Source organism: Rhipicephalus microplus, chromosome 2 (genome assembly GCF_043290135.1).
Source record: "Rhipicephalus microplus isolate Deutch F79 chromosome 2, USDA_Rmic, whole genome shotgun sequence".
Lineage (NCBI taxonomy): Eukaryota > Metazoa > Arthropoda > Arachnida > Ixodida > Ixodidae > Rhipicephalus > Rhipicephalus microplus.
This window is the reverse complement of record NC_134701.1, coordinates 90,790,015-90,934,193: the sequence shown is the minus strand read 5'-3', so window position 1 is coordinate 90,934,193 and position 144,179 is coordinate 90,790,015. Positions and strand designations below refer to the sequence as shown.

Genomic DNA, 144,179 nt, shown 5'->3' with positions numbered 1-144,179 from the left:
CGTACCGCGCCTTTAACTGATCGAGATAGTCGTGCATTGCGAACGTCAGCGTCTTGCCTCTGCGTACAATGCGCGATTTACGTAGCGTGTCGTTTATCTCTGTCGTCAGACGCGCTTTCCTTTCGCGCCCTGCTTTGATAAGCTCGGCGCGCCAACTGCGTCTCAATGCGTCCCAGCTGCAGGGTTCAGGCGGCCTATCGCACGCTTGCTCTAGTCCAATGCGCAGTAATGCTACGCTTTCAGGGTCGTGCACGAGTGTGGTGTCCATTTTCCAATGGTTTCTAAAGGTAGTGGGCTGTTCAAAGAAAAGTTCTACAGACACTGAAAGTGGTCTGTAATGCATGGAGCATCCGGTGGGAAATGTAGGACTTCGCAGCTTCGCACATGTGTGGCTAGCACTTCAGGAAAATAGTAATGATCTAGCCTGGTCATGTAGGAACCCCGTTGCCATGATGCAACGAAGTCATTTCCGTGAGTGTCGACCCACGCATCCCTGAGCTTGAAGTTGCGGATGAGTTGTCGGCAACCCACTAACTCCGCTATATTGACTGCTTTCTCTGCGTCCGCGCGCATCTCTGTCGGTGTCCTCAACACAGTTAAAATCCCCTACTAAGAAAGTGGGGTAGCTGTCAAACATAAATGAGTCGAGTGGATTGAAAAATCGGCCGTGCCCCCACGTTGAGCTGGGGCATATATTACGAGCACCCTTACTCGTCAGCCGTGAAGGTCAGTCTACTGCTATTGTGCGGCCATCAAAACCATAAACACAATGTGCTCCTCGACGTAACGCTGGTGTCAAAAAAACAGCTCCAACTTCGCACGTGTTTGAATTAGTCAGCGAAACAAAGGCTTCGACTCCAAAATGAGAACAAAAGTATTGCACATCATAAGGGGTTCTAAAGTTACATTCCTGTAAGAAGAGGATATCCACGTGACGTGACCTTGCGAAGTGCATGACTTCTCTCTGCTTATCTTGGCGTCTGAAACCCCTGACGTTTAAGGAGAGAAAATGCACCGTAGCCATATTGAAAAGGGAGTGTTCGCGCAAACTTCAGCAAAACCTCTTGCAGAAGGTGGGGCGAGCACTCAACGAGTGAACATGACTAAAAAGAGAAATTCTCTGACGTCGTCAGAGCATTAGCGAGTTTTTGGGGCTTACTACTGTCCGTAGAGCCCTCAGAGTCCGTGGTCGGTGGGTGGGCATGTTTCGTGGCAGGACGGTCAACTTCCATGGCGCTGGCACCGACACTCGCACCAGCGGCTGTACCTGTAATCTGGTAAATGGGGTTAGACAGGCTTAGTTTGCGGGTCTGGGCAGAAGATATGCCGGCGCGGGCCTTCGGCGTTGTCGGTGGCATAGTCACCGTCGTGGTCTTGACTGGGCCCATGACCGGAGCTTCTGCACTTCCCGTTGTTCGGGTGCCGCGTCCTATCGAAGCTCTGGGCGCCGCGGTGCTGCTGGTGGCGCCAACTATGTCGGAACTGTAGCCCTCGTGGTCTCTGCTAAGTACGGGCACACTGGCCTTAACTTTGGGTGAGCTGTTGTTTTCATAGGCGTTCGGCGCAAAGTGGCTGGTCTCGGACAGGTCATGAGGGGTTGACGAGGCTTTCTCAGACAGGGGAGGCAGGTCTCTTGCGTCTTGTGGTTCAGTATGGGCGTCAGTGTCGCATGTGTCGGTGTCGCTCGCAGGCTCGAGCGCCGGATAATCATCTTGCAATGCGGGCGTGAGGTCGGTACACGCTTGTTCTTCGGTTGACGCTGCTGGAGCCGCTGCGAAGGACTTCGGACGTACGCAGTCGGCTGTTGCGTGGCTGCCCGAGCACCTGCGGCACGGTTCTGCGCATCCCTCTGTGGCATGTCCAAACACGTTGCAGCGCGTACAACAGGGCGTGGCACAGTCTTTGGCAAGGTGGCCAGCATTTCGGCATTTAGAGCACACTTTCTTGACACCCCGGTATTTTTACATGACATTGTAGCCTTGAACTGTCAGAAAGTTCGGTATTTGGATGTTCTTTCCACTCGCGCTTCACGGACACCTGTGCCTACCCAGGGGGGCCCTTGAACACTGGCTCGTGGATATGTTGCACGTTGCCGTAGGTGGAGAGAGCGGTCGCTAGGGTCGCGTCGCCTACCCACAGCGGTACCCGGAAGACTGTGACGTGGACTATTTCAGACCTGACGCTGACTAATGGAACTGATACGCCGTTCAAGAGAATGGCGCCCCGGCTCTTCAGCTTGGTGGACGTTTGCGGCTGCGGCGCCGAACTTTGCTCCTACCATGGGCTGGAGGGACTTGATACCGGCTGGGCCGGTTACGGCTTCAAGGGTGTCTATGATGTCTTCGACGGTGCTCCCCTCTGAAGCACTGAAATTAAAGGAATGAGCTTTCGGCAGCGGCACTGCGAAAGCCATCACACTTTCGTCCTGGCCCTGGCTTCCACGGCTTGCGCTGTGGTGCCCTGGCATTGAGTCACGATGAAGGCCTGGACAGAGCCGGGGGGATGTCCATGGGTTCGCGCGATGCTCGATGAGATGGGGTTGACGATTGGCAGCGTGCCTGGTCACCGTAGTCATGGCACCAGGTAAGCGGCGAATGGAGCGTCGGCCGTTCATCAACTGCTCACAAGTGGCGAAGTGAGTCGGCATTTATACTCTTGCCATCGAATGGTCTAGCGTTATCGCTGGCGGTGGCGTAGGTTCCAGAATAATCTGTACAGTTTGCAGAGTGGGTGTGATCTTATCGAAATGATCTACTAAAGTACGGAAGCTTCTCGAAAACTGCAGGCGCGGTTTGCGCTGAGAATTGTGCAGTGTTTTGGGGCGATAACAAAACTTGAGAAATAGAACGTGGCTATATGCTCAAATTCGCCGAAGTTCGCTAAGAAATGCTTCGCATTTAAAATTATGTGCGACGTGGGCCTATGACACCGTTGCTCGCGCGGCTTCTGCTTAGTCTCGCTGGCGACCCAAGGCGCTTAGTGGGCCTACTCTGTACTCCTTTTCTCCTCTTTCGTTCAGCACGACCAAAGCTACGGGATGTAAGAAAGCCGCACGCTTGCGCAGTGAAACACAGTCCCAGATATAAGTGTCTTGAAAATGGCAGGTTTGGCTAAAATTAGCGTTTGTTTGATGTCTGTTACGCCACATTATTACGCGATATGTTTTTTATTTCTTACACATTTCATTACTTGTGTCGGTTACCGGCAATAACTAGGTTACAAATCGATATGGCCGCGCCATTGCAGGAATGACCCCCCACTTTGATACGAACTTGATTCTGCTGAACGCCCACAGCGCTGACAGCAACGAATAATTGGTGAAATCAGCCGTCTATTTGTTTCGTCTTACTATGAGAATGAAGCAACAGGTACATTTGGTTATTAGCCAGATATACTGATTTCGTAACCACATCTCATAAGCCTAATGCGCCGAGGCCAGGGCTTGGGCTGTGTCGCCAGACCAAGAGCGCTGCATGTCGTAATATCAGACATGCAACCTCGCACAGCGTTCCGCGCACGTCATGCTCTTTCTGTGAAAGAAAAAAATAGAAAAAGAAGCATTGCAGCCAGAAACGGGAAAAAAATGGCAGATCCCACGTGCTGTGGGGAATCGATGATATGTGAGGCACGAATGAGAAAGGTTCATACGTGACTTTAAAATCAGCACAACGCTACGAGGTGGAGGTAAATGACGCCGTAGATGACTTCTGTGACATGAATATAATGTTTGAATGTGTCGTTTACCTTCGTCATCTATTCACGTCACTTGATACCAAATTTAGTACATGCGGAGCTAGTGAAACAGTCTTGAGCACGCTATGAGCGTGGTATGTTGTCTTGTTCTTACATGACACGCGTGTCACGATTATCATGTTTCCACCAGTCATATATTTCTTCATCCATTGACGTCACGTAACACTGAATTTCGTATATGTGGAGCCAGCAAAACAACCGTGAGCACACCATGAAGGGCCCAATATACTGCAATGCAGCGTTGACGCGTGGGCACACTGGGCACAGTGACGCTACGTCAGCAAAACGCGAGCACTCTATTGTCTGACGCCAGGCGCGACCAGCGTCCGTCGGCGCGGACCAACGGCAACCGGTGCGAAATGCAGCATGCTGTATTTCACGCTGACACGTTACCCTGAAAACACGGTTTCCCTCTTTTCATGACGGAGGGATGCCGAACGCACTGAAACGCGCATGCGTCAAAGCAACGCTGCACGGCGCGCGCCTGCGAGTATGTGGCAGGACTGGTGCCTGACGTGGCAACACCGGCGTGACCCCACGAAATGAACGCCGGTGAGCACACGCACCGCGTCACGTCAAAATGTGTTGGCGCCTTTACTGTGACATGTAGCCATGTTCTCAGATGACACGCAGCTCATGATTATCATGTTTGCACCAGTCACATACCTTCGTCCTCCATTGGCGTCACGTAATACCAAATTTGGCCTATGTAGAGCTAGCTCAACGACCGCGAGCGCATCATGAGTGTGACATGTAGTCATGTTACATGACGCGCATGTCGTGATTATAATGTTTGCACAAGTATCCTACCTTCATTATTTATCACGTCCCGTAATACCAAATTTGGTATAAGCGAAGCTTGCGAAACGGCCACCAGCGCATCATGAGCGTGGCATGTAGTACTGTTGTTACATAACACGTATCTCATGATTATCATGTTTGCATCATTCACATACCTTCGTCATCCATCCATGTACTGTAATACCAAATTTGGTATATGTGACGCTGACGAAACGGTAGCGAGCGCATCATGAGCGTGGCATGTAGTCATGTTGTTACATGACACGCATGTCATGATTTTCATGTGAGGGTCTGTCGCTTGTGTTCGCCATGCAATCATGCCATATCATACTAGTTTTGCAACGTGCCATGTGAACGAACTCACCGCAAAAGCTGCGGGAGCATGAAATATAAATCATGACATTCATGACATTCATATCATAGTTTTCATGTTATGACTAGTCGGATACGTTCTACATACAGCCATGTTATGCCATACCGAGTTTGCTATCGATACCAATATTGAAACGGCCAGGAGAGCTAAAAGTCGTAGGCGGCTAGATAGATAGATAGATAGATAGATAGATAGATAGATAGATAGATAGATAGATAGATAGATAGATAGATAGATAGATAGATAGATAGATAGATAGATAGATAGATAGATAGATAGATAGATAGATAGATAGATAGATAGATACGCGCAAAGTCGCCAAACTTCGCTGAAAAATGCTTCGCATTTAATAAACCACCAATGTTACATGCAATGAACGTGCAAGGACAATTCAGTGAGCAGACACCGTGAAGATGGGGAGCAGAAAACACGGCTCCGATGAACGCATGTGTAGGGGCTAATCGCCTTTTCTATGGGCTGGGGGGCCTGTAGCCTCCGCAAAGCTGAAGGCAACTTCTGAAACAGGGCGTAGTTTTCGATATTTGGGTCTTGGGAAAACACGAACGCAAAAGCCCAAGATTAGCTTGGCTTTTGCGCGTGCGCCCTTGTGCGTCGCAAGCTTTGTGGGTTCCCAAGCTACTTGGGGCTCCACTTCTCAAAATATTGAGTGAATGTTGTGCGTTGTAGCAGTAGACACAGGTTCCGCAGGTATTTCTTTGAAAATATGAGTGTTTGTAGAAACTTGCGTATATTTGCGATTTTGCGGGCCTTAAACTGCGTTTTTTCCGCCTGTTAGGGTGCATAAAACCCGATATTCAATACCTATAAATCTACCCTCTAGAAATAATACTAAATTTGCTGGAAAACACAAATTCGTCTTACCTATTGTCTGCACCAACAACGGCAAGCAGTCGTTACATTTTCAGCCCTTCCTTTTTGGAATTCAACACCTCCTTTCAAATTACTAAGTTACACCGATGTTACTTATTACACCGATGTTACTCCTGTTGACTGCTCTATTGTTTTTTCCTCCCTCAATACTTTGTGTGTAATGTTTATTTTCTCGCATGCTATTTCTCTTATCTGCATAATGTGCGTTGTGGTAATTCGTTCATTGTCTACATTTACTGTCTTGTGCACTGCACATCTGTTTCATATTTTGAGTAAGTCACACGCCCTACCCTTCTTACTGCCATTGGCTTAGTAAATAAATAGTCCCGTTCGTTTACTTTTTTTAAAATGTTTTTTGTTAGTTCTCTTGAAAATATACGTCCAGCTGCCGCTTCTATGCTCTTTCTCCTTTCGAAACCTACGTGTTCGATATAACTAACTACTTGCGGAGTCTATAAACCTATAATAATGGCTAAGCCGGCGGCATCGACAAAAAATAAAATTCAAGCTGGCATCGGAATGCTCTGCCTTGTGTTAAAAAAATGTGTACTGGTTCAGAGTATTCGATACCCTGCTATGGGAGAGCATTAGGCAGTCTCCAAAAGATGTTTAGAAAAAAAAAGTTTGACAATGTCGAGTACTTCGTACTCAACTATGGGAGAGCACTGAGCCGTCCCGCTAGAATACTACTGCCACGTATAGCGGATTGAACGAGGCGTGGATTGGAATGACACTACGCTTGTGTTTAGAAAAAATTGGCAGATTCCACGTACAGAGGAAATCGATGATATGCGAAGCACCAAAGAGAAATGTTGATATGTCACTTTCAAATCGGCACAACGTTGCGAGGTGGAGGTAAATGATGCCGTACATGACTTCCGTGTCATCATTATCATGTTTGGATGTGTCGATTACCTTCATCATCTCTTCACGTCACGTGATACCAAGTTTAGTATATGTGGAAATAGCGAAACCGCCGCGAGCACCCTATGAGTGTGGTATGCTTTTCTGGCTCTTACATCACATGCGTGTCAGAATTATCATGTTTGCACTAGTCATATATTTTCGTCGTCTATTGACGTCGGGTAACACCGAATTTCGTATATGTGGAGCTATCAAAACGGCCACGAGCGCATCATGAAGGGCCAAATATACTCCTATGTAGCGTTGACGCGCGCGCACGCTGGGCACAGCAACGCTATTGTATACGTCAGCAAAACGGGAGCACTCTATAGTCTAAAGCCACGCGCGACCAGCGTCCATCGGCGTGGCCCAACAGCATCCGGTGCCAAATGCGACATGCTGCCTTTTGTGTCGATGCGTTACCCAGACAACACTGCGTCGCCCTGTTTTCGTGACGGAGGGATACTGGATGCGCTGAAACGCGCATGCGTCAAAGCAACGCAGCGCGACGCGCACCTGCGGGTGTATGGCAGGACCGGCGTTTGGCGTGGCAACGCTGGCATGATGCGACGAAATGAACGCCGGTGAGCACGCACACCGTGTCCCGTCAAATGTAGTGGTGCCTTGACCATGGCATGCAGTCATGTTATCACATGACACGCATCTCATGATTATCATGTTTGCACTAGTCACATATATTGGTCATCCATTGGCGTCATGCAATACCAACCTTGGCATATGTGAAGCCAGTGACACGGCCACGAGCGCATCATCAGTGTGGCATGTAGTCATGTTACATGACGCACGCATGTCGTGATTATCATGTTTGTATGTGTCATTTACCTATGTCGTCCGTTCGCGTCGCGTAATACCAAGTTTGGGGTACATATGAAGGTAGCGAAACGGCCGCGAGCGCATCATGAGCGTGGCATGTAGTCATGTTGTTACGTGACACACATCTCATGATTATCATGTTTGCACCAGTCGCATACCTTCGTCATCCATTCACGTACTGTAATACCAAATTTGGTATGTGCGTCGCTAGTGAAACGGCCGCGAGCGCATCATGAGCGTGGCATGTAGTCATGTTGTTACATGACACGCATGTCATGATTTTCATGTTAGAGTCGTTCACTTGTGTTCGCCATGCGATCATGTCATACCATACCAGTTTTGCAATATGCCATGTGAACGAAACCACCACCAGAGCTGTAGGACCATGAAATGTATACCATGACATTCATGTCATACATGTCATGGTTTTCATGTGATGACTAGTCAAATACGTTCTTCTTACAGTCATGTTATGCCTTACCAAGTTACGTATCGATAATATTATCGAAACACCCAGGAGAGCTAAAAGTCATAGGCGGCTAGATAGATAGATAGATAGATAGATAGATAGATAGATAGATAGATAGATAGATAGATAGATAGATAGATAGATACGCTCAAAGTCGCCGAAGTTCGCTAAGAAATGCTTGGCATTTAAAAAGCGATAACAATTAGGAGTACTTAGTACTCCGCTATGAGAGTGCACAAAGCAATCCCGTATGCTTCAACAGGGGGGGTTAGAAAACAGTGGGTAACGATTTTGAGTACAGGATACTCTACTATGGGGAGAGCTTGAAGCCGTCCCGTGGACCTTCAGAAAACTGAAATACCCAGTTGCTGTTTAGAAAAAGTTCTTAACGATTTAGAGTACTTCGTACTCTACTATGGGAGAGCTGAAAGCCGTCTCGGGACAACTGCATTGTTGACTACAATAAAAAAAAGAGAAAGGATCAATAACTCCAATGGGAATTGAACCACCGACCTCACCAGCTACGCCACAGCTGCAGAAATGTGTGTGTTTAGAAAAAGTGGTTAACGATTCAGAGTATACTCGGTACTCTACTATGGGAGAGCTGAAAGCCGTCCCGTGGGCCTACATCACTTTGACGTCAATGACAAGGTAGTAGCTGCAGAAAAGCCACGTCTGAGCATTAGGTATCACTGCTACCAGAGTCAAAACAATACAGGCCCTTAGCACTGGTCACCCTCAAAACCCTCCGTGCTCAGCCTGGTGAAACTGTGGAGTCTGGCTGCCTATAAGTGTAACCTTACTTGCAACCTGCACAGTAATAAGTGACAAATAAAAGAAAGTGAGATTGCATCGTATCCTTTAAGCAAAATAACGACAATAAAGAGCAAACTTAGTTAGAGTAGTACCTCTTAAATATATGCTGTAAACTCTTCGCCAAAAAAAGGGCAGGCAAGCCAGTGGCACGTTGCAAACTTCGTGTCCTAGCCTTCAGGCGTCGCATTCGTCGAAACGACGAGAGCGCATCGCCAGCGTAGATAAACGAAACTGAGCGATGTCTTTTTTTCGAGAATTTTATTTTTAGAACATGAAAATTGTAAGCATAGAATAGTGTTTCTCGTTTATTTTAGGCATTCTGAGGCGTGCATAGTATGAACGCGCGAAAAATTGGAAAGTGATGCACTTTAGACGCTTAAGGTGGCAACTTCGAGCAGAAAACAGTCACGCCGCACTGCTCGTGAAAGGCATGCGGATATGTTGATACAGAAAGTTTACAGAATACTTGTGTTGTCCTGATCCATTTTGTTTTGTATCAGTGTCACTTTCGATCTCAAGTGGCACCTCGTGCGGCAGTGTTATGTAATATATGTATACACGCCTCTTCTATACTCGGCGACAACTTTTCTTGACATTGGAGCGAGGGCTACAGATCCTAATCACATGCATCTTACCGCCAGTGAAAGTAGTTCGACCATAGCACCCGTATTTTCAACGTGAAATATAAAAATTCCTCGGATATTTTCTTCGTGGAGCTATTTGAGACAAGCCACGGCTCACACCACTAAGATAATCACATTTCTCCTAATTTACTCGTTGTGACCTCACGTTTCTGAGTGAGCGAGAAAGTTCCGCCTTTTTACGTGTACTTTAAATGCCGAGCGGTGTCTGCATCGACATGGAATGCTGTTGGCACTCACCCGTCACCTTCCGTAGCGTTACGAGACGCACGCCATATCGGACTACTTTGTGTAGTGTTACATGTGGAGAAGCTCCGCCTCCGTAGCATGCCCTTCGGGGCCAAGTTGTCGACGAGTATAGAAAGATGCCCGCGACATCACAATCTTTCCCATGAGAACGGGAGGTCCCTCATGGTTCAGTGCTTTCTCCGTGAGGAGCGACAGTAATACTGCTGCTACATTCGGAAGTGACGCCATCACTGCTGAGACATGACTGTTTTGCCTACGAGACGGCAGTCTACACATTGCTTTAATTTCAAGAGGCGGCAAGGTTTGAAGCGGCCGCCGCCACGAGTGCTCGCCGCCGACACTGTTTAAGGCCCCTAAACAAAAAAAATTGCCCACAGCTTCCCTCGGGGGAACACTGAGGAGGATGCGGAGCATATAATTGGTTAACGGGGTGTTAAAGTGCGACTTACTTGGGTCGATGGCTAAATTGGTTAACGTGGTTGTGAAATGGGGTGTTAAATTGCGACTTACTTGGGTCATGGCTAAATTGGTTAACGTGGTTGTAGGAGGGGGTGTTAAATGAGTGAACACGTACACACGTATGCGAAAGGGCGGCGCTGGTCGAAGGGACGTCGATCATTGCGTTTGTGGATTCGTTGGAATTCATTTCACCGCGACCTTGGACGTCGACGCGCCGTACAAACCAACCGACGAGCGGCAACTGAGCGAGCGAGCGCCGACCTTGAGTATATATACAGCGCGACGGCGCATGCACTGTCAGCTGTCGAATGTTCGAGAAGGGGGAGAAGCGCAACGGCGCATGCGCGCGCGTCAGCTGCCGATGTTTTCGAAGCGCGACGGCGCATGCACGCGCGTCAGCTGCCGATGTTCTCGAAGCGTGACGGCGCATGCGCGCTACATTATACAGCTAGCGAATGTTCGTGAAGAGGAGAAGCGCACGCGGTGTGTAGAGGAGGAAGGGTGCACAGATGGTGGAGGAGTGAAGCGCGCGCGGTGTGTAGAGGAGGAAGGGATGCACAGATGGTGGAAGAAGGAGGAGGAAGCTTGCGGACGGCGCCGCTCTACAAGCCTCGAGTATTAGATGCTCCGCATCTAAAATTGTTTTATCTAGGGACCTTAATACTGTTGGTGAGATTGGAGGAGGGGAGAACAGAGGAGGGCCGGAAACCAGCTCTTCGGCTCCAGTCACAGGCATCTTTCTAGAGCAGGCGTTGATATATGTGTAAATAAATCTGTTGGTGACGAGCTCCTATGATAGGCGGACGTGTTTCTTTCTCTCGGTGCTCCGCGCCCATGTGGTGGGTGGCCGGTGCCGCCAGCGTCGGCGTGCTACGGCTGTTCGTTCCGTCTTCTTCGTCGGCGTCGCGGCCACTACAACCCCGACACATCAATGGCAAGTAGGTGAAGTACCAACAATTCCTCCGTAGTCTATTTTAAGTGTGAATGCACTTTATAAGCGACCCTGAATCCGCCGTCCGTGGTGCACCTCCTCCTCTCCCCTAGCAACGGCACGAGGAGTGGAGAGGAGCGTCTGTAGCAACGGCACAGCGACATCACACAGCACATGATTGCGCGCGCTCCGCTCTCCTCTCCTTGGCTGCGCGCGCCGCGCCGCCTCCTCACACCCCTTTTCCGTGCCGTGACGTCACGGCGCCATGCAGCAGCGTGCCTCTCCCCCCGTTAGGTTTGCACTAGAGTGTACTAGAATAGGTTGAGTGGCGCGATCGCCGGGCGCCGCCTACGCTTCCTGGCGAAGCCCAAACTGCGGAAAGTTAGCGTGGGGGCGCTGCGATCGAAGCGGCTTGGAAATTTCCTCCGCGTCCGCCGCCGGGCCATTGCAATTTGCAGCGAAGGCGACGGGGACTGCGTGTTCTCATCAAACTGATGACCTCCAGATTCAAGTCCGAGACTCTTTGGCCGCACTCAAGTGGTAGTTCTGCGCTCTCCAGTTTTCTAGACTACATTGACAAGTGGGAGCAGCATGTCGGCAAGGGCGTCGGGTTCCTTAGCAAGCAGACAGCTACTGGCCTGAGGGTTACGCTGTCCAGTGCGCTTTCTTTACTGGACTATGTTACGACAGAACTAAGCTACAGGTATTTGATGACGAGTAACCTAAGCCAAGATCCACTCGAGAACTTGTTTGGAGTTGTGCGGCAGTCGTCGGGCTGTAATGACCATCCGACCCCAGAGCAGTTCTTAATTGCTGTCAACTGCCTGAGCTACTATAGCCTAGCTAAGCCAGTGCACGGTGCGAGCGTTACACCACTGGTGCTTACATCACTGCTCGACACTGGAGATGCACACTCGGCAGATGCAACAAGCCTGCAGCAAACAATTGATGACCACATCGCTCAAGGAGATCTTGACGTGATAGAAAGCGCTGCCTGCCATGACAGTATTGCTGCCCCAAGTGAGCATTACAGCCTTGTGGGAAAGAAAAAGTGACTCTCGCCTAGCATATTACATGGCTGGATATGTTGCTAGAAAGTGTGTGCAAAAGTCAGGATGCACTGCTTGTCGTACTTCACTGCTTGTTCCAGCTTCAGAAGGGAAGGAACATGAGTGTTCGGCCTTTACGAACTTTTGCGACAAAGGTGGTTTGTTGTACCCGTCTAAGGAGCTGTTTGACTTCGTTAGCTATTTAGAAGACACATTTACAGACTGTTTCAGCACTAATGAACTGCGCAGTGATAGCATTTTAGATGTGCTGCATCTGGTCAGGGTTGAAGGGAGACCCCTTGGCTGTGCTCAACATGCAAAAGCAGTGAAGTCTCATGTGGTAAAATTTATGTTGTCACTCGATTGCACTTTTTGGTTAAAGCAATCAATAGAGCTAAGGAAGAACGGCGCAGGAGGCTGCAGCACCTAAAGCTCCGTAGGTGCGTGTAGAATTCCCGTACAGCTGAGTGCTCCACTCGTCCTGTTACATACCTGTAACAGTTTTCTTTGTACATAGTATTTACAGTGATTTTTTGTACTTTGAAGTTTATCTGTGTACATAGCCAGTGTAACAGTGATACTTCTTTGTATATATGTAAAGCAATAAGTTTTAAGCATCTTTATTTTTATTTTGTTTTCCTTTAAAATGTATCTTTATGCATAGTGTGTGTGACTGATATTTCTTTGTATATAGCAGCCGGTTTTAAACATCTTTATTTTTATTTTGTCGTGTCTGTAAACACATTTAATATGCTGTTGACAGGTGGAAAAAAACCGCGTTGGTTTATGCCTGGCTTTATTCTTTGGCTAAATTAAAGCTGCTTGTTTCTACACATTGAACTATATTTGTATATTCGCTGCTGATCCAATAAAAAGCTAAGGGATGCAGACATCGCTGTTGTCCTTTTAATATGGGTGTGAGAAAAAGCAGTTTTCTATTAGCATCGTTATTTAAAGCATTCCTTCCCGTAGCCGAGGCGTTGTGACAAAATCACACGTGTAGCTTTCGCTCACGACATTCATTCCAATTTGAACTGCTATTTACAGCTTCGCTTTACTGCGGCCATGCACAATGAGACGGACAGCACGCGAACTTGACAGTTTCTCTCAATTGGTAAAAAAACTAAAAAAAAACGGAATCGCGAAGAACCTACGCAAGGGGCGCATTCGCGCGTCACCATAGCAGACGCTCAGAGCCGCGAAACCAGTGCAGCAACATTTAGGGGCAATATTACGAGGCGAAAGCCTGATTATCGTGTGGAAACACCATTTTTAATGCTACCCTGACAGTATAAATCTGTAGCCGTACACCGGTAAGAAATTGGCCATCGCACGTGTCGCCAAAGGCGCAGAAGCCCGGCAACGCACGACCGCGCGAGCGATGCGCGACCAAGCCGGATTGCTCGTAGCGCCCTCTATCGCAACCACGTACGGAGCTTCAGGAAAACAGCGGTAGTCGCGCCACTCGACCTATTTTAGTACACTCTAGTTTGCACCATGGAGGAAGGAAAGGTAAGGAGAGGCCCTGACGTCACTCGTAGTGAAGCCGCACGGAGGAAGGAAAGGTGGGTTTGCACCAACATTAACGAGACTGACTAGGTGTTGTTTGCACTCACTCTTGGCGCGCGTGTCTCTCCACCACTATCCCCATAGAGTTTCCCACAATACTTACTAGAGGGAACTCTGGCGCTAGTATCTATGGGAGCTGCAATGCACAGCACTTCAGCGAGCATGAGAATGATGGGTAGTACACACATTTGTCTAAACTTCTTACTTCTGGCCTGCTCTTGGCTCCATGTGTGTTCGGGTGACTTGAAGCTGTTTCCTCACGAAACAAAAATCAGCAAATGTTCAGCAATTGCGCTTTACCACCCTATTTTTTTTCGAATTACGTTTCAAAATTGGGTCACGAAGTTCAAAATGGTTGAATCTCTCTTTCAAAACAAAATCGAAACACAGACATAAACGAAGCCGCAAGTACGATTCGCCACCCGCAAGTACGAAGACTAGGCAAATGCGTGTACTACCCATCATTCCCATGGTCGCTAAACGATCGCAGCGCCAGAGTGCCCTCTAGTTAATTTTGAGAAACTCTATGACTATCCCCTCTCCGACCATGTTACGCTCCGCCGTGTTCGTGTGCGCATGCACGGCGCCTGAGCGTCAGTCGGTATATAAACGTCCCCCGGCTGCCGCTCAAAGGTCCCCCGACTGACTCTCCCTTCTCGCTCGCGGTTTGCTGGATGACTCGCTATGACGACTTGCTGCTATGACGACTTGCTCGAGATCAGCAAGTCTTCATGGGTATGGATCCATCGCAGGCATCAAGCTCGACTGCGATACCTCCAAGAACAAGTACAGCGCAATCGAATACGAGCATTGCATGCGTCGTTGAAGATGTCGCGCTGGTAGAAGACAAGGCAGTGTGGCGAAGGGCCCGTGATGCCGAGCGCAAGCGGGCGAAGCGGGCCGCGGAGTAATAAATACATAATATATATACAGTGAATTAAATAATGGAATAAATAAATATAATATATGGCATGAATGACATATACAATACACATATCGTGCGAATCAAAAAACACATAAACATCATTATAGTGCGAATTTACACTCACATATGCGCGTAAACTCACCAAGATTTCCCGAGAGGGTCTAATGGTTTTTGGGAATCGCTATGTGACCACACGGGGGAGTTTACGTTAACTCACTGGCGAATGCCAACAGATTTTAACTTTAATCCCCCTGATAGCATCCCCCCGTGCATTCGCACTTAACCATATTCACCCTCGGGAAAATGCTCGCGAGTTTTTCTTCCGCTCTTCTGTACGCCTAACAGTACCGTTCTTCTGCGACCCTACATCGGTGTTTTGCGCCTTTGTCTTTGTGCTCCGTACACTCGAAGTCGGGGGCCAGATAACGAACGGCACGTACGCGGGAAAAAAAACGACCCCCCCCCCCCCCGCCGTCGCCACGCCAGCTGGGTGCCCGGCGCCACCGTGACATTCACCGTCGCCTGCATGCTGTGGCATTCGTGCGTCGCCGTTTCATCCCGCTGTCTTGTGGTGGTCGTTTTTCTACAAGATGGTCTGAGACGGAAACATTTTCCAGTGCTATATGGCACACTTTATTCAAGATATCATACATCTCTCTGCATTTGGGCATACACTGGGATGTGCAGTGCCACTGTTACTCTTTTGACTTCAATAAAAGAGTACAAACAACTTTCCGTTCATCAGCTGTCGAGGTATGACACTGTGTCATGCACTAAATAAAAGACTACTAGTGCATGCGTGACAGCTTTCTGAAACACTGGCCTATGTATGTTGATGCTCATGTTCTACCAAGCAATTTGAACTGATCGTTTCAGGAAAGCATGGCAAAAAAGAAACAAACCGAAGGCCGCGAGGCAGAAAAAGATCAAAATTGGAAATCTATTGGTCGAAATTTGATTAGTGGTTGTCTAGTTTGATGATGAACATCAAGTACAGAAGTCAGAACTCAGGTGCAGAAGTCAGCAGGAGAGCCCCGCGGCGCCGCGGTGGTCTAGTGGCTAAGGTACTCGGCTGCTGGCCCGCATGTCGCGGGATCGAATCCCGGATGCGGCGGCTGCATTTCCGATGAACGCGGAAATGCTGTAGGCCCGTGCGCTCAGATATGGGTGTATGTTGAAAACCCCAGGTGGTCGAAGTTTCCGGAACCCTCCACTGAGGGTTCCGGAAAGCCACCACATGATTATAACCGGAACCCTCCACTGAGGGTTCCGGTTATAATCATGTGGTGGCTTTTGGACGTTAAAGCCTACATGTCAATCAATCAATCCAAGTCATCAGGAGAGCGTATGTCACCGACATTTGCTCACTCTTTTGAATATTAAGTACAATTCTCATATTCCAGCATGAATTTGTAACAGTGAACCACGACCTAGACAACCAGTGTACTGCTGTGGAGGCAAGGTACCAGCTATAAAAATCCACATTTTCTAAAAAGCAACTGCTAGCACTAACAATAAATATTTTTAGGTTAGTTCTGCACCACTTTTTGACCCCAACTGCACGCCTACGTTCACGAAAGAGATGTGCTCAGGCATTATTTATTTGGAGGGAGACCAACCTGTCCGTCGCTAATTTGTGTACGTCATACTTGACCTTGGCGCGTGTTTCGGCATTCACTTGTACAACGATGTGATGCTGAATAAAGGTAAGAGTAGTCACTCCCCATAAATAAGATCAGTTAAAAACTGGGAATGAGTAAAAAGCACTCTATATAGCGAAATAATGCGCATAAATTCTATTTGCAGAAATACGTAATCGTCGAAATGCTAAAAAGGCGCTGATGCCCCAGCGTGCAGCACGCGGCAGTTCGCGCGTACGAAATGGAAATGTTAGAGTTGGCATGCTAAAATATCCATGCAACGCTTACTTGCGAAAGCGCATTGTCTTCAAGGAGCGGAGAATAGGCTGCTGTCACTGACACTTGTGTACCTCCCGACACAAATCAGCCGAAGTTCTCACAGCACACGCACGTGCGAGAAACATACGCACGTTTCCACAGCCGAACACAGCCTCGTCCGCGGATTTCGGTGAGCGTAACACCCGCAGTTCACGGGGAAGCCCTAAAACGAAGCACAAACAGACGTTAATCGTTTTTGCGGAACGGCGCACCATGAAGCGAAGTCGGAGCTGAAAGCGCTCACCGTGGTTGTTTCGAATTCACGAAGCCTTACAAACTATTCGCTGATAAAATGCATGCACATGGCACAAAAACAGTTCAAGGTACCGGGTACCGAAGACGGTGTGCAAAAACCCACATGGTAGATATATACCCCGCAAAAAGACTCACCGTCATGCGGTGGCGCTGTGGTGCAATGTGTAAGACATCTGCTTCACGTGCATGCGTCCCCGAGTTCGATTTCAGGGCTGCGCATTGCATGTTGAACTCGCAAATATAGGTGGTTGGAATACTAATGGTTTTCTGGTTACCTGTAGTGGTAAAATCTGCCGCGTTCTCAGCGAGAAACCGCTCTGAAAAGCGTAATATAATACTATATATTTTCCGCCACCGCATCAAGGCCGGGCCGCCTACGGAAAGTCATGCCTAACCGCAGGCCGTATCTTGCAAGGAAAAAATTTGACCTAATATCCCGGCTAATCTTTGTCCCAGTTATTCTGAAGGCCACTTCAAATCAGGCTGGTTTCTCTGCAACACGGTTACGGAGCCGTCTAGAAGCGGTGATAATTTGGTCTAATTTTCTGCCTGCGGGCGTGTAATCTAGCCAGGATTTGACTTAGAGTGTATCAAACGCTACGTTGCACCTCTTCTGCCTTCTCTTCGGCGAGCGGCCATGTCGCATCGTTTCTGCCATCAACTCTACAGACTTTTAGGGGCAAAGCTCCCTATGCAGTGGGTTGTGCATTCGCGATGTATGTAGCAGTCGTCGAAGTAGTAGGTAGCCACCTCCACGGTTGGACCAGAGGACTGGCACGCACGCTGCCTTTCAGTTGAGGAAAAAACCAGCGTAGATTAATCATGACCGAAAAGATATTTGTTTCTGATGGAATAACTTGCAGAGACGAGTATTGCTTACTTAATATCCCAATAAAATTTGTCTTGAACGTGATGCTCACTAATTAAAAAAATAGTATCAGAAGGACGCACTTTGTGCACTATCTGACAAGAAAGCGTTGCCACATTAAACTCGCTGGGCGTAAGCTACTTGGTATTAGCAAGGATTAGCGACGGTTGGCCCATAGTGCCATGAGTGAACTAGTATAAAGCCATGAACTAGAGGCGCTGAAATATGGGAAGTAGACACGAAGCGCAGGCCGTAAGAAAGTGCGTGAGTGCCACCTCTCGTTTAGTCCTTGAAATGTCCGCTGGATGGCGGTACTTCAATATGTTGAATATAGGATGAAAACTTGCGAGATTGCGGTACTTGGAGTGTTCACTAGATGGACGAATGGACGGACAAAGAGACATATGCACGGAGGGATGTACGGACGGACGCAGGGACGGATGCATGGAAGAACGCATGAATGGACGCACGGACGGACAGATGCACGCACAGACGGAAGAATGAATGAACGGATGGACGGATGGACGCGCAGATGGTCGTACATACAGATGTACAACAGATGGACGCACGAACTCTTCGCCCTACTCATGATCATGCACTCCGTGGATATGCTGTCGTTTCTGTTATGTCATGCGCCTCCGCTTCCAAGAGCGTCGTCAGCTCCCCGGCAAGCCCGTTGAAGACTTCATCGCTGATCTCTGGTCACTAGCCGCGTCTTGCGGTTTCGGCGTGCCTGAAAAAAGCATGATCAGGCAGCAACACTTAATTGGCGTCGCATCCCATAGTGTCCGTTGCTGGTTCCTTCAAATAAAAATCACTGCTTTACCGGAAAGGCGAAACAATGAACGCGATAGCAACATATTGAAAGGTCACGCGCAGAATGGAAAGCACATTGAAGCATGCCCCGAGTTCCTCACGCACAAATGACGCACAAAACGTACTCCCAGGTACGGATGCACGCGAATAAGCGTCTCATTTCTAACTTTGCTGTTTTTCTAAAGCGTGCGCTTTTCGCAAGTGGGGACTGCAATGATTGTAGGGACCTTCGTGCACTTGGTAACTACAGCAAGATCGTTCCAGGTAAAACCCGAGGCCAGCCAAGGCGTACGACCTTCCCCTCCTCGCCGCCGCGAGATACGGACGCGTGAGGGGGCGTGGCTCCCCTTCTCTAAGCTGGGCAAAGTACGCGTAAGAGATAAGAGCGGGCGCCGCCACGTGACGTGGTGAGGCTAAGGTTCCTAGATGAAACAAGTTTTGGAGGTAGCGTCACTCATTGGCCATGAGCCATCCTCCTCACTCTATCGATTACCCCTCTTTTTCTCTGCCATCTGCGTCTGTAATTGGTGCGTTCCTCGCACGTGATCTTGCAAATGACTGGTGGTGTTATATTATTATGGAAAAGGTTCAAAACGACTACGCATTCAAATATGGCTCTAGTCCAATTCTAGCCATCACCGAAGACGAAATCGTAGTCGGGACATAAACTAGAGGAATAGAGTTTCAGTGTGCTTCAAGTAGACCAAGATTGTTTCGCTGTGCTCGTAAAATGCAACATCTGCATTTTTCAACAATTCTGAGTTGCTGTATAACAACAAAAAAAAAACGGTTTCGCTCTCTTGAACTTACGTTGTGCCATCCGAAATGAAGCACGCCGTGAAGTGTAGCTATGAAACATCTCACAAGAACGTTTTTGTGCAACTCCGTCAACGTACGTCGACGCGGATCTGCGAACTGAATTCATTTGTCGGTTTTTGTTGAAACGCCAGGCGCGCGTCTAGTGCGCGTTTAGTCCACGCCAGTTGGTAGAAAAACTTGTGCGTATGCACGTATACAGAGCAGCTGGAGGGTATAATCAAGGCACCTTCATAAACATTTCACGCTTGACCAGTTCACGCATGAGCCGAAACGTGTTGCTTCCAGACACCTTATCAGTACAACTTTCACTTTTCAGGAAATTCCGAGCACCGCACTGGAATCCCCAGACATCGCTATTGTCCAAATAAGCACATTTTAAAAAATGGCAACATATCCACGGAGTGAATGATGGAGAGTGGGGCGAAGCATCCGTCCGTCCATTCGTTCTTGCTTCCATCCGTCCATGCATGCGTGTGCCCGTTCGTGCGTCCGCACGTTCATCTGTGCGTCCGTCCCTGCGTTCGTCCTCGCATCCGCTCTTGCGCCCATGCATGCGTCTATCCGTCCGTGCAGCCATCCGTGCATTCGTCCATGCATCTGTCTGTGTGTCCGTTCGTTCATCTATTCAACACTCCAAGTACCACCATCTCGCATCTTTTCATCATATATTCCTCATATAGAAGCACCGCCATCCAGCGTACATTCCAAGGACTGAACGAGAGGAGGCACACGCACACTTTCTTACGGCTTGCGCTTCGTGTCTACTTCCCACCTTTAACCACCTTGGGCTATTGGTATATACTAGTTCACTGTATTCATGGCACTGCGGCCCAACGCTCGCTAGACCTTTCTAAAACCAAGGCGGTTATGCCCAGTGAGTATAACGTAGCAACCTTTTCCTGTCAGATAGTGCTAAATGTATATGCCAATGGCTGCTAAAGGGAAATGAGCACGCTGCGAATTTTTCATTGTTCAACAACGCACACAAGAAATCTCCCACCAGCCCCACCTTGGAGGTCAAAATGTAAGAATGGTTACACACTACTACTACGACTACGAGGGACAAACGGGTGCCACTACAAGAAGCTTCGCCCCTAAAACCATCATCACAGGGCTGCTAGTCAAGCGTTCGTACCATTCTGGCCATAGTTTTTTCTTGCGTGTGCACAAGCCGGCTGTAATTCCTCGTCACAACGTCACTCCCTGTGGTCATTGACAGGATTCAGCAAGAAGTGCATTCACTGGGTCACAGCACAAACAAAACACATTCGGACAACTGGACGAACTACGATAAACGACGCGAGACGCCGTGACTAGTGGTGTAAAAAAATTGGCAGATCCCACGTACAGTGGGAATTGATGATATGCGATGCGCGAATAAGAAATGTTAATATGTCACTCTAAAATCAGCACAACGTTGCGAGTTGGAGGTAAATGATGCCGTACATGACCCCCGTGTGATGATTATCATATTGGGATGTGTCGTTTACTTTCGTCATTTATTCACGTCACGTGATACCAAATTTAGTAAATGTGGAGTGAGCGAAACGGCCGTGAGCACGCTATGAGCATGGTATGTTGGCATGTTCTTACATGACACGCGTGTCAGGATTATCATATCTTCACCAGTCATATATTTTGCCATCCATTGACGTCACGTAACACCAAATTTAGTATATGTGGAGGTAGCAAAACGCGAGCGCAGCATGAAGGGCGTAATATACTCAAATGTAACGTTGACGCGCGTGCACGCTGGGCACAGTGACACTACGTTAGGAAAACTCGAGCACTGTAATGTCTGACGCCAGGCGCGACCAACGTCCGTGGGCGTAGCCCGACGGCAACCGGCGCGAAATGTGACATGTTGCATTTCGCGCCGATGCGTCGTTACCCAGACAACTCTGCGTCTCCCTCTTTTCGTGACGAAGGTTACGTCGGACGCGCTGAAATGCGCATGCGCCAAAGCAACGCAACGCGGCGCGCGCCTGCGGGTTTATGGCAGGACCGGCGCCTGGCATGGCAACGCAGGCATGACGCGATGAAATGAACGCCGGCGAGCACGAGCACTGCGTCACGTCGAAATGTACTGGCGCCTTCACTGTGGGATGTAGTCATGTTCTCACATGACACACATCTCATGATTATCATGTTTGCATCAGTCACATACTTTCGTCATCTATTGGCGTCGCGTAATAGCAAATTCGGCATATGTGAAGCTAGCGAGATGGCCATGAGCGCATTATCAGTGTGGCATGAAGTCATTTTGTTACATGACACCCATGTCGTGATTATCATGTTCGGATAAGTTATTTAACTATGTCGTCCATTCACGTTCCGTAATACCATATTTGGTATAAGTGAATCTACTAAAACGGCAGCCAGCGCATCATGAGCGTGGCATGTAGTCATGTTCTGACATGACACGCATCTCTTGATAATTATGTTTGCACAAGTCACATACGTTTGTCATCCATTCACGTACTGTAATACCAAATTTGATATATGTGACGCTAGCGAAACGGCCAAGAGCGCATCATGAGCATGGAATATAGTCATGTTGCTACATGACACGCATGTCAAGATTTTAATGGTGGGGTCTGTCGCTTGTGTTCGCCATACAATGATGCCATACCATACCAGTTTTGCAACATGCCATGTGAACAAACCACCGCAAGAGCTTGAGCACCATGAAATGTAAATCATGACATTCATGACATACATATCATGATTTCATGTTATGACTAGTGAGATATGTTCTTCATACACTTATGTTATGCCACACCAAGTTTGATATCGGTACCATTATCGAAACGGCCAGGAAAGCTAAAAGTCGTAGGTGGCTAGATAGATGGATAGATAGATAGATAGATAGATAGATAGATAGATAGATAGATAGATAGATAGATAGATAGATAGATAGATAGATAGATAGATAGATAGATAGATAGATAGGTAGGTAGGTAGGTAGGTACGCTTAATGTCGCAGAAGTTCTCTAAGAAATGCTTCGAATTTAGTATAATACTACACAACGTTGCCAGTTGAGTAACCCACATCCTGCTTGCTCTTGTGTTGTAGTGTTTATGTTCATAAAGGTAACCGCTTATTCTACGACTCATTTCGTTCTATTTTGTTTCATTTACATCAATTGCTCATAGCAACTGAACCCAAACATTCGCTTTTTGAGGAAAGTTTTGAACCTTCTGGAAGGCGCTTCGGGAACATAGGCGAAGAGGAAAGGGAAAGGTGTCGCTACATTAAAAAAAATTGTTTAATCTAGGGACCTTAGGCGACGCGCGCGGTCATTGCGCTTTCTTGCTGGTAAAACTGAAAAGCCCCCCCCCCCCCCCGCCTCCGAGATGCTCGTTAGCAGTGGTAAGTGGTATATGTAAGTACCTTGCCGTTTGGACGCTAAAGTAAGTGCTCCGGAGTGGCCCTGCGGCTCATTCTTTTTTTTTAAGTGTGAATACACTTTATAAGCGACCCCAAACCATCCACCACCGTCGGCGGCGTCCGCAGTCTTCTCTCTATCTTTAAAAGAAAGAGGACTTGGCGTGCCGCAGCGCGACGCTCTACCGAATAAGCCACGGACGCGACGCTGATATCGATGTCAGTAACGCGCCTTATATCTTTAACGCCGCTGCGTGCATCCCCCTCCCCCTTCGCTCGCTCCTCCGCTCTCCTCGCTCGCTGCAGCTGCGCGCGCACCCCTCTCTCTCGCGCGTCCGCCTTCTCTCTCAGTCTCCCGTCGAGAACGGGTCGTGGGATGGATGTCCCGGAGCAACACCGACTAAATTCCAAGGCCGAAAGGCTGCCGCAGTGACGTCAGAGGGTGGAGGCCCAGTTACGCCGTGAACGCTGCGGAAAGCCGGTGTTTCGTTCGCGTTTTAGGAGAACAAACGCTCCCGCTTTCGCAGCTGCTGCGGCTTGATTGGGCCGAATAAAAGATGTGGAAAAAAAAGTCTTACTGAGCATGCTCAGTTGGGTAACTGGGCCTCCAACCTCTGACGTCACTGCGGCAGCCTTTCGGCCTTGGAATTTAGTCGGTGTTGCCCGGAGGCAACGCTACCATCAACAACGAATGCAGTACAACCGATTGCCAGCACTGCACCCATCGTTGGAGGTGACGGTACCGCGGTGGTTTCGTCGACGTTGGAAGACAAGGCGGCGCTGCCAAGGGCTCGTGAGACCGAATGTAAGCGGGCGAAGCGTGCAGCGGATGCCGAACTGCGCGCTCGCGAGGCCGAGGACAAGCGGGCGAAGCGTGCAGAGAATGCCGAACTTCGCGCTCGCGAGGCCGAGGACAAGCGGGCGAAGCGTGCAGCGGATGGTGAACTGCGCGCTCGCGAGGCCGAGATGAGGTGTGAGCATCGAGCCTTGAACGCGGCCCAAGAAGCGGAACGACAACGCAAGCGTCAGGCGGAGAAGGGCGATGAAGGCCGGCGTCAAGGCGCCGCTTGTAATCATCAACGGCGAGTTGACGTTCCCGAAGCCGTTCGAGCCAGTGAACGTGCCGCGCGAAAGAAAGTGCGAGCCCTAGACTTTGACAATTACTCGATGACGTGTCTGTCTTTCAAGTTTCCGACCACGATCAACGGTGGCTTCATAGACTTGGCGTTCAGTAGGAACTGTACGGTCCGCTCCGTCTTGCCGGATCCACTCACCGTACATTTCTCGGATCACAAAGCGCTGGTACTAACCATGAGCTACAACGATAACACGAATAGGTGCCAATCTGTAGTGTAGTTTGTGTGTGTGTGTGTGTGTGTGTGTGACGCGCTCGCGATGTGTGCCTTTAATGCATCGTACGAAAATCGTCAAGTGTAAATAAATATTACTTCGTATATAATGTATCTGTGTAGAAATGCTTCATGACAAACAACATTTAAATTCATTATTCACACTTTAATCATCATCAGTAACAAAATTCCCAAGCATATCCCCGAGGGTGAACATGGTTAAGTGCGAATGCACGGGGTGATGCTATGAGGGGGAGTAAAGTTAAAATCCGTTGGCATTCGCCAGTGAGTTAACGTAAACTCTCCCGTGATCAAATTGCGATTCCCAGGAACCATTACACCATAAAGGCACCATAGTGTGATTAATATTATAATAGTACGAATTAATAAATACACCTCATAGCATCACCCCGTGCATTCGCACTTAACCATGTTCACCCTCGGGGAAATGCTTGGGAGGTTTTCTATTTCTTCATCTATTTTCCTTCTATTCTTTTTATCCCTCCTTCCCCCCACCCCTATAAGGCACTGCGCCGTGTCGCCTGAAGGCAGACAGAAATTAGGTGCCTTTTGCCTCTTCCTTCTAACTACTACCACCACCACCATTCTTTCGTCGACACTCACGCGCGTCGGGCGCAAGGATCATGTGCTCCGTAGGAGCGGCGTTTGCGGCACATACTAGCCGCGGTAACAGGATGACCGAAGACCAAGACGCAGGATACGGGATTATTTTGCCACCACTGACCAAGGGACGCGTTGCGCAAAACACTGTTTTTACACGGTGATGTGCGTGGCAGACCGTTTCGAGTAGATTTCCGAGGCACGCTCGGACCTACAGGACTGCTGCCGGAGGTGTTGGCACTGGGGGCCTACCAGATAAATCATGTCTGGGCAGTCACCATGAACAACGCGAACGCTACGAGACGCTTGCTGGACGTGAAGGAGCTGAAAGTCAAGGTTCGACGCTGCATCATCGTAAACCCCAGGATCAGCAGGTGCGGCTGCGTCTTCATTGGCTGCTGTATGGCGTCAACGATGAAGACGTGCGAACGGCGTTGGCGGCTTTTGGGAAGGTCGTACAAGTCACCCGGGAGCATTGGCGTGTTCAAGGAGTCAGCGACATGGGATCAACCACACGGCTTGTGCTTCTTAAGCTCAAGAGTGGCGTGAAGGTTGAAGATCTCCCGCATCAAATCAGGGTGGATGGTGAACTGGCACTTGTGGTTGCACCTGGTTGGCCAATGCAGTGTCTGCGCTGCCAAGGTACCGGCCATGTTAAAAGAGAGTGTAAGGTACCCCGATGCTCGCGTTGTAGGCTGTTTGGCCACAGCGAAGATGAGTACATGCACACGTACGCATCGGCTATCGGATCAGCTGTAGGTGAAGACACAACAGAGTTGGTGATGGACGCGAATGAGGCTGAAGACGCGGCGAAAGGCGCAGGTGACATGGTGAACCGAGAAGCTTCAACAGGTATAGCCACACGGACTGGTGGTGAACTGGCGACCAACAGTACAAACAGACATAGCATCTGGGGAGGTTACTCAAGCGCCAGCCGGCCAAACCGATGAAGGTTTCTGAAGCACCCCATCGAAGGAGCCTGAGCCGGTGGAATTAACCGAACTTCCAGTGTCGTGTGAAAGTATCAGTGGTGGGACGCCAAGCAAAAGACCCCACGAACAGTCTGCAGGACGGCGTGAGGTGTCCAGTGAAAACATGAAGTGGCGCCACCTGCGAAGGTGACTTCGTTCAGACGCAGCAGCACAAGGCTGCGTCCCAACCCGATATTGGACAAACACTGGACACCTTTGTCCTCCAGTGGCACGGGTCCACCTGGAGGTTCCGAAGATGTCTAGCTCTATGCTAGACGCTGAAGGTAAGCATCATGCCCCCGGCTAACTTCTTAACTATGTAGACATACCTTTTGCACCGAAACTTAGAGTGGCAACGTTAAATGTTCGAGGTCTTGCCACCAAGCGGAAACAGAGCCAAGTCTACAAGCTGCTCGCGGATCATGATCTCGATGTACTAGCTGTACCAGAAACAAGCAGACGGTGAGGAAGAGACCCGGGGCATGGTGCTGAGGTATACGGCGCGTTACTACACAATTGTAAGTCAAGCAATAGGCACGTCTGCAGGCTGTGTTTTGTTCATTAAGAAGTTACCGGGTCTGGTAGTGCAAGATACTTTCTCTTGCCCGTCTGGTAGATTGGTTTCCTGTGATTTTGTATTCAATGAATGTCAGTGGCGTATAGTGTATTTATGCACCAACCATTTGCGAGGAGCGATCACTTTTTTATTCAAGCGTAAAGCAGCACTGCACTTTGGAACGGAAATCTGTATTACTTTGTGATTTTAACTGCGTTCTCGACGGGCGAGATCGATCAAACGGACGCGCCATTTACAATAAATGTAGTAGGACGATAGCGGACATAGTTACTGAAATTGAGATTAAAGACGTAGGCAGCTGTATAGAGGGAACATGGGATGTGCGTTTCACACATCTTCAGGTGAATAGCCATGAACGCCTTGATCGCATTTACGTGTCGCTTGAAATAATAGCCCACTGCAAGACATATGCTCTCTACCCAATACACTTCAGTGATCATTGTTTAGTTGAATGTGATATGAGAGAGAAAACAAAAGGTTAAACTTTTTCATGAGAGCTGTGGAAGATGAATTCCACTTTGATCACTGACGAATATTTCTTAGATCAGGTAATGAACTGCATCAATGAAATAAGAATGGATGATAAAGCTAAACTTGCAGAACAATGGGAAGAGTTCAAGCAGCGAATAAAAATAAAAGCTATTCGTTCTTGCGCATTGAGTTACAAAAGGAAAAAGAAAGAAAAAGAACTCCGAAAGACTTTGGAAAGACTAAATGACTTGGAGTGCAAACAACCGGGAGAGTATAAAATTGACATACGCAATATTAAGCAGAAACTTGCACTGCATGACGAGGAACGCTACCGTGGTGGACTCGTCCGTGCTAGGGCTGAGGCTTTAGCGGCTGGAGAGACGCCAACCAAAAGAGCGTTGGGGGTGGAGAAAACGAACGCTCGACGGAATCATATCGAAAAAATAGAGAAGGATGGTTATGAAGTAACCGATACCGACACAACTTTATCCATATTTTCAAGTCATTTTTAAAACCTTTTTGGGTGTAGACCGGTAAACCTAGAAAGATTTAAAGAAGAATATTTAGGACACATGCCGCAAGTGAGTGAGGAAGTTAAAAACGCTTTGGAATTATCTCTATCTGCATCTGAAGTTGAACGGGCGATTGATAAGTTAAATCCCGGGAAATCTCCAAGACCAGATGGTCTTTGTGCCAAGTGGTACGAATGTTTTAAAAGTGAATTGTCTCCAATACTTGTAGGCGTTTTTAACGAGGCATATGAGGAAAAGTATTTACCATCATTCTTTGGTAAATGACGTACCGTTCTGATTACGAAAACAAACGAGGTTGAAAAATTGCCCGCAGCTTCCCTCGGGGGAACACTGAGGAGGATGCGGAGCATATAATTGGTTAACGGGGTGTTAAAGTGCGACTTACTTGGGTCGATGGCTAAATTGGTTAACGTGGTTGTGAAATGGGGTGTTAAATTGCGACTTACTTGGGTCGATGGCTAAATTGGTTAACGTGGTTGTAGGAGGGGGTGTTAAATGAGTGAACACGTACACACGTATGCGAAAGGGCGGCGCTGGTCGAAGGGACGTCGATCATTGTGTTTGTGGATTCGTTGGAATTAATTTCACCACGACCTTGGACGTCGACGCGCCGTACAAACCAACCGACGAGCGGCAACTGAGCGAGCGAGCGCCGACCTTGAGTATATATACAGCTCGACGGCGCATGCACTGTCAGCTGTTGAATGTTCTCGAAGCGCGACGCCACATGCGCGTCCACTGGAGAATCAGGAGAATTGTAGATGTCGAACGCGGTATGTAGAGGAGGAAGGGTGCACAGATGGTGGAGAAGTGAAGCACGCGCGGTGTGTAGAGGAGGAAGGGATGCACAGATGGTGGAAGAGTGGGCGACGGCGCGACGGCGCATGCGCGCGCGTCAGCTGTCGAATGTTCGAGAAGCGGTGCGGACGGCGCGGACGGCGCACTACAAGGCGCGAGTATAAGATGCTTCCGCATCTAATAGCTCAGGCACGTCACAGCGTACAAACCAATCGCACTGACAAACGTGGACTACAAAATATTATAGAAAATTGTGGCGGCTAGACTTCAGTAAGTAATAAAAGATATCGTCGGGCCACAACAAACGTGTGGAATCAAAAGTCGCTCCATAGTAACAAATAATCATAAAATGCGATCCGTGCTCGAATGTGTAGACATCAGTCAAGCTCGTGTGGCCATACTCCGGCTGGATCTAGAGAAAGCGTTTGATTGCGTTGCCCACGCTCTTTTGTTTGCAGTATTGGAGCACAGTAATGTTGGCAAGATAAATATTGACGGTGTAGCCATGGCATATTGAAATGGTAGTACGAGACTAATTATCAACAAGGCATTGCCCCCCCCCCCATTAGAATTGAGCGCTCAGTGCGTCAAGGTTGCCCTGTTAGTTCACTGTTGTTTTGCATCCATATTGAAACTTTATGTCGGTCAATATTGCAGAATGATATCATTAATGGGTTTAGAGTACAATATTCAGAGGTCAAACTACTCGCATACGCTGATGATGTTGCGATTTGTAGCACTTCCTACGAAGGTATTGAAGAATCAATCAGTGTTACTAAATCTTTTGCTGAAGTTACAGAAAGCCACATAAACTGGGGTAAATGCCTCGGCTTTTGGCATGGATATTGACCTTCAACACCAGAATTTTTGAAGCCATTAAATGGACAAGAACACCAGTTAAATATCACGGTACCGCTCGAGTCATACAAAAGTACTGATGAATATAGGACTCAGCAAACGAAAGAAATTAAAGAGAAAGCGAATTGGTGGAATGCAACTTATCTGTCCGTGTTTGCTAGGGGTACTGCATGCAACTGGTTTTTTGTGTCGAAACTGTGGTATGTGATGCAAGTGCTGTACTGTTCCCGGGTCAATGCGCAAAATTTACATCGGGTGTTTACAATATTTGTGTGGGGGTCTAACTGGGAAAGGTGCAGTCGCACGAATTTGTTTAGACGGGTGAAGTGTGGAGGCCTTAGGCTAGGACATTTGTTTATCAAGCAGTTAGTAAATAGGTTTTTCTTTTTTCACGAGACAAGAGATCATTTCCTACTAACAGTGTGTCAAACAAGACTAAGTAGACTGTTGCCTGAGTTGGTTGTAAGCACTCATGTTACTACAGGGGCTGTTCAAGGATACATGAAAGAAGTGGCCAGCGTGCGGTTTTTGTGGGTTCGTTTTTCAACTGTCTACCTGTGGTCTGCTGGAAAGAAAAAACTGCACAAAGATTTATGTGACACGGTGCTCCCCATCCCCCAGTACAGAGCGCTATACACAGCACGCAAGGGTCAGAACGTACTTAAACGAGTTAAAAAAATGCCAGCAGCTCCAAGTGCGAAAAGGTTCTTTTTCAAATTACACACTGGAACACTTCCTGTAAGAAACTTCCTAGAGGAGCGTGGGTCTTATATGCCTTGGGGATCTCACCGTCTAATCTGTAAGAAACCGGAAACTATTGACCATGTTTTTTGCACTGTTGGGAAGGATTTCATTTTTGGGACGTATTACAAAGGACAATCAAAAAAGAGTTCCCGTTAGACCCTCATGGTATCAGGTACTCGGCAATAGAGAATGAGGATGGATTACCTTTCGATTTCATCATGATGACTGCCTTGCACAGTATATGGCGCTCTGGAATGGCTGGATTTCATTGTGACACAGACAGGAGACCAACGATAGTATTTTAAAGAAAGCATCTCAAGATTACTCAAAGAAGTAAGAACAGACGAATGTGTACCTTTATGGGTAGAAAGGGTAGAAGCCCTACTGACCATGGAAGAATTCTAGGACGTGATGAGTTATAGTAATGCTTGACGGCCTTAGTTATTTTCAAGTTTTTTGTATTGTTCCTTGTGAATTGTAATATCATTATGTTAGGTACCCGTTTGTGAAGTTTAACCAAAAAAAGAAAAAAACGACTGGCCCTGCGATTAACGCCTCGCCTTCACGACGCAGAGGTCCCATGTTCGATTCCGCGCGCCGGAGTGTTCTCTTCTGGATTTGTTCTTTCTGTCGTTGATAAATATATATATATATATATATATATATATATATATATATATATATATATATATATATATATATATATATATATATATATAGATAGATAGATAGATAGATAGATAGGTAGATAGATAGATAGATAGATAGATAGATAGATACGTATGCATATACGGTGAATGACGTCGACGCTGGTGCCAGTGGGAAAATTCAGCCAATAGTGCCCATGTTGCACGAGAGGATTAACTTGTACGAGTGCAGTAGAGTAGTTCGCTCCACGTTCGCTGCAGCAACTTTCTGCTGTGGGGCCTCCTACTCACGGCGCCCATTTGTTTCGCAGGACACGTCAACATGGCAACTCTTTTTCTTTGTTTTGGCCGAAAGGCCAAGATGGCTGCCTTTTGTTCCAGTTTCAACGCGATGCTCAACATGACCGCCTTTCCGCCTCACGGGATGAACGAGGACACCAAAAGGGCGCCTCCGCGCCTTCGTCTTAGCCTTTTCAAGGCCAGCAGCGAGCTCCGAGCTCTTTCGAACATTCTTCTGCATAGTCGCCACCGGTCTTTTACTTTCATTGGCGATCAGTTTGCTCAGTGTCCAGCTCAAAATCGAACTTGTGTCATGTGTGGTAAACGCTGACGTTATCAAGCCCTGTGTGATTCGGCCTCACGTCAAGATGCAGCCGCTTAGCCGAATTCGTGTAATCGCCCAGCAAATATGATCACCGTCTTAAATGGAGCTAGTTGCCACACAACATCAGAACCTCCTTCTCCTACTCCGTCGCCCAGTGAATTCCATCCACTGTTTACCCGCGAAGCAGGTTCTGTGCGCGACGTTGTGCATGAAGTGGGGCATCCACCTGACGTGTGTCCAGTTCCTACTGAGCTTCGCCATCGTCCTCTTCTGCTGCCTGAGCAAGTTCATGCAGAACTGTCCCATGCTCCTGATGCTCCTGCGCCTTTTTCAGTTGAGTCACCTAGTTCGATTCGGCCTGTTCCTGCTGACGCTACGACTGAGCTTCCTACGACCAGTGATGACTTTCCAACTTTCCAAAGACAGTGGCTGCTCTACATCCACCGAAGAGGCAGCCGCCAAGCGTGCCAGCCAAGCCTCTTGTGGCAGTTACTATTCTACGTGTCTAGGATGTGCATTCACCCGTCAAGTCCGTGTAGACTCTGCCTCAGGCCACTTTGTGCACGGTTTCTGCATCGGTGTCGCCTATTCATCCCCAATCGCAGCCACAGCACTACCTGCGTGTTCCGGCCCCTACTGGGCCGAACATGCTTGACCGAACGTTGTTGGAACGACTCTCTCGCTACACCTGACGGCTATCGGCAGCTGTACCTCAGACGGCTGTCATAAAAATGGCACAGGCACAGGCGTCGACGCCGTGCCCTTAAACATGACGGTGACTATGCGGACATTCTCTTCCGTGAGAGTGGATGATGTGGTGGTACGTTTGGCAGCGTGCGTTGCTTCGGTGTGCTTACTTCCTAATTCAGTGTACTTTACCTCTTATTTTAGTGTGGTTACTGTGAATTATTTCAGTTCGTGCGCATAGAGTGTTTATTTCTAAGGAAGGGATGATGTGTGGTGTATTTGGCAATGTGCCTTGCTGTATATTGTTGTGCGCATTAGATACATTTTTTCATACTCCATAACGTTTTGTACTATGTCCATTGCGTTACATTCTGTACTGCGTTATGTGCATTTGTTAGTGTGCTTTACGTCTTACTTCTTTGCTTAGTTTAGTGTGCTGTGTAGTCTTTGATGTGCTGTGCTGAGTATACTGTTCTATTGTATTTTCGTATGAGTGTGCTTTTTGAGGGGGTGGGGAGCGCTGTGTCATGTTGTTTTGTTTAGCCTCGTTTCAGTTTCGGTTTCTGTTTTGATGCCATGGGGCACCTCGTGTGGCAGTGTTATGTACCCTGTAATGGACCTCGACATCCGCCGGCTACATGGCTGTCGTGCAGTATTGATTGATTTGTGGGGTTTAACGTCCCAAAACCACCATTTGGTTATGAGAGACGCCGTAGTGGAGGGCTCCGGAAATTTTGACCACCTAGGGTTCTTTAACGTGCACCAAAATCTGAGTACACGGGCCTACAACTTTTCCGCCTGCATCGGAAATGCAGCCGCCGCAGCCGGGAATTTAACCCGCGACCTGCGGGTCAGCAGCCGAGTACCTTAGCCACTAGACCACCGCGGCGGGGCCTGTCGTGCAGGAACGAGAGACGAGAGAGAGATTCAGGAAAGGAAAAGACGCAACTTTTGTAGCCCTAATTGGGAGCACGGCTCAGCGCCTGCCGAGGGGTGGGGGTGAAAGAGGTAAATAAAGACGTGGAGAAGAAAGAAGAAAAAGAGAAATGGCATCCGTGACGAAGGACGTGGCGGGCGGCATCTATAGCCGGTTGTCTGTTCCAGTGTCCTCTAGGAAGCGAAGAACCGCCTTAAAAACCTGGGTTCGGTGCCGTGAAGGAAAGAGAAGGTTCCTCTGTGTAGCCGCGGGCAGACCGTGGCGACAGAGTGTGGCGAGCAAGACGCCATGTTGTGTGCGAAGCGCTGGGCAAACACACAACAGGTGCTCGATGGTTTCATCTGCCCCGCACGCAGTGCACGCAGAGAACGAGGCTCTGCCAAGCCGATGACACCGGGCCGCAGGCTAGGAGCAGCCGAGGCGTAAACGAAGAAGCAGGGACCTCTCTCTCCTGGTGAAACGCTGGTGAGGCAGTCGGTTTGGTGGTTCGATACTTGATACATGATCGTCTGGGTGGCAGCGTAGCAAAAGGCCTCCTCAATGTGAGCATCAAGAAGTCTGAGGCGACCATGGTACGGCACACACGGACGGTGGAGTGATGTGCTTTTTTCAAAAGCCAGGGCGTCAGCCTGCTCGTTTCCCTGGATTGCCACATCAGATGGCGCCCAGTGCAGAGATACATCGACACTATTGGCTAGGAGCTAGGGCATGCAGTTTGGTGACCAGTACCTGCGTTGCTAAGCCTGCCCGTTCCGGCTTTGTCAAGGCCAGCAACACGGCTCTTGAGTCGCACGCGACAGCCATGGGGCACGTTGGGAATTTGCTGCCTGGAGGTCAACTGCCAGGTGGAGACCGGCTGTCTCTGCAGCAGTAGAGCAAGCCGCCAAAGACAGACGGTAGGAGGTCATGCAACCAAGCGCTGGCATAAAGCAAGAAGCTGTGGCCGAGCCTGTGTCTGGGATGATGGAGCTGTCCGTGTACGCAATAAGCCTTCCAGCCAGCTCTTCCTCTATCTTGGAGGCAGATGCCTGCTTGAGTGAGCGTATGGGTGAGCGACGCTTGGAGAGCCCTCCCAGGCCAGTGTTGATTGATAGCTAGTGGTTTTTCTATTGGCGGGCGAAGAAGGACGGCTGAAGGCTATGGTCCCACAGCTGCTTGATAGACCTGTAGCAGCTCATCCATCCGAGATCCTGGTCGACTTTGTAGCCGGGCAAGCAGGGGGCACCTATCAGGCGCATGGGCTAGCAGATCAATGTGTAGGAAGCCACGATGCTCTAGGAGCAGGGATAGAGGCCATACACCCGCCTCTTCCAGGGTGGCTGCGACTTGAGAGGAGCACTTGAGGCCGAGGACACAGCGAATGAAGCCCTATACAGAACTTGAGGCGCTCCAAAAGCCACCGATGAAGTGCTACCACAGGAAATGCATACAGCAGCCGTGATGTTGCTGCTGCTGTGTACAGATGAAGAGCCCATGTTGGTGAGCAGCCGTGGCCACTGAGGAAGATACCCTTCACTGCCTTCTGGGTTCTCTTGACCATGCCAATGACTTCCTTGACAGTGGGGGCCCAGAACAGCCCATGGTTGATGCGACGCCCGAGATAGGTCACCGCACTTTCCCACGGTATTTTGGTGCCCCTGATGGTTAGACGGGCCACTCTGCTGCATGTTCTTGGTCTGGGGTGCACAAGAAGGGTCATCGTTTTGGTCGGAGAGACAGCCAGACTTACAGATGCGATATGGCCGACTACAGCATTCAGTGCACTCTGCAGGCAAGATCAGACAGTTTGCGGATTCCTCGTAGGGCCCCAGTTCCACAAAGCGACGTCGTCAGCGTATATGAAACATTGGACTGGGTAGCGCTGATCGGAGGGAATGACAGCTGGCAGGCGTGCTAAAGCGATGCTGAATACGGATGGGCTCAGTACAGAACCCTGTGGCCCCCCTGCCGATACCGGTTGTGAAGAGCTGAGCACGCGACTGACTCTCACGCGGAAAAATCAGCCTGACGAAAAGCCCTGCACAAAGCACAGCATGCGGCCATGCGCGCCCAGAGCTGCTAGTGCCTGCATGACGGCCAGGTGCGGCAGGCCATCACAGGCATTCTGCACGACCAAAAGCACCAAAAGGGCCACCTCTTTCGTGCTCCTTGCATGATCCAATGCCAAGAAGACGTCACTAAACGAGTATACTGTGCAGCGGTGGCGCGGGAATCCAGTCTGCTGCTCGAGAAAGTAGTCCAGAGCCCTAGCAATCCACTCAAGGCGGGCCAAGACCATTGCTTCCTTGCAGGCGGCTGAGGTAAGAGAGAACCGTCTTTGTGATGAAGGGGTTGACGCTGGCTTACGCGCTTTTACGATCGGTACGATGATGCCAGTAAGCCAGAACTCTGGTAGCCTTCCATTTTTGCAGATGTTATTGAAGTAGACAAACATCAGGGCCTTCTCACTGTCTGCCAGATTGCGGAGCGTTTGGGACGTAATTCTGTCCACTCCTGTTGTGCTTCGCTGCTTCTAGCAGTTGAGAAACACGTTCAGTTCATGGGGCAAGAACGGTTCCTTGCACAGGGCTGCCACTCTCTTAATGGTGAAGGCAGGGTGGTGTATATGGGGTATACATACTGGTCCGTCAAAACGCCGGGGCTCTGCTCGTAGTCTTGGTGCTCTCGTTCCAAATTTGCTCGCCATGAGGTCCGCCAGAGCGAGCTCCATGAGGCCCAGAGAGATGGCCATGGAGTATAGGCTGACGGATGGCTGGCCCGCACTGCAGCGATCACAGAATCGCCATGCAGTTGAACAGCGTAGACAGTTGGCGATGGTACTGCAGACACCCTCCCAGCTTCGCTTCCATCGGTTCGAGGGTGACGTCTACAGACGGCGTCCAGCCACCAGAAAGCTGTCCAATCTTCTGCCACGAAACTGCGGGTGGCATGGCACTCGGCCCTTCTCCGCGAGGCCCACAAATGTAGCTGCTTGAGGTGAGGAACGGGATGTCCGGACTTGGTTCTCGACACGATGGTAGCCGCTTTAGCACTGTCTATTGCATGCTACAGAAAGTGGCCTTACGCTGTAGTCGCACTGAGTCGTCTAAATATGCCCCAATTCACCGTAGAGCAAACTCGGCTCCTGAGGGAGGGCACAGTATTGGTGTTCAGGAAAATAGAAAAGTGATCTGATCCTCAGATGTCTGGATTGATCAACCAGGTGCATGCACAATGCTCTGTTGCGACACCAATGTCAATAGCAGTACCCACGCCTCTGTGCACAAAGATGGGCTCCCCAGTGTTCCAAATCTTGAGGCCGGCTCGGCGGATGACATCCGTAGTGGCTCGGCCGCGAGCACAAAAGCTGTCTTCACCCCAGGCGGTATGGTGACCATTCAAGTTCCCGCAGAGAAGAAAATTACGGTCCAGGTAAGCAACAAGGGGAAACAGGCTGGAAGCGTTTTAACATTTGTTGGGACTCACGTAGAAGCTGACCACCGTGGTGTCCCAGGAGCCTAGACGCACTGTTACAGCACAACATTCCAGCAGGCCACTTGTGAGGTCATCAACATGGACTACCATGTGTGCGATGGAGGTACGCACGTATACGGCGCATCGGGCAGCGTCTTGGGGATAGCTATGCAGCAGGCATGGCTCATCAGAGCATCCAGAGACAGTAAAGGACGTGGCACTGCAGTAGCGGACCATTCCAGGCAGCCGTGGAGTCTCGCTAGTGACGTACACTTCCTCCAGAGCGAGTACATCGTACTCATCCTGAAGCAAGCGCTGTTTAAGTTAGAAGTGCCGCCACCGGCTCATCGAGTTGGTGTTCGACTGGAGAACACGTGGACGGCGGCTTGGCTCTCGACTAGCCATGATGGCTCGAAGTTTTCTGCAAGCCACCGGCCTGGAGGCAGATGACTTTCAGTAGACTGCCCGATGGGTGTAGTTCACTGACTGCCACAGAGTGAGTTGCAGCGAGGCGATGATGGCGTCTCGTGTTTCATCCTGCTATTGCAGCACAACCTCGGTGGAAAGGGCCGCAGAGGGTGTAACAGTAAATGCATTGGAATACTGATTCATAGGTGGAATACTGAACTAGGTGGCACCGAACGGGCACTGGCCTGCTGGCGGGCAGCGGTTGGTACTGTGCGTGGTGCACCAGAAATGGCCTGACAATACGTTTGCATGGCTGCGCTAGCAGGTGGGGCTGTCAGCTGTGGATGATTTTTTTCCTTTACCATGACTTGTATGTGCTTGAATTCTTATACATTTTTAGTTGACTTATGTTGCCTTCCCGATTTGCGCATCTGACACTTGTTTCTTTATTTTGTCTTTTTTTCTTGTGTGTTATAAATGTTGTACCCACCCCCTCTGTAATGCCCTACGGGCCTTGAGGGTATTCTAATAAATAAATAAATAAATGACGCGCACAGCTCGTCTGGAAAGCGGTACAGAAGAGGAGGTCAGGATGGTGGCCACCTTGCATGCCTCTTGCCATTTACGGCAGCTGGGAGTATTTGCTGCGTGGTTATGACTACAGTTTACACAATGTGCTCTGGCAGCGCAGCTCTCAGTGGAGGGATGACTCTGACCACGACGCAGGGCAGCATTTGGCCTACCTGCACGTGGCTGTTGTGTGACCAAGGCGGCCCCACTGCATGCACTGCAATGGAAGCGGCCTAGCTGGGCACAGCCTACACCGCAGCTTGAAGAGGCTCACGTGCTCTGGTGGGAAAGGGCCAGTGAACCGCAGCGTTACCACTTTTCCGTTCCATACCACAGACACCACCAGGACGCTTGACTCAATGCACTGCAGCAGCTTGTGATCTGCAAGGTCACCTTCCACACCGTGTGGGTATCCTGTGCTGTATCCTTGGTCAGCAGGAATTCGGGCGGACACGGTCATGCCGCAGGGCTCCGTAACACCAAGAAGCTTCTCCATGTACTCCCGGGAGGACATGTCGGCTGCCAACATTCTTCGGCGACTGTTGACTCGCACCTGGATGACACCACGCCGTGACGATAGCGCAGACGCCAGCATCAAGTGCGATCTTGGAATGAAGGCACCGTACGGTGCTGACGGCTTGAATAAAACTGTCCCTGCTATGGCTTCAGGAGACGCGGCGAGTGCCCTTGCACGTCGACGGGCCCCCGTTGAGCACATCAGAGTTAAATTCTCCGGAGCAGGAGGGGTAGCTTGTTGCGCAAAATTTTCTGCCGTGCTGGCGCTGGGATGAACCTCCTGTGTGCACTGAGAATGCGACGCGTTTGCAGTGCCTGCGTGCCCCGCAGGTCGATTTGGGAGCTGTGGTGTACCATGTGGCCCACGGCACTTTGACTTCCCTTCTTCTTCACCGTGTGCATGGTCATTGGCTGTGGGTTTTGCTTCGAGAAAACCACAGCTGGGTGCTGCGGACCTTGCCGCGTCAATGTAGCTGTGCTCGGCTGAGGCATTCCGCCACCATTTGCTGAAATCTGCGCTGGACGCGGCAGTGCATCACAGCTGACAGAAGCGACCGTACATAGCGAACTCGGTGCCGGTTGCGCATGCTTTTGTGGACCGTCGCAATCGCTCCCGTCGTCGACGCGGCATCGTTCACGGGAGTTCGTGGAGTCCGTGAGCTCGTCACCTGTGGCCGCAGGCAGCGGGCAACGGCTGGGGTCGACCGAGCACATTGGTGGCACTAGAGAAGACTCGGGTGGGGTCACCTGCTGTAAACACCCTGATGATCGTACCGTCAGACTCACAGGGGGGCGTGGCTGCACAGCGATGACCGGAGTGGCCATTATTCCAGCTGTAGCGTCTGAGGAAGTGGCACGTCTCGTCTGCCACTACTCCACGATACTGGTGGCGTTGGCTTGGAGGGCGTCAGAGATTTGAGCTCCTCATAGCTTCAGGTAAACCCGAATAACGCAGCGGTAGCACTAGCCGAACGGCGATGGCACTGGCGAGGGTCACGCGTCGCGGGCGCTTCAGACAGAGCCGTAGGAGCGTTCGTGCCTCGTCATGGAAAACATGCGACGCGAAAGACTACTGATGGTCGTTGAAAGCACAGTCACAGTCAATGAGTATTACTGGGCTATTCACACTAACAGCAGAAAAACATACACAGAAGCGCAAAAAGCGGGCACCGTTACAAAAGACGCCGCGGCGTCTCTCGCCGATGCAAAAGCTCAGAATAACAGGTCCGTACGCACTGGACGCTCGAAAGAGACTCTGAATAAGATACGGAAAGTCCAAAAAGAAGCCTCCTTTATGGAACAATAATAAAGAACTGATGCTTTCGTGCCCTCAAGCGAGCAGCAGCTCGTGAGGAGCACTCACGATGATGAACGGCGTCCCCTCCGTTGGAGAAGACGAAGTTACAGCACCTTCCGGGGTCCAACAGATGGAGTCACTCTACTTCCAGAGGGTAGAGCATTTGAACAGAGTGGTTGACTTCTGCTCCGCCCGGCAATTGAAGGAAACAGGAGCGAACTTTCCCATCGAGTCCATTATGCCTGTATCTTAATCTTGCCATCGCGCAAACTTGCCATGGGCGTTGCTTGTCTCCGATAAGAACTAAATTTCCTTCCTTCAGCAATTCAGTTCATTTCGCTTTGTTGACGGCGAGGTTTCTGAGTTCGTCCAGATATATTTTTACCAATTTTTCCAAAGGTTTGCAAGTCTTCTTCTTGCTTCTGGAAGAAGTGGTTCAGTTGATGTTCGCTTTTATGATACTTTGGCATTTCGTAAGGTGGCAGAGATGTGATTCTTCGCCCCACTAGAAAACTTGCTGGGCAAAGTGGGTAGGGCTCGTCAAAATCACTGTAAAGAAGTGGTAAAGGTTGTCAATTCAGCACGGCTTGTACTTTGGTTAAAAGCGTGCTGAGATCCGTGAAACCCACAAGTCTCCATTCAAGCACTTTTCTCAAGCAGTTCTTCAGAGAGCGTACTAACCTCTCCTAGAAACCTCCCCACCAAGGAGCATTTGGGCACAGGAACTTCCATTAAACTTCGCACACCACAAAAACGAGAATACACCTGGGTGTCTAACAGATTTCGACAATTTTTCAAGCCCCTTTGGTGTGCTCCTGAAGGTGCGGGTGTTGTCGCTATATATGATTCTGCATATTCCTCTTCTCTAAATAAATCTTCTCAAGATACAGAGGAAGTTTTCTATAGTCATGTCTTCTACGAGCTCTAAGCGTATCACCCGAGTGACAGCACAAGTAAATAGTGCAATATACACACACCGGTGTCCACGTCCTCTGATGTATGATGGACCAGCAAAATACACGCTCTCGTTCTGGGGTGGGATTTCGTATCTCAGCGTCCGCTTTCATATCTTGCCATCAGCACCTTCTGCATCCAAATGCCACGCACTCTTCTCCACTTTAACATGATGGATGCATCTGCCTTGTCACCACGTCTAATATTGTGGATGGTGATGTACTAATTCTCCCTTATGGCCATACCCTACGTAGTGGCATTGTGATCACACCAGGGCTTAATCGCTTCTTCGATGGGTCTACCCACCTTAAATCAAACCCCCGAATCTGTACTGCTTCCCTGTGGCTCAACAGTATTTTGCGTGGTCGACAGTAAGCCTGTTGCGATTGTTGCTCTTCCGACAAACCACCAAGATACCCTAATGTCACCATCACTGCCATTCAATGCCTCTTCCGCACCTGTGTCGGCAACCATAAGCACTGACTTAACACTTGCTCAAACTGAAGATTTGCTTGCCCTGTTGAATAGACACCGTTCTCTATTTGACGTGAACTCACCCGTGCTCAGTATGACTACCACCGTTACTCACAGCATCCACACTGACGTATCTCGTATTGTACATCGTCGTCCATATCGCGTGTCTCAGACAGAACGCAAGATCATCGAGGAAAATGTCTCAGACATGCTGCGACGCAACATAATACGTCCTTCCTCGAGTCCCTGGTCAATCCCAGTTGTTCTCGTTCGAAAGAGAAATAGGTCAGTTCGTTTCTGCGTCGATTACTGTGCGCTTAACGAAAGAACGCGCAAGAGTGTTTATGCTCTCCCTCGAGTCGAGGAAGCCCTGGATTCATGACAGTGCGCCGAGTATTTTTCCAGCTTCGACCTTAGGTCAGGCTACTGGCAGATACCAATGTCGGAGTCTGATAAAGAGAAGACTGCATTTTCTACGCCAAATGGGTTGTACGAGTTTGATGTGATGCCTTTTGGACACTGTAATGCGCCGACGACCTTAGAACACATGATAGACGGCGTATTGTGTGGTTTGAAATGAAAAACGTGTCTGTGCTATCTTGATGACATAATAGTGTTTTCATCCACGTTCTCGCAGCATCTACAACGTCTTGACTAAGTCTTCACGTGCCTCGCAAAAGCCGGTCTACAGCTTAACACCAAGAAATGTACCTTTGCCAGCAAGACAATCAAGGTTATCGGCCACTCAGTCAGCAAACAAGGAATTCCGCCAGACTCCGAGAGGCTTGCCGCCGTCCTCAATTTTTCTTTTCCTCGTTCACTACTTCAAAAGGAGCTGCGCAGATTTCTTGGGTCAGCTTCTTATTTCCGGTGCTTCATACGTTGCTTCGCGAAACTTGCGTCTCCGCTCCATCAAGTCCTCGCAAGTAACGTCACCATCGTTTAGTCCGAAGACTGCTAGAACGCTTTCACGACTTTGGAGAAAGCCCTCACGTCGGATCCGGTATTTTGCCACTTCGATCCAAGCGGACCCCCATCCTTCACACCGACGCTAGTAGTCATAGCCTAGGTGCGGTACTCTTGCAGCGGGACAACTCATGCGAACGAGTCGTGTTCTTACCGCTGCAAAAAAGAACTACACTATCACCAAGCAGGAGTGCATTTCTGTTGTTTGAGCAATGCAAAGATTTCAACCATATCTTCACGGCCATCACTTTACTGTCGTTACCAACCATAATGCCATATGCGGGCTTTCATCGCTGAAAAACTTATGGGGTCTACTCGGTTGCTGGGTGCTTCGCTTGCAGAAGTACGATTTCGATGTCTCCTATAGATCTGGGAAGAAGCATCCCGATGGTGATGCTCTATCGTGCTGTCCTTTGCCCAGCCAAGGCCACTCACCATCGCTACTTCTAAACGGGACCACCCCTCCAATCGTGGTGCTAAGTTCATCACCCGGCACCTAATGCGTCATTGTTTCACAACAACGTGTCGACCATACTGCCACACCATTGTTGATCGCTTGACCAGCTCTACTACGCCTCCAAGCGCACGACTCCATCGAAGAATTAAACAATTGAAGCTTGTCGGTGGCACTTTATACCACTACATTTACCATATATCTATGGTAACAAGTGGGTACCCATAATTGCACGTGCTCTGCACCGTAAAGTTCGGGAAGCCTTTCGTGGTGATCCAACCGCCGGTCATCTAGGCTATCACAAGACTTACGACAAGATACGAAGTCGTTATTTTCGGCCCGGCCTCTCTTCAGCCGTCGCTAAGTAGGTCGCCTCCTGTGTCCTTTGCCAATGGCGACAGTGACCGACAACTGCTCCGGCTGGCTTAATGCAAGCTCTTCCTTGCCCCACCTCGCCGTTTTAGGTGGTTGGAATTGACTTGTATGACCTTCTTTCTATATCATGCAATGGGAATGGGTGGATTGTCACGGCCGTCGACCACTTTACCCGCTACGAAGAAAAGCTCCTATACCATCCGAGACTGCCACTGAGGTGACCGATTTCTCTCTTCGCCACATCTTTTTGCGCCATAGAGCCCCACGCATTCTCCTTAGTGATCGCGGCAGTCTTTCTCTCTTCTATTGCCGAGCAAGTTTTGCGTGCCTGCAACACTGTTCACAAGGCCACTTCTAGCTACCACCCGCAAACGAACGGATTGACTGAATGCTTTCATCGGACCCTATCGGACATGATCGCGTTGCAAATTCACCCCAATCATACGAACTGTGATCCAATCCTATCCTACGTGATATTCGCTTATAATACGGCTACTGAACGCACGACCGGCTTTTCTCAATTTTTTCTCGTCCTTGGTCGCCCGCCGAGCTTCGCTTTGTATGTCTCTTTTCTTTCAGCCTCTGCACCCTCGACAGCTCCTTTCTCTAAAGAATTTTTATCTCGTCTCGCACACTGCCGCCACCTGACCCGCGTTAACACCGGCTATTCTAAAGACACTTGAAATAATCGCTAGGACTCGTCTCTCCGTGTTGTGACTTTTTCCCCTGGTGATGAAGTTCTGCTATGGACTTCACTGCGCGTCCCCGGCTTATGCGACAAATTCATCGGTCGTTTCATTGGGCCATACACGGTGGTCGAACATAATATACATGTCCTGTCAATTAGCGCGTTTTTCATCTTAGCACTAATCCTCACAATCGTATCCGAGGGACAGAGGTAGTGCATGTATCTCGTTTAAAGCCTTATACGCGACGCATTTACGACCAGGCGGCTGCTTTCACCGCGCGGGGGAATTAGTGTAAGCGCGACAAGCAATGACTCTTCATTCTCGTTACATATCATCATCACATGTGCATCTTCATGATCTGTAAATATCATCACCAGTGTGATTTAGCTCAAGCCTGATTGAATAAACCGGTTCCTCGCAGTGTTTTCTTCCAAAATGTTCACGCCCAGTCTTCTTATAGCTTTCTGCGTCTTGTGACTTCCAAATATCACTACGGTCACAGTTTCTACTTGCAACAGCTGGCAGCCAAGCTGGCGCGATGTATAGATGGTGATGAAGCCCCGCTGACTTCCTCCGTCAGAGAGTATTCTGAAGTTCCTCGACTCCTTTCCTGCTACTCTCACCGTCAATGACTGCAATATTATAACAGGGCTGGCTTATTCCGACAGGATGTTGACTGCTGTCACTGAGGTATCTTCTGCTTTCTTCCGGAAGTCTGGGTCACGCATGCATGTTACAAATTGTCGAGAACATTTGTCGCATTCTTGGTTTCCTGTACAATCCCTCACTATATGTCCTTGCTTCAAGCATCGAAAGCATCTCCCCGCCTTGCAGAGCATTTATTTCTTTTCCACCATCCTCATTCGCTGCCGAAGACCATGGCAGGATGCTTTGATAATTATCAAAACAGACGTAGGCCGGCCTCGCCCAACACACTTTGTAGAGACACTGTTGATGACATGGTATGATGCCCAACTCTTCTTGACAGCTCTCCAGTTTTCTGACGGATTGCTGGCCTTCTTGGGGACGCACATGTCGCCAGAGTTTCTTGGGAGTGAAGCTGATGCTCAAGAAAGTCTGAATCTTGTAGCCCGTTCTCAATTTTTATCATCATGTCTTCTGAGTCTCTTTGCGCTTGCATCGTTGATACCGCAGCAACCGTTGTCGTCGTTTTGGGGCTCTCATGAAACTTCATCACCAAGTCTGATGGCATGACAGGTAAAAGATTATCCTGTAGCATTGAGGAGTAGGTGGAAGACCTTGTTCCAAGCGCTTTCAGACTCTTTGAGTGAACTTGAACTTCATCATAGAGCTCTCGAATTTCACTGGTGCTTGAAGACGACAAAACTGGCTGGAGATGTAAGAGGCTTCGAAGATGTTGCTGTACGATAATCTTCTCGACTCCGAAGCGTCTCTTGCGGATATCCACTGCATCTTCACAGCACTCACCCGATGCTTAAGGTCCGGATATGGCTGCGGCTGCAGGTCCAGTAACAAGCATGCTGAAGTAGTTAAACTTGTTGGCAGCGCTGTGTGATGTACCGCCGTCAAGAACTGCATCCAAAATTAATGCCAATGCTGTCGACTGCCACCGAATTTCTGTATCTGTAGTTGCTGTAGTCGCTACCAGACACCGACGGAAGCCTGGCTCGTCGTCGGGCGCGAGACTTTAAACGCACGATCGTTCTGAATAGCAAAGAGATGCTTTGACGTCAGCGTCACAATCTTGTCCTTGTCACGGGTCACGTCTATCATTTCTGTCTCGATCAGCTCGTTGTGCCTCTCATCCAGTATGCTGTCATCGACCTTAGTTATCTTTCCGTGTATCGTGTCAAGTTGATCAATTGAAATGCTGAGCGGTGACCACGACAGCTTTTGTTCCCGTAGGAGGCCTTCCGCTTCATGTATGACGGCATCCGGTTGTGAGCAGATGCACTTGCGTTGTCGGAGTAGCTGTTCCATGGTTCAGTAGGCAGTCAGAAACTCTACGCCAAAGGTTCAGTGGTCCCAAAGCGACACCTTAAATGGATTAGGTTGGCGTAGCTTTGGCGATCCCATTGAGTTTCAGCACCATGTATTGGACCTCGAGGTCCGCCGGCTACCTGAATGTCGTGCAGGAACGATAGACGGCACGTCCGAACGGAACGGTCTTTTATAGAACAATAAGAAAAAAATTGGCCCCGTATCTTCATGTTACACTGCAAATGTCGTCGAAAGCGACAGTCTTGCGTCTGGAGAGTGCACAAAACGTTTGTTTGATGTTCTGCGCAATAAAATCGGTGAATGGTATTCTGGAGGCGCTGCGTTAGGGTGTATCGAGCGCGCAGCGGAGGTGAACGAGTGCATCAAGTCACGCCACACGTGAGACATGAGCGCTATCGGGCAGTTATCTTGGAAAACAAAGCGCGCGTGCCCTGCGCACCCATCTTGGAGGTGACAAGGTGTAGAACGCAGGGTGACGGGGAGGTGCCACCACCGTATCGTCTTAGCAAAGCGTAATTCCAGTAAATTCATTTCATGGTTAGTCAACACCGAAATAAAACATTTCCGTGTTGAAATATCCAACAGAAATATTCACAATGCACATGAACGAGTCATAGTGTTGATCACAAGGAACGTTTAATTCGAAGAAAGAACGTGGCCTCCTCAAACACAAACCAAGTTTTACAGACTCCGCATTGGCCACACACATTAACAGCATAATTTAGAAGAAGCATCACAACTTGCTACATCACAGTGATAATCTTAAAAGCGTCTTCCCTCATTCTGTAGGTGTGGTATATTGCAGATCGACGAGTTTACTCATCTTACTCATTTTGTTAGAAACTTCCTCCACCTCTTATTTTGGTTGTCATCCCTTCAACAAACCCCGTTGCGGAGTACTCAACCACCTGACGAACACAAGTTCTGTTGAAAGCATAACTTCAAACTTTCTTCGCAATATAAAACGCAGTTTAGACTGTGATAACTGGTGAGAGCAACACCATGTATCATCCTTAAATGCTCTCTATGCAAACTCCAACATATCGGGCAAACTCTTTCGGTAAACTAACAGCTATACTTGAATCAGGTTTTTATTAGTACCATAATAGCGAAGCCCGCGAGCGATTCCTTTTACACAAGTTCAATGTTATTTCATCTGGAAGAAACAATAATCCAGGCAAGCTCACCTTTCTTTCGGTAGAGAAGTGAGTTCTAGCATCATCGCAGTCCAATCACAGTCACTGCATATGCAGATTTTCGCTACGTGTTTTCGCTGGTTCTTTTATTTACTTCTTGTTGTCGATCTTGAAATTGTTAACAACAAATCTTGTCTTCTTGAATTGTTCTTGGTTTTTTTTGTATATGCTGTGTCCATTTGCTAGAATTGCTGGTATGTTCACTATTTGTCAACCTTATCACAGTTTTCAAACTGTCATTGATGGTTTTATCTAAGCGCCAGTGATGTGTTCACATGACTTCGCAGTGACATGTTCTTGTCATAAAGCATTACTCGCCATGCTGTGGAGATTAGTGTGGGATACTGATTGCTCAGGATTTCGGGGCTCCTTATTTCCCGTTTCTGAATCGCATTTCTGTGTCGTTTTCTCCCACATGAAGGCCTCTCCCTGGCTGAAACGTTGCAAATAGTAATGGCCTCGATTGGTTAACCTCCTTGCATTTTTTTCTCTATACAATTTCTTGTCTCGGCGCAGACCACACGCAGGAGTCTTTTAGATGCTTTAGAAGGACGGGAAGGTGGGCCAGTTGGTGACCGTACCTGAACGTATTTGAACTCAGCGCACGACTACGCGGACACAAGATAAGAAGGAAAAAACTGCTTCTCCTGTGTCCGTGTAGTCACGTGCGGAGTTAAAATATGATGATATTTCAAATGCTTCACCATTTTTTGATATTGTTTGGTTAAGGTTAAGATGCGAATAGTCTAGTTTTGTTGAAATGCGCGAGCTCCCGCGATAAGGCTAAAATATTTGATAGTGCATGTATAAACACCAACACACCTCATCATGGACGAAACTTAATTACATGAAATCGATATCGCGGCTACAATACTGCAGGCATCCCTGCATGCAACTGAAGAATAGATTTGATCGCCGTTCATTCACCCCAACCAGAGTTGTTACATTTTTGCAAGTACCGCTTGTGTTCTAACGTGTTCGCTTGTGTTCTATAGTGCTCGACCACATGGTAGATGTGTATATGTGTAGTCATAGATGGTGCCACATTACATTTTATAGGTCATAATGACTAAACATCTCTGGGAAGCCCATGCGTGTTCACACTGAATATTCAAGCAGCTAGCTCTGTCAGTTCAGTACTTCATATTCGTAACATTGCATAGGTTAGCAGCAATCGTCGAATAAACATGAATTCACTGTTCTGGCTGATCTTGACGGTATTGGCACGCAATCATGTGCATGTTGTTAGCTGCTACACGTGGTGCATAGTGGCTCGGTAGTGATGACATCAAACAATGTTGATCTTTTCTCATTTAATGTATAGAGAGATATGCAGACGCGTTAGAATGTGTGCAGTATTTATGATTCAAGAACAGTTGAGAAGGGTTCACGTGTTCTTTTAAATACCACGGTGCCAACGAGCAGCGAGCAACCGAACAGCAAACTCGCTCTGGGTGTACACACTTTCTCCATAGCGGTCTTCGCACCCACAAGGCTCCCTAGGATTGTTTGGAAAAAGGTATGTTGCAAGGTCAGTCCATGGGTCGTCCCCTGTTCGACCAGGCTACTGTTTCGTACGTACACAACAATACCATGTCAAGAGAAATAGTGAAAGCGTCTACACAAAAAAGAACGAAGGCAAGTGCATAAATCTGCCATCTGACGCCTTTTATGAAAGAGAGACAGCAGCGGCTATCTCGCTGTGATAGAGGTTATCGTCAGAGTGGTCATATATACAGAGTAGGCTGGGATGACGGCTCTCAATAGAGACCGGCATGACCTTAAATAAGGTTTAATTCATTGTATCGCGCCCACTTTAGGGGGGGGGGGGTTAACACCCTCTGTAGAGGGGACGCGGTCCACCAAGTCCTCCCACTTTAAGGTAGTCGTAATACGTAGGCGGGGCGTTGACCGTATACGCCGTAAGACGGCACGGCACGGAGATGCCAAAGACAGGCCAGTTTCCACAGGACCGAAGCCTAGAAGTTTACCTGCGTAGGTGGGGCGTTGACTGTGCGCTGTGGGGTGGCACGACGTGGTCGAAGGAAGACCTGCTTCTACGGGACTGCAGCCGCCTAATGGCTCACTCTAAGAGAAAGGATGTGCAAGTACAGACCCGAAAAAGCGTCGAGACACACAAAAGCTGACTAACAACTGAAGGGGTGGCGGTGGCGGCTGCATTTCCGATGGAGGCGAAAATGCTGTAGGCCTATGTGCTCAGACTTGGGTGTATACATTGAAGAACCCACCCCAGGTGGTCAAAATTTCCGAAGCCCTCCTATACGGTGTCGCTTATACTACTATGGTGTTTTTCGGACGTCAAACCACACATATCTATCTTTCAAGTAAAGGGGTGCGTGGTGGTGAAAAAACTCCCAAGCATTTCCCCGAGGTTGAACATGGTTAAGTGCGAATACACGGGGGGATGCTATGAGGGGTATTTATGAATTCGCACTATTATCTTTATTAATCACACTATGGTGCCTTTATGGTGTAATGGTTCCTGGGAATCGCAATTTGATCACACGCCGGAGTTTACGTTAACTCACTGGCGAATGCCAACGGATTTTAACTTTACTCCCCCTCACGACCCGCTCTCGATGGGAGACTGAGAGAGAAGGCGGGCGCGCGAGAGAGAGGGGTGCACGCACAGCTGCAGCGAGCGAGGAGAGCGGAGGAGCGAGCGAAGGGGGAGGGCGTATAAGGCGCGTTACTGACACCGATATCAGCGTCGCGTCCGTGGCTTATTCGGTAGAGCGTCGCGCTGCGGCCCGCCAAGTCCTCTTTCTTTTAAAGATAGAGAGAAGACTGCGGACGCCGCCGACGGCGGTGGATGGTTTGGGGTCGCTTATAAAGTGTATTCGCACTTAAAAAAAGCGAGGCACAAAAACTTATCTGCGCATGCCAAGATAATATGCGAACCTATCAGTCTGGCACGCGTAGGAGCCTAAGAGAAAGATAAGACATTTTTGTACCAGTTAATCGAGTGCTGACTCATTAATGCACCTGTCCTTTAGAACCTCTGCCTCTCACTGGGTAATATCGCTAGTACTCTGAGCCCTTCTTACGCTCTCCTGCTCATCTGAACAATCCTGCTCCCTTGGTTCCTTCAATGTGTTTTTTCCGTGCCAAGATCGTGTAGTGGTTTGCTAGGAATTTGATTTCTTCTGTTGAAGTTTCAATATTTGCGGTAATCTGCAACCATTCTAGGCAGAGTTGTGCCTTGGTGACCACAAAATTTCGGCATAGAGTTATATTTTGTGGGTATTGCTTCAACGTACGTTGCCTTTCTGTGAGTCGCGACCACCACCAGTAGCAAGTATATGCCGATTGTAGTATAATAGCTAAGCACGGGCCTGCTGGACTTTTATGGGGGGGGGGGGGGGGGACTTCGGGAACTTAAACCATGTTACAGGGAGGTAGCCAATGCTCAACACTAGTCTTAGGGGAAAATTTTGTTTTGGGCATAACCTCAAATAAAGTGTCGTTTTAATCTGGCGCATACCTTCATTCGACTAGTTCCCTAAGAAGAGCGCTCGCATTACATTTCAGACCACGTTTCAGGCCATTACATTTCAGGCCACGGGAGTGACTTACCACCTGTGATCTTAAGCACAAAAGTATACCGTTTCGTCGATGGCAGCAGTGAGTTTTCTCTCCTCCTCCTCTCTTTCTAACGTATCCCCTTACCCCCGATTTCAGGGTATCGTAGACTACCTGGCTCCGCTATGGTTAGCCTCCCTGCCTTTCTTTCATCCTTATTCTCTCTCTCTTTTTGGATGAACTGGAAGTAATATTGAATTCAGCAAATAATTGCCTCAGAATAATGTACTACAATTTTTAGACATCACCTTATCACACCCACACGTGTGCTGGAAATACTTTAGAAAATCTTCAAAACAGCAGCTAGACTTCTGTCGAAGTTTCTGAAAAGGTAAAACTATGTTGAAAGAAGTTGTAACTAAGGTGTCAAGAAATGGTAAAACTATCCCAGGCCTTAAGCATTCCGAAGTAGTGTGGGTACAAAATGACTGATTGCTTTACCGCACAGGTTAGGTATTTTTAGATGTAGGTTATCCTGTTGTTACGTAGCCATTGTCGCGGAACTTTTAAACAAGTCTGTTATGTTAAGTCCTAGCTTTGTTGCAGAAAGCGATAGCTAAAGCCGCCTCGTAGGTTTTTCATAAATTCATTGCTTATCTTACAGAATGAAAAAAGTAGGAAGCATGCAGATACGGAATTATTGTCGTTTTTCTGCACTGCCTCTAATTAGGTAGGATTTCTGCTTCTGTGAATAAAAAAGAATAAAAGAGTAACGGGCAAGAAGTGGGATGATATAATATGCTTGCTAAAACACACCGATAAGTTCACTTCTTTACGTACAGGTGTGGTGTAGCAGGTTTCTTTTAACTGCGGCCGCTCATACGTATAAGACAGATGGGCCACTGTGTTAACCAGGGATTATTTTAACCCTTTCAGCCCTGAATCTTCTTAACCAGCAGAATTTTTTGTTTCTCGCTGATTTAGAGTTACTACACCCTTAAGAGCCCGAAAATAATTTTTTCTGTGCATTCCATCAGTATACACGAAAAAGTGGATCCACATACTATATATGAAACCAGATATAAGTGGCTATAAAGTGAAATATCTTGAATTCATGTACGTCTATTTATTTTTACCCTGTTAGTGAAAGTTGTCCGTGTGAAACCAACATACAGCAACCATATATTAGTTACAGCATCTAAACTGTCCAATTTGCAAGTCTTTGCGCTTGTGATACAAAGCTTCTCGATCATTTCACTTGAATGGCCCCCGTCCACTCATTGAACACTTTTGAAGTACCAAAACATTCATAAAAGTTGCCGGATTCTGCTTTACAGTGCCAGAAATAATTCTCATGTTTGCAAGGTTGCTTGGTTCCTCAGCATCTTGGCGCAACCCACTCTGGGGGTATGCCATCAGCCTGACGGTGCCTTGTTTAGAAACCTAATGCACTTATTGAGGTAGCAGATTCGGAATAATAATATAAGGTCACCAGATCTAGGAAAAGTTGAAAGTATTGGCTTTTGTAAGCTTTTCAAATCATGCTGCTGTGATATACGCTGACGTAGGCACTGCAAGCAAAACAGCGCTATCATGGGGTGATTTTTCTAGAGATTCTGCATAATCATTGATTTCTAAGCGTCTATGGCCTGGTACTCACACTAGTTGTACAAGTCGCACATGTCTGGCCATGAGCAAATGAAATGTCTCTTAAAGTACACGATAAATTAGGGCAAGTTGATTGAACTGTACTTCATCGTCGTTATTTTCTAGCTCCATCACGCAGCATTATTATACTTGATAAAACAAATTGAAATTAAATACGTACTATCTCGCGATTATGCACCCTTTACATACTATCTATTGATGTCATCCATTGGCAGATTTGGAGTGGCCGACGAACTCTTCGTTGAAGCACTCCACTCTGGTGGAGGGCAACAGAAGGGAATTTACCAATGGAACACACGCGCTACCTCTGGAGTAAATGGCAAGGTCAGAATGTAACGCGATGCGCGCGTCTCTCCCTTGCATCAGTGGACACGCTTGGAAAAGCGGCGCTACGCTAGGAAAACGTGAGCTCCGACGCGAGGCGCAACTAAGGCGACCGGCATCCTTTGGCGCACCCAAACTGGGCACCGTTTCAAGGCGCGGGGCCCTTGCAACTTCCGGTTGAATCCACCGATTTTCGCGGAGTAGAAAAAGTTGCTCCGTGGAGTGGATCTCGCGATGGAGCTGCTCCAGGTCTGCCAACGGAACATACACGGAGCACTCTCAATCTACCAGTAGAATGGACTTGCTCCGCAAGGAGCAGAAGAGGGTATTACCGGAAGTGCTCCGAATCTGTCAATAGATGAGAGCATAAATGATTCGGGCGAGTGAATCGACAGGGACAACAGTACATGTGGAGGTTTCTTCTTATGTGGTTATAAAAGGGGAAAGAAGAGAAAAGTGAGCCCCGTAACTGTCTGCATCTGGTGCGACACCTCAACAGTAGCTCACAAAGGATGGGGGTAAGGAGAGATTACAAGAATAGGATGAAAAGGTATTTATATAGAAAGAGAGGCACAGGGACAGTGAGCGACAGAAGTAAAAAGAAGATAGGAAAAATGAACACGGTCGCAGGAGTCCGAGGACGGGGCACCACTGGCGAGAGTTCTTGTCGGCAACAGGAGATGGCGTAGGGCTGATCCTGTCGGCCAGAGCTACGCTGTCGTCGTCGTCGGGAACCAGCGTCAGGAGGTGGTGTAGAACCGACCCAGTCGGCCAGAGCTGCACTGTCGTCGGATATCGCGAGGGCACAACCGGTCGGCACGGAATCCAGTGAGCAAGTCTCGGAGGTTTTACAAGATGTACACATCTGCATGAGTCTAAATGCATTCGGAGGTATGACAACCGGTGTCTCATATTTAGGACATGAAGATTGCCCACTGCTGCGGGGGATACATTATTGTTAGGGAAGACCTACTTTGTAAACAGCAAGTTAAACATCTTAGAAATAACCTGAAAAAATACGATGGCTACTTATGTATTAGTTGACCAGTAAAGTGTGATTTATTACTTGGTCGTGGTGGTGAGGGTCATCGTTATCGAATTCCGCCATGTTGTTTCCACTTTGCAGAGATCCAAAGAAGCACACGACGAAAAAATAAGCCACAGCTTTGCCGCAAAGGCGAAGCAATGAATGCGATAGCAACAAAGTGGAATGTCACGCGAAGGGTGGCAAACGGATCAAAACGTGCCCCGCGTTGCTCAGCACAAATGACACACGAAACGTATTCACAGGTACATATGAATGCGAATAAGTGTCTCAGTGGCTACGTCGCTGTGTCTGAAAAACGCTCTCTTTTCGCAGACGGGGACGGCGTAGCGAATGCAGGGACATTTGTGCGCCCGGTAACCATTTTGAAATTGGCATACTCAATGCAGTCGACAGCGATTTCAGTGCTGCTCACCTTTCACGAAAGTTAATTATAGGCCTGCATTCCATATTTAGCGGGCAGGCAGTGGTATCTAAAGTTGCCTATTCTTGTACAAGGACATTTTTTGACAGACCGTAACTGTACGTGAAACCATATTATGCAACATGTTTTTATTGATTATGAAAGCTAATGTGCAGAAAAGGTATACAAAAAAGGGGAAAAAATAAAAAAAATATCAAAATAGTGTTTTTATTCTTCGTCAGAAATTTCCCTTGCATGCTCTTTTCTTAAAGTTAGCACGATTATATCTTTTGGTTGAAAATCTTTTGTAGTTTTATAAGTCGGCGTGCCGAAGAAGTAATACGGAATTTTGGGCGCTCTATCATAGCCAATTTTTTAAATAGAAACGTGCAAATTAGGCAAAAAAACTTTTCTGGTGAAATTTGAAAATTTTTATGAAAAAGTTTACTACGCAAAGAATTGGAATATAATTCATCGTAAGTGCAAGTATACTCATACTCAACTATACAAATGTGAGGTACGCAGCTTTAATATCTTTTGTGTAATTCATCCCGAAATTAAAAAAAAAAACAGAACAGAGCAGGTAAGCTTCGCACTCCACCTCTTCGTCATTATTGAGTTACTATACTCTGAAAACAAGTTGTGGTAAAGCACTTGCAAATTTCTTGTTTGCACTGATCAGACAACAATAAATAAAAATTTGAAAAAAAAATATAATAGGTCAGCCAGCCATGCGTTGTTCAATTTTACATGGAATCTACCTAGATACGAGGACAATCAGCGCACTCGGGAGCACGCTCACCGATGTTTACGTGGCATACTAGCGCTTATGTCTAGGACACAGCCTGAAGACTGTGGTGGAGCACATCGGTGAGTGTGACAAATACACCCGAAACTGATAGTCGCATTGAGATCTTTCTTGTTTCTTGATTAACAGCTTTAGGCGTCGACTAGCCTGTTATCGCTGTGCCCTCATCCTGACTTATCGTAGCTGGAGGGAAGAATGATAAAGTCGTGTTCGGCGAGCTCTCGCTGGCGACTTATCTCTGCGTCGCACGGCCCTCCACTGTTGTCCAAACAGGCGCAGCCTCCTCGAGCAGCCTTCCTATTGGTCAGCTTTCCTGGTAGAGAGTTTGGCCCAGGCCCGCACCTAAACTGCGGGGAACCGGCGCTTCGCTATAAATAGTTTTGCCCTGACCACCTCGTTTTCAATGGTTGCGCCAGTTCGGGACTAGACGTCAGGACGGGTGAGTAGCCTGTCGCATCCTCATTGCGCTTGTCTCGCGCGAATCTCTCTCAGGCTGTCGCCAGTTCTGGAGGCTATCGATAAGCTTCTTGTAACTCGGTCATTCACGCGTGAAGGCTGTCGTCGGCAGCACTTGTAGCTCTGCTATTTTTCCACCGGACGTTTTCTTGGAACTTTCCCATTCGATGTTCTCAGCAAACAAACTCTATAGTGAAGACATGAGTTGTGTCGCTAACCGGAGTGCGAGATATATTGAAAGCTTATTTTGCAGCAGCGTCATCTGAGACACCATGAGTGAAGTCGTTCTTTAGGTGCCGCAGACAAAGGCTTACGGTGACTGAACACTTCCCAGCTCCCAGCTCCGTTCAACAGTTACCGTGTCCGAATCATCTCAGTCTTACACAGTGCTTCAGTCTCACATAGGCTCACACAATGCTTCAGCTATACACTAAAGGCATTCAATAATAATAATATGCAGATCAACATACTGAGCGTATGAAGCCCACTTTTGTAACCTTTAGTTATTAATAGTACACAGCGATGAGTTGAGCCGACAAAATAGGCGGTTGTGGCTTTGTTATGTCACCTAATTTCGCTTCTAATACTGAATCGACATTGTTAGTTACATATACAGGGTACAAATCTAGAGGCGCTAATCGGAAGACGCTGTGCTCACACAAAATGCGTGCGCGATGCCATTCAGAATACCGCTCCACGTAGTTGCAAGCCATTAAATCATAGTTTAGTTCTGGAAAGTGACGGTTTGAAAGCGTTTGAAGACAATTTGAATTAGACATGGAAACCGCCCCGCAACCGCACTTGTGAACTAGATGTGCGTAACTTTTGCTTTCGGTTGGATGGGACCGTCTTGCAGGGGAGTGCATCTTGGTATCTGCGCAGCCGAGTTGATAAGATACAAGCATGAAGAAACGCTATCTCAAACTGTAAAAAACTATGCGCACGCAATGATATACCAGTCTGTAGTCATCTTGTTAAATGAAAAAAAAAAAACGAATATCGTTATTCCTGTGGGCAATGCATCTTTGTGATGTAGAAATACCTTTTAAACTTTGAATATGAATGAAACAGGCTTGTGGCATCGGCAGTTTCAAGGCGACAATGTCGGATTTATATTCTAACATTACTTGTAACCAGCTTTTGAACACCAGAGCCAACACGGCGTGGTTCTTTGTGCCACCGGCTGCAAGTTTCATTAGGTAGTTCATGGGCCGATGCACATAAAAAATTTTTGGCGCACTTTGTGAACACTAAACGGCTCCATATCACACAGTTCTAAAGCCGGTTTTTTTGTATGCTTATTTTCGTTGTTTCGCATGAAATGGATAATAACAGTGTCATCATGCACCTAGACTGAGCACTTAATCGAGAAACCATACAACTGCCCGTCGTCATAAGTCTAAAAGGCATGTCAGCAGGAGAAACCATTCGGAAACGTCGGGGCTCGGTTGAAATCGCGCTGTGTTATTAAGGCCAAAGCAAAAAGGGGGCAAAAATGGATCGATGTCGATAGTACATGGCCCTCGTCATGAGGAAGTTACGAACGAGATTGTTCATTTTCGTAAAGTGACATTAATTTCACATAATACTTGTAATAACTGTATTGCGCAACGTGACAATAATTTACAATATGACAGCAACCCATTAACCGAGAAAGTTGTCTCAAAACTCAAAAACAAATACAGCTATATTCTGGTGCAGCCTGTTCTCTTCGGCGCGCCTATCTGTGCACTGGAGTTATCGTGAAGTTCCATTATAATGTAATTAGGTATATAGATCCTTTTGTACGCCGCATGTGGCGCGGGCGTGTTGACAATATTCGCTATATCATGAAAGCAGATAATGACGCCTTGGAAAAGCCGTGGTATCGCTGTGACAAGGAAATGTGTTGAAATAGATAGCATTTAAGCCATGGCACTTCCCAAGTGACGGGCCTATCGGCGATGGAAAAATGTCCTGCAAGCTCCCTTCAGTGATAAGAACTTCAGTTCCCGTCTCTTATCACCTCCTTCAGCATCGCCCAGCCGTAGTTGTCGTCTTTCGATATCTACTTAGCCTCAATAAGTGCTTGCTGATGAGCTTGTCGTACATTCTAGATGAAAACAATAGTTGATAAGGATTCATGCGTAGCTAATAAAGTACAGAGATTGTGCGACGCTTATCACATTGAATACGGAAACACAGCCCCTCACCGTGATTGCGCAAGCCACTCTGCATTCTCTTTTATTACATCCCTCTGTTTTAGTTTAATAACTCCTTTACATTGCCTTGCGGCGTGGCGTACCACTGTGCTTATCAGCGCGTCGACAGATCACCTCGCCGAAGCTCGAGCGTTTGAGACTCGCGTTGCTTCTTTGAACATTTAGTAAACGAACTGCCACTGTGGCTATTTAGTGTACGCTTAACGGGCATGCTTGCTCTTGGCCCCGAGCAAACCACGGCTGCCATCGACGGCAGTCAAACACGTACCTTCGAGATTTGAAGGCCCGAACATTACCTGACAACCTCCCACGACGCGTCAATACTAAGTGCACTTAATTGGTCGCACTCTCTTCTCCTAATGACCCTGCCCCAAAGTGAACCTAAAGGTTATCACATATCGTTTTATTTTTCATAAAATGTATTTAAACATAATTTATATTTTGCATGACTTCCGGTGGCTTCGATTTTGGTGGAAAATTTGCAGATGCATTTCGTAACTAAGACTACAGGTATACATAACCACATTTCCTTTTTTTAGCACCTCTCGTTCCCACCTATTTATTCACCTCCCTTGTGCTTATTTTGTAACAACCGTGAAGCCTCCCTGCATTTGCTCCTCCTTCATGCCGCAAAATGTTTCTCACAATGGGAATTCGTAATGCCGCAACTCTATAAACATAATACCTTTTGTTGTTTGGAGGCTACTAAAATGCCAATCAGTTGCCAATTTTTTTTTTTCATAAGTCACAGATGTGGTTGGTAAAACACATTGTCATTTCACACTAAGTGCAGGGTAACGAATATGGTGTGTTTATTCTTAAAGAAGCTGTATTTTTGTTATTGGGCTTTAAATAAACACGGAGACTACAAGAACATTTTCTTTCTTAAGAGGAAGTGTCTTCCTAGCATCAGAAGTGCAACAAAATACCTCTACGCGCTTTTCATATTGCACGCTTGTGACTGTGACTAACCAAGCAAATCACTTCTGAGTTTTACGTTTCGAAAATCCTTCGTGAGTATGAGTCACATCGCAGTGGTAGACTATGCTTGTCGAAGAGGGCTCCCTCAGTGTGATTTGATTCATATGTGGTTTATAGCGTCTCCAAACCACCATTTGATTATGAAACCTGCCGTGGAGAAGGGCCCCGGAAATTTTGATCACCTGGGGTTTTTAAACCTGTGCTCTAACCTAAGCACACGGGCCTACAGCATTTTCGCCTCCATGGAAAATGCAGCCGCCGTAGCCGGGATTAGATCCCGCGACTTGCGGGTCAGCAGCCGTGTACGTTAGCCACGAGACATCTGTGGCGGGGTCTTCCTCAGTGTGTATCTGAATCAAAGTACACAGCGTTCTTGTATTACCTCTCTGCTCAAGTACAGCCACAGCGAATCGATTTTGCAACGTCTTAGATGGCATAGCAGCCGATCTCCCGTCAGAGAAACGGCCTGACCAATTCAAGATTTTAAGCGAACAATGAAAGCGAAGTGATTATGCAGGAAAACGCGTAAACCGTTTTTGCTAACATGCATCTTATCCGCATCATCCGTTTCTGCTAACATGTAACTTTGCTCTAACATTACGTTCACGCAAAACTTTTATCTGCAGTACGAGCGTCATGCGTCTATACTTGGACAGCACAATCAAAACTATCATGCATGCTATTCATTCTCTTACCGATGTGTCATAGAGTCCATCACTTCGTGAGACAGATTGAGACAGATATGCATACAGACTACTTGCAAAACAAAAGTACGTAACCTCGACTTGGGCAGAGCGCTTCCCATAAAAAGGGAAAAGAGCAGAATACTTTTGCCAAGTGAGGAAACAGCCAGGCCATTGAATAAGGGAGAGACGTGTCTTGGGCGTAGTGCTGATCTATTTACTGATGTCGATTGTCCTTGACGTGCAGCGGATATATCACGAATAGCATCTTGGCCACGCGTTGACGGTTTCGTAAAATTTTTCAGATGACTGTACACTAGTACTCTTTTTTTTTTCTGTCCTGTGTCGAATCAGCGCTGTTAAATACTTAGTTATATCGTTGTTAGGACATGCTCAGTCCCAATAACTTCACATGTAAAACAAATATGAAATATCAGCTTAATGTAGATTTTTTTAGTACTGAAGTATACTGTCTTATAAATCAGTGAAATAAAGGGTCAATAGACATTTGTGGTTTCCTTCGTAAGTTTTCTGGTTTTTTTTCTGCTTTCATAATTTATTAAAAACGTTGTGTCAAGTAAATGCTAAGTAATTTTAGAAAAAAATGTAATTCATGTTCACCAATATAACGTAGCAAAGAAGAGGCAACCGTTGTCAGAATTGTGACTAACTTCAGTTTCGGAACGTTAAACTTCAACAATTATAGGTGTCAGAATTAACGGCGTCACGTCTATACCTGTACATGAACATCTTCGGGTCTTTTATTCTGGCGTGTCTTTTTGTTGTTCTTGCGTCATCCTTTTTCAACGAAGATTTTTAATTTATATCATAAATTTTGTTCACCGTGGCCTTTGCTACCGTTACCACCTTACACCCGATTACGTCACACAAAAAATTAACGATGCGAAGCAGCAGTTACGCTTGAACGCACAAACTAGCATCAAGACGACATTTTTTATAAAATATAAAAAAGACGACATGCGGGATGATAGAGCTCTTACGGAGAAATGCAACATCTTCCTTCGTATTCCCGATAAAGAGTAGGTTGCAGCTGATTTGCATATGACACGAGGGCTTTAAATTACGTCACATGACCTTTCCTTGTCTTTGAGTGTGTTCCCCTCTCCTACAGTTGATTCGGGGACACTCATAAGTTCACCGCATAAGTTGATTGATATGTGGCGTTTGGCGTCCCCAAACCACCATATGATTATGAGAGACGCCGTAGTGGAGGGCTCCGGAAATTTCGACCACCTAAGGTTCTTTAACGTGCACCCAAATCTGAGCACACGGGCCTACAACATTTCCACCTCCATCGGAAATGCAGCCGCCGCAGCCGGGATTCGATCCCGCGACCTGTGGGTCAGCAGCCGAGTACGTTAGCCACTAGACCACCGCGGCGGGGCTTCACCGCATAAGTTAAAGACACTAGAGGAACAGCGGGAAAGAAACGTGAATTCTCGACCAAAGCAGCCAATTTCTTTTGCTGAAAAGGGTCGCGAAGCCGATCTGGGTTTTCCAAAGCGACCACAAAGCTATTACCACTATAGTAATGATAGTTTTGTGGTCAGAGTAATGGTGTACCATTATAGGTACGCCAGTATTATTATACCTTCAGAGTAAGGGTATACCATTACTCTGAAGTAATAATACAGCACACATCCCTCCCTCCCATCAGCATCTATGGTGTTTCATATTACAGGGCGGAATGGCAGCCAATGCTTTTGTTTAGTTCGTTCTGAACCCATTTCACCAATACAGTAGCATTCTGGCGCCATAGTGAAGTAGTAAAAGCACTGCTCTCGATGGGTGCTGTTGATTGCCTTTGAAGGGCAGAGGCTGCCGTATGATAGCCGCCACTGCAGATCCCGTTATTGCGCTATCACGCGTACAATGTAGTGCATATCCGGTTTCAAACATTCCGGTGTGCTACTGATCTGCACCGGCCTTATCTCGGCCGGTTCTGTTGAAGAGGCTCTCAGCACAGTAAACTGCAATGTTGAGACACGAGCATGTCGAGAGGTCGTCGCACCAACTACTGAATTGCATCCCTTGAAGTTGTTCCGTGCACAAAGTTCTATCGAACGCGTCTTCAAACCGAGCAGTTAGATATGAGTGGCCTAACGTTGATAAAGCGAATGTCCCTGCATTTATATCACTGAGACTGCTCATCTCATCCACCTTATCGGTACTTCTCCAATTCCACTTGTCCAGTGAACGCCTATTCTCACTGACAAGCGTATTGAATTCCTAGAAATCAGCCTTCATGTTGCAGTAATGACGATGTCCTATCGTATGTTTCTTTTTTTCGCTTCTACATGCACTTTCTTGGCCAGTAACTGACGCGTCACGCGTTCAGCACAACCAAGTGTCGGCATCGTTTGTTGACACAATATACAGCGTTGAGGAGCTGGCTTCGCAGAAATCGCTTCGCACAGGAGCTCGCTTCACTGTTGTCGTTGGTTCAGAGCAAAAAATGATAACTTTCTCCGCAATTGAAAAATTGAGAAAGATGAAAATAAAATAAATAGTAGAATATTTTGGCTCAATGCGAAAATCAAACTCTAGCCGTCTTTGTATCAAGCCGTCAATATATTTATTCACTGAGCCCTGTCATTGCTTAGAGCTGCTCTGGAAGAAAACATTGAATGAATGTCATGTCATGGAAAAACAGTCTTTACCATCATCATCAATTATTAACCCTCAAAGGCCCATGTTGGGGTATTAACGCACGTAATATCGTGTGACATATTTCTGAGGTCACCCCAGGCGTCCCAAGTATAATTGCTCAATGCAGGAGGGGGGGGGGGGTGTTAAAACTACTCACCCATTACAAACTGTACAGGCGTGCATGTGCACGTTCAACGATAAGGAAGAGTAGTGTCTACCTCGCCAATCGGCAACAAACAATTATGGCGTAGAGGGCACTTATCTAATGCGCATTCAGCGGATACGCCCGGATAGTTTGAAACAGCCAATGTTACACGCAAAAACGTTCCTTTTCTTGTAGTTTCAAACGATGCACGCGGGGCTCGATTACGCTATCACGATCTACTCTCGGAGGGGAAGCTCAAGAGTCCTCCAAGATTTTGTTATTGTTTTTGACCTGATGAAAGGAGATGGTGGTTAAAGGCGAAAAAAAAAAAACAAAAACGGGGGCGCTGCGAGTACCCAAGCAAAAAGTTAGAAACACATAAGGAATTGTTGGCGCACAAAGAAGGCACCAGCTACTCAACAGCTATTGAATAAATTGAGCATAGAACTCGCAACTTTCGCACACTAATACGAGGAGGCGGAGGTCGATAAACAAAAAAAAAATGGCAGCATATCCACGAAGTGAATGATGGAGAGTGGGGCGAAGCATTCGTCCGTCCATGCGTCCGTCTGTGTGACCGTCCATGCGTCTGTTCATGCGCCCGTCCCTGCGTTCGTTCATGCATCCGCCCCTGCGTCCGTTCATGCGTCCATCCATGCATCTGTCTGTGTGTCCATTTGTCCATATATTCAACACTCCAAGTCCCACCATCTCGCATCTTTTTATCATATATTCCCCATATAGAAGCACCGCCATTCAGTGGACATTCCAAGGACTAAACGAGAGGTGGCACACGCACACTTTCTTACGGCTTGCGCTTCGGGTCTACTTCCCACCTTCAACCACGTTGAGTTCATGGTATATACTAGTTCACTGTATTCATGGCACTGCGGCCCAATGCTCGCTAAACCTTTCTAAAACCAAGAAGGTTACGCCCAGCGAGTATAACGTAGCAACCTTTTGCTGTCAGATAGTACTCAATGTACATGCCAGTGGCTGCTAATGTGAAGTGAGAGACAGGAGTATTCAGCTTTTAATTTCTCACGGCTTGCGCTTCATATCTGCTTCCCCCCTTTAACCACCTCGAATTCATTCATGGTATATACTAGTTCATTGTATTCATGGCCCTGCGGCTCAACGCTCGCTAAACTTTTCTAAAACTAAGAAAGTTACACCCAGCGAGTATAATGTAGCAACCCTTTTTTGTCCGATAGTGCTCAATGTACATGCAAATGGCTGCTAATGGGGATTGCAGCATGCGCGTTGACTAAAAGCCGAATGCTCCTGTCTCTCATTCCTTATTAGCATCCATTGGCATGTACATTGAGCACTATTTTTTGTTGTTAAATAACGCACAGAAAAAATCTCTCACCAGCACCACCTTGAAGGTCAAATGTTATACCTATTTCGGGTATGTGCCACTGGTGGTTACGTACTACGAGAGACGCCCAAGCCACGCCATAAGGAGCTTCGCCCCTAAAGAATGGCTGATACCACGTACTGAGGAATTCGATGATATGCGAAGCACGAATGAGAATTGTTGATATGTAGCTTTAAAATCTGCACAACGTTACGAGGTGGAGGTGAATGATGCCGTACATGATTTCCGTGTCACGATTATCATGTTTGGATGCGTCGTTTACCTTCGTCATCTATTCACGTCACGTGATACTAAATTTAGTATATGGGGAGCTAGCGAAACGGCCACGAGCACGCTATGAGCGTGGTATGTTGTCACGTTCTTGCATGACACGCGTGTCAGGATTATCATGTTTGCACCAGACATATATTTCGTCATCCAATGACACCACGTAACACAAAATTTGGTATATGTGGAGCTAACAAAATGGCCGCGAGCGCATCATGAACAGCCCCATATACTCCAATGTAGCGTTCTCGCAAGCGCATGCCGCGCTGCGTTGCTTTGGCACATGCACGTTTCAGCACGTCTGGCGTCCCTCCGTCACGAAAAGAGGGAGACGCAGTGTTGTCTGGGTAACGCATCAGCGCGAAATGCAACATGTCGCATTTCGCGCTGGTTCCCGTCGGGCCGCGCCCACAGACGCTGGTCGCGTCTGGCGTCAGACTTTAGGGAGCTTAAGTTTTGCTAACGTAGCGTCGCTGTGCCTAGCGTGCGTGCGCGTCAACGCTACATTGGAGTATATTGGGCCCTTCATGATGCGCTCCCCGCCGTTTTGCTAGCTCCACATATACAAAATTTGGTGTTACGTGACGTCAATGGATGACGAAATATATGACTGGTGCAAACATGATAATCCTGACACGCATGTAATGTAAGAACATGACAACAGACCACGCTCATAGCGTGCTCACTGCCCTTTCGCTAGCTCCACATATAGTAAATTTGGTATCACGTGACATGAATAGATGACGAAGGTAAACGACACATCCAAACATGATAATTATCACACGGAAGTCATGTAAGACATCATTTTCCTACATCTCGTAACGTTGTGCTGATTTTAAAGTGACATATAAACCTTTCTTACTCGTGCTTCGCATATCATCGATTCCTACTGTACGTGGTATCTGCCAATTTTTTATTCAGACATGTACCAACTATTCCATCGTTCCAGTGACTAAAGGCGGCGTAGCAGAAGGTTGAGATGGCGGACGTGATGGTGATGTCACGAGCGTTTACGTCAGCGTCGCAAAGCGTGAACACGCGTTCATTAATTCATGACTACTGAGAGACCGAACTGCGTTGCAGTTTGATCACCATGTGACAGCTTCGGAGCACGGCTACATGGCACCGCCTGCGTCTCTGGAATGACAGAATAGCCCAACAGCGAGTTCTATTAAGGTTGAACAGTTTCAGATGTTTATAACACCAGTTATTCGAACTTGCTCAACGTTTTCAACAGGAACATGAGTACTAGCGAGCCCAGAAACGACAAGCTGATATGAAGCACTGTTGTTCGCGAGGATTGTAGCCCTTGCCATTGCTATGATATTTATTCGTTTATTTTCGAATACTGAAGCCCTATTCAGGGATATTGCAGGAGTGGGGTATATAAATACATCAGCAAAGAATAACAACAATATCACAACAATTTCTTCATAGATGAATATCGTCACCTCCTACACACAACCGGGTATAGCATGAGAAATAAATAATATTGTCACTCAAATGACTCTAAGAAATCAGATATATTCATTTCAGGAACAATACCAGGTAAATCGTTTCAGTGTACAATTGTCCTTATGACCTCTTTTCTTTGGTAGAGCACTAGCATACACGATGTAATTGCCATTAGATATCCGGCATGACGAATGAACGGAAGAGTGCAAAATTTTTAGTGAGTTGATATCGCGCACATTAAACACAGTTGATAACTTCAAAGATTTCATTGCAGATGATGGGGAAAAATTATGGTCATAGCAATAAAAAATGAAACGAACAGATTTCCTTTGTACAGATTCAATTTTATTAACGTCACACACTTTGTATGGATTCCAAACTCCCGAAGCGTATACTCTAATATAGAATGAACCTGTGTTTTCCACATTAGCAATTCGGTGGATTCCGGAGATGTAGCTGACGTACGCCTTAGTAACCTAAGTTCTTCAATGCTTTAGATGTAGTGTAGTCTATGTGGTAGGTCCATTACATGTTGTGAGTGAATATAACGCCAAGATTTTTGTATTTCTGTGCCCGGGCAACTGTGATGTTGCTGAAGGAATAAGGGTGCTGCGAAAAAAATTTGCTGTTGGTGAATGACACACTACAGGTTTTAGAAAGTTTGTGCGCATCTGCCAATCCGAGCACCATGAATAAAACAGCGAGAAAGAATCCTGAAGAGTGATGTGATCATTAGGCGGGGGATTACCTTATAAAGTACACAGTCGCTTGCGTAGAGACGAACTTGGGAGCTAATATTGCTCAGAAGATCATTTATAAAACTTTAAAATAACAGAGTACCCATAATGGAGCCCTGTGGGACGTTAGACGTAACTTTAAAGGCTGAAGATGGCTTGGAATTTGAAGAAACGAATCAAGAGCGTGAGTTTAGAAAGCTTACTATCTAGTCACCCAACTGCTGACTATTTAAAATTACCTCTAGTTTACATAGATTTGCTATGAATAACGGTGTCGAACGCCTTTGAAAAGTCTATAAATAAGGCGTCAATTTCATAACCAATGTCTAAAGTACTCATTTTACCATGTGAAAATTGTACAAGCTGCGTTATCGTGCTGAAGCCGCGATGAAATCTGTGTTTTATGCTGTTTAAAAACTTATTAGCCTCAAGAAACTCAATTATGTGTTTATGAATGATGTGCTCGAGCAGCTTTTCACCATTCGATGTGAGAGTGATATGGGTCTATCATTTGGGAGGAGCTGTCTGTTTTCTAACTTATGCAGAGGCAGGACCTTGGCTAACTTCCAGGACTCTGGGACTGCACTTGAATACAAAGATTTCTTTAAAATGATGGTCATATAATGTGAGCACCAGAGATTGTGCCGCACGAGAAAGTTCTTTGGAATAGTATCAGGGCCGGTACTTGTTCGCATCTAACGTAAATATTAATTTTAGGACACCATCTGTGCTAATTACCAGATGATTTAAGCACAGCTCTGGTTTAGGTTTTCTAAACAAAGGGAGGGCATTATTGTCATGTGTGAACACTGATTGAAAATAGATAATAAACGCATTAGCTATTTCAAAGGGGTCTCAAACAGCCGTGGTATCTATAATAAAAGAAACTGTATCGCTTTTGTGAGGTTCACAGAAGACCAGAATTTTTGACGGTTAGACACTAGTAAAGCAGAAAGTTCAACCTGGTAATAAAAGTTTCTAGCACATTCCATTTTATACGCATATCTATCACAGCGGTGTTCAAACGACAAATAACATTAGGCCTACCTGTCTTTTTTAAACGGCGCAGACGACGAATGCGACGTAAGTTTGCAGTAAGCTGCAATTAATTTATGGTAACTGTCGATTTTCGTTTGGTTTTGAGAAGATTGAATAATGGATAACTGAACCATATGCTCAAACGCACTGCCCAAAGTATCAACATGACCATGACTACATAGTGCTTGAAATGAATCAAAGTTCGAAGCAAGCATATCTGCGATAGAAGTGTCGTCTTCATGAAGGAATTCATTAAACTGCGTAATTCCTGGCTACCATTTATTTAGATGAGACGGAAGCGATATATGCACAGCTTTGTCGTCAGATATGGCATCAATTAAGTCGCATTCAAATGCAGTTTTAACTAAAAGTGAACTCAGGAAAACAAGGTCTAGGAGAGCGTTATGGCGAGTTGGGGATTGTACTATTTGAGGAAGATCCAGGGTTAGCGAAAAAGATAAAAGTTCTTTACAAATAGAAATTTCATGCCCAGTGCAACTTTTTTTTTTTGCCACTCATTACCCGGTGCATTGGAGCCCCCAATGAAGACAAGTTGAGAGGTGCTGAAGTCATGTTTGTGCATAATTGTGCTAAGTCTTTGCAAATATTCCAACGAGGCACCTGGTGCTGGATATAATACGCCAACAACTAAGGACTGTTTATTTAAACAGAGTTGGCACCAAGCATTTTCTACGTCAGGTGTGTCGGGGTGCACAAAAACAATTATATCAGTGTGAATAAGTAGCGCTGATATAATTGGTGATGCTGATATGACATGGTGATTGGAGTACGCAATCACCATGTCATTGGTGATTGCGTACTGCTGCCTAACCGGGTGAAATAAATTCACAATGAAACACTCAATAATGTAGCCAGGTCTCCGTTATGGCTAATACATGGGGAGAGTATGACGTAACAATGACGAGTAAAGGAACGAGTTTGTTAACAATACTTCTGGCATTTCAATACAAAATACTCAGAGTTTCAGAAATTCCTCACAGTGAACAAGAAGTTGTTTTAGTTTTCGAGGCAAACGGTTCTGTAGAGGTACCAGTAAAAGAACATTTTAAGACATCTGTGGTACTGTTCCAGATGTAGCACATGTCATCAATATAGGCATGATCGCAATGAAGCTTTACTCTTCATACTTTTTCTCGATAACTGGCAGTTCCGTCCCACAGTTTCTTTCGTAAGGTGCGTCCATTCGCGGATAGGTCTTCAGCTATGTAAATAAACTTGCGGGCATAGTACCCAACTACAATGGACGCTAGCCCGAACTGACAGCTGTATATCATGGGACTACGTATGTAATGTTTATAAAATTGGATAGCCGGCACGGCAACCACAATTGACATTTAACGAACATTAGTGTCTATTTGAAAATTAGCTCTGAGACCTGGTGTGATTTTGTAGTAGAATGCTCGATTGCCACGCCGAATTCTTGGGTTTGGTTCTGCTGGCACCCTGACGCTCATTCTTTGCCTTCGTCTGGTCAAAACAGTTGACAATAGGTTTTTTTCCTAATGCTCACGCGTTAAAATTGCGCATGTGTGCTCACGTCATTCCTAGATAGATACTAAGTGTTAATCACCTGTAGCACATAACCGCGTTCCATCGGCACATACTCGACCACAGTTATGTGCCACCATCTGTTCTTGAGAATGCGCTTGAGTCTTGTACGCCGTCCACACCTTCTTTTTTCTCCCGTGTCAGCTCCCCACTCGTTAAACGTTCACGTGCTACAGAATAACAAAAAGAAAGTAAATCACACGTCTTTCTATTCACTTTATTCCCACCCACACCACAATTCTTACAATACACGTAGAACAATTAACGTCTCCTCTACTTCCTCGACGACTTATTCCGTTGGTCTCCAATAAGGTCATGCGAAGCAATAAAACAAACCTTGAAATTTCCTTGCTTCAATCATGCAGAAAAGTCGCAAAGCTTTACCCTTTTTTTTTTTGCGAAGTGATCTTTTCCATTGGGTGACCACTTTCACTATTAGTACATCTAGCCGAAGGATGATTCAACTAAGATACGCTCTTACAAATATATATCCGCAGTGTCGTTTTGTGCATATGAACCCAGAGTAAAGCTTAATGATAGGCGATGCCGATAAAACCCATTCTCGTTGCCACAACCGCACATCGTGTCTTGAGTCGTGCCTCTGAGTGATTGATTGATTGACTGATTGATTGATTGATTGATTGATTGATTGATATGTGGGGTTTAATGTCCCCAAACCACCATATCATTATGAGAGACGCCATAGTGGAGGGCTCCAAAAATTTTGACCACCTGGGGTTCATTAACGTGCACCCAAATCTGAGCACACGGGCCTACATCATTTTCGCCGCCATCGAAAATGCAGCCGCCACAGCCGGGATTCGATCCCACGACCTGCGGGTCAGCAGCCGAGTACTTCAACCACTAGACCCCCGCGGCGGGACGAGTCGTGCCTCTGACCCGTTCTCCGACAGCCGCATTGACGATTATCGACCCCTATCTAGCACCGTCCTCTGAACTCTTTGCCAAAAACAACGTCATCATTCCAAGTGGAATTTCTCAAGCGATATTTGCAGCAACGCCTTTTCTGCGGCGCTGTCAACTTGCGAGCGCACTTGACTTTTACAGACAATTGTGGGTCAGTGGGCATCTTGCGGCTACATAAGCGAATATGTCGCCTTCAGTCTGGTCATTGGATACGCACATATGGTGATAACGTTCGCGAGGAGCACAGCAAATTCTTGGAAACCTTAGAAACCACTTAGCGTGTGAATCAGCCTGTCGCGCATTAATTTTTTTGTTGCTTACAAAAAACCTGGTTGGGAAGGAGAAGAGGGGCAGTGACTCGCATATAAACATAGGTATTATAATGTACACCCAAAAGCAAAAGTATACGAACCACGGAATCGCATGCACAAGTACCCATCCACGCCATCTACATAGTCACGAGTCGGGTGCCCTCAAGGGCATTACTCCCGAGAAATTCGTCAGGAAATTGGTCCAAACAAAAGACGCATTGCTATAAGACGGCGCCGATTCAAAAGGTATACGGACGTCAATAGATCGCATAATTTTGCTCACGGGTGTACATACAAACGGCCAAAGTTCGAAAGGTTAGTTCAAGTCCCCCGCTTCACTACGCTTGAGAATCAAGGACAATAAGGAGCACAAACGTAACTGTTGACTACTAAAAGAATGACAAAGAACGGATCGTCTAACCTTGACCTTACGCATTATAGAGATACAAAGAACGGGAGTGGAAGATTAGGTGACTCTCAGAAATGATTCTTCCAAACGATCCGCTATCGAGACTCCGGTTAGCTCCTCGGCGCCCAGCCAATAATGATACCAGGCCGGCTATCGTTATCGTCCTCGTCCCAGCTCGGAAACGTCCCGTTGACAACAATATTGGCTGAAGGGGTTCGCTCTCGGGACGTGTACTCCACCGAAGAGGTTGTTTGTATTTGCCGATCGCTACGCCAAGCGCTCTTTGGCAACTCGCAAAATACCCGCCCGTCTTGGACGGCACGTGCCGATGGCGCGTCACACTGCGCAGCATCTCGTGATCTCTAACTGCGCACAGGCTTCTGAAGGCAATCGTCACTCGGTGAGAATGAGGGCGATGGTACACAGTCAGACATGATCTGCCATTCCGATCTCCTTACCCAAGGTGAAGGGCGTGCCCTACACACCGAGAAAGTATGCCCTTGGTTATATAGGGTCGCCGTTGGTAGCTTCTTTAAGTGAAATTAGATCTTCTACGACCTTATATGGTGACGAAAACTTCAAGTTGGCTTCATGACTATTTACTGGTTTATCATCAAACGAGCTTTGAGGCATGAACGTTGCCCAATCTGTTAAGTTTTTCACAATCGAGAGTTGGGCATGTTGACGGCTTCTTATGGTATAATAATTGACGTCGAAACTGGAAACGTACCGCCAGAATTAAAGGACACAACACTGGACTCGCAAGTAAACTTATTTAGAAAAATAAATAACATGTATACAAAATAATGATTCATCAAAACAGTGCAATGTGCACATCTGCTGCAACACAACATGATTCACGTCTTGTCTAACTGATAGTGGTACTCTTCATGTATGAGAGCGATTGATGGAGGACTTATGCACTTCGATGACTTGGATTTATGGTTGACTTATGCTCTACTGTTCGCATCTACCCCGTTGTGCTGTCAATTACTCTACGAAAGCTTTCCGATCTATTCTACGCCAAAATTTAGACATCGTCGTAGCCCTTGATGATGATATGTGGGGTTTAACGTCCCAAAACCACTACATGATTATGAGAGACGCCGTAGTGGAGGGCTCCGGAAATTTAGACCACCTGGGGTTCTTTAACGTGCACCCAAATCTGAGCACACGGGCCTACAACATTTCCGCCTCCATCGGAAATGCAGCCGCCGCAGCTGGGATTTGAACCCGCGCCCTGCGGGTCAGCAGCCGAGTACCTTAGCCACTAGACCACCGCGGCGGGGCACCGTCATAGCCCTTGTCGTGTGAAGAGCATTAGTTCACAAAAAAAGATTGACGTCTCACTTATTACACAAGGTATAGCCACCTCCGTGGTTTTTTAGCTGCTAAAGTTTTCTGCTGTTGAATGAGTGACTGCAGAGTCAATTTCTAGCACTGGAGGCTGCATTGAGATACTTCAGAACACAAAAATGTTTCACAGTGACGTTGGCTGCACAGAGAGCGAGAGAATTAGATAAATGAGACCATTTGTGAATAAATTTTGTTCATTGACTGACTGAGACGGTGGAGGGTGGCAGTCGTTGTTGTCGTCGTCGTCGTCGTCGTCGTCGTCGTTGTTGTTGTTGTTGTTGTTGTTGTTGTTGTTGTTGTTGTTGTTGTTGTACCTCTTGCATTGGTAGCACTCACCCACAGAGGGTGATCGGCCAAGAACCAGGAGGCATGATTTTTGGGTTAGTTGATTATGTATTTCAAAGTATCCAATAGTGTGTGGAATGCTGGGCCAGTTGGTACAACATAATGTGGAAATCGACTCCGTGAGCAAGCGACGTCCTTGAAGGTTCTCGCTGGTGGCACGCACTGGTCAATGCACTGCAGGGATTCTGGGTGCAATCCGCAGTTTGGCAGCACGAGAATTCTGGGCAAATCGAAACACAAACTGACCAGAAAAATCATGCAAGCAGAACAGATTAAGGCGAACGCAAGCACGTGTATCAGTGTTCCTTCGGTAGCAATAAGAAAAAAAGGTGTCTTTTTTTAGCTGTTGAAGTAGATAAACGTATATCTTCTCTTCTTTTGGGGGAAGGGGGGTGGAACCTTGAAGCGATAATTGGTTGCGCCTGCGCGTTGCGTTCGTGTTCTCGTGCAATAAATGTTTTCTAATGAAAGTTCAGTTGTTAGTGAGCGTCTTTCCTGTCAAGTACTTTTCCTTCTACCTTGCGCGCTCATATATTTCCACATTATCCAATATAGTTTCAGTAACAAAGCAAATCATAAATGTTTTATGAAAATGCTACACGAACTGGCGGTCATGCAATCAGATAGCTTCGGAACAAGAAATAATAGTATCAATAGACTAACAGGGTAATCTTTTTGTTTCTATCATGTATACACACACAGCAGAGCAAACCTTCCTATGGCTACAACCTAATGTAATCCCTTCAAAGAATAAAATTACTGTCACTTTTATTTCTAAATCTAGTTCCTCAATTGGGCCTAGAAGGGGTCTTTTTCTATGATAAAAGTATCGTTCACAGAATAAAAAGAATTTATGTGTTGTTTCTTTTTCGTTGCAAGAAAGACATAATGGAAATGCTGTGAGTCCAGCTTTGTGCAAGTAATAATTCAGGGGGGAATTCTACAGCGTAATCTGGTTATAGTAATTTCTAACTGCCGAGATACGCACCACTGTTTATTCCAGCAAAATCTTACATGTAGGAACTCTCTGATTTTATCTAATGATAATTTGTCGATTTCCTTGTGAAAACAAACATTTCGATATCTGATTGCTGTTACGCAAGTGAAATCAGGTAAAATAGGGAAGAGTGGTGCGCTTAAATATGTTTTGGCTAACGAGCCTACCATCTCATTTAGATAAGCTTCGCAATGGCCAGGTACGTATACCGAGTGAAATTTTCACAAGTTTGCTGGTAATAAACAGCTAATCATACTCATTAATGTTAAATTTTTTGCTGCAGAGAGTGCAGCACTCACCGAGAGAGAATCAGTATTTATGACTGCTTCTGATTCGATTGCAGGAAGTTTGCGAAGTACTAGAACTATCGCAAACAATTCAGCCATGAATATAGGAGAATAGTCTGGAAATTGAACTGAAAAAGACTCGTCGAGTAAAAACACAAAATGCCTACTCTAGACTTTTCGTTTAATGGATCAGTTGCAAGAATGTTGTTGATGGACTGATGAGTCAAGTAATCGTGTAACTGATTATTTAAATATCGAAAAGGCATTTGTTTTGCATTAGTAGAAAAAATCTCAAATTCTATGATGATTTTAAATAAACACACTTGTTGAGGTAGTCTGATAAATATTTACATTCAGAGGTTCTAGCAGCGCTTCAACCAACCTAATGTGAGGGGAGTGTAGTCTAGACCATTGTGTTCCAAAAAATGCGGTTGGTTCTTGAATAAAAACGTAAGACGCTTGACTCAAAGGCGAATTGTATATTTTTAAGAAAGTTTTAACTGTAAGTATTCTAAACCGAATAAACAAAGATGGAAGACGCGCTTCCACAAACAAAACATTATTTGCAACAAATTCGGAGAGTCCAAGACACAAGCGCAAGCTTCTCTTTCTAATAATATTAACTGTCGCATCTTGTATGCCGCACTGCCAGAAAATAATAGGCACCCGAATTACATAATAGGCCGCACATACATCTTGTAAATCAATATCAATGAACTCCTTCGCAATCATGTTTTTCTGTTTCCCAATTTTCGTGACCACCCAAAGGCACGTGACGCTTTACAGCCAACCTCGTCTATATGGCTTTTCCAATTTAGCGCCCTATTATATACGATGCCTAGGTATTTCAAAAAATCTACTTGGGGAATAAGCTCGTTACGATACATCAGAGAAATTTCGACCTGATCCTTAAAAGAAAATGGCAGAAGCGCACTTTTTTGACGTTTAATTGCATGTGGATATTGTCAATCCATGCGTCTAGCATGTTCATGTAATTTTGTAATGCCTGATACAATGAGTGCAGATCAGTACTTGTTGCAAAGAAGGCAATATCATCTGCATACGCATAAATTTGAATATCCCGATGAGTTGGAATGAAACTTAGCAATGTGTTGAACAAAACGGGTGATAACACTGAGCCCTGAGGTACACATCGTGTCTGTTTATATCTTTTAGGAGAGCATCCACCCAAGAAACAATAAAATTCTCTCTTACAAACTGTGTACTCCATGCTGCTACACATTTGCCAAAGCGATAGTCTTGCATCTGCTGGATTAGGATAGTATACTCCGCTTTATCGCAGGCCTTCGATAAGTCTGGCGTCACTAGTGCACAGTGTTCGCTCCTACGCTGAGCCGGTTGTATGCGACTTTCCAAATCCACATTTGCACACCCTATGGAGCATCCTGAACTAAAACCAAGTTGAATTGGGTTTATTATTGTGTGTTCATCGATATAGTTCATTATACGGGCATTCAAGACTATCTCTACAAGTTTCACCAGGCTCGACGTCAATAAATAGACCTTATGTTATCGAGGGTAAACCCCTATCCCCGCTTCTTTCATATAGAAATTATTTTAGAAAGCTTTCAACCGGCAAGAATCCAAGAATTTTTTTAGTGACAAATTAACCATATTACGGATTTCATGTGGGGATTTTTCGTATAGCACTTTTACCATTGTAGAAGTCACCCCATCAGGTCCTGGAGCAGCGGGCGGTAAGAACTTTGTCGCATTCACCAGCTCAGCTAAAGATACTTTCTTGAAATCCTTCTGTGCCCCTAGTTTCACCATAGGCTTCGGCATAATTGTCCTAAACCTGTTTTCCAAGCTTTTAGTCCCATTCTCCAAGAGCTTAGAAAGCTCGTGAGGGGACATGATGGCGTAATCAATACATTTTGACGGCGTAATCATTTTTCTCGCATGCGAAAACCTGAAAAGTGCTTTTTTATTTTTAGGCTTAACAGATATTAAATTTATTCATATCATAGTCGTCTTTTGCTTTGCGCACTGTACGTTTGAAATCAGCAGCCATGAATTTAAAATCACACCAGTTTCTGGGGCATATCTTATCTTTACCCTTCATTGAGGAAACGTTAATGAGAGAATGAAAGGTCAAGCACAGAGAGTGAGAGAAACAGAGAGAGAGCTCTAGAGGTAGAGTTAGAAGCGCATGACACAAAATGCCGGATAGTCTTCGAGATTGAGTTCAAGCGTTTTTCCGCCTCTTTAATTATATGCATGCCGTAATCATATCACCCAGCATTTCAAGATACATTGCAATGAAAACTGTCGGCCCACGAGCGTGCCAATCAAGTTGTCTCTGAGAGCTGTCTCAGGAAGTTGTAGCGAGAACAATGACGTCAAACGTGCTTGGTGATTTTTTTGTAGCCACAAAACTCAGAGGCAACACCGATAGAAGTCTCGATGAGACAAAAACAAAAAGAAATCTCATTTTTATCAGCTTCTATCTATATAGGCAGCGGTTTCGAGTGTTCAGGATATTCCAGATGAAATGTCGTAAGGATAGGTGAAGGCAGGCATGCACGAATTCTCTCACAACGATCGGGTTACATCAAGTGCAGGCACTCGTTTCTAGCTTGACGAGACTAATTGGGCTACACTGCGTGTTTAGCAAAAGTGTCCTACGATTTGGAGTACTTGGTGCTCTACTATGGGAGAGCTGAAAGCCGCGCCAGTCGCAAACGTGGAATTAGCGACAGCATGTTCACGATCATAAAACATGAGTGTATCTGGCAGTGAAAATTGCCTATTTTGGGCCACGCTTTAGTGCGTACGAAGTGCTTGAACTCCTATGTCACATAGATTTGCCCAGAGTAAAGAGCATCAAGTGTTAAAAACCATTCCATGTCCTCCACTATGACGTGATAAATAATATTGTGGTGTCGTCACCTTACGTAGCCGCTCCTTTTTTAGCCATCGGTTAACAGGCACAATCCCGGGAAGCATTTATGTTACATGTTGTTCGAGGTATAGCGCATCCAGGACGGGACAGAAAAGAAGATACAGAACACATACATGGCGCAAACTTTCAACAATGTGGTTTAATCCGAGAAACAGCAATACTTATACCCAAACAGGGCGCGTCACAACCACGTGCTAGAACCAGAAAATTGGTATCTACTGCAACTCATGCGACATCCAAATAATGCAATTCCTTCAATGATAATGATATCGATGGCTTGCTTATACATGCGTCTCCAAACTTAGCAATGAATTTTGCTTCTATGATTAGCCTTGTCATTTGGTTAGTGCTTCTTCCGGTTATGCTGGTGCGATTAAAGTATAAGTATTGTTTCTCAGATTAAACCGCATTGTTGAAAGTTAGCGCCGTGTATGTGTTCTGTGTCTTCTTCTCTGTTCCGTCCTGGATGCGCTGTACCTCGAACAACATGAATAACCAACAAGCCCGCCGTGCAACCTTAGTCGACTACATTTATGTTACAGTAGGTGCAAAATAACATGACTAGAGTTCCCCTTGACATGTTTGCCAGCCTTGCCGATAAGACACTCGAATCCTTTCTATGACAACCTGGACAAGCGCAAGGAGGGGCCACAGCTGCGTCTCGCGCACACCCTCGCGGGGACCACGTGTCCGTCGAACCTTCCACTGTGCTCCGGAGCGCAGCGATCAGCTGTGAAGCGCGTGCGTCCCACATAGAAGGCAAAAACAGACAGCGATAAGCCGACACTCCCCCGCGAGGTGTTCGGGCAGCTTGCATGGCGACGTCATAGCGGGTCACTGCTGCCTGAATACGCGCTCGCTGTAAAGATAACGGTGCTGCGTCTCTCATTTCGTCCTTGCGACTCGGCCAGCAGGAAAGTTTCCGAATCAGCGCGGCTTCAAGTTGCGCGTATATTTGGAAAGTGTCGACTCGTGAAACACTTCCACGTCAGAGTATAAGCGTTACGGACTTTGACAGAGCCCCTTACGCTCGGAAATTTCCATCAACACGTGCGTACTTTGAAACCCATAACTGTAAGCAGTCATTTTTATGGAAAACATGTGAAGCAATATGCTGCAGCGCATACTGGAAGCAAGTAGAGAAATAATTAGAATAGAAGAGAGAGGGCACATTCGATGTAAGAATAGCGTTCGTTTGTCACGGTTGCCGTGACGGTAATAAATCTACTAATGACCAAAAGTGAACAACACGAGGAGGGAAGGGTGCTGCTAGCCCCGCCGCGGTGGTCTAGTGGCTAAGGTACTCGGCTGCTGACCTGCAGGGCGCGGGTTCAAATCCCGGCTGCGGCGGCTGCATTTCCGATGGAGGCGGAAATGTTGTAGTCCCGTGTGCTCAGATTTCGTTGCACGTTAAAGAACCCCCGGTGGTCGAAATTTCCGGAGCCCTCCACTACGGCGTCTCTCATATGGTGGTTTTGGGACGTTAAACCCCACATATCAATCAATCAAATCAATCGAAGGGTGCTGCTAGAGGTTGTAATATTCGTCTGATATGCGCGCAGTTTAGTACTCAAGAGGCAGCAAACCACATTTGCTCCCTTCACCTCATTATCGACTTGTTCAAGCAAACGGAATGCGTAAGTTAACCCCGCCCCATTTCATTCAAAGTAGCAAGGAAAGCAAGGCAACGAAGTTCAAAAGGAGAAGCTGATTGGCTATTCGGTAGTCATAATTCAAGCTATAGAGCGAGAAATTTTGTGGATGATATAGACATGAGGGGTCATATTGCGCTTTCCCCGTATTTTTTTTTTTTTTGCCGTCCACGTGTTTTTTTTTTTTTTTTTTGCGCTATTACCGGATCAGGGACGCAGCCCACTCGTTCACACTAAAACTGGGATTTCGCATGGACCTTCTGGATTACTTCTTATGATTACGTACCAACTGCGACTCAGGCATATTAACAGTTCAGAATTCACCATCACAAGAAAAACAATTGTGAAGGTGACTACACTTTGTGTTTAAATCTCTATAACTTCAAGCACACTCACGTAAATGTTTATTACCACTTCAAGGGTGGTTCTTACACTTCCTACGTGAAATCTTATGAAAGAAGCGCGAACTGAACGTCATTCCTGCAACAACGCAAGAAATCTCGTCACCTTGCATGGGAGAAGTATACTCACGTCGTTATATGCTGAGGTATCCAGCTACAAAATTATGGATAAATCATCGGGTAACGAAAATGAGAACAGCTAAAGTATACTGGGTTCTTGCATGTATTGACCTGCACTGCTCAAAGGCATGTCCCGGTTAGGCACAGTGCATGCGCATGAAATTAGGCGCACTGCTTAAATGTTCAGTGTAAAAACATCTACACACGATTGCTTGAATTAACCGGCCATGTGTCTGCGAAACTGGCCATTTATAGTGATGCTCTGTTTGATATAGCTGTTCGAGCCAATATTAGGCGAGTGTGACAGAAATCAAAGACCGCGAAAACGTTAAAAGCGTGCAATATTGCGGCAATAATAGATCTGTAATCACCCTATACCTCATTACGGGTAACAAATAGATATGTATATGCGGTACGGCTGCGTACATAGCCTATAATTCCTATTCAATACTTCGCCATATACACGCATAAGTGCCCGGGAAAAGTCCACTAGCGACGTTTCATCAGAGCAAACAGCGCTGGTGCTTCAGCACAGGAACAGATAGATGCTTGTCGTTACTCTTGACCCGGGTCACCGATATCGTCCAAGGAAACATGAGCGCCTAGCGACCACATTTTGTTGCTTTATTATTTATATCTCGCTCTTGACGCATTATCTAGAGGGCCCGCCGCATACCTTGCCACAACACAAGAACACAAGTGAAGAGGCTAGAGTATTCTAAATGTGTGTTATGCTATATAATGTGAGTATCCGCTGATAAGTAGTTGGATAACTTCGAAGCTTAGCGCAGAATGCCAAAGCGTCGCGCCTTCGAAAGCAGTGTCAGAGGCGCTAGACAGGGTTAATTCAGAAAGTTGGTGTGGAGGATCAGCCACAAGGCCCCACGTCACAAACTTTACTTCGGAGAAAAGCACTTGCCATTTAAAGCGCATTGAAAAAAGAGGGGTGAGCCTGATTAGCTTATAATAAATCTATATAATAAGTGCAACACATGACTTTGTTGAAACTAGAGAAAAGGCTACTTTCGAGAACACGCGTGTTACACTCATCAATGAAGCGGCTGACTGACGTGTAGAATTGAACTCTATGGCTCCATCATATGTCGCTGTCATCGATTAAGACAAGACATTTCGTCCAGGCGGGAATAATAATAATAATAATAATAATAATAATAATAATAATAATAATAATAATAATAATAATAATAATAATAATAATAATAATAATAATAATAATAATAATAATAATAATAATAATAATAATAAAATTATTATTATTATTATTATTATTATTATTATTATTATTATTATTATTATTATTATTATTATTATTATTATTATTATTATTATTATTATTATATGGATTTAACGTCCCAAAACCACCATATGATTATGAGAGACGTCGTAGCTAGTGGAGGGCTCTGGAATTTCGACCTCCTAGGGTTTTTAAATGTGCAACGAAATCTGAGCACATAGGCCGACAGCATTCTCGCCTCAATCGAAAATGCTGCCGCCGCAGCCAGCATTAGACCCCATGACCAGTAGGTCAGACGCCAAATGCTTTAGCCACTAGATCACCGCGGCGGGGCATAGAGCAGGGAAGCCAGCAGTTTTCGAGGAGACTGGCCAAGGAGTAAAAGAGGCACAAGTAAATATTTAGTAGACATTTGTTGAAAATCTGCGCATATTTATCACATGGCAAGCGAAAAACACCCGTAAAAATGGCAATATGTTACAAACAAACCTCCGTTTAGTCATTTACTGCAGAGAATCTCATACAGGAAAGTGTGGCAGTAGCATGAAAAAGATTGCAGTCACTCTAACAAGAAAGGAAACATTCATGAGTGGACGCCAATGTCTAATATTGGCGCAAGGTAGGCTGGCAACTATAGTGGCCAGCCTCGGAGGAGGATAACGTAGTAGTTCTGTGGGCGCGTGCTCTGGTGTTCGAGCTTTTGGCCTTTGGTTACGAAAGTAAACGCCCTGTTTTTGTGCCTGCGTCCCTGTGCCCTTGTGACAATATGTGAAAGTGTGCGTTCTTTGTGATCGCTTTCTCACAGTGGACGCGCTAGCTGTAAGATAGTGTTTCGAAGAAAAGTGAATAGAGGATAATTAACATATATTGAGAGCGTACAGCATACGACAGGTATTTCATAGTCCTGACCGGCCGCTTACTGCTCGTACTGCAAACCAAATGCAAGATTACCTCAATCTGGCGATGCCATGAACGGAAACAAACATTGATGGTTAACCGACAAAGTTAATAAGGAGTTTAAAGTAGGATAGACTACGTTTTACAGACGACAAGCAACCTATGACCCACTAGAGAAGCGCATTGGGTTCCCAGGAAATGGAATCGTAGTAGAGCGTTGCAGATAGTTGCAATGAAGTTATCAAATAAGCATGGGTGTTTTTTCTTAGCAGTCGTGCTTACAGCGTGACCATTGTCATGGAGAAATGTTTGGTACGAGACAAAATTGCACATGCTATTGCACCCCCTTCCAAGAGACTTCTAAAGTTGCAATGATGTTATGGTAAACAGGATAAGTTAAACGAGCCGTATCTAACGCGGACAGATGCGGAGCCATGTTGAGGCTTATAACTGTTATGTGGCAGTAGTCGTGCATTTGGACAGGGTTAGCCGTATCGAGGAACGCTATTTTGAACTACAATCGACATTCTATTACACTGCGCTTCATACAAATAGTCCCCATGCCCAAGATTCGCCTGCTGATCCCTCTTCCTGAACACGCTTTCGACTGCAGAATGCCAAGCATGTCCTTTCGAATAATTCTAAATACAGGAGGAAATACCTGAAGATTTAGCACTGGTTGTTAAAACAGCCTATGACGCTGTGTGTTCCATTGAGCTTTGTGGTGCAATTAGGAACATTAAGACGCTAGTTATTAAAACAGGCTCATTTTGCAAGGACATCAACATGAATGGTTGCTTACTGGGTTAGTTGGTTCATTGCAACTCGTGTAACAGCCCGCAACACCGAAAACGGAGGAGGACAGAGACCTGAGAGGGTAAAGAGCGCAGCTGTACAGCAGACTCTTGAAATGCCACTTCTACAGTTTTTGCTGTGCTGCGAATGCCGAGCGGATCCGACTTTGTTTTTGTAACTGGGTAGCGTAACGCAATTTTCGCCCTGTTTCTATACCAGTTATTTCAGGGTGGTTAGTAAGATTAAGTAAATAGTGCGAAAGTGCCCGCGGTATTTGCCAGGTAATTCTTGCATAAACTTCAGTCTGCATCTAAACATACACTACTGTCCGATTATCTGCACAGTCCTATTAGAAATATTTGGAAAGTAAGACTCTTTTTCTCAAGTGGGCCTTATTTGTACATCATTTGATATGTATGCTAGGAAAATATTCACACTTTCAAGACAGTTTGCATGCACACAGCGTGAAGTGAACTGTGAGACGAGTGCATAATAAGCTTGTTGACGGCAGCAGGATAAGTCACAGCAAAGTTTGTGAACACATAAGATCCATTAGCGTTGTTTGAACTCAAAAACAGCGGGACAACAGGTTACCATGTCTACTCGACAGTAAGCTCCTAGAAAAAGCATATACACTCATACCTCCGTTGACAGCTGCCATGCTGTTTTTAAACCGCGACCTCAGTATTGTCGTGGTGAGGAAAAATCGCAGGCTTCCTTCTTCCACTGCGCTTCTACCACGTCTAGATTTGTTTATACAATGGTGTGTTAACATCACTACCAATAATAATTACAGGGGTATTACGTGTCAAAGCCACGATGTGATTATAAAGGAGCCTGTCATCCCTAACCACGAATTAATTTTGCCTCTCTGGAGTTCAACCTTTTCACCAAAACCTAGCAACGATGGTGTGCTTGATTTTCACGTCCATCTAAATGCGGCCACCTTTATCGGTCGGGAATCAAACTCGCTCTTTGGGGAATAAATTCTGTCTTTTCATTGCTTTACACGAACAAGGCAAAAAAGGTGGTCTATCTATCTATCTATCTATCTATCTATCTATCTATCTATCTATCTATCTATCTATCTATCTATCTATCTATCTATCTATCTATCTATCTATCTATCTATCTATCTATCTATCTATCTATCTATCTATCTATCTATCTATCTATCTATCTATCTATCTATCTATCTATCTATCTATCTATCTATCTATCTATCTATCTATCTATCTATCTATCTATCTATCTATCTATCTATCTATCTATCTATCTTTGAGGCGTGTACATCTGGGTGATCTTCTGGTCGTCTCCTTAGCTTCGTGTGTAAATAAATCGGCATAGACGTGCTTCAGTGCATTACGAACACATTTAACAAACTATGACATGAATGACATAACATGCCACTCTCGCACGTCACACAACCTTTTTCCACACTAACTTGTGGCACATACTCGCATACACAATCCAGCGAAAAATTGTAAGCTTTACCTTTAAGAGTTTAAGCTGAAAGCGATATCCTGTCCCTGGTGGGTACTTCAAGCACTTCGTGCATGAAATCTTTTCGACCAGACTCTACACCCACTATGTGCCCTTTAGGGAATAGGCACTGTAACGCGTGTGACTTTTGTAGTGGATGACCAGCTGACAACCATAAAGTCATGGGAGAGATAGAAAATTATTTTAATGTGGAGCTGGAGAGGTTCGCCTGGTTCTTCACCTGACCCGCTACTCCATGTGCCGGCTCATGACGATGATACATGCAACGGAAGTCATAGTTCCGTGATGCCCGATGGCAATGTACGCTCGTAGCACGCGCTATTACTGCAACATTTAATATTGCATTGTGAACCATGTATACAGGACATGTGTGTTTGTAAAGCATGACAGTTAGTTTCACTGCAATTCCAAGCAGAGCAAGTTATTTTCTTGTAGGCCCGCGTGCTCAGATATGGGTGCACGTTAAAGAACCCCAGGTGGTCAAAATTTCCGGAGCCCTCCACTGCGGTGTCTCTCATAATAATATAGGGGTTTTGGGACGTTCAACCCAACAAATCAATCAATCAATCAATCAATTAATCAAGTTGTTTCCGCTGTATTCGCAAGCAGACGCATGACTGTGTGGTAGAAAACCCTCTTGCCCACAAACGAGACGGGTGCGATCGCCACTCGGTCTAAGAATTTTTGTTTGCATTCCTCAGCATATTTCACGATTTTTCAGTGACGCACATAATAATCATTTTTTCACACGCGACCAACTACGCTAACACCGACGCCAGAATTTTAATAAAAGGACCTCTCCAACCCTGTCACTTCAACACAGACATCCACAAGCGATCCACAATCTCTCTCGACTAGGAAACACCGACAATTACCTTATAGCAAGTTGAACGATCTTAAGAAGTAACGGAAGCTGTTGACAGGAATCATGTGTTTTCTAAATGCGCTGGGGGTAACGAGGGGCCCATCGAAAGCAATTGCAGTTAAAGTAATAGACAGCCGTACGCATATTTCACCATGACAATTGACAAACCTATGCAACAATGTAGAATGTTTGATGTCGTAAATCTCAAGGTGATGCAACATACACGCCTCCAAATTCGCTCTCCTGGTATTTATTTATTTATTTATTTATTTATTTATTTATTTATTTATTTATTTATTTATTTCAAATGGAGTACAAAACCGGGCTGATTAACGGGCTCGTTTCATGGCTGTCCGCTCTCTTTGTTCATGCAAAAATGTGCCCCATTGCTGTATCACTGCCACCTTGAACTCATCATTTGGTTTTTTATGTTCTTCAAACCAGTCATCGCACTGCCACTTAGAAGTCTACATAGTCTATTACTTACAACGTGTCGACAATCTCTGCAGGCGTAATTTTGTCGTGTCAATGCAAGATTTCGACTTTTTCATTCTTGACTAGCTCTCAAGCACTCCAAGTGTAGCTCCATCTGTGATTATCAACGCTCTGGACCCGTACCCTGATAATTAACAGCAGAATGCGTTGCTACAGGTTGTTTCGGAGGTGACTGTATATTGTGTTTAAATGCGCACTGCACTCGTATCAAGTTTGTCTGCTGACGTTTCCTCACCCACATTATGGTGCAGACGAATTGGTGCTGAGGCAAGGGACGCCACGCTGCATCGACAGGCCCACGAATGGCGTCGTGTGCGAGGTCTCTGCTTGTGCCACTGTCGCGTCACGCGGCGGCCTGCCTGTCATCTGCGAGGGCGGACCTTCTGCGCAGGGGCACCACGCCGACGCTGCAGCACGTCAGGCGCTACCACCAGAAGCGCAGGACCGGTACGTGATCTCCTGTTTGTTCCGCATTTGTACTCGGAGAACTCAACAGGATCAGTGTTTTTATGATGTAAGCGAAATTTGGCCGAAACTACATAGGTGCTCAAACAGAAGGTCTAATGATGTAAGTGACATCATACAAACAAAATTACCACGGAAGACCGAGAAGGAAAGTTGAAAGAGCAGAAACACAGGAACGTTTACAGGTTCACAGTAACCTGTTTAATATCCTACACACAGGAAAATTTTAAAGTTAAAATAAAGATACTAGCGCACACACAATATCTCAGTCAGCCACTCGATCTTGTGTAGTATGCAATAACAACGTTACTTTACAGCGAACAAATGACATAAAACCAACCTTGGAGTTCAATGGGACAACTTTAGCTTAAAAGGAGCCGCTCACACTTTCAAGACCCAACTTTAGCGAGTTTCGTAGACTAAAGAATGAGCCCACGGGACAGCTCTGTGCTCTATTATAGTTGAGTACCAAGTACTCGAAATCGTTAAACGTTTTTTTCTAAAGACACAAACAAATGCAGCCAGAAAGGTGCTGATTGGGGCCAAGCTGGTCGAAGTAAATACAGCCTGGGAAATTGAAAATGGCATAGCAAGAAACTCGGAAGCCTTTAGTGTCGGTGAAAACGAATGACCAGTGGGGCTCATGACACAGAGGTTAAACATCATTTTAAACGATGGTGCGAACACGCCGAATGTGTGGGCCGGAGGAGAAGGAGACGTTGAAGAGAACAAAGGACGCAACTTCTGCAGAGTGCCTCAGCGCCAGCGGGCTGGCACTGGGCGGCTGCAATGAATTTGTCTGCTTCAGGTGTATTCACTTTTTGGAAGCATTGGTGGGCAGTCTTATGGTCAAGGCAGTGGACTTAAGAATAAGGGAGGGCGATTACTTTGTCTCGGAATTTTTTTTCTGAGAGCTTCATGTCATCGGACAAGAAGAAATCTCCCGAGCGAGTGATACAGCATCGCTGTAAAGTCAAAATGAATGTCAGTCACTTTACAGGAAGACGGCCTCTGCCAGCAATCTCCAGCCCACTCTGTCCAGAGCGAGCTGAGGGCAGTTTGTGTCTGCACTCAGCTGAGTGCCGTTTGTGCAGTTTGTGTCTGCATGAGTTTGTGTCTGCACCCCCCTAACCCTTCGTCATTCCAAGTTGCCCTCTCAAAGTTTGGTGTCCACTCCGGCGCCTTAACTCGCCATTGTTTATAGGTCCTTTTTACAACGAAGGCTACGCAGGACCATTTTTTCATTAATATAAACTATGTTAGCTAACCCAGTTAGTTTCCTTATGCACTTTGATGTCTTCCCGTCTCTTACAGTTATATCTATCATTCTCCGTTCCCTAGGAGACTGGATGGTTTTCAGCTTGTTCTCGAGTGTCCTTGCTATCGTGCAGTGTCCTCGAGTGTCCTTTTTATCCCTCATGTCACAACCTGAAGAATAAAATGAGTGCATATCTGTGCTTTAGTGACAGTTGTATGTTTCTATGCTCAACATCCTGATTCGATTTGGTTTACATCAAAAGGCTCCCCTAAATGGGGTCTTGATTCACGCGCTCTTGTGCGAAATTTTTTATACAGCTCTTCTCTTGGAGATTTGATTAAAGTGCCCTTAGGGCCGAGGAAACCGCCGCAACTTGAGAACTTGTGGCATTTGCTTGTGCGGGAACTTCAACTCATCCCACAAACTCTCAGGAATATGCAATAAAGTTATTTGAATGAGTGATTATTAAGTCACAAAGCCCGCTGCGCCATCCATAGGCACGGTCTTTTTTTCTTTTGCACGGAGATGAAGTGTGACATGGGTGCCACATATAAAAAATATTGGTAAAATAATGGCCCTGCTCAGAGGACCACAAGTCATTGTCAGTTCCCTATGCGTTTCTCCTTTAGTCACTCGAGATGCGCTTTCCATTCTTTAAGACACCAAGAGGCACGTTCATTCCAACCCAAATACTGTTCGTTAAAATTAGATTACATATCGGTTTTATCGGAATGGATGGTCAGTCGGTGAGTGAACGGCATTTGCGAGCAATTGTCTAACGGGGTCGCACTTCTGAAGAAAGCGCAGGTTAATTCTAATAGAAGCCGCAGAAGAGAGCCCCGGATAATTTCCAACACCTGGGGTTCTTTAGTGCACTTGCATCTCTCAGTACGCAGGCCTACAGCATCTCAGCCCTTGCAAACTAAAAACATTGTGATTACCATCTCGAAATTCTGTGCGTGCATGCTGGTCGAGTAAGCATTACGTATTATATTATTAGCTTGGCAAGACTGCTTCGGCGAGACAGTTTGCTTTTTAACTCGTAAGGTGCTTTATGTACTCGTGGCAGCCGAATACACTCGCGTCAATCCGTTCATCACCCCGTAGCGGGTCCTATCCATCGGTTTAAAAGAAAAGTAAGGAGTATGCGAACGTTGTCTATTATCGAAATCACACAGATTTGTAGTATCCTCGAATATTTCTTTTGTATTTGCTTTTTTATCATGCAGCATTGTTCAAATTATCTTTTTAAACGCTGTACTTTTGCATTTCTTCGACGATTCCCCAGAGTGGGTCCACGTCATAAGCTGCAAGGAACAAACAAACAAAACAAACAAATGTCGGGCTGACACGTCTCCCGAAGCATCTTCATCACCGCTCAGCGGTCGTCCGCGTCGCGATGCTGTCCCTGGCGAGAGCGGGGCTCGCTACGGGCCTCGGGCTGCGGTGGTCACAGCCGACGCGGCTGCTGCTGTTCCTGGAGCAGAGAACCGTCCCATCACCGCTGCAGCCAGCGAGACGATTCCTGTGTCGTAATGTCAACTCCACCTTCCTCTAATGCCAGATGCGAAATCCAGACGCCATGTTTATCGTTGAAATCTTCGGCATGCCCTAGACGGTGTGCCTCATTCGTGACGTACAATGCACGTCACTGGGCTTATTGTACGTCACGAATTGTACTTGACGGTGTTCACCCCTAGCTTGAATTCAGTTTCTACGCCCACGTGCTTTGTTCCTGAAAAGGCGCGAACCTGGTCGAACTGCCTTAAAAGCCGAGCTGACAATTTTGACAAAAAAGCTTCCAGAATGCGTGGTAACTTGAAGGTTTGTCGTAGGGATGGTTGCCTATTAAGGCGTCGGTTGTAGATCGCGTTTATGGTGTCGTTACTGTATAAGCCGTAACTGTATATGTTACTGTAAGCCGGCTCTCTGTTAGTGCCGGGACTAGCCCCATTGGTACGAGACGCTTGTTTACTAGAAAAGAGCTTCAGATACCGTGGCCACATTTAGGAGAAATTCATAAGCTTTGAACTCAAGCAAATTTTCAGTCACCCAGACCTCTGTTCGGCCTTAGCGCAATAACCAATTGGCCAATTGGCTCATCTTTCGGGCGAAAAAAAAAATCAGTTCAGGTTTTATGCGTTGTATACGTTGAACCATTATGCTTGTTGCTCAAGTGACGACAGCAACTGTGAGCGTGGAATAATGTGGTAGGGAAATCAGACAACCACCTGTTAGTGGAACGAAGCCACAAGGAAATTTGTTGTGTTCTGTGCTTCGAGTTGTCCATAAATTCGCTCTAACGCTGCCAATTTCTAGCTTCCTGCATGGTTAGCTGAATTGGTAGAGTGACCGCCCCGGAAATTCATAGGCTTAGTTTCATGTCCGGACCACGAATCGGCAACTGAGGAGTTTCTCTTATTAAGAAATTCTCACTGCTTTCCTTGTGGTTACGTGCTACAAACGAGTGGTTGTCCAATTTTCTTTTTTTTAACGCTTCCGCCCCCCGGCGAGCATCTGCAGAACTCCTTTGTCTAAGATGATATGCGAGAAAGAATTCATTAGAACCAAAGACATTATAGGAAGGAATGTACAGCATAAATAGAAAATATTTGCCCCACCACTCTACCAGCTGACCCTTGCTGCATGAAAGCCAATGAAAGTGATTTGGCGTCACATTGCTGGATTCGCAATCGTGCGTCCGCCGATTTAACAACTACTGAATGCATATTTCGATAACGGCGTAGTGAAAAGGTACTCGTCTGCTTACATTTTAACCCGCACTATAGACGCAAGGGGGCTCGAAATTAACAAGGAGTATCATAGGCGTGCGCTACAGAGAAAAGGGAAGTACTGCCCCCCTAATCACTCAAGCATGGGGGCAAAGTCTACTCCATACCTTAACTCAGCCGTACTTTCTTTCTATTGTTAAAACACCAACCCCACGCAGGATTCTGTCGATAATGGCAGGCACGGGCCACAGATACTGAATTCCAAGAGTGGCTTGCTTCCTATATTTACTTCCGAAAGCCAGCAATCAAGGATAGGCCTTTGTAAAATGCACGCCATCACTTCACCTTTATTTTTCTTTCATACAATGAGAAGCATTTTGTCTCTTGGACGTGAAAGGGAGGAGGGGAGGGACGCTGAAACCAAACTTTGCCTCCAGTCACCACCATCTAATGGAAAAACATGTACTCATCTCTGCGGAATACTCGGCCATGGCACAACATGCACACATATTCGTATGTGTTCACATATCATATTCAAGTCCGTTGGAACTGAGGCTCCCTCTTTTGCAAGCGCATTGTTGGTGTTTCTCCCTTGTCCCGCTCTTTCTGCCAAGGCTAACGGCGGGTTACTTTTCGCAGGCACAGCCACGCAGCTGCAACATCAGAACCAGCAGGCGTCGCTAAGTGTCGCCACCGCGCTGCCCACCGGTGCGCATACGGTCAAGGTGATATTCAACGATCACCAGGCGTGTGAGCTCAACTACATTTGGGTAAGCTTCGACACTGCACATTGTGACAAAACAAAACATGTTGTTTGGCTAGTTGGATCGTACTGAGCCATAACCACGAACATTTTGTTCGAACGCCACTGATTGCTTGAAGTTGTACGCCTTCACTTATCACCCACAGCTTCGCGACAACTGCAACTGTCCCGAGTGCGTCCACCCGCAGAGCAAGCAGAAGCTTGTGGACACGGCTGGTCTGGACTACAACGTGCGTCCAGTCAGCATGGAGGTTTCGGCTGACGGAAGCCTGGAGGTCACCTGGGGCGACTCCACAGGCACGCACCAGTCCTCCTACAGTCCCCTCTGGTCAGTGACTGTCTTCGCACTTGACAGCTCGATACAAACATGGAGATGCGGCTCATGAGGGCAGTGGGGTTATCGCTACATGTGGCATTCAATTTATTGCGTAAAGGTATCTTTGTTGACCAACACACTGCTAAAGAGTAACGTATCGCATTTCTGCTTATAATGTTAACCTTTAATAAACAAGTTTTTTCTGAAACTCTAAGCATTTCAGTAATATTTTAGTGCGTCAAACTGTTCAGATCAATTGTACGCTATAATTTCACCGGTGTATACAGTTCACTTGTGGTTTGATCGAGAAAGCGTGACTGTCTAGGCTGCCTAAAATTCACGCTTGCCGTGCGTTCACGAAATCTGCAGGTGCAGAATTCGCGACTTTCCGGCCACAACTGATCGACGCCTGACTTCACCGGCAAATTACAGTTAACAGTTGCGGTGACTGTAGCCCCTGATTAGGTGATGGCGATTCTTGCAGAAGAAGGACAAGTGTCGACTCGATGAGAGTGCGTCGTTGTCCACCTTATATGTTGGCCTATACCGTATGTGAAGGGATTGTTGCTGCAGCATGCATTGCTGCAGTCAGTATGATGTCTACATCGGCAGAAGACCTGTCAACCAAGTGGTGTCTTGACAGAAAAAATAAGGGGACGAACGTGAACAGAAGCAATTTTTTTTCTACACTAAAGCCACCAAATTCAAAGCTGGAAAAAGTACACACGGGAACCTGCTCATTAAGCTAACTTCGGGCATTGGACATACATGACTGTGCGATAAACTGGCATGCTATATGGGATCGTCAACGGAGTGATTGTATAAGTGTGATACGCGCAAAAAAGGTTTCAAAAAGAAATAACCAGTGGGGCTCGTGTTGCCGTCTGGATCCGGACACATCGCACACAGCAAAAGCAAACTATTTACGCTTAATGAAGAGAACAATCCACATGAAATTTAGCTCGACTGATACTTCACAACGCAGCTCAACAACACCACTTTGCAGCCCCCCTCCCTAAAAACATCCTCGTCAAAGAAAATCGCTTTTGTGTTGTCGTCTCGCAAGAATATACTTAGAAACCATCTGTAACTTTTTTTTTCATTTATATTTCTCTTCAGCCATTACTTTCATTTTTTATTAGTTTGCGAGAATGCTCATGCCTATATGTATCCTATAAAATCCACCGAAGCGCTCCACACCGGGCCGCAGCATTTTCATTTGCCGCATATTTGGCACAGCATGGCATGGCAAGATTTACCTGAAAGCTGGTTGCCTTTATAGGAAAGCAGGTGCCAAACACATTACTCATTCCATGAAATTTGCTGAACAAAGCTTTCGTCTTGCATTCTGCAGTACGCTTAACATAAAACGCGTGGTAATTATAACTTGGACGACAACGACCATGGCGTACTATCACCAACGCAGCTACTACAGGCAATGTTTGGTATTTCGATACTAAAATAATATACCATTGTTCTAATATATACATGGATGCACGAAGCGCTTTTTTCTGTATCGTCGTGTTCCCTATAAAGTTCAAATTGATAACTTCTCTTCTTGCGTGCTATCTTGGCTGTGCGAGTGAAAGCTGGTGAAGGCTGTAGGAGGAGTGGTTCAACCAGAGATTAATGGTCCGATTAAGTGCTCCATGCTCCTTCACCATTCCTTTTGGCGAAAGAGCATGGAGGTGTGCCTGTGACGAAGAGAGGGAATATCTGCGAATTTTAATCAAAGCAGCGCGGTTGAGCGCACTGTCTTCCCAGACGGCAACACAGCACCTGACCTTATGCGTGTTGGGTTTTCACCACTTTGTGCCGAAGCGACAAGGAGCATGAAAACCTCTTTGATCCATGGAATGGTCGCATTGTGTTGCGCTAGAATTTGATAGAGTTACGTGAGGTCGGGTCTCTGAAAAGTTAGTTGCTCGCCTTAGTTCACGTAACACTGCAATTTCTTCCTATCACCTTTAATGTTTCGCTTTTAGCGGAGAAGCTGCGTCTATTTCTTCCAGCCACTGCGGATCTGATTTCAGTGTAGGCTTCTACGCGACAGCAGCAGCTACATGCGCAGGTGTCTATAAGAAGCCCCTTCAGGGGCGGTTCTTTCAACCGCGGAGCTGTTTCAAGCTCGCAGTAGTGCCATTCGTCGAAAGCACAACACTGGCGAAGTAGGTGAGATAATAGATAAAAGAGGAGGAAAGCCCACCATAGCTATGAATTGCTGCAGTAGAAAAAGTGAATGCCTACTATATGCAAAGGGGTCGGAAAGAGATGCCAGGCGACGAGGAGTGGCGTAAAGGTTAAACCTAGTGCAAGGAGGAGAGAGGGTAAAGCATTGCCATGTATAGCTTATCAATCGGTGCGACACAGAATTGAGGGTGAGGAGGAGTAATATGAGAAGGCAGGAAAAAGACTGTGAGGAGTGGGCAAAGCATGATCACGTATACCATACTATCAAGGAGTTGGAAAGGGAAGTTTGAGTGGGGAGAGCAAAAAGAGAAGAAAAGGAGACCGGGAAAGGGTTAGCATAGCATAGCCTTGTGTATGGTATAGTATAGCGAGGAGTGGGAAAAATATGTGATGGTTAGGAGGAGCACTAGTGTAGGAGGATAGAAATTCGGGCAAGATTATCGGTATTCGTCCTTAAAACAGCGCAACATCATGAGGATGAAGATGCAAACGCCTGCACCATTAGTACACGCCCCATCTTCGCATCGTCGCATCGTACTGGTGTTGCGCTGTTTGCAGACATGCTACAGAAGACCATCGACCCCTCTGCCTTCCGAGTCTTTGCACCACTTGTGCGTAGCCACCACAATTTTTTTATGTATAAGTAGGCTGTAATGAAAACAACGCAAGCCCTGTGTGAGCATCTCAAAGCACCATTTTCTAAGGGGCCCGGAAATAACAACGTATCAAGGTATTACCATGGATACAGCTGCTTTTACTTGTACGTATGATGTGTTGAAATATATGTTCTTGTCAGCTCTATTCTCGAACAATGTTCTTGGAATTACTTTCATGCTTAAAATCTAAAGCTGTGTAATACTTTGCGCAGGCTATACCAGAATGCCAGGAGCTACATGATGAACGCAGACACGGATGAGAACCACAGCCCGCTGCCGCCCATGGAATTCTGGGATAGGGTGTCCATCTGGAAGAACTTTCCAGAGGTCTCCTACAAGGAGTTCATGGAAACTGATGACGGCCTGTACCGGTGGATGGACTGCATGTACAAGTACGGCGTGGTCCTGCTCAGAGGTACCGAGCCTGCATTTTGCTTCACTTTGCTAGAGAGCCTACCCTATTTTCACTGTATTGTCACGACGCAGACACAGCAGGAGTTCGATATAGAAGAGCTCACTTTAATTAAAAATGAAAGGCGCTCGTAAAGAGGACTGGGCAAGAGCTTCGTCTTCTTCTCTGGCTGTGCGAGCTCTCCTCTGCAGGTTGAATGCGGCATTTGCCTCCCTCCAGGAAGAGCATCGACCCGATGCTCGGCTACAGAATACGCGGTGTATGTAGTTGACGTATTACGCAACTGGCTCACTGTAATATGGCTTCATCCGCACAACGTGTACGATTTCAGATTTTTGAGCTCGCGAGGAACTGTCAGGGATGACCTCATAATTCACGTCACTTAGGCGCCGTATAACATTGTAGGGACCAAAGTACTTCTTCAATAACTTTTCACAAAGGCCGCGTCGGCGAATAGGGCTCCAGACCCACACCTTCTCGCCTGGTTGATAAGTGACGTATCGGTGTCGCAGGTTATAACGTTGTGCGTCATAACTCTGCTGTCGGGCGATTCGCACGCGTGCTAGCTGCCGTGCCTCTTCAGCTCATTGGGTAAAGGCTTGAACATCCGTGTCTGTATCCTCGCAGTCGTGCAGCAGCATAGCATCAAGCATTGTCGTCACTCCACGGCCATAAAGAAGACTAAATGGCGTGCTCCGCGTAGTTTCCTGCTGCGCCGTATTATAGGCAAACGTCACGTATGGTAGAACATCGTCCCAATTTTTATGATCCACGTCGATGTACATACTAAGCATATCAGCAATTGTCTTGTTGAGGCGTTCTGTTAAGCCGTTGGTTTGTGGGTGGTAGGAGGTAGTTTTTCGATGCGCTGTTCCACTCAACTCAAGCACTGACTTGAGGAGCATGGCCGTGAAAGCGGTACCTCTGTCTGTTATTATAATTCTAGGAGCACCATGCCTCAGAACGATATTTTCAATGAAAAATCGTGCCGCTTCTACTGCGGTTCCACTTGATAAAGCCTTTGTTTCTGCGTAGCGAGTAAGATAGTCCGTAGCGACAATTACCCACTTATTTCTAGTATGCGAAGTCAGAAATGGTCCAAGGAGATCCATTCCGATTTGTGCAAAAGGCATGGTGGGCACTTGAACTGGTTGCAACAATCCGGCTGGTTTTAAAGGTGGCGATTTTCGTCGTTGACAATCGAGACACGTGCGGACGTAACGCTTTACAGTGCCTGGAAGCTTCGGCCAGTAGTACTTTTGTTGGATTCTGGCCAATGTGCGCGTGTATCCGAGGTGGCCGGAGGTTGGCTCATCGTGGCAAGCGCTCAGGATCTCATTGCGAATGGATGTCGGGACGACAAGTAAGTGGGCATTTCCGCTGGGGGCAAAGTTCTTCTTGTGTAGGACACCACTGCGCAAGCAGAATGATGGCAGGCTCCTTGCAAATATCTTGGGAACGCTTGTAGACTGGCCGTTAAGAAAATTAATAAGAGGGAGCAACTCACTGTCTTCTTTCTGCTTAGACGAAATGGTGACCGTGTCGACCACTCCTAAAAATGCCATGTCATCATCTTCTGAGACATCATCTTGCTTTATAGGCGACCTGGATAAGCAATCAGCATCAGAGTGCTGTCGTCCCGACTTATAGACGACCGTCATATCGAATTCTTGTAGGCGTAAGCTCCAGCGCGCTAGCCGACCGGATGGGTCCTTCAAGTTGGTCAGCCAGCAAAGAGAGTGGTGGTAGCTGACTACGTGGAAGGGACGGCCGTAGAGGTATGGGCGAAACTTCAGAACTGCCCATACTACAGCAAGACATTCCTTTTCCGTTGTGGAATAATGGGACTCGGTTCGGGAAAGCGTCCTACTTGCATATGCAATCACTCTCTTGGCTGAGTCTTGCCACTGGACGAGTACAGCGCCTAAACTTACGTTGCTGGCATCAGTGTGGATCATGGTTGGAGCGTCCTCGTCAAAGTGAGCAAGCACAGGGGGTGTCTGCAGGCGCTGTCGTAGACCGTCAAATGCTGCTTGTTCCTCTTCGCCCCATAAAAATGGAACATCGTCTCTCGTTATGCGTGTTAAGGGCGACGCTATGTGCGAGAAATTGGCGATAAATCTGCGGTAGTAGGCGCAAAGGCCAAGAAAACGTTCATGATGATAAGGGGCGCGAAAAAAACGACACACAACAGAGAAGAAGTACACGGGACGACGCGCTACTAGCAACTGGAATATTTTATTCAGGAAACACCATTTATACCGCAGTGACATCAAATTTAACCCAACGAATCGACCAAAAACTAAAACTACGTGCTCAGCATGCCTATAAGTAACGTTGCAGATAGGCTATCTCCCCTTCCTGCAGACTGATAGAGGGGTGGCTGATGCAATCAGGCCCCTCCCTCTGGATAAAGAGGGCTTCTATAATCTCCCTCTCCGCTGAGCCCCTGTGCCTGTAGATTACAGTTGTCTGCTCAAATACCGGCTTACAGTTACCCTGACCGCATCCTCTGCAATGCATCGCCAGATGCGTGAACGGCCTTCCTATTAAAGAGCTGCTGTGCTCTCGCAACCGCACGTTGAGGCATCTACCAGTTTGCCCTATGTATGCCTTGCCGCACGACAGTGGTATTCTATATACAACACCACGTGCGCAAGGAACGAACTGTCTTACGTGCTTAATGGCACATCCTCTTTTTTCACACTGCTTTGGCCTACCTGTCTTCTTACCAACCGCTCAGCAGATGCGGCCCACCTTGTTTTCTGCGGAGCTCAGCGGTTGGTAGGAAGACAGGCAGGCCAAAGCAGTGTGAAAAAAGAGGATGTGCCATTAAGCACGTAAGACAGTTCGTTCCTTGCGCACGTGGTGTTGTATATAGAATACCACTGTCGTGCGGCAAGGCATACATAGGGCAAACTGGTAGATGCCTCAACGTGCGGTTGCGAGAGCACAGCAGCTCTTTAATAGGAAGGCCGTTCACGCATCTGGCGATGCATTGCAGAGGATGCGGTCAGGGTAACTGTAAGCCGGTATATGAGCAGACAACTGTAATCTACAGGCACAGGGGCTCAGCGGAGAGGGAGATTATAGAAGCCCTCTTTATCCAGAGGGAGGGGCCTGATTGCATCAGCCACCCCTCTATCAGTCTGCAGGAAGGGGAGATAGCCTATCTGCAACGTTACTTATAGGCATGCTGAGCACGTAGTTTTAGTTTTTGGTCGATTCGTTGGGTTAAATTTGATGTCACTGCGGTATAAATGGTGTTTCCTGAATAAAATATTCCAGTTGCTAGTAGCGCGTCGTCCCGTGTACTTCTTCTCTGTTGTGTGTCGTTTTTTTCGCGCCCCTTATCATCATGAACCAGCACCAACTCGCCCAACTTTTTACTTTACCAAGAAAACGTCTTACGGCCTTCTTTTCTGTTGGCACCGGAAATTTTCGGACAGCGTCGATCTTGTCGGGGTCCGGACGAACACCTTCATGGCTCACCACATGTCCTAAGAATCGGAGTTCCTTGAAACCGAAATGACATTTCTCGGGTTTCAGCGATAAGCCAGCGGACCGTATTGCTCGAAATACTAATAGCAGCCGTCTTAGATGTTCCTCGAATGTTGGTGAGAAAACAATGACGTCGTCGAGGTATACCAGACACGTCTGCCACTTAAGGCCTGATAGGACGGTATTCATCAGTCTCTGAAATGTTGCTGGGGCTGAGCACAATCCGAAGGGCAAGACTTTAAACTCGTAAAGCCCGTCAGGTGTAACAAAAGCAGTCTTTTCTCTGTCCCGCTCATCGACCTCGATTTGCCAATAACCGCTTTTCAGGTCCATCGACGAGAAGAAGCGTGCATGCCTCAGCCTGTCAAGTGAATCGTCAATACGCGGTAGTGGGTATACGTCTTTCTTTGTCACGCGGTTCAGCTTGCGGTAGTCCACACAGAAGCGTAAGCTGCCGTCTTTCGGTGTTTGCGAAGGTGTCCAGGAACTTCCGCCGGAACTCGTCCCACGTTGACCACACGCGATTCGTGAACCACGTGCGAGCCCCGTCTTGAAGAGGGAAATACACGTACCCCAACTTCCGTGCGGCGTTCCACCCGTTAACGTTGGCTGTGCGCTCGAACTCCTCAAGCCAGTCATCTGCGTCCTCATATGAGTTGCCATGGAAGTCCACAGGAGTTTTAGGGGTGAAAACAGTCACCTGTGTCGTGCCTGGGCTCGTCATGGTGGGGCAACTGCTTCCCGGCGCGGTCATGTTTTCCGTCCAAGGACCGAACTCTGGGCTCAGGCCTAACAGGCGGCGGCTGGCGCGGTGAACGGGTGTTTCGACGAGCGGAAGTCTTTGTGGACTAAATCTCGGGCTGTTGGAAGGTGTCCTGGACATGTACCCAGCTCCTCCACCAGTGTCACGACGCAGACACAGCAGGAGTTCGATATAGAAGAGCTCACTTTAATTAAAAATGAAAGGCGCTCGTAAAGAGGACCGGGCAAGAGCTTCGTCTTCTTCTCTGGCTGTGCGAGCTCTCCTCTGCAGGTTGAATGCGGCAGCATTATCGCGAAATGCAATGAAGTACAACACATTTCTTAACGAGCCATAAAAAATTTCTCAGTTTGTGCGAGCTAGCGCAGCCACACATGTGGGTACGCACAGAATGACCTTGTACACACTTAAGTGCGGGCATACGCAAGTGGATTCGAGCTCATGTGTATAAATGAGGGTGCAATTCAGGTACATATGTACGGTGCTTCCTTTCACACGAACTTGTGAGACGGTAGACAGTTATCGTTTACCGTTAGCGTGATAGCGGAGATGAGGAGAAAGGCGTTCCCGTGCAGCAAACGTTCGTTGCGAACAGCATTTTATAGTTTAGCGGGATAGCGTTTAGGTGGTGACGTCACCTATCGGAGGGTTCATGCGTTAAAGAACAATGAAAAGGAAAAAAAAAACAAGAATGCTTGTTTGTGTCACCGCATGAAGCGTTGTGACAAGTTTAATTTAGAAATCATAAAAGTAAATAAATATGAACAAAGCACGAAACGCGCAAACATTAACGTTGCCTATTTGTTTACATCGATCTTCTAGTTAGGCCTAGAGACGTTCGAAAAGGGAAGCTATCTAAAAACGTACGCTAGCTCATCCAGAATATTCGGTCATCGAAGAAAACTGAAGGCAAGGGAAGCCATTTTAAACAGTCGTGTGCTGCGATCAAAGTAAATATTTAAACAACTACACTAAAAGCACTTCTAAGGGCGCATACAATAGCGCCCCCATGTTTAAGTATACACCACACTAACACGTTAACGTTAAATTAAAAAAAATAGCATGCGTACGGTAAGCGGTATGGGTAACGTACGTATCTGCGCATGGGCACTTCTATTTCACTATCACGCTAGGCCCGCTATCCTGCTAAGCCCCAGTATACTATAACTCTCTACTTATATCTTAGCGTTAGCGCAACAGCAGTGGTTAATGGAATGGTGTTAATGGGCCAGAAACGTTCGTTGCGAACAGCACGTTATAGTCCAGCGGGCTAGCGTTTACGTCCCCAAGCTGGGTCAGTGGCGTCGCTTATAGGTCAGTGAGTTATCGCCTGCATGCCGAGTGCAGATATGTTACTACCTTTTTAGTAATAATAAACGTAAATGAAAATGAACCAAGCACCGAAAGCGCAAACTTTGCGTTGCAGATTTGCTTACACCGATCACTTAGGCCTAGGCTCGTTCAAAATGGGAAGCTATCTAAAAAATCTAGGCTAAGTTATCCGCAATACTTGGTCGAGAAAGCTACATGAAGGCAAGCAAAGTCATTGTGTGCTTTCGTTAGCTACGAAAGAAGCAAATCGGTTTCCACCGACTCTGAATTCAGTTCAAAGTCGACGTCCACAACAACCACCATGTTTTGCATGCACTATGTACACCACGCAAACACGGTAACGCTAAATTTTAGAAATAGCATGCGGACGGTACATGCTATGGGTCCTTCAGTGTACAGCACTTACGCATTTTGATCCCACTATTCCGGCAAGTCCGCTATCTCGCTAAGCTCGCTAGACTATAACTGTCTACTCACAGCACTGAGAACGTTTCCCTTGCGGTAGTTTTATAACCTTCAAATTCTTCCGGATTTACCTTATTCAAAGAAAACCTCGAATCACGTTTTAAGCACCATTTCTATATAAGTAAATCTTTAAAAAATTGAGTATGTACGCATTGAATCCTAATAATGAAGTTCATAAAAAACAGACAACTAAAGCCAATTTTTGTTTCAATTCACCATAATGTGCTTAGTTGCTGTGTGACGTACTGCTATATAGAAGAGGTCCATAGGTTCGAATCCCTGCTCCAGTCATCGCATCCCGATTGGGCAGAATGTGAATACATTTATAGAAGTTAGCCCTGTCTGATCAAAGCATTTCGAGCCCTCTAATACGGTGCTTTTTCATATATTTTGCGTATTTAACCTCGATAAAGACTGTGATTTCCTTCATTCTGTCCTTATTAGGCGTACCTTGTGAGAAAGGCGAGGTCCTGAACGCCGTGCGACGTGTGGCGTACGTCAAGTCGACCATCTGGGGCGACACCTTTGACGTGATCTGCGAACCCGTCCAGACAGACCCTGGCCACCTAGCTTACACCGGCATGTACCTAGAGCATCACACCGATATGAACTACCGGGAGAACTCGCCCGGTAAGTGCGCCTCGCTTAACATTACTTAACGGGGATGTGAACGTGGTGACGATTCTCTTTCTTAATTGCCTTTTTGACTCCTTATTAAGCATTTTTAGAAACTTTTTCCCCCTACAGGTCTGCTTTTGTGTTTCCTCGCCGCCGCGCTGGTCTAGTGAATAAGGTACTCGGCTGCTGAACCGCAGGTCATTGGGTCGCGAATCCCGGCTGCGGCAGCGGCATTTTCGATGGAGGCGAAAATGTTGTAAGCCCGTGTGCTCAGATTTGGATGCAGGTTGAAGAACCCTAGGTGGTCAAAATTTTGGAGCGTTCCACTACGGCGTCTGTCATAATCATGGTGTAAGAGTAAGTAGGTACTGACACTCGCCGCTCCGTGCAAGGAGAGGACGCGGCCAGACTGAGTTTACCGATGACCTAGAGCTACGAGTAGTTGCGCTCACTCAGTTCAGATGGTGCTGCTGTATGGCATGCCAGGTATTCGCGCGGCGCTCATTCTCAAATACCAGAGCCAAAGAACATCTTCCTGAAAGCATTGAGTGCGTGGAATTTCGCGGTTAAGAAACACGTCACCCAGTGTCTGGGAACCCTGCGAGTGCATTTCTTCAGCTGATTCGCGATTTGTTACTCAGTGCCCATATGCCTTGGCTCTGCATATGACTCAGAGTACTACGCGTCAGTGGCCTTGTGGCTGGCTGCGACTCGAAATGGGCGAGTGGTGTTTTGTCCCAAATCGGATTTGTACGGAGCGTGTGTCGCTTTTCAGGGCTCTGCGTGAACCAGAGCGCTTCTATAAGTGGAAATGTGCAATTCCGAAAGCTGACGGAGCTATGCAGCCTACTGACCATATGGGCGTAAAACATTTCCCAGAAGAAGTGATCTCTGCCACATATTGTGCAGAATACAAGAGAAATGTCCTGTTGCACGCACCAAATAAACCTACGCGCACTTTAGATGCTTAGCCTGCCATTTTACTGAACTTTCCAAATACCTGCAAAAAAAAAAAACAGGAAAGCTCTGCGAAAACGACTCGCTCTACTGCCGGCTTCTTAGAAGCGACGGGGGCCAAGTGGATCAACTGCATTTGAAGGGCCTGGCGCAACCGCCCAAAGAACACCAAATTTGTTGCACGTAGAGATAGTTTTACACAGAATGGTGATTATTAATCAGCAGGCACGCATGCACAACGTAACGCTTTGGCTTTAGCAGCTGCGGGCCTCCTCCACGTAAAGAGGGGGATGTTTCTGAGCATGACACTGATTGTGCGGGCCTATACGTTACCGACTCAGTTTTACATCACGCCGAAAAGTAATATCTTGTTATAAATTGAGATGCCACATTTTCGAGCTGTCTCATTTATGCCATTTAGGACCAAGGAAAATTAAATGTTGATTAATCAGTGAACAGAAATCGTTGTATGCACTAATCCTGTGATGCAGCCGTCTTGGTTAAAATGAGTTTTCCATATTTGAGATGGTAAAGCCAGATTTTCTTGTTTTTTGGATGTCTATAGCACTTCATCGTTACTGTCTTGCAACATTACAGGCGCACTTCCAACCACGGAACTTATGACACACCTTTCAAATATTAAGGCGAAGGCCTTAGATATCCTTAGATGCCTCATCAAACGCGGAATATGATTGTGGGCGTCCCGCGTAGGTGGCGTAAGGGTCGAGCTGCACAAAAAAATTGCCCGCAGCTTCCCTCGGGGGAACACTGAGGAGGATGCGGAGCATATAATTGGTTAACGGGGTGTTAAAGTGCGACTTAGTTGGGTCGATGGCTAAATTGGTTAACGTGGTTGTGAAATGGGGTGTTAAATTGCGACTTACTTGGGTCGATGGCTAAATTGGTTAACGTGGTTGTAGGAGGGGGTGTTAAATGAGTGAACACGTACACACGTATGCGAAAGGGCGGCGCTGGTCGAAGGGACGTCGATCATTGTGTTTGTGGATTCGTTGGAATTCATTTCACCGCGACCTTGGACGTCGACGCGCCGTACAAACCAACCGACGAGCGGCAACTGAGCGAGCGAGCGCCGACCTTGAGTATATATACAGCGCGACGGTGCATGCACTGTCAGCTGTTGAATGTTCTCGAAGCGCGACGCCACATGCGCGTCCACTGGAGAATCAGGAGAATTGTAGATGTCGAACGCGGTGTGTAGAGGAGGAAGGGTGCACAGATGGTGGAGGAGTGAAGCGCGCGCGGTGTGTAGAGGAGGAAGGGATGCACAGATGGTGGAAGAGTGGGCGACGGCGCGACGGCGCATGCGCGCGCGTCAGCTGTCGAATGTTCGAGAAGCGGTGTGGACGGCGCGGACGGCGCACTACAAGGCGCGAGTATAAGATGCTTCCACATCTAATATACTGCTGTAGGTAGTGTGCTCGCTTACCCTGTCCCATAAGCACTTCATCAAGTTGAACACTGCGCAGCTTAATATATAACTGATGGCACTGGCCCAACAGTCCCGACATGGTTGGGGTACGGGTTAACCCAGGGTCGACTTTCAGGACCTATTGAAGTTTTCCCACCATATTGCCACAGAGATTGCTCCTACTAATTATTTTACAAAGAGGACCAACGGGACGCTATGAGTGTCTACAGTGCCTCGCAACTAAAGAGACGCTATGTGAGCGTCTACAGTGCCTCGTAACCAACTAGACGCTATCTGGGCGTCTGCAGTGCCTCGCAACCAACGAGACGAGACGCTATGTGGGCGTCTACTGTGTCTCGCGCCTGCTCACGCATCTGGGGCAGAGCAGCTCAGGCCTCGGGTGGAGGAGCACGAGCCCGGAAGACTGACGGAGGAGTTGTTCAGAAAGGGACACGTAGGCGGAACGCTTTCAGCAGACTCTTCTTTGTGACATAGCTACATTTCTGGGCACAAGTTCGGCTCAATAAATCATTGTGTGTGTTCCCCCTCTTGTATTACGTGACAATATCATGCTGCGTACACTGCCAGAGGCCGAAATGTGCACGAAGCTAACGGTAAGACTGCGAAGGGTAGCGTGTCAATTCAGGTTCCTAATAGAATGCGTGTAAGTTTCCTGATACATTAGTTGAATGTTTTCTGACGAAGTTTTTTGGTTCATTTTGCTGAGCAAGAAAACACAACAGTGATATCTGCGTGCGCGCGGATATCTCTCTCACACACACACACACGCACACACACGCACGCGCACGCACGCACACACACACACACACACACACACACACACACACACACACACACACACACACACACACACTTGACCTAGCTTCAGTGTGCTGCGTATGACTGTAATCGAACACTTAGGCGAAGTTACTGTGAAGTTCAACAAAGGTCAAAGTCAAAAGTCCTACTTTTGTGTGTGTGTGTGTGTGTGTGTGTGTGTGTGTGTGTGTGTGTGTGTGTGTGTGCACAAACACACACACACACACACACACACACACACGCTCACACACAAACACACACAGAGAGAGAGAGAGAGACAATCGCCTTTCTATAGCTAGTGCGCCTTTGCCTTCGGGCTGCTATCTTCATTGCAAGCACCTCAATTTTTCTTTCACAAACAACGCTGCATTTTTGTTCGGAACAAAAGGTGCCGACGTCGACACCACCGACATCAAAATTTCAACAAAACTAGATCTTTACTGCTGTCGCATCAAAATGCAACCGCTTTCCTCGCTGCTGTCGGGGCATTTATATCAGAACAACACTGTTAGCAAAGAGGCTGTATAAAGAATTAGAAAATCAATTTCATTACAGCAGTCACGATGTCTTATTTATTGACATCCATGTACATCAGCATATCGCGCGTAATAAACCAGCCAGGCTCCATGCAATAACCTTCTACACCCGGATCGAGTCACTCACCAAATCACTCGAGATACGCCTTCCATTCTGTAAGACACCAATAGGCACGTTCATTCCAACATGAACGCTGTTTGTTAAAAGTAGATTACGTATCAGTTTTATCAGAATGGCCCACCCTCTGCGAGCGCCATCTGTCACATCAAACGGAAACAGCCCAGGAGGCGAACACAATCTGGACGCGGCGCCAGGCGCAGCGTCATCACCTAACTTGATCTTACACCGTGCCCATAATCAAATGGTGATGATGATGATGATATGTGAGGTTTAACATCCCAAAACCATCATATGATTATGAGAGACGCCGTAGTGGAGGGCTCCGAAAATTTCGACCACCTGGGGTTCTTAAATGTGCACTCAAATCTAAGCACACAGGCCTACAACATTTCCGTCCCCATCGGAAATGCAGTTACCACAGCCGGTATTCATAATCAAATGGTGGCTTTGGGACATTAGCCTCTACATATCAATGAATGCCGAATGTTTCTGGCTGCTTTTCGGAGCACAGTGCAACGATTGCACGCTTTACAATGACTTCCGAGTTGTCAGCTAAATAAAACTGGGTTACTGCAGCCTTAAAATGCTCTTTAGACTATGTAAATGACTGTGGTGAACAAATGAATGCAGAAGAAAGAAGAAAGTCCGACTATTGTGGGATACTTTCCGGAATTCGCCTTTTTCAGCTGCTCTGTTTCTTTTCAGCAGTTGCAATATGAATTTCAGTTTCCTGTAACTAATCCACATCCTCGCAATTCAAAATTAACCTCGCTTGTTACGCTCAGAAATACTTGCTCGTTCGATCTCTACATAGACCCCGAAGTCAATAAAAATATTTAGAATCGGTGCCCGTCCTGATAAGTACTTCCCGGTCTTCTCCTCGTCTAATGTAACGTTACACTAATTTAGCCCCTTCGGGTGTCACTTATGATACACTCTCTACGAGTTTGTTAAATTAACATCCTATACTTCTAAGGCACTCAGTATTACATTTAAAAAGGAAACGAAGCAATGTGTTCTTTTGTGTAAGCTTCAGTAAATATTTGTGCTTAGTGTGTAAATAAATATTTATTTTTCTGCAGCGAGTCACGCTCTACTCTGTGAGAAGAGAAAAAGAAATCGTAGGCTCCTAATGTTCGCGCAAGTAGTGTTTGGTTCTATTCATTTCGGGAAAACAAAAGTAGGACTTTTGACTTTGACCTTTGTTGAACTCCACAGTAACTTCGCCAAAGTGTTCGATTACTGTCATACGCCGCGCACTGAAGTTAGGCCAAGACATTCTGACTACGGAGAAGGTTCAGTTCATTCGATCAGCCATGCGCCTTGCTCTCTTTTTTTTTTCAACAAATTCACACAACTAGCATAAAGAAGTTGCGTACACAAATGCAGCTACCACCGCTGAAGGGGTTAAAGGAGCACTGACATCAAAATTCAAAATCTAGGTGCACCCTTCATTCAATTGCTCGGCGTGCTAGGTTCTCTTGGCCAAATATAAATCCCGTCCGTGGCGCGAAAGTTATTTTATTTCAATGGCAAACAGCCTACGAGAGCTAAATTTAAAATGGAGTGCCCCTGCGACATTAACGCTAGTGCCAGGTGTTCGGTGTGATATGTTTCACACATTTCATTTTGAGTGACAATGCGCTAGTAGTGATGACGTCTACGATACGAGTGCTGTTATCATGGCGCCGACTGGCACCGAAGCCTGGAAACGCCCTCACTTGTCATGTCTGATCTTCGCTGCACCACTTTAAATAATTTCGTAAAATTACCAAAATGCAAACCACCTATAAAAGAACGGCGGAAGAAAAGACCATCATATAGCGCGTGCTCGTCAGTCAGCATGTCGAGAAATCGTTGTGAATTGCAGTCGTCTGTTTCAAAGTGCAGAAAAAGCGCACTGAGGGTGTATTTTTTTTTACAACACGTATGTTACACACCAACACGACCACAATTCATCAAAGTGGAGTAGCGTATAAACAGATATCATGGCTAAGAAGTAATACGCAGGTATTCTTAGTGGATTTTAGCTCCTCCGTAGACACCTATGAGAGGCTGGATTGGCGGGGCCATCTGGAGGCGCAAAGAAGAACTTGGCAAGCAGAGAACATATTATATTTCTCCGCTGGTGTGCATTCTTTATGCCGACATTCCATTGACCCCTTTACGTTTATCTGAATGCTGTGCATGGCAAAACACACACCAATATAGCTTATTTTGACGCAAGAGTGAGCACGGCCGAAGCATGTATCCTCGCGCACTTCTCATGACTGCCTGAGACGGCGTCCATTTTAGAATTGCTGTTTAGCAAAAGGTCGATCGAAGCAAAACGTTCTCGCTACGTCGCGAATCATGGCGATTCGAAGCTCTAGACTGTCGTATTCAACCCTAGTCGACATTTTGTACGGTGACGACGTCAATGCTCGTGACAAGGCATGACTGAATGTGTTCGCCTAGCAGTCTAAATGCTTGCGGAACAGCTGAAACGGACGTCACTCTTTTCCGTTAGAAAGTAGTTAGCTGAGGGGCGATACGAAGGTAACTGCGAGGTAACGTCACTGGTAGCGCTCTCAGAGCTACAGCCACTATACCAGCGCTAAGAATGGCAATATTGCCAGCTGTTTGGAATCGTACTAGATGTAAATATCAATGAACGCGATATGTATTAATCCTTCAGCTGTGCTATAGGTCACGCATCGGTACTAGGGGGTCGATAGTTACTCGTTGACGCAAATTCTTGACATGAGTAATTTTGATGTCAGTGCTCCTTTAAGTAAAAACAAGCTTTATTAGGTGTCTTGTTCAAAAATGTAGCCTTGCTCTCAAGCCTTGCACATCGTTGAATTGTCGCGCTCACATTGTTTTTCAAGTTCTCGCTGAAGTCCGTCTCGGCTGCGTTGCCGCTTCTACAATGGTGACGGGATAAATACTGCTTCGTTCACAAAATACACCTTGGTTCTTGTGCGAACAAATATTGTGTTTAAAGAAGGCTGGTGACGTTTACCACACGCCCCGCCGCGGTGGTCTAATGGCTAAGGTACTCGGCTGCTGACCCGCAGGACGCGGGTTCGAATCCCGGCTGCGGCGGCTGCATTTCCGATGGAGGCGGAAATGTTGTAGGTCCGTGTGCTCAGATTCGGGTGCACGTTAAAGAACATCAGGTGGTCTAAATTTCCGGAGCCCTCCACTATGGCGTCTCTCATAATCATATAGTGGTTTTGAGACGTTAAGCCCCATATATCAATCAATCAACGTTTACCACTCCACCTGACATTGTGCATAACATTTCTCTTGTCCTGTATTCTGGCCTTCATGTTATTACGTGTATTTTTCACTCAGCAGGGTTGGACCTAAGCAGCACGAAGAGAACGTAGATACCATGATGGTTTTTTTTAACTTCAGGCAAAAAAATTTGCTTGGCATCACTGTCTAATCTGAGAGATTATGTAACTGATGCAAGTGAAAGTTTATTGTTAATTATCAATGTAAAGAAAACTATTTTTACAACCAGTGTACATGATGTATGCTTCGCCGCGAAAGAAAGTTGATATCGACGTTCTACGTTACAGTATGATAATTCAAATAATAATAACTCGTAAAATGGCCACAAAATATCTTGTATAGTTTCCACACCTATACGAAGCTTGAGAAGTACTCGACGTTGCTTTTTTATATTCTTGAAGTTCAGTTTCTTGTCAGATTGAACCACCTTGAAGATGGCTTCATATGATCCCCACATACTGGCGGAAATCTCGTCAGGTTTAGTTGCTTTTACCGAAAGCAGTAGTCATCGGCGTGAACCATGCGGCTGGCTGACTCCTTGAAGCCCCGAGTCCTTGTAGCCAACAAATCTCCTGACAGGATTGCCAGCTGCAGCTGAGTCGAAAGTGCCGCGAAGAAATGAGTGCGAAATGCGAGACAGCCCCACTAGTCGCGAGACGGGTGGTCGCGAGACAGGTGGTCTATAATAAATATGGTTAACGCCTGTGATATATGAATTGGTATAACATCGAAAGTGAAACTCATCTTCACAGAAGCAGTTCAATGTTTCTTGTATATTGACATATAATGTCTGTTGGTGTGTAGTGGCTACAGTACCATTAGTTATTGATTCAGGGATGTCGACACCTGGTGGCACATACTCTCCACCATGACAACCAACGACTCGTGACCGGAATACACTTTCCGGAGACACTGCCTTGTATGCACAGAAGCACGCACAAATCACACTTGAACCTCAGGCGTTCGCGAACCATGCATAAAATCTTTTACCGAGCTTCCCTGTTTTACAGAGATGTCGTTGTCACGATTTCACAGGTTTATTTGTTGTTAAATGACACCTCCATTCGCATTCTGGCACAGGGCTCCAGATGCTGCACTGCCTGAAGGCTACGGAAAGCGAGAATGCCGGTGGCAAGTCCTTCTTTGTGGATGGCTTCATGGTGGCCAACTGGATGCGCGACAACAGCCCGGCCGCCTTTCACATCCTCTCCTCGACGCCGGTCCAGTTCAGCATAATCTCGCACAATGTTAGTAACCCTCCCTGACGGTGATGTCAGTCATATATGCTCGTACCATGGTCGAACTTTAATTGAAAGTGTCTGTCATACTGAGAGAAACAGAAGTAGCGTTGACGTTGTGCAGTTGATCTTGGTGGAATTATCGGCCTATCTGTAAGTATCATGTTACCGGGGTTCACTAGGCAACAGCACTTCAAATACTGTTGGCACAACATGCTGGCATGTGCTAACGACGCGCTCCACTTCAAGCGTCCGTTTAAAAAAAACTTAAATTATCTCACCGACGGGTACTCTCATGGGATGCGAAGCAACAGCGTTGCGCACGGGTGGTGTCAGGGGTTAAGCAGCGCTAACGCGGGTGCAGCTGTGAGCGCTGGAAGATTCGTTTGAAGCGATGGAGGGCGTACGTTTTGGAGGTGACAGGTAAAGACGTGTTTCAACGCGTACGCCAGGCACGTGTCAGGTTTATTGCGCGTGAGCCAGCGAGTAGGCAGTGTAGCGAGTGGCGGTCGCAGCAAGTGTTGCGGGCGAACGGACGAGGCGGCCGCTGCAGACCCCGCGGCGAGCGCGCGGCAGGCGAGGGAGAGAGCAACGTCACTGCGAACTGCGAGGAGAGCGTGACGTCAACGCTCAGCTGAGGCGTGACCTACTTGGCACCGCGCCAACACTTTCCGCATGGGGCACGTTTCTGTGGAGGGACAGCGTTACATAGGCTAGTTAAAGAGCTCCTTCGCATCTAAAACCTCCACACGAGCGGCAAGCAAAGCATGAAGCGGGGCCGTAGCCAAAGGGAAGTTGACCAACCTATATGTATGTTCGTGCCTGTGTTCGTGAGTGTGTGTGTGTGTGCGTATATATACACGTGTAAAACTGAATGATTTTTCGTGGAAAGGGGAGGGGTGCCAATGGAGCACAACGCATCACCTGAATTTATGTGGCCTCACATGACGTGCTTAGAGACCGGTGGATCATGGAATAACCGCATTACATGCTATGAGAAGAAGCCGACGAGGTCTCGAATAACTAGCGAGGTATACAATCTAGGAACCATGTGGGGAGTTGGGCTCGTCAGTGCTTACTTAGAATGAACCTGTTCACAGTACAGTTTCTTTAGGTTAGCATAAAGTTTATTGGGTAGACGGGCAGAGGCTCACCCTAATATAAATAGTTTTTAAGGCATAGTCCTTAAAATAGTGTGTGTTGAAGTCCCGGCACAAAAAAAAATGTGTCTGAAAATGTGAGAGCACCAGCTGCGCCATACGCTGACGTAGTAGGCCAGTAGAGGCGTGAAGAATGGTGATACGCGTGCTTCACTCCAGTCCTGCGGCGGGGGCCCTGCCAAACATGCACGGTCTCTATTATGGAACGGGGCAAACGTGAAACTCGCGTTCTCTTCCACTAGGCGACGGGCCCAGTACGACTGATTCTGCTCGCTTTGCTGTCGATTCTTGCGCTTCTGTCACATTTTGAAAAGTTCATTGCACGGTGCCTGTGCTGTACGTCACCCGAGGGGACGTAGCTTCATTTTACATAGCTATAACCCCAACTAGGCCACCCATTCTCTATCTTGGTAATTTCGGTGCATCACTACCAATTTTCGCAGCAACAGGCATTGTGTTGCCTGGTTACAATGTCAGTATTTTTTTCGACTTTATTGTTGCAGCCATAGTAAGCAGGCAACGCTATTCGCCATACATAAGATACACCCTTTTCTAAAGAAGTTAGGATTACGTATATACATCATTCTAGACCTCGTTATTTACATGCTCAATGTGCTCTCTCCCGGTTCACTAAGGTGTATAGGCTCTCACGCACATTAGAGTTGCTTCTTGTGACAGGTGTTTTCTTCTACTTTGTTTATCTCTTTCACTAGCTGTGTCGTATACCTGTTGCAAGAACAGCATTATACACTGATGAAATGCCTTGTGGTACCTCTGTCATCATCTTCTGCAAAGTTCCGCATGCCAATTTTTCCAGGATTGGTCCGTTTGTTGCATTGCATAGTGCGTTACGTTGCAGATAGACACATGATTTATGGCTGAAGATGTCCTACAATGCTTACGAGGTGACATTTCTGAGGCTACAAGCTCTAGCAGCGAGAACCTCGGAATGAATTTTTTTTCCTTTTGAACGTAACTGAGCCCTTCTGAGTGTGACACTTGAAAGCACGGAGCTGATAACAAAGCACGTCGGAGTGATTGCGTGACCGTCTGGTCACTTCAACAACTCTAGGCAGCGAAGGTGGTTTGTGCGTCATTTTATTTTATTTTTTTTTCTTTTTTGAATTTCATTGTAGCGCACCACTGAGGGCTAGAAGAAACCGACCAGGAGAAGACGAAGGTGACGCAACAAGCACACGATGGTCACGCCAAGTCCTGTTCGCGTCTCCATGAATGGTGTCTTACGAAATACATTGTTTTTGGTGCAACAGTGTCGACATATGTCTTCCGGTTTGCGTGTCATTAAGGAGTCGGCCTTTTGTGTGTGCAGATGCGGTACAGCCAGACGAAACCGGTCATATGCGTGAACAAGGACGGGCACGTGTGCGAGATCCACTACAACAACCGCACACTTGCGCCCGTGCAGACATCCCCGCACCTGGTGGCGCCCCTGTACCACGCGCTAAAGTGAGTACTGTCTTCTTCTACAGTAGAGCGCCACTAATGAGCAAGCCCAAGCAAGTGGAGGTCACTGCTGTAAAGCGAGAACGCACTCAAAATGTGCCGGAAATAGTTGGCGAAGGTTTGTGTGGCAGTTCTTTCTATTCGTCAATGTAGTTTTTGATGCGCTCCGAACATTAGACACAAAGCAGAACAAACGGAGTGAACATAAACACTAGAAGGAACCGAGAATACAATGCGCGAATACTCGCCTTGCACACTCTAAACTGAATATTGTAATTTGACTTTTTTTTGTCAGAGTCGAGTGCCAATGGCTGTGACGATTTGAAAAGGCACTTAAATTATCTTTGCAGATCAAAATACTCACTTGCCATTTATGGGACCCAAGTGAAAGTCAACATGTCTGTTTAGAGGCTCTTGTATGCGTAGCTCAAGTCGAGACTTGCCTCCAAAAAAGAAGAACGCATACGTTTGCTCTAACTTTCTAGAGTGTACAGTTCGATGAAAAGCAACTAGTGAACGCCCATAGGCTTGAAGTCTCCTAACAGCTTTTTGAAGAAAGCTTTATTTGAACGCATGAAAGATCAATTTGCCGCTGTGAAAGCTATGAAGCAGCATCCCGAGCTTCGAAGTGTATTTGTTTGCACAGGCGAGCTTTTGAGGGCTAAGTGCCGAGACGGCCGCTGCCGGTGATAACGGACCGACGATAAAGATGCAGACGATTGCTTCAGCCGCGGTGCGTTTTGAAGTCGCACTTTTGTTATACTGGAGTCGGTATATATGCTATATGCTACCGTTTTACGTGTTAAACATGACCAATCTCATTTTCGACAGCTTTTTGACAGGCAGCTGCCTGTGAATTAGCAAACCAAAGCATATTGAAATAAAGATTGAGTCTCATTGAAATCGTTGAGCGACACCACACACCAAGGGAGGAATAAACGTTGTAAATAGGACGTTGTGGAAACGTCCTCTGTATACTTGTCTGTATGACCTCAGGTAGGATTATTTCAGCGAGGTATAAAGCTGTGTTCCATCTCAGCGGTAGGAGTGGTGGTAAGGCTTGTGTGTGTGTGGAGGGGGGGGGGGGTATGCCCTTTGGTAACCCCTGTCAAACCCACATGCCTCTCCCATTATTCAGATCATGCTACACACAATTCACGCTTACAAGGCTACAGATAGGACACACACACTCGACACATTCATACCTTTTGTCTGGTGACGATGCACCATTGTGTGAGAGATGTGGAGAACCACTCACGGTTCTCCACATCCTCGTCCAGTGCAGTGATTACATTCTCTCATCCCTACCGACAACAGATACCTTTTCACCCATCAATGTTCGTCGGTAGAGAACCCCTTTTTTCTCATAAATCATTGCTGGCATTTTTAACAGATGTACGTACTTTTAACGTCATACACACAGGCGCTCCGTAGCACGATCTCTAAAGAGAGGTCGCCGCTGCGGTGGCCGCATCTCTGTCACTGTCCTCCTATCACGACACCTCGTCATTTAGTATTATTGCACATATTTCACATCAATGTCATAGTTTTAATGCTTCTATGTTTTTACCCGCATTAGCGCGAAAATTTTAAGGCCATTTTACAGCCACTTATCATAACCTTTGCTCGCATCACTTGTCCATTGACCTGGCGCTCTTCGGTTAACAATGGCTATCAAATGGCTCTTGCGCCATAAAACGTCACAAATCATCATCATTATCATCACATACCTCTCCATAACGCTTCAGCAATTGTGATAGTATAATATTTTTTCCTTTTTTATCGCTGTGTGCAATTTCGCTTTAGCTGTTTCATCATTTCTCTTACGCACACATAGGACAGTATACATAGCGTCAATATCGCAGCGGGTAAACAATCGCAGCGGGTAAACAAACGCAACTGTTCTCAGAAGTCCAACATCTGAAGATAGCGCCTTTCATTGTTGTGTTATTTATTACAGGTACACTTTTATAAGATGGGCAGTGAGGCCGGAGCTTCATTTGGCAACACGTATTCCTCTCACTAGTTTTATGTTAACTTCTCAGTAGTCCATGGACTCACACTGGAGGGTCGCCATAAGTTCGTCAGAGCAGCCAGCTTTTGTTAGGGGACTAATTTGTCCCCTAATGTTTTGTTCCATATTGTGCCCACAAGACCTTTTAACAACAATGTTAAGCACAAATTAAATAATGGCTCTTTTAACAAGTTTCAAATGGACTGAAGCGTGTGAAACGTCTTAAAATTAACTTAACACCTGAGTTTTATGAATTACCATGATGCTTGGTAATGTATTTTTTGGATAGGTATCGTATGAGTTCTTAAGAAATCCGAGCATTTATTTTGGAGCCTGCATACACTACATATCTAAGGTGGCGTAGGGAGTTTCAGATGTGTCGATTCGTTTAGAGTTTACATAAAGCATGCGAATAACTTTCGGCTGCTTAAGCAACACTTTTTCTCATTAACAGTTGTCAATGATAGAACACATCTAAAGCGGCAGGAGACAAGGCCATTTTGGTTTTGAGGATTACGCGGTATGAGTGACGGTTTTATGTGTGAAATTCCTCGTAAGTGAGAAGTAATGCCGAATAACGAATAATAGGCTGAATCACAGTTTCATTCAAATTGTGGCAAAAATGAATCCTATTTACTTCTTTATTATTTATTAACGCAATACTCGCAATTATATCCCAGGCATTACACTGACGGGAAATGCTACGGGTCATGAAGTAGGCGCAATAAATAATTGCATACACAGCCAGTATGTAGAGAAAGACATGGTGAGAAACCGTAAAGCCCAAGGTTAACCTAACAGAAATCATATAATTTGACATTTTATTAACTGCAGCAGTATAAAGTCAATCTATTCCACTTCGATATTTTCAAGGAAGAAACAATATTAATGAGAACTAACTGAAAATGCTGACAATGCTGCCAAACTTACACTTCTTTCCTTCATTCAAGGACGAAACAATACTCTGAAGGATTCTGCATTGCAAAGCATTGCACGCGCCTTATGCGAATAATCACATGTGAATACATATTGTCGCGTCTGGTCGTCCCCGGTGAAGTAAACCTCGTCGGTTGATAAAAGCCGGGCGATGGTGGTCGAGGAGTGAATCGCTGTGACGCAGCTTGCCTGCGTTCCTGGTTTCCGAGTGGTCGTTCACTCCTCCGTTCGAACCGATCGGTGTAATTCTGGCGAGGCTCAAAGTAACTCTGTCGCATCCGAGGTACCAGTGGTTCACGGGGCCGTTGGTCGAATGCACACTGATGGCAGACACTAGCGGTGTCCACAGCTTGCAGTTGAGCAAGTTCTTCCTTGACCACTCGTCTTATAAGAGAAGAGATCTCGTCCTGCGATGGAAGGTTGACACTTGCAATTGTGGGCACGTTGTCAAGACGTCCAAATTTTGGTAGGACTCTCCTCCTCTTTAGGGTTTCAAACGCTCGGCAGTGTCTCCTTAGGTCAGAAGGTGTGTGTAAGTCTTCCTTAGTGATAAGGAAATTGTACACGTCTTCCGCGATTCCCTTGAGGAGATGACCTACCTTATCTTCGTCACACATGGTCGCACTCACGATTCCGCAAAGCTTCAAGACGGCCTCGATGTAGGTGGTGCATGTTTCGCCAGGTAACTGAGCTCTGCGTGAAAGCGTTTGCTCCGCCTGCTTGACCTTAGCTGTTGAGTCACCAAAACATCTCTTCAGCTCGTCCACGAAAATGTCCCATGTGGTCAATGCACTCTCATGGTTGTCGAACCAAAGAGACGCGGTGCCAACGAGAAAAAACACCACGTTCTCGAGCTGCTTAGCAGTGCTCCAGCGGTTGCTGCGACTCACTCTTTGGTAGTGCTTGAGCCAGTCGTCAACATCGTCATCCGGCTGCCCCGAAAAGGTCCTCGGCTGACGTTCCGGCATGCCGCAGCGATCTTGTCCTGGCGGGTGAGCGTGTTGCTCATCAGCAACGAGGTTGTTATGGCCTGCTCCCGCGTCCTCCATGTCTGGTAGCTGTGGTGGCAAGCCTGCCAAGCGTCTGCTCCGTCGCAAAATCGGTAGAACTGGGTCGTCCAGATCGATGTACCCAGCACCTCCACCAAACTGTTGCGAGTGACTGTGTTTATTTACAGATGAGGTGAAAAGACGTTGTGAAATAGCAGCGTACTTCTGGGACAGGCCAAGAACGCTTCCACCCAACCACACAGTCCAGGCGCAACCACACAGTCCAGGCGCAGCTCCACTACTCTTCTTCTTCTTCCGCGTCCCGTAGGCTCGCGCATCTTCGTTTCAATATTATTATTTTTTATTTTTCTGTTTTCTAAGATGAAATTTCAATTGAGGAGCTGCCTCTACTGGCGGTGCCACATGCGCACCTCAGTAAGGCTTTCCATATACAACAAAATTTATAAAAAAGCAGCTGTGCAAGTTCAGAGCAATACATGTAACAATGGGTAAGCATACAGGATGTGAATAATGGTCTATGGCGTACAATGCGCAGAGAGTTTGCCATGAAGCTCCGGGACCCCAACTCTGAGCTCAGCTTCAACATGGCCCCTGGGGATCTGGTCGCATTCAACAACCGCCGCGTCCTACATGGAAGGACGAGCTTCGATCCCACCAGGGTCACCAGGTACGTACTTCACGCATCCATATACCGTAGAATTTTTCTTACGCCGTGTAACAATTGGCCGGAAATGACACATCGTTGTCATTGTCTGTGACTAGGTTAGAGTGGTAATAGGCTTGGTTATAGTAAGCTGGCATAGCTAGTCAACTTCAGAAACCGTGCGCTTACACTCTGAATGTATAGGTGCTGTTAATTCAAATCGTGATATTGCGAATTGCTGACAGAGACAAATAATGGATGCACATTCACAAGGGTGTTGGATCATGGTATTTTGTCGATATGTTGTACTTATTTACCACGCCTTAAAAACCCTAAAAGGCTCTGTGTGAGGGGCACGCGCGATACAGGTTTAACAGAAAAATACACTAATATTTGAAGGAAAACGACTGTGATGATATTGCCATGAATGTGCTCATAGTTCACTTATAGAAAAAAAATACAGGAAGCTCCATTTATACTTTACATGTGTCCGCTTGTAATCTGTAATCATGCGTAGCTTCACTTTCAACGTAGACCTAAAAATGTACAGCAAGAACTGAAATGTAGCCTTGTAGCCTCACATGTTCAATACATATTACGTAGGTACCTCATAATTTCTGTTTTCTAGCTACAGTTACTGATCGCCATGCAGTAAGGGATTGAAATCTGGATTTCTTAAAATCTGAACTTACCAGGACGTACTCTGCACTTTGAAAATAATTTGTAAGGGCGATTGACCTTAGGGTAGAGGCTTTTTCGTTCATATCCACATACGTCACGAGGAGATTCGTGGATGTAAGACAGACAAAAGAGGTTTAACAGCTAACTCATTTCGAAATTGTGGCCGAACACTATAAGACACCTACATGTACAAACTATTCATACTATTCAGTGACTACGACGTAGACAATATGCACCTTAGGACCTAGCTTTGCACACTCGTCATCATTCACTTAGTGGACATGCGTGAGTTTTTTTTTTCATCAGGTTGTACCAAAGCGTGTTTCCAATCACGCTAACATAGGGCATTTCACAGGGCATATATTGCCTGTGCACTGCTTCATTCCTTGATGCGGGTTCTCATGTTTAAATGCACTCATTTGCTGCTCTGTTTGCAGGCATCTCGAAGGCTGCTACGCCGACATTGATGAAGTTTTCACCAAGTACCGAGCCATGCGCTTCTCGAGGTCATGATGATAAATTGTGCTTGGCCACATCATCCACATCGACATCGGTGGCGCCCTCCGCAGCTGTCATGGATGCCTTCATCCTCAACGGGGAAGACAACGTCGACCAACTTTCAAGATTGTAGCCAATCATAAGCTGCACATTCGTGCTCGTTCTAGAAAATTAGCAATTGTTGCTGTTTCTTCTGAGCAACGTATTGCCGGCTTACAGGGTAAAAAGGAAAGGCCTTAGGGGCTTAAGCTGACATAGGAAATTTGTTGCCGTATAGATATTTATCGGCATTATTGAACGTATCCGCTTGATTGTGATAGCAGTGCATAACCTAGCTGCAAGTCATTGTTGTTTTTTAAACGACAGTAACAGCACGTCTTAGCATTCTGTATGTATTGATTAAGATAATGTTAGAGTCATTGATTATCTTTTGTCATTTTTACTCGCTTTCTGCCATGAATGGGCAGTTTGCTTTTTAACAATGTGGCGTGGAAACCAGATTTTGTTTTTCCGCGTGAGCTTGTATTTGTGCTGTGCGCATTGTAGGTGTGTCATGTAAATATACATCAGTGTTACAGTTCACAGTTCATGGAAGTTGGGCTTTTTTTCACCCTAGGCCAGTGGCACAGCTGTGCTTTCATACATGGCCCTGTGGCTTGTTGTATAGAAATTAATGTTCAGGGATATTTCGGATGCATGGAATAAAGATATGAGTGTATTTACAATAATCATTACTCTCGTATTCGCGCTGATGGCAATAACAGGAAAAAAAGGAGGGAAAATATCGCGCCATGTTGAGACACCATTGACTTTTGTAAGACAACAATCAATGTGCCAAGGCAAGTGACGTTAAATTCTAGCAGGGCTCGCGATATTGTTTTTGAGACGCAATGAGTCTGCAAAACAGGCCTCCGTTACAGTGGCCTTTGTACCTCCTGAAATGCGGAACCTTCCGCGTACACAGTGCAGAGAACATATAGAACTCAGTAGGCTGCATGGAAGACAAAGAAATTATTCAATAGCTAGTAAAGCTATCTACGCTCCACAGCTAGAGGCAAAGAATCACAAAGGGTCACCAATAAAGACGAGTTGAAAATTAAATTTTTTTCGAAGCCTGCTTTTTCGAGATACACTTAAAGAGAACATTGCTTGAAATTACACATGCACCTAGTTTGAAGAATAAACCATATTCTTATTATACAATAAAAATAACAATTGAGGGCTTATGTTTGTAGATGATTAACATTATTTTTCTGGTGAGTCTTACAAATCAGTTGTAAAACACAGGACTCAGCTAGTAAATGGCCACGCTTTCCTGGCATTTTTTTTCTCTCCTGTAAGAAATCAGAAGGCCTTACAATATTATCTTGGAATACTTGCTTCTCCAATTACGTGATAGATTTCCCTAGCGTGTCGACAAGATTGAATGATATACCTCTAAATGTTCGACTACTTCTGTAAAAAAGAGTCTGCAATAGATTGCATGCTGCAAATCCTGCACAAGTTTTCAAGTCTGAAAATAGACGGGCTGTGGCTACTGGAAACATGGCCCGAATTCTTTCAACCACATAGCGGGCATAAAGCGCCTAGAATTATACAGTGAAGAATCTGCATTGCCTTCGAAATACAGAAAATGAGCAGCAGCATGCAGGGTATTCTGGGTATATTTTGAGAGAGAGAGTAAGAAAAATAGAAAGTTTAATGGAAGTTGACCTCAACATACAAAAAAAACAGTAAGAAAACGGTTTGAAAGTGAAAAGATGGGGAAGAGAGGCATGTGGTTAAAATCAAAAGTTGTTTTCGCTTTGGGAAAAAAAGGGGATATAGCACCCCTTGGCCATTTCCCAATCCTATTACTTACTTATTATGCTTCAACTGAATTCCTGCACACTGAAAATATCAGTAGCCTTTTGTCTCGATGATGCAAGCAATTTGACGACGGGAAACCTCATGACAGCGTGGCTCTGGTTGTATATTGACGGACTAGCGCATAAGCGAGGGTCTTTTTTTTTGTGAGGACAAGTGGAGTTTCCGTTCTGAACACGTCTCCACTTCATTCCTGCCTCACTTGAAGGGCTGCTTGAATGTGAAGGCATACACAATGACATCGGCCTGTTAGTGGACGTCGTGACTAGGTGTAAATCAGTGTCGATATACACCTAGTTAATGAAATCAAGCCTCCTACACAAGTTGCACAACGTTGCAACTCTGTCAACAAATCCACAGACTCCATGAGTGCCGGCATTCCACGACTGAAGAGTACAGGGACATGGTTTCAATTGTTTCGGCCACATTGCAGACACCAGGCTCAAATGCCTTCGACTTCTCGAACACTCATTCCGCTTGATATACTCACTCTCCGCCAAGCACTTGAGTGAAGCTTTTGGTGGGACACTTGCGATAACATTGCCCCCTGTACCTGCCGTTTTTTTTTACTCTCTCTGGGGTCATTGGGTACTTTTGCCCTTTCTTACGCTGGCTTCCAAGATATTGAGAAAATTTGGCCATATAGGACCAGTATGCATCATCTATGGGAATTTCAGATGCTCAGTAGCTGGCTTGGCTTGGCAAAAAAGAAAGCTAGTGACCACACCTGGGAATTCAGAACTATAGCTTGTAGCAGCTAAACACAACACCAGCTGAGTGCCAGGTAATGAGTTTTCTGGGACCGTATGGGACGAGAAGCCTTGTCACAGTGCAGGGTTCAAACGTTCCGAGATGCTTTATTCTCATTTAATGAATTAACAAAGCACTTCTGGTTGGAAAAAAAAGAGTATTTCCTCCGAAACAAAAAAAAAAAAGCTCACAAGACCATAGGCGACCACCCTTAGGATGCTACACACTAATTTTTATCCGAATCTCGCTTTCATGCGCTGTCTATTTCCAAGTCACTTAAGCTCGCAGTGCCCTCGCTGCGAGGGAACGTACGATTTAGAGCGCATGCTTTGGCGGTGCCACTCGTTACGGGCGGACCTCACAGATCAGAAATGGAGCTCGACCCTTAAGGGCTCGGAATATCTGCATCAACTTTGGGCGGTCCAGAGAGCCTATGATGTGGCGGTTAGGTTAGTTCTTACTGTCCACACGTGGGAGCGGCCCATGGTGTCGCCCTAGGGGGCGGTGCTTGTCCAGATCTTAAAAAGTTCTTTGTATGGTACCGCAAAGGACAGCCTGCAATTCACCCTGAACAATTGACAAAATTGCGTTTTTTTAAATACTCTCCTCGATTAAGCTTGCACGCGAGACTTCACAAGGCTTCGCAAGATTTCCAGACCACCCGTTCAAAAAACTCGCGTGGCATCCGAGGTACCGACGTGTGGAAAGAGAACGGCTTCTATAGACGCCCTCATGTTACGTCACTATGACGTAAAAAACTATGAAGATTCATGGAATAATTACGATGAGGTACTGTGGCACGTCAAGACACGACCACTTTATGTCATCGCTCGGTCAAAAGTGAAGTTGTGGGAAGCCGTGTCGACGAATGATGAGTCACGACATACAAACCCAACGACTCTGTTCAACTATAGCAGCAGCACTGTGTGACCATTCTGACACTCCCTTCGTCTGAAGTAGCGGAGTGATCATTCGCTACCAAGGTTGGCAGCTTAGTTTTGTTGAGACCACCAGTGACGTACTTCTTCAGTGACGCTGTGGTAGCACTGGCCCTCATCGCAGACGTAGTGCAGCGTGCAGCCGCGTCACACCTGGCTAGATAATATGAGCACGTGGTGGCTGCGCCGATTTATGTGCAGATTATGTCGCCACAAAGTGATCCCGGGGATAGTTTGTTAACAGGTGATGGGTGGAATTCTTATTTCTGGGAGAAAAAACGCGATCAAATGAGTACGTGAAGTAATGAGCACGTGTAATACAATGCCTCACCAAATATACAGCAGACTTCCGCCTAGGAGTTTTTGGAGAGTGTAACATGCTGCCAACTATTTTCGAAGTAGGATCATTGTTTCTTGGTAACTTGACCGCTATCAGCTGGTGAATGTGCAGGGCCGCGGGAACTTGACAATGCTTGAAAAAAAAGTTCGTTACCTTGAAGCCCTTACGCTTCCTGAATATACATTTTACTAGTAAATCGCACAACAAGCATGCAATTAACTCTCTGACAGATGCTTTCTTCGCCCGCTATTGTCCATCTGAAGTCTCCATCCTCCTTTCTGCAGACATTCGTTTATCACCGTACTGACATATAGCTAGCTTTTAGGACACAATTATTACTTGAAACACAATTGAAACACAATTTCTACAGTCCTTTTCTATCATCTAAAGTAAGAAGAGTAGTGTCACATTTTAACTGATAATAGCAAGTAATTTCGCATATACAGGCTGATAGCGGCAGACCAAAAATGGGAGAAGTGTATACTGCGAACTGACTTCTTTCATTGGCGCTGATCTTCAATTCTAAGAGACGTTCTTCCAGATCGATTTGTCATTGGGAGAATTCTTCTCATTGATTATATTTCTGTATAATGGCGGGATAAAAATGTACTGAGGATGTTACAGCAAGTTTTCGGCAGGTGACATAGCGAGATATTCGCACTACAGTCGTCACCCAATGCACATCGTTGCGATCATCGCGTCACTGCAATGGTCGCAATGCTACTATTATACAATATGTGTAAGCTTATACACATTGCATCTAACAGCCTATGCCTAAGTATTTGCGTCATGAGAGAAATCACTTGTCGATGCAACTATGTCAGAAGGAGAAAGGCAACGTTAGATTATTTAGAGACTAATGCTGAAAAATGTTAAGGCACTGGAGAGAAACTGTGAAGGCTATTGGCCCTTTGTATACGCTCAGACCTATAACCAGCCACACTCAAATACTCCTTTGCACACACATGCTTTCACACCAGTCGTACCCACTATCTTCTGTTTTCGTAGGAAACAACTACACGTGCGAGTTGGGAGAAGTTTTTATACATTTGTGGAAAAGACGAATGTAACTATCAAATTTGTTAAATCTGGCTATTCTTGTGTTTGGAGACAGCGGTTTGCTCCTAGTACTCGATTAAGCGTTACTCAGTTTCACTTTTTCTCGGCGCCTGAGCTCTTATACAGACAGCCGCAGCTATAGCCCGCAGTTTGGTCTAGGCACAACACTCAACCTTGAATCATTGTATTGAGGTAGTGTTACCCTCAGAGCACATTTTCTTTCCAGTTTTGAACAGATGCATGGTGTAGTACCGAACGAAAGAGTATTTCATGGGGTGTGGCAGTGTTGGAAAGTGTTTATTAAACGAGACTGGTGGGGACTACCACAGATGTTTTAGATACTGGTTGGTGTGCCGGATCGGTCGAAACCTTCAGTCTGACTGTTTGGGCCTAACTGTACGCCCACACTATTTGGCAGGCCCACACTATTTGGTGGTTGTCAGCCATCTCACTGAAGGCCGTCATTGCTGGGCACAGCACCGTGTGCCCAGCAAGCGAAGCAGCGCGCGTTCCTACGCTTTCCCTAGTCCTTTAGATGGAGTCGGGTTCCGGAGATGGCTATTCTTATCATAAGATTCAATTGAAAAATAAGACAATACACCCTTGTTAGTGGATCCAGGTCCTCAAGAGTCACAGAGGAAGCCCAGTACGTGAGTGTTCAGGCTGCCACATCAGCCGCTTCATTTCCTCGAAAGTCCTAGGGGCCAAGAGTTCAAACTATACAGCGGGGTGTAGAATAAAATAGATGTACTTCCGCTAGCAGAGACAATTAAAATATAGCATCTAGCAATGTGGAATAGAAAAATTACTAAATACGCTTGCTTTATAGCTCCCAAGGTGAATGTAACAAAGCCATAAATGTAATAGCAGCATTTTATCGGCACACAGTAGTGATACAGCTGAGTGCGTTATTTAAGTAAACTGCTTATTCCCCAAAAGGAATCTCATTGTAACATCGGTTCATTCAGCAAGTGCTTTTTTTGTTGTTCTGCGTCAGTTATTCCATTTGCCTTGTACCTGTTAATTAAATCGCACTTTATATTTTTGCATTTCTGCTCTCGTGTTGTCACTCTTGTTTTGAATACCTTGTTAACTGGTTTGCACAAAAGGATTTTAGCTTATATCACTTAGGCTTAGTCTGTCATGTCCTTATTGTGCTGAGCCTCAGTCTATTCGCCCCATCGGCGACATGCTCATATTTTGTATGCAATATCGCTTTCTTCAATAGTTTCTTTCCCCTGAACACCCCTGTGCAGTTTGTAGACCCATGAGAACTGTGAATAAATTCAAAGGCAAACACTGAATTTGTTCGTTCAAAAATAAATACTCGGGATCTGTCAATCTGAACTCAACATGAGTAATTATGTGACACGTCATCTTCTGACAGCAAAAAATTTGGTCTGGACACGGTTATGCAGCACAATCGTATTTTGTCGCTGCAGTCTCTCAAGATCCACTTTAACGCTCTCATAAATCTGACTCTAGGGAGTCGGTCATGCTCGCTGTACATCGCATCCTAATTCTATTCAGCGACAGTTCCATGTGGTCAATGTGTACATGTGCATTTTTATAATTGAACACGCAATCAAATGTGGATAAAGACGCGAATAAAATCATGAACATTGCCACTTTCAAATAGATAGCCATGGATCCCCAAGGTGTTCTCAATCAAGATTATGTGTATTTAAGTCAATTGGTATGATACCTGAAAAAAGTCCTTGACAATGTGTATTTATCATCATTTTTTACTTCAAGGTACGTGGTTTTGTTTCATGCTTCTGCAACACTCTGATGCCTTCAGGATATTACCATAGCTGATGTGATATCATGCTATTTCTGGGAACCTTCAACTCTCAGGGCAAGTCCGGCAATTTTTCACTTTGATTGATCTTAATAAAAATATCTAATATCTACTCTTTAGTACTCCTATGATACCGGCATTTTGAGCAACATTAGCGGAAGACACATAGTTGTCCTGAATGGGGATATTAAATATTGACGGCCCGTTTCTGAATGATGACCCCGAACTGCGGTCCTCAACTATGGATATCTGAAGACTCCCCGTCAAAAGGTAAACGTTATGGAAGACCCTCTTCTGTCAAAAAAAAAAAAAAAACACAGGGGGCCAATAACTTGTAACGCCATGCAGCGTGAAATAGGGGCATTTTATGTCTCTGTGTGAAAGAATGTTTAAAACCATGTGACACGCCGACTCTATCTCAAAAGCTTCTCAGTAAAGGTTGGTGCACACCGGCGACTAGCAGTGGTCGCTCGACCATTTGTGACTGGCGACCTAAAAGCGACTGATGTTCACACCGGCAGAGGTTGCATGCTAGCGACCAGAGGTCGCAAAAATAGAGAGTTACGTTCGGATCTCGTTATCAGCGAGAACTCTGGAGACCAGCACGGATCAACTGATGGCCGCCAGCCAAGTGAGCGGAGCAAACCGAGAGCGCCACATTTATTGTTTACGTCCGTTTTCGCACAGCGTTACCAGCAGCGTCAAGAACTTCGATTCAAGCGAAGAACATAAGATTGTCATGGTGCTGGTGCGCTATGCCATGGTATGGTCTTAGCACTGACATCACAGAAACCTCGAAAAAAAAATAAAAACCGGTGTTGGGTGTGACCGTCCCTCCGCTCGCGAAAGTTGGCTGGCCATGTGAGCCTACCTCCCGAGCTGCGCAGAGACGACAAGGAGTATTTCCGAGAGTGGTACGTATTCAAAAAGGTTCCTTGAATTTAACTTGACTAGCCACAGCCTCCAATGCAGCACAAACGCGTCTAGAACGTGGTGTCCTTGGTTGGTGCCGAGCACGGTGGTGCCGACGCATGAAGCACAAACGCGTTCCAAACGCACTGCATTGAAGGTGGTGGCAAGTCAAGTACAAGACAAAACAAAACGATTCCGAATACGGGGAAGCTAGTGCACAATCCATTTTTTCATCATTTTGAAGGTGTTTATTCTTGCGAATGCTGCCACCTAAATTCTACGCTCTGCTCGAGCTGCTGCGCCCCGACAACTCCAAGCCTCCGTGGCGGCCATGGTGCCACAAACCCAGAGGAACGCACTCGTTCGTATCTGGCAACAGAAAACTAGCGCAACAAAAAAACAAAAAAAACGTGAACCTGCATATAAAGAAACGCTGGTGTCACTTCCGGGTATCGCTGATTGGTTCCAGCAGCTTTGCGACTGCTGTCGCGCGACTGAAAAATCGGTCGGGAAGCGACTAGCTGAATCAGTCGCTTTGCGACCGTTTGTGACCATTCGCGACTGTTTGCGACCAGTCGCAAATGGTCGTGCGACCGCTGCTAGTCACGCGTGTGAACCAACCATAAGCCGTATGGTTCGCAGACACATTCAGATTGTTTCTATGATCACTTTTCAAGTATGCAAGCTTATAAAAAATGTCCTGGCGTGCATAAGTCATAGAAAACTGAAGAAAAAAAAAAGCTTTACAAGTTCGTTATGAAACTACGAAAAAGTAAGTCAGCTCCGCCGTAGTACAATCCGTGATGTGACGAAGCACAGTAAACACCAGAAGGGGCTGCTTCCACTGGACATCGTGTGCCTAAAAAAATTCAATTTTTTTTAGTATAAGATTTGCGAAACCATCAAGATGGCTTCGCAGATTATACACGGACTTCCATTCCCGCACTACTGTCCAGAATATGAGAGTGTTTACGGGTCTTCTTGTGTTTGTGACATCGAAGCTTATGTGGCCTAGCTCAGTGACCGCTCGCTGAAATCGATGCTTCTTTATTATTTGGTTTCTCCAATGACAAAAGACGTGTGGTGTATACGCAGCCTTCCTAAATTCGGATGATATTGGGAAGCGAGGTGAGGTATTGTCAAAAATTAGCATTGTAATCATTCAAACGTAACGTTGATTGCTTCTGATCGCACTTCAGATTATTTTACTCTTAAAGATATCAGTGGCTTGGGGGAGGGACCGCTCAATCAAATTAGGAAATTGACTGTAAGCACTCTTGAACGTTAATAATAGGTGCTTAGACAGTTTATATGTTCATGACCCTTTTAGCTCGGTTTCTATTTTTTGTGGCATTTTTTAGGATAACATACCCACTTTCTAACTTCTAATAACGTGACTCAAAGCTATATACTTCATTTGCAAAGGATGAGCGAGATTGCACGTGTAATTATTGCGACGAGGTGCTCCTCCCCGAACACTCTTACTAAGTTGAGTTTTCGAAGCGCCAATTCAAAGAAATTCTTCTCGAAATTCAAGAGCCTCAAAGCCAAATTTGTCCCCCACAGTGGATCGGTGGCTACGGTGCTCTGCTGCTGACCCGAAGGTCGCGAGATCTGTACCGGCCGTCGCATTTCGGTGGAGGCGAAATGGTCGAGGCTCGTGTGTTGTGCGACGTTAGTGCACGTTAAAGAACACCAGTAGGTTGAAATATCTGAAGCCCTCCAGTACGGCGCCCCGCATAATCATAACGTAGTTTCGAGACGTAGAAATATAGATGGTATTATTATTATTATTATTATTATTATTATTATTATTATTATTATTATTATTATTATTATTATTATTATTATTATTATTATTATTGAAGTACACTTTACTGTTTTGCATGACGAGCGCATATATTGCACATGTGTGTTTGGGCACAACCTACATAGCGGGAGGCATGAAGCATCTGCAAAGGACTTTGTGTGTATGTCGACTGTACAGCTCAAACCACCATCGAGGAAAAGCGCTGAGATCATTAGAAGATCCATCTAGAACAGTCGGAGTCCAACCATACTTTGTGACAGTTCGCAATTCGACATTTTTGAGAGAATAATACTATGCATGCGAGAGTATTACTTGTCATTTATTTCTTCTTCTCCCTTTCTGAACCCTTCTTCCTCCACTTTCCCTCCATCCCCCATTCAATCTACCAGTCACAATTTGAGAATGCTCACCGAATGTACTCCTCCCCATTCTTAAGCTTACCTACTTTTCTGCCTACTTTACCTACTTTACCTACTTTTACCACACCTACTTTTCTTATTATTAATTCCCAAAGGTTCTGCAATCAGTTTCACGCTAAGAAGACAACAACATCGCGCATCCTCCCCGAAGAAAGAACTCTTAAGGCAAATAGACATAACGATTTTTTATCACTATTTACTTTGCATAATAACGTTATTCCAACAGTTATTCAGAAACATAGTACAAAAATCGACCAACTAGACATCGCTGATGCTGTTATTTTGAACCGGCTGCTGAAACTCGACCCCAAAAAAGGTAGTAGGCCCGACGGTATACCTAACAGTTTTCTAAAAAGGTATGCAGAGTGGTTTAGTCAAAATCTACGTATAATTTTTCGAAAATCACTCAAGACTTCACAAGTGCACAACGATTGGAAAGTCACAAAAATGATATCAATACACAAAGGAGGAGACACATCGTTAACCTCAAATTTCCGACCTATCTCATTGACCAGCACATCATGTAAACTCCTCAAACACATAATTTTATAACACGTGACATTATTCTTATAGCACATCCATTTTTCTCTCTGAATTAACTTGAATTGAGAAGTGGCTTGTTGACAGTTACCCGGCATAATGAACTTGTTCATGACCTTGCTGCTGCAGTTAACAACTGTGGTCAAGCTGACTTAATTGTACTCGACCTGTCTAAACCATTTGACTGTGTACGTCACAGCAAACTAATAGCTATAATCAAAAGTGTTTTTGGAATAGGAAAGTTTCTGCCTATATAAAAAGGTTTATTAATTAGCTGATCATAATTTGTATTTCACGGACGAATGTTTTTAACACAGTTGCAGTAACATCCGGAGTTCCTCAAGTCTCTGTACTTTGGTCTCTTCTCTTCCGAATCTACAATAATGATTGTACTTATAGCATTGCATGCAATTTAAAATTATTCGTGGACGACTGTGTCAATTATAAGGAAATTAATAATTACCACAACTATATCAAGCTTAATGGTGTTCTAGCCGTCCTAGCTAATTCGCGCTCCAAATGGCAGATGAAAATAAACATACAAAAATCAGGGATACTGACTGCGCGCAGAAAAACAAAACCATGCAACTACGCGTACACAATCAATGGCACTACACTTAATAGAGTTGAGGAACATAAATATCATTAGGAACACTGACCTATGATTTTAAATGAGACAAACACATTGATTATATTATTTAGAAGGCACTACGCAAACTATGTTTTTTTCTAAGCAAAGCCTAGCGCTTTCAACAGCATCAACGACGCTGTTGGCTTACACATCATTTGTGAGGCCAGTTCTCGAATACGCTAACCCGCTGTGGGTTTCACATACGCAGACTAACAATGGCAAACTAGAGGCAATACGAAAGAGGGCTGTTAGGTTCATCCACAACATATACAGACTCTTATATTCGCCAAGAGATCTTTCAATCCAGTCTGGCTTACAAACACTCTCCACAAGACCGAAACACGCTCACATAAAATTTCTGTTCCAGCTGCTCAAAAATAACTACAGGATAGATACTTCCAAATACGTATCACGTTCCCAGGCTCGACAAGCACTTGATAAGCATGCGCACACATTGACAGAACACTTATGCAAAACGGACATATTTAAGTATTCATTATTTCCACTCACATTAGGAGAATAGAATTAACTTCATGCTGCTAAAACTAACACAGAATCATTACCTGAATGTACGTCACAAATGAAAAAAAAAAACTATGCGCGAATAACAGGAGCTATGTATGAAGGGCCATCAACCCATATCCCTATACGATAGCGATAAAGCGATATAGGTTTGGTTGTTTTTTTTGTTTTTTTGTTCGCACCTGAACCTAACGATAAATTAGACAGATTCAAACAAGGCTTCAGTGTTTACAATTCAAGTATTTTTTTAATGCGTTTTCAGTTCCGATACTAATGTTATCGTCATTATATCCGTCCAGTCTTCATCAAAGCGTGATATTTTTTTCCTCTCTTGTGCATCCAGTTTGATGTCAGCGTTGCATAATATTAAGAGCTTGCATTATATTATATGGTCATTCATATGTCAAGTATTATAAATATTTAATTCCTGCATTCTTCGATTGTATTGACGATGTGCATGTTCTCTTGTTATGCTTCTAAGCGCTTGCTTTGAGTTATGTTTCGTTTCCCTAATTTTTTTAAATCGTTGTACTGCTCAACTGCCATGCTCTCGAAAGAAATTAGCAGTATTTTAAGTAAACAAATGAATAAATAATTATATCCCAATGAATTTATATCTATCTGGTGTGTACTGTTGAAAAACAAATATCACGTAGAATGTCATTCGAGTGTCCGAATGATGTCTGGACGCGCATTTTTAATGCAGGTGGCAGCCTTCCTTAGAATAATTTACGGTGACACCAGCATGACGTGTGTCATTTTTTTCTAGAGTAGATCAATCTCTCGAACATGCGTTGAGAGACGTGTGCTCCAAACGTACGCGTATGTTATATATATATATATATATATATATATATATATATATATATATATATATATATATATATATATATATATATATATATGTCCAAACGTATGCGTATGGACAAAGGATCGGATTGCAATGGGAAACGGCCGTCTGTGCTAGTGTGACGTTTCATTGCCAGGCGCCCAAACTGAAGTAGACATGCCGCCGTGTCGTCTCTTGCGCAAGCGAATACCGCGGCTGCATTCGAAGCTGCTATTCGGCTCAGTTTTGGCTGTATTCACATTGTTTATGGTGTAATGGAAACTTGGAAACAAGAATCGCAAAGCACTTCTGTTTCTGGGCACCCAGCTCATTTCAAAGACATGTGTCGTTCACGAATACTTGATCGAGGCGCTCGCGCGTAGTCTGCTAGGCCGATACCAGATTGCTGATGCCAGCAATCTACGGAAGATCGTTTTGTCACCGTGGTGTTGGCTTAACTGACTGTTGCTTTTTCGACTAACCGAAAGGCGATATTTGAGAGAAGCCTTTGCCAGCAGCTAATATTAAAAAATGCCTAATGTTGTCCGATGCTTGCTACTCTCTGGCGTACAACATTATGCGCAAGCCTGGAGTTCCTGCACTAAATAGCACACAAATGCCACTAGACTGCTTCCGGGGATAAATATCACCATCTGTTCCCTTCGCAAAGCATTAAATGTGTTTCCATTGAGAAAAAGCAAGTGTCAGAAAATGAGGAACTACAGCAGGTGGTTTCACCATTTCAGAGCTCACACAATAAAATCATCGTGAAATAAACAACAGCTTCATATGTGGCGTGATTTCTGCGGTCATTGCCTGTAATTTCAACAGGCGCTGTTAAAGTCTGAAGTTTAATGCCGACTCTCAACTTGAGCCAAGGTAACAGGTGTGAAAAATGCCGCCTGTGGTCTGTTGCTTGAGCTTGTTTGTGTATTTGTAGAGGGATTTTTGTATCCTTAATATCCGGCTGCTCTGCTCAGTTTCTTTCTTCTTCCCTCTGGCCTCTTAATTCGGTAGCGAGCAAAGTAGAGCCGAATGCCTTCCCTTAGTGGTGCCCATTGGCTCCTATTCTGCTTCGTGGCGTAATGTTAGCGTTTTTCACGGCAGTGATTTATAGACAGCGTAGTTACTGATAAACTAATTGGATGACTGCTCGGATGCAGCGTACTCCCGTCAAGTCATACCAATTGTCATGTTGCCAAACGTGAAGGTTAGTCTTCAGCCACCACTACTTATCTATAAAATAGTCGGGTTGTAATTGACGGCTATATGTTAATATTTGTTAGGAGACCAATCATTCTACCTGATTACAGCAAGCATGCTCCCCGAGCACCAGTGGGAGCTGCGATTTCATGCAGCTACAGCCATACAGTGCACTAAGACGATAGATTTAAATGCCTCATCAAAAGCGAAAAATAATCACCGGCGGCGTATGGCATCTTCTCGCGTCAGCGGCATGAACACAAGTGATGCAATTCACTAGTACGTGAAAACGTCATCAAATGGCTTTACATATCAGAACTGATTTTGACGTGTCGGAAGGTATCATAACTCTACGACATCATATATCATCGTCGCTTGGTTGAAATCGGCCGATCATGATGGCAGTGTTTAACCAGCTGAAGGACCGAAAGCAAGCTTTGTTTCCAATCCTTGAGGTCATAAGAAAATCATCTTCGGCGCCGAAAAATCCCGGAGGCAAGTAGAAAACATTCAGTTCATTGAATCGGAAGAAACCGAGGTAGTTCTTGCCTTTCAGTCGTCTCAGATAAATCCATAAGGAACCGCCGAGTTGTTTTTTTTTTTGGTAACATTTGCTAACTAGTACGAAATGAAAAAAGACAATCTGATTTTTTTCTGTCAGATATGCAGAGTGATACACAGAAGTATCATGGCCTAAGGTATGCAAATGATGAGGTTGCGATACCCTGAAAGAGAAAATAAAACACCAATGCTATAAAACGCATATATTGAACCCACAGCACAGTCTGATAGAGCCCGGTGAAAACACCGCGCCGCTATCTTCGTGTTACTTTTGATCCCTAATGTACCTGTGAAAGCTAGCGAGAAGCACGAATGCAAATTAACTCGCATGAAAACGCGAATTCACGAGCTTCCAAATACGCGCGGCCGTCCAGCGCCAGCTTCACGTGGATGGATGGATGGATGGATGGATGGATGGATGGATGGATGGATGGATGGATGGATGGATGGATGGACGGACGGACGGACGGACGGACGGACGGACGGATGGATGGATGGATGGATGGATGGATGGATGGATGGAAGGACGGACGGACGGACGGACGGACGGACGGATGGATGGATGGATGGATGGATGGATGGATGGATGGATGGATGGATGGATGGATGGACGGACGGACGGACGGACGGACGGATGGATGGATGGATGGATGGATGGAAGGATGGATGGATGGATGGATGGATGGACGGACGGACGGACGGACGGATGAATGGATGGATGGATGGATGGAAGGATGGATGGATGGATGGATGGATGGATGGATGGATGGATGGATGGATGGATGGACGGACGGACGGACGGACGGACGGACGGATGGACGGATGGATGGATGGATGGATGGATGGATGGAAGGACGGACGGACGGACGGACGGATGGATGGATGGATGGATGGATGGACGGACAGACGGACGGACGGACGGACGGACGGACGGACGGACGGACGGATGGATGGATGGATGGATGGATGGATGGACGGATGGATGGATGGATGGATGGATGGATGGATGGATGGACGGACGGACGGACGGACGGATGGATGGATGGATGGATGGATGGATGGATGGATGGATGGATGGATGGATGGATGGATGGATGGATGGATGGATGGATAGATATGGCTGTACCCTTAAGATCGGGTGGTGGCTAGCGCCACCAAGCCGTAATATTTAATGAACCAAAAACTAGACTTATTTATTTTTCTTTAAAAAGTGACTTTGAGGATTCGTACTTTGCAGTGAAGAGTTTAACTTTCACTCGTGCCTTGACTTTAGCCACCAATCAGATAACCTCCTTCTAGTTAAGTCTACTTGCTTAAAGTCTATTTTGCCCTCCCGGTCCCTAAACCCCAGTGCTTTGAAGAACTCTGCGCTATCATCCTGAACTATAGGGTGAATCCCTGTACAGAACATTATCAAGTGTTCGGCAGTTTCTTCTTCCTCTCCACCCGCACTGCATACTGTGTCTACCCCTTCGTATTTGGCCCGATATGTCTTGGTTCGCAGTACTCCCGTCCTGGCTTCAAACAGTAGAGAACTACCCCGAGTATTATCATAGATCCTTTCCTTGGCAATTTCCTGCTTAAAAGTTTGATAGATCTCTAGTGCGGACTTCTTAATCATGTCCATTCTTTACACGTCAGTCTCCGTTTCCTTCGCTTTCTTCTTAACCGATAGTTCTTTTTGGTTCGGCCACCTGCTGTTTTCTAAATATTTACCAGTCAATTTCCTGGTTCGCTTCCTCCATTTTGTATCGACATTCTTCATGTACAAGTAGCTGAACACCTTCCTAGCCCAACGCTCCTCCCCATTTCTCTCAATCGCTTCTCAAATTTTATCTTGCAGCTATCTTCCCTGCCCTCAAGTGATGTCCATCCCATATCACCTTGTACTCCCTGATTTGGTGTATTCCCGTGAGCTCCTAAGGCAAGCCTACCTATTCCGCGTTGCTTAATTTCTAATCTTACTTGAACTTCTGATCTCATGCACAAGACCGCATTGCCGAACGTCAGCCCAGGAACCATGACCCCTTTCCATATTCCTCTCACAACATCATACCTATTGTAATTCCACAGTGCCCTGTTTTTCATTACCGCTGCATCCCTGTTACCTTTAGTCGTCACGTATATTTCGTGTTCCCTTAGGTACTCGGTCCCATTGCTTATCCACACGCCCAGATATTTGTACTTATCTGTTATCTCTACTACGTAGTCTACTCGCGCAGCGCCGCCATGCGGAAATGGCGAGCGGAGGTGGAGAGTGCGCTCGAGGACCTGATGAGAGCGTTCGCACGGGCACTGAAAAAAAATAGTAAAGGTGCCGGAACAATTGATTTTTTGTTATTATATCTTCACAAATTTAGAGTTTTCTCGATACGTAAAACTTCCCGTGCCACATTTACACGTCGTTTTAGAGAGTACTGACTGCGTTGCTTCATTGAATATTGAACGGCTACAAAACTCAGCCGACCATTCATACATCATTTCATTTTTGTTTATTTGTTTTGCACCACGGGTGAAACACATTCACATGGTTCAGACATATTCGCACTCTGCAAGCACGGGTTACAGCCTGATATAAGATGTCATCACTGCAGCTTGTAAAGCCAGGATCCGTTTTTTTTTATACGTCGCACAGGGTACCATCAACAGCGAAACGGAAAGGTCGTCAAGTGCCACCAAGTCTTCACAATCAATGTTTGAGTGTGTGTTAGAACGAACGCTCAATAAATACATATCATAATTTTCTTGCGTTCCTGCTAGTTCTAACAACGTTTCATTTCGAGGGCGTCTTTTAATCATAATATGTAGCATTTAGATGACCCGTATGTTGTAGCAAAATCAGAGCCAACTATTTTCACAGCAACTTATTTCATTGGAACAATAAGTAAACTAACAGGTGTAAACAAGTACATTTAAATTCACCTGGACTGCTATATTGCATTTGTCAGATGTTTTTATACATTGTAAAAAACATTGTATTTTATTGTATTTTAAGACGTTTCTAAACCTCCATTCTAAACATTGACAGACACTGCTAATTCCAGAGTGTGTTAGGAGAACGCCTGTGCCAATCCAGACAGGGTCGGTCAAAATGGAACGCAATGCGCGTCTTTTTTTTCTTGCATGACTGATCACGCTTGGCACAGCGACGCTACGCCAGCAAAGCGCCAGCGCTGTAGAGTCCGACGAGAGGCGTGATATGTGCACCCTGTGCCCATTTCGCGTTCCCAGGTGGCCGTCTGGCACCATGCTGGGGCACAGACGGGTGGACCCAAGCTTAGAGACGAGGCTATATATATATATATATATATATATATATATATATATATATATATATATATATATATATATATATATATATATATATATATATATATATATATATATATATATATATATATATATATATATATATATATATATATATTGTGAGCATCATTACTCGTTCCATCTTTTCATCGGTACATACTCATCATCACCAGTTTAGGTTGTGGGGCACATACTCGAGACAATAAAGAAGAGTTTTGAGGGTACTGGACGCCATCTTACAAGTGGTGGAGGTGCTACCTGATTTCCGCGTCCTCTCGCGTTCTCGGACATCCCCAGCGTCTTCCAGAACACATCTCTGGAGCTCCGTTCAGGCCACCGCTTAAACGACCTGGGTTCGGTAATGTCGAAAGCCGACCAGCCCAGCGCAGCAGCTGCGCCACCGCTCCCACTGCCAAGAAACCCTTCTCACCTGGTCACCAGCCCTCAAAAGGATCCTCCGCTGTTCGCAGGGTTTCCGGGTGAGGACGTGGGAGACTGGCTCGAGGAGTATGACCGCGTGAGTGCCATCAACAACTGGGATGAGCCAACGAAACTCACCCACGTTGCTTTCTACTTGAGCAGCGTCGCAAAAACGTGGTTTTTAAACCACGCTACCGATTTTTTGACATGGCCTGCCTTTATGCGCCAGCTCCACCAGATTTTCGCCAACCCGTGAGTGCGCTCGGATATTGCCAAGAAAAGGCTTGGTGCACGTTTTCAATGCCCAGGCGAGTCTTACGCTTCTTACATTGAAGATGTTCCCGCCCTTTGCCGCCGCATCGACAACCATATGGCGGAAAACGACCACGCGCGCCACCTGCTGAAAGGCATTGCGACGGTCGCTTTTAATGCGCTTGTGGTGCAGAATCCCCAGACCGTCGCCGATGTTGTAGCTACCTGTCAGCGCCTCGATGAGCTTCACTCCATTCGGGTGCAACCTGATATGCCTGTTCTCAACTCGAGTCATGACACAACAGAGCTGCGTTCATTGATCTGCTCTATCCTCCGCGAGGAACTTCATGCACAGGCTTCACCTCGCCACCTTGATATTCGAACGACGCCACCCGCTACTAGTTTACGCAACGTCGTGAGGGAGGAACTGGCCTTGATCACAGGCGCACCAGTTCCGAGCTCAGATCCCGTGCCCATGCCAAGTTATGCTCACGTTGCTGCAACGACGCCTGCGCCCCACCAAAGCCTGACCTCGATGACTGTCACACCTGTTCCGAGTTCTTATCCTGTGGCCATGCCAACTTATGCTCAGGTTGCTGCTAGGACACCTGCACCCCAGCACAGCCCAATGCAGCTACCAGCGCCCTATGTGCATGGTTCGCTCAACTCGCTCGCAACGCGACCATCTTCCCAGCCTTACAACACCTGGCGCACTACACGACCGACTTGCTTTTATTGCGGCATCCGTGGTCATATTTCAAGGTTTTGCCGACGCCGTCAACAAGACGAAAGACGAAGCTACAGTGACTCTGAACGGGACGACTTCTGCCCAACTGGACCACCCTATCGCCGACAGTATCAGAACAGCACACGCCGGTCGCCGTCTTCGCAGAACTTTGCCTCAGTTGGCAGTTCCCGTTTCTCACGTCGTCGCTCACCTTCACCGATGCGGCGTTCCTCCTCTCCTTTTCGACCTTCTACTTCAATCTCCGACCACCAACTGGAAAACTAAACAGTGCAGCTTCGGGAGGGAAAGCTGCATCTTTCGAACTGCGTCAAACTCCTCCAGACCGCCCATCAAATGTTTTATTGGAGTATGTTGAAGGTATACAGACAGAGGCACCAGTAGACACAGGCGCATCACTTTCCGTGATTCGCGCAGACTTTTGTGCCCGCTTGAAAAAAGTTAGGACGCCATACGATGGCCCTCCCCTTCGTTGCGCAGATGGAGTCCCTATTCAGCCTTCAAGTGTTTGTACAGTCCTCGTTTTCATAAATTGCATCCTTCACCACATTCAGTTTCTTGTACTTTCTTTGTGCACTCACATAGTCATTTTAGGATGGGACTTCCTTTCTTCGGCATCAACTTTCATATCGTGTCGTCAGCGAGTAATTCATATGTCAGCTACTGAGAGTTCATCTGATGTCGATCCATACAGCTTCCGTTTTGTTGCTGCCGCGGATTGTTTCATTTCTCCAGGAGATGAACGAATTCTCAAGATCGCTTCGGATACTATACTTGACAGTGACGTGTTCATTGCTCCATCAGTTCCCTCCAAACCTGCGGGGCTTACCATTGCACCCGGCCTTGTGCGGCTTAACGACGGTAAGGCATTGGTCACCGCCTTGAACCACACTTCATCGCCAGTGATGCTGCCCCAGGGCACTGCTGTGAGCTGCTTCGCTGACAGCGAGCCTTTTTCGCTGGTTCCTCTTCACGCAGAATAACCGCCTCCGTCTGCTACAACCGATACCAAGGCAACCACTGCTGTTTTAAATGCTACCATAAGTCCTCACCTCACTGCTGAGCAAGAGAGAGACCTCTTAGACCTTCTCCAAAAGCACAGCTTTTCGTTCGACGTTCATTCTAAAGTTTTTGGCCGCACATCTGTTGCAGAGCACAGCATCTAAACCATAGGCAGCTCCATTGTGCGTCGCCGTCCATACCGTCTGTCTTTGGCGGAACGGCAAATGATTGAGGAAAACGTCGCCGACGTGCTCAAACGGGATATTATTCTACCTTCATCCAGCTCTTGGTCGTCTCCTGTGGTGTTGGTCTGGAAAAAGGATGGCTCTGTCCGCTTTTGTGTTGATTACAGAGCGCTAAATAAGATAACGAAAAAAGATGTATATCCCTTGCCACGCATAGATGACGCCCTGGACTCCTTACAAGGCGCAGAATATTTCTCCAGCCTTGACCTTCGATCCAGGTATTGGCAAATACCTATGCGCGAAGCAGACAAAGAGAAAACAGCGTTTTCAACGCCTGATGGGCTTTACGAGTTCAACGTCATGCCTTTTGGCTTATGCAACGCTCCAGCAACATTCGAGCGCATGATAGATACTGTCTTACGTGGTCTAAAGTGGAATACCTGCTTATGCTATTTGGACAACTTCGTAATTTATTCTTCTACTTTTCCTCAGCACCTTAAGCGTTTGGACGAAGTTCTTACGTGCATTTCGAACGCTGGGCTTCAGCTCAGTACAAAGAAGTGCCACTTCGCCAGCAGGAGCATCAAAGTATTGGGTCACCTTGTCAGCAAAGATGGCGTTCGACCCGACCCCGACAAGGTTGCTGCCGTAGCTAATTTTCCACGTCCGGGCAATGAAAAACAATTGCGAAGTTTTGTGGGCCTGGCGTCTTACTTCCGCCGCTTTGTCAGTCACTTTGCTGCCATTGCGGGGCCGTTACACAAGCTTCTGACGTCAGGAACAGCCTTCACTTGGACTGACGAGTGCGAATGTGCTTTTCAAGCCCTTGAACGTGCTTTGACATCAGACCCCGTCCTCCATCACTTCGATGAGAGCGCACCCACTTTCCTTCACACAGATGCCAGCGGCCACGGAATCGGTGCCGTCCCTCTCCAGCGCAACGACACTTCACGTGAGCGAGTAGTTGCGTATGCCAGCCGCGCACTAACACCTGCAGAGCAGAACTACTCGATAACAGAGCAGGAATGTCTTGCTGTCGTTTGGGCCATCCAGAAGTTTCGACCTTATCTGTATGGACACCACTTCACTGTCATTACCGACCACCATGCCCTATGCTGGTTGTCCTCGCTGAAGAATTTGTCTGGGCGACTCGGGCGTTGGATACTCCTTTTGCAAGAGTACACTTTTGACGTTGTGTACAGGTCTGGCAAACAGCATCAGGATGCCGACGCTCTCTCTCGCTGCCCTTTGCCACTTTTATCTTCAACCACGCATACTCGATGCCCCTCAGGTGATCAAGCGGCTTCCTCTGCACTCACGTTATCACCCCTGGCAATTGCTGGGCCACTATCTTTAAACAGCAGCGCTCAGTTTGCCGCGTGCCAACGTGACGACCCATACTGTACCCACATCATCGGGTACTTGAATGACTCGCCTTCTCCACCTAATGCCAGACTACGTCGTCAGCTACGGCAGTTCAAGCTAGACAACAATGTCCTGCAGCGCTATACTTACAATGCGGATGGGCATCGGTGGGTGCCAGTACTTCCCCGTTCACTGCGAAAAAAAGTTCTCGAGCACTCCACGACGATCCATCAGCTGGACACTTGGGATTTCAGAAGACCTACAACCGCGTTAGGAGCCGTTTCTTCTGGCCTGGTCTTTCTACCTTTGTGGCTAATTATGTCGCTTCTTGTGCACTGTGTCAACGCCGGAAACAACCAACTTCTGCTCCTGCGGGATTATTACAACTCATTCCGTGTCCCGATACACCTTTTGTCGTTGTCGGAATAGACCTCGTCGGACCACTTCCCGTAACGCCAGCGGGCCACCGCTGGATCGTCACAGCCGTCGACCACTTCACACGATACGCGGAGACCACTCCTCTACGCACTAGCTCCGCCTCAGACGTTACCACCTTCTTTTTAGAAGCCATTGTGTTGCGTCATGGTGCACCTCGCACGTTATTGAGTGACCGGGGCAAGGCCTTCATGTCGACAATTCTTGACGAAATTCTAAAAAACTTGTGGCACAGTTCATAAGACCACATCCGCTTACCACCCGCAGACAAATGGCCTGACAGAGCGATTCCACCGGACTCTAATCGACATGATATCCATGTACATCGGACCTAACCACGATAACTGGGACAAAATCTTCTTGCCGTTCGTAACGTTTGCGCACAACACCGCTGTTCAACGAACCACCGGGTATTCACCTTTATTCCTCGTCTATGGTCGTGCGCCGACATTCACTATTGACGCATCTTTCTTCAATGTAACGACAAAAACGTCCACGACTACGCCAGAAAATTTCGTCTCCAGGCTCGCTGACGCACGGCAACGTGTTCAACTCAACACGGAGGCCAGTCAACTAGACCGCAAGCAACGATATGACAGCTTTCATCGAGATGTCACCTTCCGTCCTGGAGATGAAGTACTACTTTGGACGCCTGTTCGTACACCCGGATTGTGTGAAAAGTTTCAGTCACGCTTTCTCGGACCTTACGTTGTTAGTGAACAAACATCTCCTGTCGATTACCTTGTCACTCCCGTCGAGGGTTCCTCGGACCATCGTTACCGTGCATCCGAGATAGTTCACGTTTCACATCTTAAACTTTTTGTTCGCCGTACTTTTCCCGCCTAAGTCGCGGCCGGGTCGGCCGATCAAGTGCGCGGGGAAAATAAGTGTTAGCATCATTACTCGTTCCATCTTCTCATCTGTACATACTCATCATCACCAGTTTAGGTTGTGGAGCACATACCCGAGACAATAAAGAAGAGTCCTGAGAGTACTGGACGCCATCGTACAATATATATATATATATATATATATATATATATATATATATACCTACGCCTCGTCTACCATCTTTTGAGTTGTTAGTGACATTCCGCAACTTTGCCAGGGGCATACCCTCAGCGCCAGCAAAACCGCATGCTCGAAAGCACGTACCGTCTTGTCACCATCAAGTTTGTTTCAAGGAATAAAGCCACTCACGACACTGCGCGAGAAATCGTCGACCAGGTTCGTCACTCGTCACCAGAGCAGCTACCCTCCCGACGAACCCACGAGGCAGCGTACGAAGAGTTCAAGCCCTGGTGCATCAGTACTCCGGCACACAGTTGCTGCCGACACTCGCCCTTCTGGGCCTGTTTTTGTGCCCGAACTTCACCATCGGCACGGCGAATACGAGCTCTCTCCCGTGTGCACTGTCAGAGCTCTTCTAGAGTTGTCCGTGTGATACTCATGGGGAAGGTTTCCGGAGAAACAGATTCGCGCGTGCTCGGCTCCACGGCAGTGACGGGATGGACAACGTCACTCACAACGCAGCCAATGACACGCGACCTTGAGTGCGATGATCCAAACGACGTCACTGATAACACAGCCAGTGGAGGCCACTCGTGACATCGCTGCCGGAAGATTTTTTTTTTCTGCTAGTCATATACAACTTTCGCTGTAAAACTGTTTATTTACTTATGTTATGCTTCTCCACACAATGTCTCTTGATGGGGAGAAGCAATCTTTACAGTTTCGGTGTTCCAAACGATTGAGAATCGAGACAGTAAAGGCCAAACCCCATAAACGTGAAAATGCACGCGACAGCGACGAGCGATGTTGTGAGCGACGAAACTGGGCGTTTGTGCGACGTGTCGTGTGGTAATTTTTGCACGATCGCTTGGTTTGCCAGATTTGGAAACCGTCACCCATCGCCCGGAAGTGCTGTGCTGAAAGCGGCGGAACAGGATGTACATGACTGACGTACTGCCGGTTCTATTCGCGTGCCACGAAACCACCACCTCCTCTCATACTCCTCTCCGCCCGAATCACGCGTGCACAACGAAGAAATAACGTAATGTTTATGCACGTGCACAAAAAAAGAAGTGCTGAAAAGCAATAATAAACACTTTCTGTTTTACTACACAACAAGAGATTTAATTTTTAAATTGCTTACAGCTCACTACATGGTTTTCTTGGTGCGAGTAGACGGCCTCATGCAAGCAACAGTGGAGTTCGCTCTCAGAAGGGGTGGCGTGAATGAGGTTTGCCTGCGCTAGCGACTGTACGTGCGAAGGCAATCTACGTTGCGTCGCTCATCGCTGTCGCGAACATTTTCGCGGTTATGGGGTTTGGCCTTTGGGCCAAGTAAAGCGCGAGGAAAATTTTAAAAACGATAGTTTTTCTTGGGGACTTTCGACGCCAAAATTTTGATCTGTCTACCTCTGTCTGTCTGTACATTTGTCTGTTTGTCCGCGGCAACGATTTTTTCAAAGGCACCAAACGATAACTCAAACGGCCAACCCCACCCGGAACGCCCACCAATATTGCTCAACTTTCAGCGTTCATATTTGTGCTATTCTCAATTAAGAAGCAATTATTGCGCATACATGAGGCACCATAACAACACATTGATGTTTTCGACGTGTGCCTTTATACTAGAGAAGGCACACGCAAGTAATTAAAAGGCCATCACGTTTATCACGCTGCGCTGACAGTGCAACGCGACGCTCAAAAGGCAAGTGTTTCCAGCGCTTTGCTAAGACTAAAGTCCCTGGACAAAAACTGAAGTAGCGCCATTCGTGCCAAAGTGCAGGCTCCTCTCCCCTGGCGTGCATAGTAGATAGTAAACGACGCTAGTTGAGGGGCTGTATGGCTCCTGGCCGCAAATATGGGCGTGTGTTCATCTTTCCGTTAGAGCTCATTTGGGCGCTGTGGTTCTAGGCGATTCACCGAAAGAGTTATTGAGAAAGAAAAAAAGTAACGATAAATACGATGATGTGACGTATATAATCAAGTGGCATGCAGTGGCAAAACACATGACCGCTAGCACGCAGTACTCAACGCGATAGCCGACTGTTTGCGTGCAGACGCGCTCAGCGGTGACGCTCTCTCTGGCAGCGCCACTGCTGTCCTATACACTCGGTGGTGCTAACAATCTGCAGCATGACGTACTAGCATTGGTGAAGGTATCGCAAACGCCATATTGTTTGTTCACCTTCGCGATCGAGCGCTCCACGAACAGGTGCCACTGGCGCTCCCTTTCAACATATCCGGGGCACAGCCACTCGATCAACACACGGCGCAGCAGTGCCCGAGCTGCCCAAGTCTAGTACACCCTAGGCCAGACGTCTGGCATATCGAGCGCGCCCGCGCACTTTCGCATTCGTAGTTTCCTAGTCGACATTCTAGAGGCGCTGCTGTGGTTGCTGAGAGAGGAGGTTGAGGCGAAGTGGTGTGGTTGACACTACGTTAGTTTTTTTTTTTTTTTAGAAACTTCAGGTAAGATGACACGGTGGTGGTACCTGCCCATCGCTTTGCGTTTTACTCCTTATCGCCTCCGAGACAAGCGCACATCTTTCTCCGCGGGCGCTCACGCCTTCCTTCGTTTTCGAAGATAACTGCCAGATGGCACTTGTGTCTAACGTGCCTCGATGCGCTCATTCGCCTTCACTGTATGGATTGAGACTCTCTAACGTAGCGCTTCGAGAATACGATTCACCGAGTTTCTCGCGCAGAACATCAAATAAACGTTTTTTTTTTTCATTCTCTCCAGACGCAAGACTATAGTTTTCGACGACATTTACAGTGAAACATGCAGATACAGGGCCACTCTTATTTTGACTATTTTAAATTTTTTTATCACTTCATCTTTTCATCTCTGTAATTTTTTGTTCATCGTACATTTTAGTATTGGGTTGTCAATCATTAGTGCAGGTACTATGCATAGCGTGGAACAAGTTTTCTTGTTGAATCCGTGCCAGCTATGTGCCAGAGTTGACAGGCAACAAACAAAAACGAAACAAACAAACAAACAAACTAACAATGTCTCCTTACTACACAAATATTCTGAAGAAAAATGGCGTAGTGGGCACCCTGAAAGTGTGCTTGTAGCAGTTACCCAGATAGTATAGTTTAAAAAAAAAGGCCCTGAAAGGCCGTTCTTCCAGCTTTCTCTATGACAGCAATGTGCGACCAAACAGTGTCGAAACTGCTTCAAGGGCTCTTTTATACTTCATACAAACCACTGGACTATATACTAAGCTGTAGGGTGCTATGCTAAAAGGCTACAAAAGGTACATGCGAACCACCTTTTCTTGTGCCCATCGTCGTCCTTCATCCCTCTTTCTTTCCCTCTTCCCTTCTTCCCTGTGTTGAGTGCTTTTCAACTGTGTAGGTTCTTGAGTACTGCTTCTTTTTGCTAAAGTAGTTAACGCTAGCCAACCTGATTTTGACTGTCTGCAAGAGTCTGACCAAAAAATCAATACTTGCAATCTGAAGCATACAACACACCTACTGCTTCGTCAAAACCACCACATTTGGGTTTATTTATAATTAGGATGTTTTCCAGGTTTCATGCTAAGAAAATCTCTTAAAACAGATTGTGGCATAGCCTGGAGTAGGGGCACAACAGCGCGTTTTTTATGAATTTGCGATGGAATTATCTGGTGACTTCATGCTACTCCTTACTGAAGCAGCAGTAAACTATATATTTTTACGTCTAATGAGAGGTGAAGAAATAATGTTAATGAGAAAGAGTAAGAAAAAATAATTGACAGAGATTTGTGTTAAATAAAAGCATGCATTTCCTTGATTCGTTTGTTTGTGGTCCCAGCCCTTCCCTTGAACTGTGCTACATTTAGCATAGCTAATACTGTTGCCTCCAAGTATCCCGATTTTGGTCTACAATGCATGCGACTTGCTCTACAGCGTAGCTTTTTATTGCAACTGATACATTTAAATATCTCGGTAATAAAAAATATGTTATGTGTAAGCCTTCTTTGTAATAGCTTAATGGCACTCAGAGTAGGATGATAAAATACTGAATAAATTTAATTGCAAGTTTCAATGCGCACATAAATATTATGCTGCACATAACAAATGTCTGCACGAAGTATGACTATCCTCGACACAGAGAAAAGTATTGCAGTATCTGTATTGCTGTATCTGTATTCCGGTATACTTTTTTTCGTCTTTTTGCAAAAGTATCTCTAAAATATCCCGTTACGTCAATTGAAAACGTATCTCAGCATCTGTATTTTAGGCTTTCAAACCGTGTGTATCGATATCTGTATTCCGGAATACTTTTTTCGGGTATCCCTGCCCAGCCCTGTTTCACATGTATCAAATTTTGCATTACGTGACGTGAATGGACGGCAAGGGTAAACGACACATCCAAACATGATAATCATAATATGCGCATAATATGCACATAGCGCGCTATGAGCGTAGCGTGTAGGCATATAAAACATGCCCACACGCTACGCTCATAGCGCTCTCACGGCCATTTCGCTAGCTTCGCATACACCAAACCTGGTATTACGTGACGTTAATTGACAACAAACGCAAATGCCAGGCACAAACATAATAACCGTGACATATAAGTGATGTACGGACTAATTTACATGCCTACCACTGCTGGGGCTAGTATTGCGAACGTTAGTGCATGGTTCCATCGTTAGGTGACTATAAACAACACACTTGCGTCTTATCGAGATACCCGAGTGCGCATGACATTTCTACTTGCGTTTTTAGTGTACTACATCCATTGGGGTGATTTCAAAGTGACATATTATTATTCCTCATTCGTGTTTCGCATATCATCGATTCCCACTATATGTGGCATCTGCCGGGTTTTCTATGCTTTTCACCGCCATTAACGGTCTGCGAATGGCCGCAGACGGCTAATGGCGGCGGAAAGCATAAAAAAAAGCAATACACTTGGACCAATCGCAGACGGCTTATGGCGCCGAAAAGCATATATAAGTATAAAGAACAAAATCATTCTGTCATTGCACCCCAGAATGCGTCTGCCACAGCCTCAATGTCTCTTCTTTGCAATGCGCAGACCACTGCAGCAAAGGACGCGGAGTCGCTGGTCCTCGCGCATTTACAGCATGGTTCTTGTGCATGCACACGTAATTGCTTTAGCTCAGCCAGTGTAGCTAATGCTGCAATAACTGATTCAGGTACAATTAGGTGTGTGGGCCACAGCATAAGGGCTGTTATTGTTAAGCTTTAAAAGGACGATTGACATGCACCATCTGCTCATAAAGACCCTGTCACATCTATTGCCAATTTTGCTTACAAACAGCTCTGCATGCTTGGGCACTGCATTTGCAGTAATCTACAAGCAAAAATAATGACCAGTGTTGAACAAAAGTAAATGGTCTCTTTTCTGGAGGCCATAATAGCCTACCAATTTCAATATCGAAAAAAGGTATCTTGCAAGTCAAAGCAACAGTCAATATTTTGGAATATGGAATAGCCTCGCCGTGATTTCTTCGCCTAAGAATATTTATGCCAGACATGAAACTATACTGTAAGTAATCCTATACCTCATGCAAGATTTGAAATACAATTTGTTCAGCTCAAGTTCGCAGAGTTTTGGGACGGTTCCAGAAGCAACTTCTGCAGAGGTATGGTCAGCTGACAAAATTCAAGGAGCACTGTATTTGTTTCAGAAAAGCCAAGGAAGGTGCTCCGGCTTTGTCCTTTTTGATTTGTTAAACAACACCTTGACTCACAAAAGGAACTGGAAGAGTGTATCTTGCAGAAAAGACAGTTGGTCTGACAGGGTGAGTGTATGCAGATCTCCTCGCTCCAGGTTCCTCAGAAGCGGGAACTTCTCGCGGATGGCAGCAGCGTAAATTGTAAACATGCACGATTAGTCTCTTTAATCAGGGCCCAACGAGTCCGAGGCCAAGCTCGGCTTCTTCCAGAAAGAATATTTTATATAGTGGTAGAATGTTCTCTTGACCTGTCAATACGAGGCTGTCACGACGTTAGTACAGCGAAGTGGCTGGCTCTGTGTGGAAGGGATGTGGTTGACTGTAGCATTCGGCCTAGGCTGCATGCGCTCTAGTCGAAAAAGGTCAGCTTGTAGCCCTCAGGAAAATGGAGTGGTACCTTGGTAAGAAATTCATTTTTCGCCATCTGCTTGCAAAGCAGTCCGTGAAGCAGGTTCAATGGTGACCACGCTGTGATGCAATGATGACAGCAAATGTCGCTCTCGAG

The 144,179-nt window shown here is 46.2% G+C and overlaps 1 protein-coding gene across 2 annotated transcripts; it reads left to right on the top strand.

Moving 5' to 3' along the window:
- Positions 1 to 53,972: 53,972 nt before the first annotated feature.
- Positions 53,973 to 115,798, top strand: LOC119169816 (gamma-butyrobetaine dioxygenase-like). 2 transcript variants are annotated; one of them, XM_037420830.2, is made up of 10 exons: positions 53,973 to 54,129; positions 83,066 to 83,261; positions 87,909 to 88,039; positions 88,179 to 88,360; positions 91,407 to 91,609; positions 98,109 to 98,294; positions 106,507 to 106,673; positions 109,155 to 109,291; positions 113,784 to 113,915; positions 115,010 to 115,798. In XM_037420830.2, exons 2-10 carry the CDS (start codon positions 83,117 to 83,119, stop codon positions 115,083 to 115,085), a joined length of 1,359 nt encoding a protein of 452 aa, XP_037276727.2. In that variant the 5' UTR covers positions 53,973 to 54,129; positions 83,066 to 83,116; the 3' UTR covers positions 115,086 to 115,798. The 2 variants fall into 2 exon arrangements, with proteins under 2 accessions (XP_037276727.2, XP_075742741.1); XM_075886626.1 differs by lacking the exon at positions 53,973 to 54,129 and adding an exon at positions 75,859 to 75,881.
- The last annotated feature ends 28,381 nt before the right edge of the window (positions 115,799 to 144,179 follow it).

Excerpts from the sequence above, each read along its gene's own strand:
- LOC119169816 (XM_037420830.2), top strand. The coding sequence starts at position 83,117 with ATGGCGTCGTGTGCGAGGTCTCTGCTTGTGCCACTGTCGCGTCACGCG. Across the intron at positions 91,610-98,108 it reads CGGCGTGGTCCTGCTCAGAG|GCGTACCTTGTGAGAAAGGC; the intron begins GTACCGAGCCTG and ends TGTCCTTATTAG. Across the intron at positions 98,295-106,506 it reads CTACCGGGAGAACTCGCCCG|GGCTCCAGATGCTGCACTGC; the intron begins GTAAGTGCGCCT and ends ATTCTGGCACAG.